Source organism: Peromyscus maniculatus, chromosome 3 (genome assembly GCF_049852395.1).
Source record: "Peromyscus maniculatus bairdii isolate BWxNUB_F1_BW_parent chromosome 3, HU_Pman_BW_mat_3.1, whole genome shotgun sequence".
In the NCBI taxonomy this organism is placed as follows: domain Eukaryota; kingdom Metazoa; phylum Chordata; class Mammalia; order Rodentia; family Cricetidae; genus Peromyscus; species Peromyscus maniculatus.
Genome location: NC_134854.1, coordinates 93268193 through 93410963, shown reverse-complemented (window position 1 = coordinate 93410963; position 142771 = coordinate 93268193). Strand labels below are relative to the sequence as shown.

At 45.0% G+C, this 142771-nt stretch overlaps 3 protein-coding genes and 1 long non-coding RNA gene across 4 annotated transcripts; 2 read left to right on the top strand and 2 right to left on the bottom strand.

Moving 5' to 3' along the window:
* Window positions 1–28480: 28480 nt before the first annotated feature.
* Window positions 28481–77306, top strand: Rmnd5a (required for meiotic nuclear division 5 homolog A). The gene is made up of 9 exons (XM_076566910.1): window positions 28481–28790; window positions 42364–42506; window positions 58013–58147; window positions 59265–59365; window positions 66739–66905; window positions 67630–67795; window positions 68470–68572; window positions 71135–71289; window positions 72783–77306. The coding sequence occupies exons 1-9, from the start codon at window positions 28649–28651 to the stop codon at window positions 72844–72846; spliced, it is 1176 nt and encodes a 391-aa protein (XP_076423025.1). The 5' UTR covers window positions 28481–28648; the 3' UTR covers window positions 72847–77306.
* Window positions 77307–82948: 5642 nt separating this feature from the next.
* Window positions 82949–89127, bottom strand: Cd8a (CD8 subunit alpha). Its single transcript, XM_006991005.4, has 6 exons — window positions 88848–89127; window positions 88396–88758; window positions 87762–87866; window positions 87482–87592; window positions 86641–86671; window positions 82949–83988 (listed from the first exon to the last, which is right to left on the bottom strand). The coding sequence occupies exons 1-6, from the start codon at window positions 88891–88893 to the stop codon at window positions 83937–83939; spliced, it is 708 nt and encodes a 235-aa protein (XP_006991067.3). The 5' UTR covers window positions 88894–89127; the 3' UTR covers window positions 82949–83936.
* A 34305-nt stretch (window positions 89128–123432) lies between these two features.
* On the bottom strand, window positions 123433–140127 carry Cd8b (CD8 subunit beta). The gene is made up of 6 exons (XM_006991006.4): window positions 140005–140127; window positions 136725–137087; window positions 133646–133735; window positions 128725–128814; window positions 126921–126957; window positions 123433–124116 (listed from the first exon to the last, which is right to left on the bottom strand). Exons 1-6 carry the CDS (start codon window positions 140057–140059, stop codon window positions 124104–124106), a joined length of 648 nt encoding a protein of 215 aa, XP_006991068.3. The 5' UTR covers window positions 140060–140127; the 3' UTR covers window positions 123433–124103.
* On the top strand, window positions 137083–141798 carry LOC121828015 (uncharacterized). Its single transcript, XR_006070403.2, has 2 exons — window positions 137083–140945; window positions 141213–141798. It is a non-coding gene; the product is annotated as an uncharacterized LOC121828015 (long non-coding RNA).
* The last annotated feature ends 973 nt before the right edge of the window (window positions 141799–142771 follow it).

Sequence of the window (142771 nt, the reverse complement as noted above, 5' to 3'; positions counted from 1 at the left end):
GTCTGTCCATCCCTGGTGCTCTCAGATGCCATAGGAGAGTGTGAGATGCTCCGGAACTGGAGTTACAGATGGTCGTGAAAACCCTGTGGGTGCTGAAAATCTAACCTGGGTCCTCTGGAAGAGCAGCCAGCGATTCTAACCTCTGAATCGTCTCTGCAGCCTCTTGTCTCACTTTTTGAAGTCTAGGTACTCTTTGTTTTTGTGATGTGTGTCTGAGTTTGTGCACACGCACACATATGCATGCCCCAGAGGGCCATTTATTTGCTTGTTTATCTGGTTCTGGCTAGCCTGGAACTTTCTATGCATCTTAGGCTGGCCTGGAACGTTGTTGCCCTTGGCCTCTGCCTCTTGAGTGTTGGGATTACAGCCATGCTTTACCATGAGGAGCCCCCAAAGCCATTATAAAGCACTTGTTTAGTTTAGCAACTGGAGTCCTCCTCAGGATGTCAACATCCATGAATACTTTACTTCAGCAGTTGACACCCTAGGCCTCACTGCACCCTGAGAGATGACGGCCGGCGATACAGAGAATCACACAGTATGTGAGAAGAGAGGAACAAACACAAACCTTTGGGGGGTGGTCTAGGCATGGTGGAACCTACCCAGCACTTGGGGGCAGGGTGGGAGTGTGGAAGCCGGAGAATCAGGAGTTTTAGGCCAGCCTGGGATACATGAGACCCCGTCTTAAACAAAACAAAACCAAAAAAGGATAAAACAAAATACTACCTTTGAGGGAAATAGGTTTTGACAGGAAAAACATGAAGTTTAATTGAGGAATTGCTGAGACCGTGTGGACACATCTGAGAGTTAAGAACTCCAGAGGGACCAGTCACGGAGGATTCTCCCACCCTTGTGAGTTTTACTTCCAGGAGCTTCACCAGGCTCTCATGGTGCCTATACCAGAAAAGTACCTTAGAAATTCTAGAAGAAAGAGAGGCAAAGCAGCTGTATTGAAATATGCCAGATCATCCAAAAATAATGGAAAAAAAAATCTTGGAAAAAAAGGTAGAGAAGAAAACATCTCGGAGCTGGAGAGATGGCTCAGTGGTTAAGAGCACTGACTGCTCTTCCAGAGGTCCTGAGTTCAGTTCCCAGCAACCACATGACAGTTCACAGCCATCTGTAACTCCAGTTCCAGGGGATCTGACACGCTCGCACAGGCATATATGCAGGCAAAACACCAATGCACATAAAATAAAGATAAATATATTATTTGGAAAAAAATCTCACCCATAGATGAGCAAAGAAAAGAACAGCAACCAACTCAGAAAGTAGGCAAGCAGGAAGAAAGCAGAATGGAGAATTTAAAGTGTTGAGAGGGAGAAAAAGCATGAATTTAGAATTCTGTACCGTGCTAATTTAGAATTCGGATCCTTCTAAAGTGAGGGAGGCAGACTAAGCAAGTAGCCCAGTGGATAGAGCGCTAGCCTAGCATGCGTGAAGCTCCGGGTTCAATCCCCAGCACAGCATGAACTGAGTGTGGCCGTGCATGCTCCTAATGCCAACATCAGGAGGTAGAAGCAGGCACACTGGAAGGTCGTCCTCAACTGCGCAGGCAGTGTGAGGGCCAGCATGGGGTACATGAAACACTGTCTCCAAACAAAACAAAACAACAACAAAGCAAAACAAAGAGTGAAGGGGGTAGAGGGGAGAGAATCAAGAGTTCAAGCTCAGCCTCAGTTACAAGAGATTCCAGGCTAGCCTGAGCTACTTATAACCTAGTTTAAAGGGGAAAAAAAGTAGAGAAATAAAGACTTTCTTTAAAAAAAAAAAGTCACCCATAGTGATTCCTTGTAAATGCCTTAAAAAGTTTTCCAGAAAGCAAGGGCGGTGTGGGTCAGAAATTCAGATGAAAGCAAAGAAAATAGTTTGTAAGGAACAGGTGGAGATGGGTTAAAATATTACTCTTCTTACTGTTCTTTAAAAAACTTATTTCGCTGATGTTTGTGTAAGCGAATCCCATGTGTATGTGGGTGCAGAGACTGGAAGGGAGTGTCCCATCCCAAGAGCTGGAGTGACAGGCAGTTGTGAGCGGCTTGACCTGGGTGCTGGGGTCTGAATTCGGGCCCCTGGGACATGCTGCAAGCACTCTTAAGTGCAAACTGTTTCTCCAGTCCTCTCTTATTGCTCCTGCCTGACTTAATAGTTAAGATTTTGCTCAGAATTATAACAATAGTAGCCAGTGTTTTAAATATAAATGCCAGCGACCAGAAGGAAGGATGAGGGCTACTGTGCCAGCCTACTGCCGATGGGCTCCAGGGGTATGTGAAAATGAGCTTGGGCTGGCTGTCCGGTGTATCGGAAACACCAGGGCAATTGGTGTTAAGGAAGGAGAGCGCCTTGTTCTACGGGTGTGATGTTGTACAAAGCGTTTACACAGGGAGGGAGAGGAAGAGAGAGACGGAAACAGGGTGACAGAGATGACTAACTAGAATAGGGATTTGGAGGTGTGACGGCTGTTCCAATTTAAAGCTTAGTGTGCTCATCGTTCATGTCTAAGGTTCAGAAGCTGGAGTTGTGACTGATGTGGATGTCAGCTCTGTGTTCTTATGACTAGACCAGAGAACTTAGGATAAACTATCTTCTATTTACCAGAGAGCACATGCTTCACAGATAACTCTCCAAACATTTGCTTTTTGAGATAGTCACTGATCTGAAAGATTTGAACTCAGATTCCGGCTTTACCATTTTATCTGCTGTGTAATCGTGTGTGTGTGTGTGTGTGTGTGTGTGTGTGTGTGTGTGTGTGTTCGTGTCTGAACACATGTATGTGCAGATTCACATGCCCTTGTGCGTGTATATAGGGAAAAGTTGGCACTGGATGTATTTCTCAATTATTTTCTATTTTTTGAAACAGGGTCTCTCACAAACCTGGAGATCACCAATTTGGTTCGACTAGCTGGCCAGTGAACTCCAGGAATCTGTCTGTCCATCCAGTGCTTGGGTTACAGATGCACTTGACTACCTCACACTTTTTTTTCTTAAGATTTTTTTTTCATACAAAATCTTTTATCATGTTTTCCTCTTACCCAATGACTCCAAGATCCTTTCTTGATCTCTACCCACCCAAATTTATGTTCTTTTTCTCTCTTTCAAAAAAAGGGGGGAAAGCCTCCATTGGAGAAAGCTGCTTTCCCTGAGCCTGTGGTCATCAACTGCAGACTGCTGCTCAGTTAGGGGCAGGACTCTGGGTCCTCATCTCAGTGCAGGGACCCCACGTGGTTTCGCCCTGAGAAGGTGCGACATATGCTTCTGCAGTCTCTGAGTTAATACGTGCACCAGTCTTGTTGTTTCTGGAAGGCACCGCTCCCTGGGAGCCACCCCCCTCCTCTGGATCTTACCGTCTCCACCTCCCTTCCTCTTAGATCCCTGAGCCTTGAGGGAAGGGGTTTGGTGAAAGCTTCCATTTAGGACTGAGTGCTCTCTATCACTGTCTTCACGTTGTCCAGTTGTGGGTGTCTGTGTAAATTACCATCTACTGCAAGAGGCTTCTTTGAAGTGGGTTGAGCGAAGCACTGATCTATGGTATAGCACTATGTCATTAGGAGTCGTTTTAATGTTATGTTCCTTTAGCAGAGTAGTAGTAGTAGGTTTTCCTTTAGACCCATGACCTGGCTAGGCTCTGGTTCTTGCCCATTTTAGCAGTTCCAGACATGGCTTTCATTTCATGGAGTGGGCTTAAATCCAAGGAGAAAGTAGTTGGTGGCTCCTATAACATTTGTGCCATTATTGTGCAAGTGTGCTTTACAAGCTGGTCACTGTTATAATTTGCAGGGTTTGTAGCTGGGTGATATTGGTGATTTCATTTCTCCTCAGGTAACATGCAGAGTACCTTCCACTACTGTAACCACAAGTCAGCAGGATGGAGCTTCTAGCAGGGCACCAGCTGAATTTCTCATGTTCGAGGTTATAAGTTAAGTGTTACCTTCAGCAGCAGGCCCTTACTGCCAGGTTGTGGAAAGTAACAAACAGATTTGGCAAGAGCCTGAGCATGTTGGGGGTTTCCATAGGGCTCCTGTGGCCAACAATTCAACAAAATATAACTCTTTCCTAGCGCTGCAGGTTTTACTTGATGGTTTAAGATGTCTAGCTGGGGCACTGTCTTCCCTATTATTTGATGGTTTCATTTAAATTCCTTTCATATATGTATATATTTTAGGAAGCTTCTAAAATAATAGATTTCTATTAGTTTTTCAAATGATCTTTCGTGTTAGTTGTTCCTACTCATAGTCTCCCTTTTCTCCCATCCCTTTCCTATTTAATGTTCGTTCCTATTCTAGTTCTCCTTTGTCTCCCCATAACACTATATTCTATTTCTCTTTCATTGGAAGATCATCTCTGGCTCCTTACTAAGTACCTAACTTCTGGGGTTATTTGGATTGTAGCTCACAAATCACAAGCTTCAAAGCTAACAAACTGAGTAAGAGAAAATGTACAATATTTGTCTGTGGTTTCCAATTTCTGGTTATTATGAATAGAGCAGCAATGAACATGGTTGAGCAAGTGTCTCTGTGATAGGATGTAGAGTCTTTGGGTCTATGCCCAAGAGTGGTGTCTTAGGGTTTCTATTGCTGTGAAAAGACAGCATGACCACAGCAACTCTAATAAAGGAAACATTTAATTGGGGTGGCTCACTTATAGTTTCAGAGGTTCGGTCCATTATCATCATGGGGAGCATGGCAGCATGCAGGCAGACATGGTGCTGGAGTAGTAGCTGAGAGTCCTATGTCCTGCAGACAACAGGAAGTCAACTGAGACTCTGGGCGGTATCCTAAGCATAGGAAACCTCAGAACCTGCCCCCACAGTGACACACTTCCTCCAACAAAGCCCTATCCACTCCAATAAAGCCACACCTCCTAATAGTGCCATTCTGTATGAGATTATTGAGGCCAACTACATTCAAACTACTGCAAGTGGTATAGCTGGATCTTGAGGTATGTGTTTCCATATGAAGGTGAAGGTTGTTTTTTTAATTTCTGTGAAAAATTGTGACATAATTTTGATGGTGATTGCATTGAATCTATAGATTGCTTTGGGTAGTATGGCCATTTTAATGATATTAAGCATACTGATTCATGAGCATGGGAGATCTTTACATTTTCTGATTGTCTTCTTCAATTTCTGTCTTCAATATTTTAAAGTTTTTATTATACAAGTCTTTCACTATCTTGAGAGTTACATCTTTTTTTTTTTTTTGACTATTGTGAAAGGTCCTGTTTCTCAATTTCTTTCTCAGTTTGTTTGTTATTTATATATAGGAAGGCTACTGTTTTTCTTTTCTTTTTGTTTGTGTGTGTGTGTTGGGGGTGGGGTGTTAACTTTTTATCCTGCTACGTTGCTGAAAGTAGATTCATCTCTAGAAGTTTCTGGGTAGAGTATTTAGGGACCTTTATGTATAAACTCTTATCATCTGCAAACAAGGATACTTTGACTTCTTTCTTTCATCTTTATGCTCCCTTGATCTCCTTCAGTTGTCTTACTGCTGCTCTAGCTGAATCTTCAGGTACTACATTGAACTATGGAGAGAATGGACATCCTTGTCTTGGTCCTGATACTAGTGGAAATACTTTAAGTTTCTCTCCATTGAGGTTAATGTTGGCTGTGAGCTTGCTGGAAATCATCTTAATTGTGTTGGGGTATGTCCTTGTACCCATAGTCTCTCCAGGACTATTATCCTGAAGAGATGCTGGATTTTGTCAATGGCCTTTTCTGCATCTAATGAGATAATTGTGTGGTTTCTGTCTTCAATCTGTTTATATGGTGGATTATGTTTATTGATTTATGTTATGTTGAACCATCCCTGCATCTCTGGGATGACTCCAACTTGACCATGGTGGATAACCTTTTTGATGTGTTCTTAGATTTGGTTTGCAAGTAATTTGAGAAATTTTTCATCTACATTCTTAAGGGATATTAGTCTATAATTTTCTTTTTAGTTGGGTCTTTGTGTGGTTTTGGTATCAGGGTGACAGTGGCTTCATAAGAAGAATGAGTAACTGTTCCTTCAGTTTCCATTTTGTGGAAGAATTTGAGGAGTATTGGCGTTAATTCTTCTTTGAAGGTCTGGTAGTTTTCTGAGCTGAACACATCTGGCCCTGGGCTCTTTTTGGCTGTGAGACTTGTAATTACTGCTTCTATTTCACTAGGGGCTTGGGGTTTGTTTAAGTTGCTTATTTGATCTCAATTTAACTTTCATATCAAGTAATTCACCCATTTCTTTTAGTTTTTGCAGTTTTGTAGAGTACAGATTTTTGGAGTATGTCTTATGATTCTCTGCACTTCTTTGATGTCTGTGGTTATATCCCTCTTTCATCTCTAATTTTATTAATTTGGCTTGTCTCTCTGTGTCTTTTGATTAATTTGGCTAAGACTTTGCCACTTTAGTTGATTTTCTCAAAGAAGCAAGTCTTCCTTTCATAGATTCTTTGCAAGTTGTGTTTGCCTGTTTCTATTTCATTGATTTCAGCCCTAAGATTATTGATTATTTCTTGCCTTCTCCTCTTTTTGCATAATATTTCTTCCTGTTCTAGAGCTCTCTGGTGTGTTGTTAAGTAACTGATAAGAGGTTTTGTTTTTTGTTTTTGTTTTTGGGGTTCTCTGTGTAGCTTTGCCCTTTCCTGGATCTCGCTCTGTAGACCAGGCTGGCCTTGAACTCACAAAGATCTGCCTGCGTCTGCTTCCCGAGCGCTGGGATTAAAGGCGTGCACCACCACCACCCAGCGATAAGAGGTTTTTGATGTAGAAACTTAGTCCTATGAACTTGCCTCCTAGAATTACCTTCATATTTTTATTCAGCTCTAAACAAATTTATTTTTTTGGTTTTTCTTTTGAGACAGGGTTTCTCTGTGTAGTTTTGGTGCCTGTCCTGGGTCTTGTTCTGTGGCCCAGGCTGGCCTCAAACTCACAGAGAACCGCCTGGCTCTTCCTCCTGAGTGCTGGGATTAAAGGCATGGGCCACTGCTGCCTGGCCAGCTCTAAATATTTTTCATTTCCTTCTTGATTTCTGTCTTGACTCAGTTTTCATTCAGTGGTGAGTTGTTCAGTTTCCATGAATTTGTAAACTTTCTGTTGTTTCTCTTGTTGACATCCAGCTTTAATCAGTGGTGGTCTGATAGAATGTAGGGTGGTATTTCAGTTTTTTTTTTTTTTACATCTATTGAGACTTGCTTTGTATCCGAGTATGTGGTCATTTTGGAGAAAGTTCCATGACGTGCTGAGAAGAAGTTGTATTCTTCAATGTTTGGGTGAAATGTTCTGTAGATGTCCACCAGGTCTATTTGACCTTATTTAACTCCCGTGTTTCTTAGTTTAATTTTGTCTGGATGACCTATTTATTGCTAAGAATGAGATATTGAAGTTACCCACTATCAGTGTGTGAGGGTTAGTACATGGTTTAAACTGTTGTAGGTTTTATCTTCAGCAAACTCCATAGGCTTTTGGACTCCAAAAGCCACAGGAGTCAGTCACTTTTGCACGTTCCTCTATGCAGACAGCGGGCTCTTTGGCTTCTTTCCTCTCCTAGTGGATTGTGGCTTTCACTGGGTCCCCTTCTCGGGTTGCTACTACACCGTCATCTGAATCGTCATCGTCAGCAGATTTGGTGAGTCAATTGGAATTTCTTAAAGGAAGGAATTGGTTAAAAGAGAGTTTTTTCCCCCACATTAAAAAAATGGGAAACATTTTTACAATGGAGGGAGTTTGGTCTCTGTTTGATAATATGCTAGATGGTTTGAAAATGGAACAATTAAATGGGAGAATAATTAACTTAGATGGGATTTACGTAATGTCAATTATAAACATTATCAGTTTGAACATTCTTGTTTTATCCCTAGAAAAGTTAGTTTATATGAGTGCCAAGTTGGCTGAGATGAGTGACAAGATACAAGTCTTAAAAAAACTTAATTAGAACAAATCATAGAGATATTCAGACCCAGACAGAGGAGTTTAAAGGAGAATCAATTTCAGCATTGCTTCATAAGGTTACAGATTAACAGCCTAAGGGTTTCAAACAGCCAACCTTAATTTATCCAGTAACCTTACAGGAACTATCAATGATAGATATCCTCAAGATTGTGTAAGAGTTGAATAGACTCGATGTGCAGTGGTGGTGCATGCCTTTAATCCCAGCACTCAGGAGGCAGAGGCAGGTGGATCTCTGTGAGTCTTAGGACAGCCTGGGCTACGGAGTGAGTTCCAGGAAAGGCGCCAAAGCTACACAGAGAAACTCTGTCTCGAAAAACCAAAAAAAAAAAAAAAAAAAAAAAGAAAGAAAGAAAAAAGAAAAAAGAAAAGAGTTGAATAGACTCCTATGCAATTGTTAGATTTGAGGAGATTCAAGGAAGTGATAGTCTCACATGGCATTCATTCACCTTTTGTGAAGTAGATGTTAAACTCATGGTCAGCTTATAATAGAATTAACCCTCAAGACTGGAGAGATTTGGTTACAGTAGTCTTAGAAGTTGGTCCTCAGTTACAATGGAGGACCTGGTGGAAGGATGAGGCTAAGACATTGAACTAGAGGTACTGAAATTTCCCAAGATCAACTTCTTAGAGAAGGCGATTATTCTGATATACAAAGACAAACTGACTTTATGCCTCACAGCAGCCTTGAATGCTAGGGACGGAATTGAAGAAGTAGGAAAGAAAATTGAGTCATTTCCTAAAGTTATTTAGGGCCCAAAAGAAACCTTCACTGATTTCTTACAAAGATTGACTTCAGCAGTAAATAGAATGATACCAAATTCAGAAGCTAGACAGACAATAATTGAATCTCTGGCTTTTGAAAATGCTAATGCACAGTGTAAAAGGGTAATTAGGCCATTAAAAGCAAAATCAGCACCCTTGGAGGAATGGAACTGAGATACAATCAATATTGAATCTCATGATCATGATGATGCTTAGATAGGAGAGGTGATTTCCAGAGGTTTAAAGAAAAATAGTAATGCCAAATGTTTCAATTGTGGTAAACAAGGTCACTTAAGAAGGGACCGTAAATAAGGGGTTCCTAGAAACAATGTTTTTTCCAGGAATAATCCCAACAGAATGCTCCTCCCTTCTGGAGTATGCAGAAGGTGTAGCAAATGCAGATATTGGACAAATGAATGTAGATCAACAATGGTAATCCTTTGCCTTTGCTGTTGGGAAATGCCCTGAGGGGCCTCTCTCAGGCCCCCATGTCAAATTTGGTTCAGTCATTTCCTGTCATTGGGAAGAAACTCCTTCCCAGAGCAATTGAAGAACCTAATGCCTGTTGTAAAAAAAAAAAAAACCATACTGCTCTGGATGATAGAACGACTTTAGAAAATAAAACAAAAATTTAAGTAGAAATTTTAAGTCAAAATTGATAAAGATTAGATTTGGAAACTCCCCAAAGTTAGGGTTGAGGAAGGGTTTTGTTTTTGTCTTTTCAGGAAAATAAAAACCATCTTGAAGAATTCAGAGGCCTTTGGATAAATAAGCACCCAAAGAAGAAGGGAAAACTACCTAAAAAAAATTACCAAGAAAAGAAATAATCTAACCTAATGCAATCTCCAAATTCTCCAAAAAGATGATAGGATCTCACAATGATGATTCCACATGGACTATGATAATTCCACCAAGCTGACAAACACCACCCAAAGATCAGCATTGGACTACAAACTGCTCAGGACAATTTGAGATGGCTAGCTGAGATGATCCAGCCTCACAGACTGCTATAGCCAGGACAGGCCCTCCACTTTCCCATTATGCAGAGACTGGATAACAAATGCTACAGCTACCTGTCCCAGGACTTGACAATTAACCCAAACAATTTCTTTTCAGGATCCCCTAAAGATACCTTCACCAACCCCCAGACAGCAGGAAGTAAATTTAAGAACAGGATGCCCACCTTCCCAAGAGGTGGGGGTGGATGGATTTTGGTCCTTCAATGGGTTACAAATATTTGTCATTGTTTAGGATGGTTGGTTACAAGCTGTTATTGGTAATGGTAAGGAAAAAAGCTGAACAAAGGAGATTAGATTCAGGGTTCTTGTTTGGAAAAGAAAAGAAAAAGAAAAAAGGTGATATAGATATGATAGGATAACATAGTAGATTATTGAATCTACTTTGAAAAAAAAAGGGATATAGATGTGATAGGATAAAAGAGTAGATTACTGAATCTACTCTGAAAAGAAAAAATGGGAATATAGGTGTAAGACAAAAAGGGTAGATTATTGAATCTACTTTTAAAAAGCAACTACTAGTTTTAAATATTTTACATTGGATTGGATTTTTCTATATTGTATACAAATTGTGTATATTGATACAAATTTGAGATTAATTTTATTAGAACATACTATATATATACTTCTAATCTTGTTCAAGGTATTGTCCTATACAGCTCATTTAACAATGTAGTGCAAATTGCTAGTCCTTGAAAGTTATTATTACCGACTATTTAGGACAATAAAGAAATGCAGGTTAGTAGTTAGTCACCTATTGCAATTGAACTTGTAGTCGTATTAGGTATGTTTTCAAAGTCAAACAGAGATATATTTTAGACAGACGGGTCATCTTCAAATACTTCAGAGATCTATGGCATTTAGGATGTTTTAATAATATAGGTTCTTTTTTTTTTTTTTTCTTTTTTATGACCATGAGACATGTCTGTTTCTGGCAGCACCAATCTACTTCAGAGAAGATGATGGGCATCAAAGAAACTCCTTGTGTAGTTTGTGGCAAATGTAAGTCACTGAGCAAGAAAATGCCCTTACTTCAACTACTAACAGTATGCTGTCCAAAATGGGCAAGCAGGACACAAAATAAATGACCGCTAAACTTTGCCAAGACAAAGTTGAGCACCCCTTCATAAAATCCTGCTTCATGCTGGGCGGCAGTGGCGCATGACTTTAATCCCAGCACTCGGGATGCAGAGCCAGGCGGATCTCTGTGAGATTGAGGCCAGCCTGGTCTACAGAGCAAGATCCAGGACAGGCACCAAAACTACACAACAGGCACCAAAACTACACAAGAGAAACAGTGTCTTGGGAAAAAAAAAATCCTGCTTCACAGATAAGTCTGTCAATATGCTAGGCCTGTAGGCCAAGGATAGATGCTCCAACATTGCAAAGGAACCTTGGGTGACTGTCCAGGCAGCCAGCGTTTCTGTCATTTCTCACCTTTTTTGTAAGTTGCTTGCTTGCACTTCCTGTTTAAGGTAATATTATTTCCTTCTCAGGTCTCTAAGGGAGTTGAAAACTAGATAGTTATAGTTTTCCTTGTTAACAAATTCAGAAAAGAAACTCACTAAAGAGGTGTAAAGTGTATAAGTTTGAAAGACATCAAAAGATAGTTTTCGGTTGGTAATACAAGTTAGGATAGAACAAGTTAGGTACATTTTGGACTCACCAAAATATGAAAAATAGTGAAGTATTTTTTCTGAATTTGTCAAATGTTTCTGGACTGGACATTGTTAATGTAATTTTTGACTGTATATACTGTATATAGTTATTGTACTTATTGTATATAGTTTTTCTTATGTTATAACCTTCCTTTATTATTTTAGACAAAAAAGGGGAAATGTGGTGATATACTGTTTGTAATCTAAAAAATAAAGCTTGGCTGAAGATTGGAGGACAGAGCCAGCCACAGAGTTAGCCACAGAAGTCAGGCAGTGTGGCACACACCTTTAATCCCAGCATTTAGGAGGCAGAGGCAGAGGCAGAGGCAGAGATCCCTCTGGATTTCTGTGAGTTCAAACCTACACCAGCTACACAAGATGAATCCAGTCTAAAAGAAAAACAGAGACAGGCAGTGGTGGCACACACCTTTAATTCCAGCACTTGGGATCACACACTTTTAATTCCAGCACTTGGGATCACACACTTCCAGCACTAGGAAGGTTGAGACAGTAAGTGATATGGCTGGGCAGAGAAAGGAATATAAGGCAGGAGGAGACGGGAACTCTCGCTCTCTTTCAGACTGAGGAGCTGGTGAGGTGAGAGGTGGTGGCTGTGGCTTGCTCTGCTTCTCTGATCTTTCAACTTTCACCCTGATATCTGGCCCTGGGTTTTTATTATAAGATCTTTTAGGATTCATGCAACATGATTCAAACTCAAAGCTTTCAAAAGCAGGAAGGATGCATCTTCCCATACCTGTTTCCTTGTACAGCATCTTCTGTTACTTAATGAGCATTGACATCTCTGTCATGCAGGGTTGGCTGGAAAGAACATACAGTTTACCCCTTCTAAGCTATCCATTTTATAGATAAGGAGAGTGAGGCTGGGAGGCACTGAAGGAATTAATTACTTCAAGGTTACAGTGTGTTGGCACCCTTCCTGCTCTACCTAGTAAAGCACACAAAAGAGAGGTCAGGAAATTAAGACAACCAGATTACAGAAAGAAAATGAATCATACCAGCAAAACCCAGAAGAACAGGTCTACAAGGCATGAACACCCCCAGAGGGCTGAGTACCAGAAACTAGCGACCATCCTCACAGGTAGTTTAGAGGAGAGTAGCGTTTTTGCTTGGTAGCCAGATTAGAACCACTCTAGCCTGGAAAGCAGTGAAGGCTGTGCTGTGAGAGCTTGGCTGCCATGGAGGGGCTAACTTCCCTCCATATTGATGGAGCAGAAAGGGAGGGGGGAGATCGGCATAGAAGAAACATGTTATTTTCTGTGCTGCCCACTGATCCTAGAGAGCAGGTCATGATGCAAACAAGCATCATTCATCCAGCCGGCAAATGTCAATGTGTCCCAGACCATGCAGTGGATGCAGAGCAGAGAGCATTCATGTTGTCAATACATACCGCTAGACATTTTGCTTTCATTCACTCCCTAAGCTGGTCGTAGAGGTAATTTCCAGAAATGAATATGCCGAAAATTGGTCTTGTGAAATCTTGAAGAGGACTATTTTTCATGATTCTGTATTTTTTAATAGCACAGTCTGTCAGTTGGCCTTTTCCTTTTAGCTGAGAGCTATAACAAAGCAGGGCACTTGCTCCAAGATCTGTGAAAACCTTGCTGATTCATTTTCACTATTATGATCATGGTCTTTCTTATCCTCATCTCAAAGCATATTTTGCATAAAAATATTTTTAAGGAAGTACATTTTAAAAATTTCTCAATTATGAGAAATGAAATTTATGGGTGTGTGTGTGTGTGTGTGTGTGTGTGTTGTTTTGTCATGCTTCTATCTGGTTTCCAGATTCTAAAAATTAATCAATCTGTTCTTTTATGTCTTAGTTTGATTTCTACTGCTGTGTTAAAAATCATGATTGAAAGCAACTTGGGAAGAAAAGGGTCTATTTCCTCTTAAAACTCCCCATCACCGTCCGTTGCTGAGGGAAGTCAGGATAAGAACCCAAGGCAGGAACCTGATGTGGTGGTAATCTAATTGTATTGAAATATTATTTTGATTTGTACTGAAATATTAATTTGATTGTATGTTAATAAATAAAGTTGTCTGGGGGTCAGAGCTATTAGAGCCATAGCAAGAGTGTGGCGGTGGTGGCACACGCCTTTAATCCCATAGATATCTGTGTGTTCAGGGTCAGAGCTATTAGAGCCATAGCAAGAGTGTGGCGGTGGTGGCACACGCCTTTAATCCCATAAGATCTCTGTGTGTTCAGGGATACAGCCAGCATTGGAGACATATGCCTTTAAGACCTAGGGGGCTGTACATTCAGACAGTGACGAGGCAGTCATGTGTTTGGGTTTACAACCAATGAGAAGGCAGAACAACATACTTTAAAAATACGAACCGAGAGGAAGTAGGTCTCTTTTCGCGAAGCTGGGACAGCAGGAGGAAGGGTGAGATTTTAGCTCTGAGCTCTGACCTCTCGGCTTTCTCTTTTACATTGTTTCTGTGTTTCTTATTTAATAAGACGGTTGGTTACATCTACATCTGGCGCCCAACGTGACAAGAATCCATTAAAAACTGCTTGGCTTGGCGGCAGGTCCGCTTTCCCGCAAGGGCGGCAGGCGGCCCGCGGCGGCGGCGGCGGCAGCGGCGGCACACGGCGGCCGGCGGCGATCGGCTTCTTAGTCCGAGCTGCTGGCGTCCTAGTCCGGGTAGCAACTTCTAGCCCGGGCCTAGGTCTGTGAGCAGCTTGCCTAAAGCCGGTGCTACAAACAACTCAGACCTGCCCTGCCGAACAGGGCCCTGCCTGTAAAGCCAACGCACGTGGTCGGAGCTTAAGGAAGCCAGACCCAAGCCTTGACTCGGCACAAGAGGGAACACGTGGCTGCATTTAAGCTTTAGCTGGCTACGCTTTCTTGTGCGTTCTCTCTTTCCTCTCTCTCTCTCTCTCTCTCTCTCTCTCTCTCTCTCTCTCTCTCTGGATTTACACCTGGGACACTAGGTGGCTGCTTTGAAAATCCCCTCGGATTTCTACTGTTCTACGCAGATTTGGTAAGTCATAATATATCAGATATTTTAAAGGAAACTATCTAAAAGAGAATTTTTTTCCACATTAAAAAACAAATGGGTTTTATGTGTACATTGGAAGAAAATTGGTTTTTGTTCGAAATTTTAGGCAGTCTGGCAATGGAACAACTATATAATATTAGTATTGGTGGAATTATGCACCTCATCACTATAATAATCCACATTTTAATATTTAAAAAGATAGTCAATTTAAGTGCCAGGATAACAGCGTTAGAAGAACTTGTTAAACCTGTAAAAATTCAGACAGAAGAAATTAACAGTGAAGTTGTTTCAAGTCGGGATCATAAGGTTGCAGAAAGAAAGCCTGTTTTCACACAGTCACCCTTAATTTATCCTGTAACAGTACAGCAGATGCCTGATCAAATGGCTACACAAAATACTTGGGCTCCAATTGAAATGTTGGATTTAAAAAGGTTTAAGGAGGCAATAGTATCTTATGGCATGCATTCCCCATATGTAAAGCAAATGTTAAACACTTGGTCAACATATAATAGGATAGTACCACAGGACTGGCGGGACCTCGCACAAGGTGTTCTGGAACCCAGCCAGAGACTTCAATTTCTGACTTGGTTTAAGGAGGAGGCTAAAAACATAGAAAAACAATGGAGGGATAAAGGAGTACAAGTTTGCCAGGATCAGCTTATGGGCGAAGGCCAATATGCTTCAGCACAAGCACAATGTTTATATGATGTCCAAACCCTAATTTTATGTCGAACGGCAGCCTTGAATGCATGGGACAAAGTTGAGGAACCAGGAAAAAAATCTGAGTCATTTACAAAGGTGAAGCAAGGCCCAAAAGAGTCTTTTACAGATTTTTTACAAAGACTGGCTTCAGCAGTAAAGAGAACGGTCTCGGATTCAGAAGCTGGTAAGGCAATAATTGAATCTTTGGCCTTTGAGAATGCGAATGCAGCATGCAAAAGAATAATCAGGCCATTAAGGGCAAGATCTGCACCTATGGAAGATTGGATTAGAGAAACAATTAATGTTGAAGCTGATGAGCATGATGATACATGGGTAGGAGAAGTAATTTCAAAAGGTTTGAGGAGTGTTAGATGTTTTGGATGTGGAAAGCAAGGACATTTGAAAAGGGACTGTAGACAGGTCATTTCCAGAAACAATGTTTCTTCAAGGAACAATGGCAACAGAATGCCCCTTCCTTCTGGAGTATGCAGAAGGTGTGGTAAGGGAAAACACTGGACCAACGAATGTAGATCAACAAAGGACAGACAGGGTAATCCTTTGCCTCAGTCTTCGGGAAACTCCCAGAGGGGCCTCAGGCAGGCCCCCAGTGCAAATCCAGTTCAAACCTTTCCGGCAGCCATAGAGGAAATGCCTGCTCTGGAGAGCGATTAAATAACCAAATGCCTATTGGAATAAATCATGCTGGTCAGAATGATGAAACAGAGAGAATAGAAAATTCAGGAGAAAACATAAAGAAAATTTTTTGGCAAACTTCTATTAATGAACAAAGACCAAAATTAACGATAAAAATAAATGGTGTTTTGTTGTCTGGTCTGGTAGACACAGGTGCGGACGTTACCATAATTGCACCAGAATTTTGGCATCCAACTTGGCCTCTTCAGGAGGTAAACGTTCAACTGTTAGGAATTGGGACATTATCTCAGGTGAAACAGAGTGCAAGATGGCTCGAATGTATAGGTCCAGAAGGACAGAGAGGAAAATTAAAACCATATGTGGCTAACATAACTATGAACCTGTGGGGTCGAGACTTGTTGCAACAATGGAATACTCAGATTAACATCCCTCCAATCTCAGAAACAAATCATAAACTAGCACATGTTACTGAGAGAAATATTAGAAGATATTGTTCTAATGAGTGGTCACCAGCCATCCATATTATACAAGAACAGGGCACAATAACTGATGATCTTCCAAAGACACCAACAGCTCTACCTTTAAAATGGTTAACAGACAAGCCTGTATGGGTCCAGCAATGGCCTTTAACAACAGAGAAACTCCAGGCTTTAGAAGAGCTGGTAGAAGAACAGTTAAATGCTCAGCATATTGAAGAATCAACCAGCCCTTGGAATTCTCCTGTATTTGTTATTAAAAAGAAATCTGGTAAATGGAGAATGGTAACAGACCTTAGGGCAATTAACAAAGTAATTCAGCCAATGGGTTCTCTACAATCTGGGATGCCTTTGCCTACTCTGTTACCAAAAGGATGGCCTCTCATAGTTATTGATTTAAAAGACTGTTTCTTTTCAATACCCTTACAAGAAAAAGACAGAGAAAGATTTGCTTTTACAGTGCCTACTTATAATAATTCTCAACCGGTTAAAAGATTTCAATGGAGGGTCCTCCCACAGGGAATGTTGAATAGCCCAACTCTGTGCCAATATTTTGTACAACAGCCATTGGAAGTGATACGTAAAAAATTTCCTAAATCTATAATTTATCATTATATGGACGATATTTTACTAGCTGACTCAAATGCAGATACTTTAGAAATAATGTTTGAAGAAGTAAAGAAAATTTTGCCTCGCTGGGGATTACAAATTGCTCCTGAAAAGATACAAAGAGGAGATTCTATTAATTATTTAGGATATAAAATAGAGCTACAAAAAATTAGACCCCAAAAGGTGCAAATTCGGAGAGATAGACTACAGACTCTTAATGACTTTCAAAGATTATTTGGAGATATTTCTCATCTATGAACTATTGTTGGGGTAAAAAATGATGAACTGACTAATTTGTTCAAAACCTTAGAAGGTGACAAGGACTTAAATAGTCCAAGAGAATTATCACCTGAAGCTGAGAAAGAATTAGCATTGGTAGAAAAGAAAGTGCATGAAGGACACGTGAATCGTATTGATCCAAAGCTGGATTGCATTTTGGTTATCTTACCTTCTAGGCGTTCTCCTACTGGAATATTAATGCAGAGGGAAGATATTATATTGGAATGGATATTTTTACCAAATAAACCAAATAAAAAATTAAAAACTTATGTGGAAAAAATCTCTGACTTGATTTACAAAGGAAAATTGAGACTTCGTCAATTAGCAGGCATAGACCCAGCAGAAATTGTCGTACCATTAACTAAGGAGGACATTGAAAAATTATGGACAGAAAGTGAACCTTGGCAAAGAGCTTGCAGTAATTTTTTGGGAGAAATTAACAGCAAATATCCCAAAAGCAATAGAATTGATCTTATAAAGAGAGCTGATTGGATCTTGCCTCGAATTGTACGGCAAAAACCCATATCTGGAGTTCGTACATTTTATACAGATGCCAACAAAGAAGGAAAGGCAGGTTACAAATCAGAAAATTTAAGTAAAGTGGTTCAAAGTCCATATAATTCAGTGCAAAAATCAGAATTGTATGCTATTCTGTTGGTATTAATGGATTTTTCAGAACCTCTCAACATAGTAACTGACTCTCAGTATGCTGAAAGAGTGGTGTTACATATTGAGACTGCAGAATTTATCCCTGATGCTTCAGAATTAACTTCACTATTTATTCAATTACAAGATACAATCAGGAAAAGGAATCATCCTTTATATATAACTCACATTCGATCCCATACTGGTCTGCCAGGCCCTCTAGCACAAGGCAATGAAGAGATTGATAAATTATTGATAGGAAATGTGCTGGAGGCCTCAGAATTTCATAAAAAACATCACGTTAATAGTAAAGGTTTAAAAAAGGATTTTTCCATAACCTGGCAACAAGCCAAAGAAATAATAAAGAAATGTCCTACTTGTTCCTTCTACAATCAGACGCCATTACCAGCAGGATGTAACCCAAAGGGTACTCAGAGAAATGAAATCTGGCAGATGGACGTGTTTCACTTTGCAGAATTTGGAAAATTGAAATATGTACACCACACTATCGATACTTATTCAGGATTTCAATGGGCAACTGCTTTGAGTTCTGAAAAAGCTGATTCTGTAATCACTCATTTGCTAGAAGTTATGGCCATCATGGGTATACCTGCACAAATCAAAACTGACAATGCTCCATCATATGTCTCTGTTAAAATGAAACAGTTTTTTGCTTATTACAATATAAAGCATATTACAGGCATACCACATAATCCTACAGGTCAAGCAGTTATAGAAAGATCAAACAGAACTCTAAAGGATATGCTAAATAAACAGAAATGGGTAACAAAAACCCCCAGAAATAGACTGCATAATGCTCTTCTAACTTTGAATTTTCTGAATGCCAATGAGAAAGGAACAACAGCTGCAGAGAGACATTGGATAATAGAAAAAACTACAGAATTAAATCAGCCTATATACTTTAAGGATGTGCTGACCTCAGAATGGAAACCAGGGTATGTATTACATTGGGGACGTGGTTTTGCTTTTGTTTCTACAGGAGAAGATAAGCTGTGGGTACCATCAAAATTGATAAAGGTTCGATTTGAACAAGAGAGACCTCTTAATTAGAGGAGGTGATAGTTCATCAACCAGCATGAACATCCAATTTAAACTAACTTGTATCAATAACACATGCCTTTTCATTTAATCAGATAATAACTTGTCAAAAGGAAACATCCCCAAAATTAGTCTTGGGGAAAGGTTTTTGTTTTTGTCTTTTAGGAGAATGAAGGTTAAGGAATCTGAAGAACACTGGACAAATGAGACAACTGAAGAAAAGGGACAAATCATCTATCCCAAGAAACAGAGTGAAACGGTGTATGGGTATATATTATCTAAAAAAATTTTTATGTCTTCCTAAATGTTTGTTTCTGCTTTTCTCTAAAGATTTAACACTATTGGTCTTCTAACAGTCCCAGTTCAATTAAAATTTAAAGCTGACTTTGGAGTTGGAGAATGGCTCTCTCCTTCTTTAAAATCAAGCATGTTGTTAAAAGGAAAATGCAAACTCCCTGTATCATGCCAGAATAAGAGCCATTTCTGCTATGGTACAGGACAAAAGCAAAATTAATTAAGGGACTATTCTATTACTAATCTCAACTCTTTGATTCTATTCTGATTCTTTAAACTGTTCTCAAAGTATAAATTTTATATCAAAATTTACAAGATTAATATATATATATACATTTTAAACTTTGTTAAGATATGAATGGTCACATAGAGTACTAACTAATTCTAGAAAAAAGGCTAGCTGCATATATATGTTTTTGTGTTCGAGTCTCTTATCAGTTTTCTGCAGGAAATCACGGCCAGGCCTAATATCAACTGAAGTCTCCAGAAAGAAGATGGGGCCCCACAACAACAACAATTCCACATGGACAATAATAATATCATTAAGCTGACAAACATCATCCACAGATCAGCTTTGAACTACAAGGTGCTCAGAGCAAATTTGAGATGACTAGCTGAGATGATCCAGTCTCAAAGACTACTTGAATAAGGACTTGAGATAAACCCTCAACTTTGGCATTATACACAGACTGGATAATGAAGGATATAGTTACCTCTCCTAGAATTTGACAATTAACCTAAAATTTTTCTTTCAGGATAAAGAAAACTTCGCCCATACCCAGCAGGAAGCAATTTTAAGAATACGACGCCCACATTCCCAAAGAGGTGGTGTGGGGCGGGTGGTTTTTTGGTCTTTTTAATGGGTTTTGGGTCTGGGATAATTTTCAGTATTTAGGGGGGTTGGTTACAAGTTATTGTCAAGGGTTAGGAAAAAGGCTAAGCAAAGGAGATTAGATTTAAAGTTCTTGTTTAAAAAAAAAAAGAGAGAAAGAAAGAAAAGAAAAAGACAATTACTAGTTTTAAATACTTTACATTGGATTGAATTGTTTTATATTGTACACAAATTTGAAACTGATATTGTTAGAAAATGCTATATGTATATTTCTAATTGTATTTATTCCATCCATTTAACAATGTAATGCAAATTTCTGATCCTTGAATGTTATTATTATCAACTATTAGGATATAAAGAAATGAAAGCTAGTAGTTAGACATTATCATAGAACTTGTAGTCATATTGGATATGTTTTAAAAATTGAGCAGAGATGTTTTAGACAGGTCATCTTCAAACCCTTCAGAGATCTACAGAATATGGCATTTAAAATGTTTTAATAACTTAGAAAATTTTTCTTTTTTGAGACATGTCGGCTCCTGGCAGTACCAATCTACTTTAGAGAAAATATGGGCATTGAAGAAACTGCATATGGAGTCAACTTTCATTCTGGCAAAAGTTAGCCACTAGACAACAAAGTATCCTCGAATCAACAGGACAAAATGGACAGACAGATCACGAAACAAGGGACTACTGATTCTTGCCAAAACAAGTGTGGTTATGGCTTTATCAAAAGGCATCTTCTGAGGCCAGGACAATATGGCCCCATCCCTGAAGTGGCCTTCGCATCCGGAAAAGGTACGGTGCCCTTTTCTTCGAAGGCAGCTTAAAAGGCAGAGGGCCGATGGATTCTGTTGTACAATGGAACAGCAGCTGAAAGCTCATGCCTCTCAAAAGTAGACTGGCATTTAATAGAGGGATGTGGAGAAGAAGGGGATGCTGAGATGAAGCCATATATACACAGCCAAGAAGAATGGACAGCTGAATTAAAAAACTGTCAACAATTTCCAGAATTTAAAATCCTGAATCATGACAGGACACTAGTGGAATTCAGGTGTTTCTGGTACGTGGACTGCTCTCACCCAATGTGAGGTTGAACTGTTGACCTTGTGTACATCCTACTTCACAAATGAGTCTGTCAGATACACTAAGCCTATAGGCTGAAGATGATGCCCCAACACTGCGGAGAAACCTCAGGTGACTGCCCAGGCAGCTGGCTGTTTCTGTCAACTCACAAAATTTTTTTGGAAGTTGCTTGCATGCACTTCCTGTTTTTATTTTTGTTAGCTAATATTATTCCCTTCTTGGGTCTCTGAGGGAGTTGAAGATTAGTTAGTTATGGTTGAAGATTAGTTAGTTATAGTTGAAAATTAATTAGGATAGAAAGTACATTAGATACATCTTGGAATTATCAAAATAGGATAGATAATGGAATTATTTTCTCTGATTCGTCAAATACCTGTTTAGGTATTTATTACTTGTATATATTGTATATAGTTATTGTACTTTTGTATATAGTTTTTCTTTTGTTAGTCATAACCTTTTGCTTTTTTTCTTTTTATTAAAATAGAAAAGGGGAAATGTGGTGGTAATCTAATTGTATTGAAATATTATTTTGATTTGTACTGAAATATTAATTTGATTGTATGTTAATAAATAAAGTTGTCTGGGGGTCAGAGCTATTAGAGCCATAGCAAGAGTGTGGCGGTGGTGGCACACGCCTTTAATCCCATAGATATCTGTGTGTTCAGGGTCAGAGCTATTAGAGCCATAGCAAGAGTGTGGCGGTGGTGGCACACGCCTTTAATCCCATAAGATCTCTGTGTGTTCAGGGATACAGCCAGCATTGGAGACATATGCCTTTAAGACCTAGGGGGCTGTACATTCAGACAGTGACGAGGCAGTCATGTGTTTGGGTTTACAACCAATGAGAAGGCAGAACAACATACTTTAAAAATACGAACCGAGAGGAAGTAGGTCTCTTTTCGCGAAGCTGGGACAGCAGGAGGAAGGGTGAGATTTTAGCTCTGAGCTCTGACCTCTCGGCTTTCTCTTTTACATTGTTTCTGTGTTTCTTATTTAATAAGACGGTTGGTTACATCTACAACCTGAGGCCGGAACTGAAGCAGAGGCCATGGCAGAATGCTGCTAGATGACTTGCTCCCCGTGGCTTGCTCAGTCTGCTTTCTTAGACATCCCAGAATCACCTGCCTAGAGGTGGTACCACCCTCAGTGAGCTGGGCTCTACCACACTAATCATTAGCCAAGAAAATGCCCTACAGACTTTGCAGGCAATCTGATGGAGGCATTTTCTCAGTCTTTTCCCCAGTAAATCTAGCTTGTGTCAAGTTACAAAAACCAGGACATTTTATTTCCATTTTAAATTGTTGTGTACAATGTGCGTGCTCACCTGTGTGAGTCAGGGTGTGCACATATCATGACATGTGCACATTCAGGGGACAACCTTGGGTGTCAGTCCTCACCTTCTAACTTGTATGAGGTGGTATGTTTTGTGTTTGCCACTGAGTGCACCAGGCTAACTGTCCCACAATGTCTGGGTATTCCATCTCTACCTCCCATCTCTCTGTAGAAGTGCCACGAATACAGACACACACTACTGCATCCAACTTTATGTGGGTAGTGGGCACCCAGACTCGGGGTCCTTGGCACCCAAACTCGTGTCTTCAAGCTTGTAGAGTGAGTGCTTAACCCGCTGAACCTTCTCCCCCAGTGCAAAGAAGTTATTAAAAAGGAATAATATTCTGTGGTTTTTGTTGTTGTTACTGGATAAGATAGTGAAATGGACTTAGGGCTGTAGGTCTGTTGGTAGAATGCACAAAACCCTGGGTTTGACCCCTAGTACCATACATATGACATCTGTTATGGTGGCATACACCTGGAATCTCAGAAGTGCCAACACCAGGGACATAGAGACGGAAGATCAGGAGTTCAAGCTCATCTCTGGGTACATTATGAGTTTGAATCCAGCCTGGAATATGTGAGACCCTTTCTCAATGATAAGATAGTAAAGTTGTAAATATAATGAACTCTCTCTTTCTTAAAAATGCACGTGGGGGTTTCTGTATAGGAATAACTAGGGGAATTCACCCCAGAGCTGTTCCTCCCAACCTCCATCCCAGGTCTTGAGATTTCAAAGGATTTTTACTTTTGTTTACTTATTTGTATTTCTATTTTCTTAAAAGTAATATGTATTTTGATCAGATGACAAAAAGCTCCCCACCCCCTTATTTGTTAATTGCCTTGTTGCTGCAGCAAAGTATTGACCAAAGCGATGCAGGGTATGGTGTGTTTTGGCTCAAAAATTAGAGGTGCAGCCACATGGTAGCAAAGTCATAGCAGCAGGAGTGTGAGGGAGCTGTCACCTGCAGCCACAGCCCAGAGGCGTCTCCTTCTTATCCAGTCTGGGGTGCCCTTCATGGAAGGGTGCCTGCTTACCTTTAAGGTGCTTCTTCTCATATCACACAACCTAAGCCAGACCCTCTCTTACAGCCATACAGAGAGGCCTGTCTCCGAGTGATTCTAGACCCTGTCAAATTGACAGTCAATATTAACATCCGCACACCATTCCTTTTATTTAGCCTGGTGCAGGGATCAAATGTAGGGTCTTATCCATGCACACGCTTCCCTACGGAGTGACACCCTAGCTCCTCTTTACTTTTTAGTTAATGTTTATTTACATGCCCCAGAGAATCAAATTTAGAGTGTAGGGAGACCAGAGCGAAGTCCAGAATAGCTGCAAAGGACAGATTCTCTATTCTGAACAGAATGCCTTCCCAGGAGTCCATTCAACGTTGCAGTGGGCTTTTCTTAGTGTGTGTCTAAGTTTCTTTCTTTCTTTCTTTTTTCTTTTTTTTTTAAACCACATCAAATTTATTTACTGGAGTGTGGACAATATTTAGAAGGCATTTTGACAACAAACATGTCTGATTAGCAGAACAACAGTATTAAGTTCCCCCACGAGGGCCTATATAACCTCCTCAGCCACTGGTTCTTGGCCACAGTTTACAGTAGCAGGTATGAATTCCCTCCTGTGGAATGGGCCTCAGATGCACTCAGCAAGTGACTGCTTACCACCATCATAATCATGACACTGATACATCTGTGGGCACATCCTGCCTGGAAGGTCAGTAATGTGGTTTTCCGGGTCACAGCTGGGTTCAAGACTGTTGATGACTTTTTTAAAAAAAATAATTAATTAATTTTTTAAATTACACTCATATTAATCACATTTGTGGTATTCATAGATTACATTCGCAGTATTCATTCAATTATATATATATATATATATATATATATATATATATATATATATATAATTTAATTTTAAATGTCGAATGTCATTTCTTGAAGGGGGTAGGAGGTCTTAATCTAAGTTTCTTATTAGGGTAAAAATGCAAAAATCGTAGACAAAACAATTTGTGGCTGCTCCGGAGACTGAATTCTCTCTTTTTAGGGTTCGTTACTGGCCTCCTCCCTGTGACAAAATCCCTGCCGCAAACAACGTCAAAGGGGAAAGATTCATTCTTCGGAGGCTTCAGGGGGTTCCGTCTGGGCTTGCTCTGCCTCCTGTCCCTAGGAAGAACACCACGGTGGCAGAAACATGCCATGGAGGCTCTTCACCTCATAGCGGGTAAGGAAATCAAGGAAGGGGTTGGGAACCAACTGTAACTCCCGAAGACTCACCGTCAGGACCTATTTCCTCCAGGAAACCGCATGTCCTGCAGTTTCTAGAAAGTTCCCAAACACCAGATGGGGGTCGAGTGATCAACACATGAGCCCAAGGGGAACATTTCATATTCAAACCCATAATCCTCTTTTTAAAAGTTTCATTTTATTTTTTATTTTATTTATTTGGTTTTTCGAGACAGGGTTTCTCTGTATAGCTTTGGAGCCTGCCCTGGAACTCACTCTGTAGACCAGGCTGGCCTCGAACTCACAGAGATCCGCCTGGCTCTGCCTCCCCGAGTGCTAGGATTAAAGGTGTGCGCCACCACCGCCCGGCTCATTTTATTTATTTTTTATTTTTGTACTCAACCATGTAAGTTCAGTGCCTGCAGAGGCCAGTAGAGGGATTCAGATTCCCTAGAGCCGAAGTTACAGACTGTTAACCGTAAGCTCCTGGGGACTGGACCCAGGAACTCCTCAAAATAACAAGTGCTCTTTACCATGGACCATATTTTCAGCACCCATAATACATCTTCCTTCTAAAGATCCTTCTTTGAGAACTCAGTGCTTAGGCTCAACACAGTTATGAGCTGGGTGAGAAAACCCATACAAAGGGAATGTAAAAGCATCTGACCGTCTAAGTACTATGTTACCCCTCCACCCAAGCTGGAAGCTTCCTCTCACCTAGTGTATGGCTCTCCTTTAACAAACGCATGAGAGCACTTTTCTGTTTAACTCAAGGAGAAAGGAAAGAAGTCAGGTCTGATCTGGGACCTGCCGATATAGTTACGGAAATGTCTTAGTTAGGTTTCTTATTGCTGTGATAAAGCACCACAACCCAAAACAGCTGGGGCGGGGAGGGGGAAGAGGGAGGAGAAGGCTATTTCAGCTTGTAACACTCTATTGCTGAGGGAAGTCAGAGCACAAACTCAAGGCAGGAACTGAAGCAGAGGCCGTGGAGGGGTGCTGCTGACTGGCTTGCTCAGCCTGTTTTCTTAGACACCCCAGGGCCATCTGCCTAGAGGTGGCACTGTGATCTGGTCTTTCCCACATCAATCATCAATTAAGAAATTCTCCAGTAGGCTTGCTTACACGTAATCCGATGGAGCCATTTTCCTGCGTCGAGGTTCCTCTTCATAGATAACTTTGTCAAGCGGATAATAAATTAGCCAGGCCAGTGCACACCGTGTGGTCAACTAGAAACTGAACTAGAAATATGGGGCAGTATGTAGGTGCTGGATGACGTCCTAGTGGTTTTACTGTGGACAGAGTCTCAATCAGCCCTTTTAGAACTTTCAACAGGGAGGGAACTATTCATTCTATAATGATTAGTACAGCAGCCATCAGTCAGCTCACTGAGGATCTCAAGTGTGATTAGTACAGTCAAGGAACTACATGTTTGATTTCACATCACTTTTCATTGAAGTGTGGATTGGTACTTTGTGTGTCTGTGCAGGCTCAGGCGTTAGCAATAAATAAAATTTGTCCTGTTGCAGGGGTGGGGCGGGGCTATGAATGCGCTGCGTGCTCAGCTCACACTGAGAGTGTGACAATATTGGGCAACACGATGACAGGGCTGTGACGGGTTACACCGGGTATCACGGCTGCTCTCTGGAGCTGAAGCTGCAGTTAACCAAGAGTCACTGTTTACTTCTGATTGGTGGCTAATAATAGCTCTTACTGTGCCAGGCATTACGTCGAAGGCCTTCCATGGATTATTGCGTTTAGCTATTCTACCAACCTCTAAAAAGGAGGGGAAAGAGAGATTAAGAAAAAAGGTGACAAACTGTCATGGCGATGGTTGGACAGAGGGCAGGCACAAGTGCAGATCTGTCTGTGCAGTGTGGCAGCTAAAGAGAAAAACAGCTTCAGGGGGCCAAGGGAAGGCTGCCCACGCTCTGGGCTAAGTCAAGTCCATTGCCGTCCCAAAGCAGGAAGAAGAACCCAAGTGCGGCGGCCAGGAAGATCTAGGCAGTTGTAGGATGAGACTCGGTGCCCTCTGGCTTGTCTTACTTAGAAAGGAAGGCGGCCTTTTGTTCCTTCGGGTGCCTGAGAATTTTCACAAAATGGACGTTTGCTAGAAACCCTTTTGGGGAGAATGGTAAGGTTGCTGGAGCTAAACGGCTTTTATCTTCGTGAAGCAGGAATCAGGGCCATCTGCCAAGAAAGAGGGATAGAACAAATGGTGTGATAAAGGGGTAAAAGGAGCCCTGAAATACCATCAGCTGGGGCTCCCAACTCCCCAGCACCACCTTTATCATTACGGGCCATCATATATTATTCCATGAAGTCTAACCAGGGAAGTTTCTTTTTTTCCCTCTACTTGCTTCCACACCATGAAAACGGAAATTGAAGTTCAAAAAGGTTACCTCCTTAATTAAAGGGAAACAAAGGCTGTCCACTACCGTGCAGGCAGTGTTCAAGCTAACAAACAGACCACAATAAAGGGGGTTTTTGCCCTTCACAGCTTTGAGTGGTGCAAGCCAAACACATGACACTCCAAACAATTATTATTTAAGACTTTGACACATGGTATGGGGAAAAGATGCTGCCATTAAAGAGATGGTGGATCGATGGAGAACACGTGGGGAGAGGCAGCGTCGACACAATCATGGTGGAGCTGGGCATGCTATGAGTAGACGAGCAAGCTGGCAACTTCAGGACCTGGAAGGTGGACTCTCCCAGGCCCAGCCATGGGCAAGTGCAGAGGCTGTGAGGCAGGAACTCGGCGAAAGGCTAGTGGGGTTGCAGCCTGGTGAGCAAGGGGGCACCGGCCAAGGCCGAAACCCCGTGGTAAACCAGGGCAGAGCCTGCGCCAAGGTAAGGGCAAGGAGCAAGGACCAGGTTGCCCTGCTCGCCGACGCGTGTTCCTGCCCACTGCCAATCCGTCCGGCACGTGGACGAGGCGACAGGAAAGGCCGCTGGCAGGCCGAGGGACAGCGGGGACCGAGAACTAGACGACGCCGGGCGCCGGCCATCCCTGGAAGGGCCACCACCTTCCAGCGGGCGAGCGACCCCACCCGAGCCCTCCGCCCGCAGGCGGCCTGCCTGACTGCCTTTCGTTCCGGGAGGCGGGCCTCACCGCCGGAACTTTGGTCAAGATGCCATGCAGAGAGAACATAAACTGGGATGAGGGCGAAGTCCTGGGGAAAACAGCCCGGTGGATTTCTGTCTCGCTTCCCCTCCCGGCTTCCCAGGAGGAGTAGATGCTCGCCCTCGCTCTCCAAGCCACCCCCCTCCAACAGCGAACGCATTGGTTTGGCCCCTCATCCCGGATTGGCTGAAGTTTTACGCCTCGGCCAGGGATTGGAGGGCGTGCGTCTCTGTCCCAGCGCCCGCGTCCATTGGTTAGCCTTCCGCTTCGGGGCGGAGTCGCCGGGGACGGTTTCCACCCTCTTGTTTACCGGCCGCGTAGTGGACGCTCTCGCTGAAGTTCCCTGCTCCGCGGCGCCGACCAATCGCGCCGCTCGCTCCGCCCTCGCTGCGCTCCCTGGCCGCCTCCCGCGTGGTACGGCCCACGCCTTGAGAACGCCGGCGCGTCCCTCCGCCCGCGCTCGCCCGCGGCTTCCTCCCCCCTCCACACACACACACCCCGCACCGAGCCCGCGCTTGGTACGGCCCGCGCCACCTCCTCCGCTCGTGAGGGAGGCTTGACCCCCTCCCGGGCCGCGGCTCTTGGTGCCGCCCGGGAGAACCAGGTCATCGGCCGGTTCCCGTGAAAACAAAAACAATCGGCGGCGCCGCCGGGGGGCAGCCGAACGCGGAGAGCCAGGGGGGGGCCCGGGGCGGGACGCGGCGGCGCCGGGTGGGGCGGGCGAGAGAGCGCGAGCGGCGGGGCCGGGGCGCCATGGGGCGGGCGGGCACGGGCTGCGCGGGGCTACCCCGGCGCCGCGGCTAGCGCGCCCGCCTCGCCTTAGCTTCCCGCGCCGCCCGCCGCCTTGGGGGACGAGGAGCAGGACGCGGCCTCGGTGGGGCCCGGGCCGACGACTCGCTGCGGACCGCCGAGCGCCGCGGTCTCCGGCATGGATCAGTGCGTGACGGTGGAGCGCGAGCTGGAGAAGGTGCTGCACAAGTTCTCGGGCTACGGGCAGCTGTGCGAGCGCGGCCTGGAGGAGCTCATCGACTACACCGGCGGCCTCAAGCACGAGATCCTGCAGAGCCACGGTGAGGGCGGGCGGGCGGGCGGCCGCGCGGGGGTCGGGGCCCGTCGCTGCCGTCTGCCGGTCCCCAGGCCGCGGTGGCTTGCCCTCCTCGCACGGACCCACCCGGAAACGCGGTGGCCTGGCTGGGTGGGTGGGTGGGGGGAGCAGTCCGCTGCACACGGCTCGGGGCGCGGGGTCTTGCGTGGTCGTGCGGGCCGCAGGTGTGCGAGTGATCAATGGGGTCTGCTCAGGGCTCTGTCCAGTTCCTCTGTCTCGGAGATCTTGGTTTTTTTTTTTTTTCCCACCCCCCCGGTGGTTCTGGGGTTAGGGAGTTGGGTGTTCTTAGCTGTGGGTGTCCATAGGAGCCGCTCCTGCAACTTCAGAGTTGGACTGGTGTGCGAGCAGGCAGCTCTTCCGAACTCGGCATTCCTAGGAAGCCGGCCGGAGCGGACCGCTCAGCGCTCCAGAGGCTGCCGGAGCCTCTCTGGAGACCGACGGAGCCGTTGTGCAGTTAGTTGTTAGTTACTTGCCTTAACCTGGTCCAGTTTGTACTTGTTAATCCCTTCAGAAAAAAAACGGGGTTTCCGTAGAAAGCGCTTCTGCCTAGATGATTTCGTTAATTGGCCTACGTCTTGGAGGACAGATGCCGGGTCTAACTTGAGGAAAGGGTTAGGTGTTTTTAAAATAACATTAGGGGTCTGGTACTTGGGGGGCCACAGTGCTGACTCTTTCTGAGTGAGAGGTGACTTGTGATGGATTCATTCAAGAGGCCGAGCCCCTGTCGTCTAGTGGTCTGAACAGAAATTAAAGGGATGCTTGCTAGCCAGGGAGAAATAAATGCAGATGTAGCAGGTGAGGCGATGGCATTGTTAGCGCGGCCCCCCCTCTCCTGTCCTCTCCACCTTCCTTTTCCCGACAGTTCAGTTGAGGGTGACTGCTCCTCCCTGGTACAGGAGTCTGACAACTTCTGACACCGCTGTCACTTTGGAACTCTGGGAGAGAGCTAAGCTGGAGCCATTGTGGTTGAAATATTAATGTGTGTGTGTGTGGGGGGGGGGGTATTTTAACTGTAGTAAGGTTTCTCTATAGATATATGGAAAATGTTGATGGCTGCATGTGAAAAGTCATCTGACTGCTTTGGTGGTGATGATATAGTACAAACGGAATAAGGTGGGGTGGGAGGGAATCTGGAAACTAGTGAATTTTGATTCGTGAGATAAAGTTCAAGGGTTTGCTGAAGATAGCAAAGGTCTTGGGGTATATGTGAGACTAAAATTGGTTGTTTTCTTTTGTGTGTGGTGTTTTGAGATAGTCTCACTGTGTGGCCCAAGCCAGCTTTGAATTCATGGCCTTCTTGTCTTCATCTTCCCAGTGTTTGGGATTGCTGGTGTACCACCTCTGTTCTCTGATAGTTCTAAGAAGACAGTGGAGGATATCATAGGCTGTGAGATGAACGATCTTAGGCTCTAAACACAACCAAGGAGAGCAGAAGTGAGAAGGGGGAGAGGCTGCCGAGCTGTTCCGTGACCATTTCATGGACAAGCCAGATTATTGGGGCTAAGAAAACTCCAGTGCATCCTGAAGTGGAAGGCAGTCCAGGGTGGTTCAAGTCCAGTGCTTGAAGACACCACACCCCTTCCCCCAGAAGACATCGTTGTCTTCCTTCCAAAAAGGAAGAAGCCAGTAGGGAAAGAGAATGAATATAGGGCTTCTACTTGGAGAGGTAAAGGAATGTTTCCTTTTGGGGACCAGACCAGAGATGGGGGGTTACAGAGGGAGGGTTTGAGAGAGAGAAGATGGACCGTAGAGTCCTTACAGAAGAATGACTATAGTAGAAGGGAGATGTGAGTGTGCGGTTCGTTTTAGGGAAATTGAAACCAGTCCCAAATGGATAAAATGACTCTAAAGATTGCCAAGGCATGGGTTTTGGGTCTCTTTACTTGTAGGGAAACTTTTCTCAAAACCTATGGTGTGAAGGGTAGTAGCCACAGTACCCTTTGTTCTCTTGATTTTTTTTACCCCCCCCCCTTTTTTTTACCTTCCTGTGAACCAAATGCCTGCCAGTTCTCTATGGCAACTCTTTTAATTTCCTTTAATAAGTTGAATAGGATTAAGTGATGAAAGGTAGTTAAAAAACATGAAAGAAATACATATACCACAAATACTAGGTCTGGTTTTTAATGTAGTCTTCTTTGTTTCTCTTGGTGTTCTTTTGAGTGAAGATAAACATGCTTTGGTATCTGGTTATGGTCTTTTTGAAGCAGCTAATTTCTAAATTAAAGTTTCATATAGGTGATGGGCGGTGGATAATACATTCAATCTTAAGTAAAGGTATGCCTTAAGTAAAGGTATGCCTACTGAAAGCGGAGTTTACCACTCTATATTAAAGACTTGGAACGTGCCCATCTGGGCAAGTAGTCTGGTAGGCTGCTGTGATCTGAGAGAGGGGCTCCAATTGGGGTCTTCTGTAAGGGTTCTCTCTATCTTATGCTCCGAGCTAGAGTGGTGATATTCTTGGAAGAAGAGAATGAGTAAGGTAGAACCTTGGGGACTGTAAACACTAGCCTGCCAGACCGGATAAAGGACAGATCATTGTATATACTGGTAGGTAACTTCCTCTTTCAAAAGCATCTTGTACCAGTAAGCAGAGATTAGCCCAATTTTAAAAAGCCATTATTGAGTCCTGCCCGACCTGTGGAACAGTCCTGAATAGGGGAGTGAGAATTGAGAAAAAACAGCTAGGAAAAAAAAAAAAAAAGAACCGTAGAGGAAAAGACAGAGACACAGGATTGGTTCGGGAGGGCTCTCAGTTAATACTGCTGAAGCCCCAAGTTTATTTCTCACAGCCTTTTTATACCCAAAGCAAGGGGGACAAAAGACCTCTCCCTTTCAAGGACACTATGGTTCAAGGTACAAACAAACATAAATACCTCCTCAATTCTCAAGACATCTGACAACCACACCTTTGGTGATATATCCTGTTACCCAGCCTTAAGGAGCAAAGACAAACTTGAACTCTCTGACCTTGAGTCAAGATGGAATCAAGCCACAAACTGGGCTCCCACACTTAGATTTACCCTGAATCTATAGTGGGGTGTCTGAGATAAGAGGGATCACAGACAACTAATAAATGACCATAGTTCTGAAGTTTGTGTTGGAAACTGGTTGTACTTAAATGGAGTTAGTAAGCTCTTCTACATTGCTCCAGGTTGTAAACACCACCCAAGAGGACTAGCCTGAAACTAGTCCTGCTATGAGTTCTAAATTACCTCTCTGTAACCTAAAGTAGTTTCATGTGAAATTTCTCCATTAGCTATGTCTTTTTAAAATGTAGGTTTCTTATTGCGTACTCTTCAGGAGAATGAGGGTGGTAGGTCATAGCCACTCCTATCTGCTGAATTAGTTTATGTTCTGCCACTTGATCTGTAGTTCATCAGCCTGGAAAGGGGGTGGGAAATGTGGGGTTTGGTTTTGTTTTGTTTTGTTTTGTGTGTGTGTGTGTGTGTGTGTGTGTGTGTGTGTGTGTGTGTGTGTGTGTGTAGTGTCCAGCTTCTGCTAGAGGAATTATATTAGAGTATAAGACTCGGAGAAGGAGATTTAGGCCTTGAGTTTGGGAGGTTCTAGGGCAGTTAGGAGGATAATAGGAGAATGGAGGGGCATTAGAGGCTAGGGAGAGCTTAGAGAAGTCTGGCTGAACCTGGCCATTCCTTTTCATGGAGCTGGACTCCAGAGGATTCTCTTTGTTGCCTTGGATAGGACATAGAGGCATGAGGCTATAAGCCTCAATGGGGTGCCCAGAGTGAAAGGGATAGACATAGGTATTCATGTTAGATGGAAAACAGGGACCAGTATGTTGGTCTGGGACAATAAGACCACTTTTCACCTACTTTGTCAGAAGTTCAGGAATTGTATTGAGTTCTGCTGCATAGGCTGAGTTACTTTGATTGAAGTTCAGGTTCATTAACTTCTCAACTGGAAGGAGAGGAGCATACAATGGCTTTTAGTTGTGTCCACCTCTCAGTGTGGTTTTCTCAGAAGGAAGAAATTGAGTATAGTGGTTGCTGGCTGGGATCTTTTCCAGGATGCCCTGAGTTGAATGTGGGTGACACTTTACTCAGACATGTATGTGCACTCAATTTTTACTTGGGCTTGTAGTAACATATGTGAATTTATCCTCATTTTCAGACACTAGTACTTGTGAGGTCATAGACTGGATAATAGGTATAATAAACCAAAGCACAATGGTTTTAGTGAGCTGGTTTGTGATAATTGTGCCAATCTAGTTTGTGATAATTATTTTTCCTCTTAGCATTTTCCTAGTGGAAAATACATTTTTTTTTTTTTGTTAGCATTTTGTGGTAGAATGAAGAACAAAAGAGAGGCTGAAACAATTTTGGTAACAGTTTCACAATATACTTAAAATGTAGTTGGGAAATTATAATTGTAATAGTTAAGGGTGTGCCATATTACTTCTAGGTTATTTTTAGACTATTACTAAAAGGAATTTGGCTGTACTGGGAATCAAACCCAGGACCTTATAATGCTAGGCAAGCTCTAAACCACTGAGCTGTGTATATATATATATATATATATATATATATATATATATCCCTTTAAAGTTCTTGTGCTTTTTAAATTTTATTTATTTTGAGTAAATAATGCATGCAGATAGTTTGCATCCAAACAATAAATAGGCTTCCTGGGAACAAGCTTCTCCACCATTCCTGTTGTACGATCTCCTAATTGCCTAACTGACAGACGAAAATGCCAGTTTTCAGAAACATTAAAAAAAAGAATCGAGGGAAATGGGGTTCAGTAGTAGATTGCTTGCCTAGCACCTCAGAAATGGGGGCAGTGGGATAATGTGTCAATTTTTAAAATGGCATTGGCTGTGTACTTAAACTTACTATGATTAGGTTTTGTGAGTCAGTTAAAGACACTATTGTGTGTGGAGTGATAAATACATCAAAGCATTTTAAGCAGTTTTTTTGCATTTATTCATTGTGTATGTGTGTGTATGGGAAGGTGTCACAGAACACAGGTGGCAGAGGACAACTTGCAGGAGTTGGTTCTCTATTTCCATCATGTGGGTCCCAGGAATCACCCCGGGTCATCAGACGTGGCAGCAGGCCTTTATTTGAGCTCTTTTGCTGGTCCATATATTAGCATCTTGAAACTCACTTTTGTGTGTATTTGTAATTGTAAAACTTAAACTGTGACTTCTATAACAATCTTACTGTTGAGTCAGAAAATAGCTGAACTAGTGTCAAAGCTTTCTTTTTTGTTGTTGTTTTGTTTTTTCGAGACAGGGTTTCTCTGTGTAGTTTTGGTGCCTGTCCTAGATCTCGCTCTGTAGCCCAGACTGGCCTCGAACTCACAGAGATCCGCCTGGCTCTGCTGAGTGCTGGGATTAAAGATGTGCTACCACCGCCTGCTGCTTTCTTGTTTTATTAAGTTTGAGAGTGATCAGATGCAAAGGTACTTAGGCAAGTGAGTATGAGAAAAATACTATGGGTGTGACATTTTTTTTAAAATATATATTTTTTATTTTACAATACCATTCAGTTCTACATATCAGCCATGGGTTCCCCTATTCTCCCCCGTCCCACCCCTTCCCCTTACCCCCAGCCCACCCTCCATTCCCACCTCCTCCAGGACAAGTCCTCCCCCGAGGACTGCGATCAACCTGGTAGACTCAGTCCAGGGAGGTCCTGTCCCTTCCTATGGGTGTGACATTTTAAGCTCACATTTAGACCACCAAGGTATCAGCTAGGGCCTGGTGGACTCATTCAGCCTTACTTTTTAGTTAACTCAGGTTAGATCACACAGCCAGGCTCCATTTGTTGAAACTGTGCTAATATTATCAAGATACTCTTGAGAGAAGAATGACTTTTGAACTTTGAATTGAATACAGTGTGGTCTAAATTTACATCTAGAGTAGCAAGTAGCGTGTGAGTGGATCATAAATAAAAGTTTGGGTGGATGGCTGTACCATTGTTCAGGCACGGTAAACAGAATAGATGGGTTGCCAAGCTACTCAGGCTATTTTAAGTAGGAAAATAAAAGGTCAGTGTGTTTCCAGTTGGGCTTAGAAGCAGATTTAACTTTTGCTAGCCATTCCTATCCAGGCTCATGTAGGAGATAGTTCTTTGTTATTTGGAACATTATTCATTTAGATTTCTGTGTTATCCAGTATTCTTTAGGTTTCAAGTGGTTTTAAAGTAGATTTTTTTTTTTTTTTTACCTATGGCTGAATGGGCCCAGGTTAAGCAAAGCTGGCTTCTGAGACACAAAAGATGTCACCAGGAAGTCTTGTCTTCCATCATTTATACTTTCCATGATTACTTGCGTTTTCAGAGTTTTCCCCATATTGAGGTGAAGATGGCTGATTGAGCTCAAAAGACAAACATTTCTGGTTTTGTGTCCTTTCTCCTTAATTAGTAACTGGAGCTGGAGTTTGGTCTTGGTCACCTTGAGCTCTGCTCATCCTGTGTCAGAAGATACATAGCCACATGTGTCCCCGTTCTTCAGAAGAAGAGCTCTGGAAAGGCACATTTGTTCATAACATATGTTGGTGAACATGAAGAACTCTGTGTCAACAGTAGTGTTCTCGGAGAAGTGTTGGTGACTAGCCCAGCCTTTACTGCCCAGTTTTAGCCTTGTGTCCTAACTGTTCATATTATTCTAAATACTGAATAGATCTTAGTTCATGCAGCGTTGGGGACTTGTTTGAAATGGCTTTGATGCTTTACATAAAGCCATTTCTAAGAGTATTTTATTTATCTTTTAAATGTCCTTAATTCTGTGTAGTAACACAGATCATCCCAGAAATATGCAGAAATGGCTTAAGTCTTATAGGACAAGTGCCTATGAACTTTATATCTAATTAGGGGGATGAGACAGGTATGAATTCTAACAGAAACAGTGCCTTGTAATGCAAGACCATCCATGGAGCCCCAGTGCTGGTGAGTGGTAGAGAAAGGAGTCTGCTTCAGGACAGGGACTCTTCCCACCTGTGGTAGATTTTAGTAGCACATGGAGATGTGGGAAGCAGGAAGATGGGATGGAGAACCAGAAGAGGGGGCAAGAACAAAGGTCAGAGAAGGAGATGGTGAAGGAACATGGGATAAAAGCATTCTCTAAAGTCACGGACACCAGTGACAGAAACAGGGAAGACACCCACATTTTCAGTACGATGGGGCAGGGTGTGATTGGAGGCCTGTTGCCCGCAGTGCTCAGGTTTAGTTTGATCTGGTGACATGAGCCTGTCCTTTGGGTAGGAGTAGTAGAAATGTAAAGAGACTTCCTAAGGGATCTTTGAGAGTAACCAGGACTTGTGCGGGAATGGAGTCTGGCAGAATGGGGTAAAGGCTGGAAAAATCAAAGGTTAATCCAAGGTTTTAAGCAGGAGTGAAATATATAATTATGGAACAAAGCAAAAAAAAAAAAAAAAAAAAACAGCAAAGTTTGGAAGAGTCGGAGAAGCCCAAGTTTGATTTTTAAAATAGAAATCCATATTTAAATGTTACAATGGGTTCAACCATTAATTTTTAAGAGATTAAGTATTTGTGTTTTGAATGGGGGGGTGGGGTGGGCTTTAAGAATAAGGACCATGCAGCAGACATTTAAAAACACATGCCTGCATATTTCTTCTCCAGTTCTTGTCATGTGTGCTCTGAAGCCCCCGCCCCCCCACAACAGCCATTGGTCAGTTCTCTGCCCCAAGAACACTGTCCAGTCTGTACCATGAGGTTGAGCTTTTAAATACAAACTTTGTTGTTTCAGTTTTCCTGTTTGCTTTTGCTGCCCTAGGATTGTGACTTGATGGAGTGGTCTTTAATAACGTCCCTGGATGAGAACACTTATCTGTGAATCCTGCCTGTTAGAACTGCCCTGTTCTAAAAGGTCGGTCAGGACTTGAGCACCAGAATGCTTGCTTTACAGATTTGCTCATGTTGAGTAGACCCTAAAAGGTTTTGTTTTCAGTGTACCACCTCTAGAAAAAAGATGAATGAGTTTGTTCCCTTCTTATTTATTGAATCAGCTGGAAGCCTAGGTGTTAAGGTTGCTCTCAAGGCCACAGCTCTCCTTGACCACCATTAGGGTACTAACATGTGAAATAATCCTTTGTTAATTTAACATCAGGCTTAGCTTTTCAAGTTGCTGTCTTAATATTTTTTTGCAAGGAGAGCCATGTTCACTTTGGACAGGTGACTTTTTAAGAGTCAGTTTTAAGTCCTAATGTCTTTGTCTTTGTTCACTTTCTAAAATTCTTAACCTATTTAGAAACTAGTAACATGAGGGAATACACCTTGAACAATGCTGGCCAAGGCTCTGATACTGTTAATTGAATCCAAATGTCATCATTTTCCCTTTGCTTTTGACATTTTTGGGGTTTGTTTTGGTTTCATTTTATTTTTAAATATTAGGACTCTAAGCTGGGTATAGTGGGGAACACCTTTAATCCCAGCACTTGGGCGAGTTCGAGGCTACCCTTGTCTTACATAGTGAGTTCCACGACAGCCAGAGCTACGTAGTGAGACCCTGTCTTGGAAAACACAAAAGGTTTCTAAAGAAGAAAAAAAGACTCTCAAAGGGTGGGATACCATAAAAATACCCCTTCTAGTCGTCTTCTTAGTCATACCTAATATTCTTGTGACTTGTTTAAATTTGGGCTTTGTAATTTTATATATGTGTTTATTTTGAGACAATCTCATATTCTAGACTGGACTGGAACTTGCTAGGTAGCTTAGAACGACCTTGAACTTACAACCATCCTTCATTACCCCACCTCCACTCCAGTGCTAGGGTTAGGAGTGAATACCATCCTCATCCCTGTGCTTGGGATTGAACCTAAGACTTCTTGTACGCTAGGCAAGTACTCTTACATTCCAGCCTCTATGGAGTTGTTTAAGTGTTTTGTTTTAATTTTTTAGGAACTGATTTCATGGAATTCTGGAATGCAAATTTACAAGGTCTGAGTTTTATTTAGGTATAGTTAGGATTATGTTTCCTAAAAGGAGTTCTGTTTCTCTGCATTAAAACTTGTATCCTATTTTGTTTTCTGTTTAATTCTATTAAGATCTTTGTCCATTTTGTCAAAGTGCAAATAACTCACAAGAGCTCAAATGCAGTATATGTAATATTTACAAACTAATTTTTTGCCTCTAGCATATTCATAAAAATATATAAATAGGGTCTGTGATTTCTAGGGGATCTGACAGTTCATTTTTTGTCTTAGGCAGTAGCTTTTAGACTTTTTGAAAATCTGAATCATAATTATCTTGCATATTAGCGCCTTTTTTTTTTTTTTTTTTTTTTTGGTCTCACTGGTTTTATAATGTTCTCTACTATAGAGGGTCTCATCTCATGACTGCTGGGCAGCCTGTACTTGATGGTGTATCGACACCTTTAAGCTCTCTTTTATAAACTGAATTAGAGCTTTGATTGTCTGCTCACTCTTCTGCATTTTGATGGTGCTCCCCGCCAGCCATGGTTTTCACAATGATATTTTGCTAACAGCATGTCTGTGGTTGTTTACATCACCCCCACCCCGTATGAAGTAAGTACCAGACAAGCTTGAAAGTTCGAAAACTGGATAGGAATTTTGTTTTCAGTTTTACTGTCTTTGACTTGATTGAGTCTAGATGGGTCAAATGGAGTGAATAGTACCACAGTTGGGCACATGAGTTTCTTACCTTTGTGATGGATGAGTAAGGAGAAATACAGACCAAATAAATGGTATAAAAATGCATTTGTAGTTTACTAAAACCAACAAATAACTAAAAATTTTATAACTTTTAGCTTTGTGAGATACCTTTTTAAGATATTTACTATGTTCTGATATTAGGATGTAATTTTTTGAAAAAAAATTAATTTGTGTGTGTGTACACACACACACACATGCATTGTGGTCCAAGGACAACTTCACGGAATCAGTTCTTGCCCCCCTTTATGTGGGTTCCAGGCATCAAAGTCATCCGGCTTGGCAGCAAGCACCTTTACACTCGGAGCGACCTCACCCGCGTGGGATGCGCTTTGATACACAGAAACTGAGGTGGATGTCTGTGTCTTTAACACAACTCGGGGTATTGTTGTTTTACAAATAAAAACACCCAACCCGCAAGTGACTCCTGTCAGAATACAAACCTGTACATTCCTGTCATGTGGTGATGTCAGGTGTTTGGAAGAGAGAAGGTTAGGACTGCAGAGGAGCAGGAGGACTTGGTGTGCCATACTTGAAAATAAGAGACTGTGCACACCAAGGTTAGTAGTTCTAGGGGAGGTGGAGGGAGGAAAAGGAACGTGTGCGTATATGCATGTGAAGATTCTGTGGGCTTTTCTTAATGATTTCACTGGGAAAGGGGCACTATTATTTCCGGATTTATGTTGGCATTTGGAAATCATAGGCCACAGTGCTGTTGTGTAGGAGACACTAAACATTCTGCAAGAAGCCAGGGGATCCGTAAACTGCTGTTTGTGAAACTGCTGGCAGCCTTAGAGTATGCTGGTAATACCAGTCAGTCTCCTATGCTGGGCTTGAAATTGAGCATGTTATGCGCCATTATTTTTATTTTCATTCTGTACAGGATTATTGAGCTGGTGTTAAGATGCATACTTTATAATCCTATTACTTTGGAGATAGAATCAGGAGTGTGAGTTTGGGGCCAGGCTAAGCTACAAAAAGCAAGACCCAGTCCCCCCAAAAAACAAGAAAACTGCCACCACCCACAAAACAAGTTATTGAATGCCTGTTAGATGCCAGTCACCGTGGTTAAATGTTAGGAGTTGATAGTCGTGCTTCCTGTTTTCAGGTAATTCACGGGAATGATAGACAGATACATACAACAGATAGTAAACAAAAATACCCTGAGTTGTGTTAAAGACACAGACATCCACCTCAGTTTCTGTGTATCAAAGCGCATCCCACGCGGGTGAGGTAGCTCAGATCGTAAAGGTGCTTGCTGCCAAGCCGGATGACTTTGATGCCTGGAACCCACATAAAGGTGGGCAAGAATTGACTCCATGAAGTTGTCCTCGGACCACAATGCATGTACACACACACACACACACACACACACACACACACTAATAATTTTTTCAAAAAAGTACATCCTAATATCAGAACATGAAGAGGCGTCTCACAAAGCCAAAAAACATAAAACCCTAATGGGAAGCACAGGATGCTATGGAAACATGCTTTTCTAACATACTGTTTCTGTGAAACTAGTGAACATAAATCCTGAAATGGTTAGGCATGAAAGGCCACAGTTAGACCTGGAGTCTAGGTAGGTCACACACACACACACACACACACACACACACACACACACACACACACACAAACGTCAACTCGGTTGTGTCTGATTTAGTTTGGTGACTGTCTGGGTTTAGAGGAGATTCTGCCTTAAATTCCTGTATGCTATAAGTAGTATATATACTTAAACACTATACTTAAAATCTGTTTCTGAGAGAAAAGGGTTAGCTGGGTGTGGTAGCCCATTCCTATAGCAGCTCTTGGGAGATTGAGGTAGGAGGTCCCTGAGTGTGAGGCCTGCCTGGGTTACAAAGTAAGACTTTTCTAAAACGACAATAACAACAAAATATTATTGTATTTTTTAAAGGTTACATTGAAGTTATTTTAGGGCTTTTTTGCTGGATTGGGGGATCCTGCATGGCAAGTGCCCTCAACTGAGCTGCATCCCTACAGTTACAGAAACAATTTTTAACTTCCCCGTTGTCTGTATGTGATGATTGTTTGCTTGGCTTCAACATGCTGATTCATGCTCATTTAACCAGTCATGTTAGACATGACCTTTGACTGTACTTGTCTCTGTCGATGCTGGCAGTGCCTCCTCAGGGGTTGTGCATGCATATGGAGTCCACGGGATTTGTCACATTGAAAGAGACAGTGGACATAGGCTTTATTCTGGGCGATAAGTGGCCAACCTGGACTCTACTTTAGTTATGATGAAGATGGTTGTCTTCCTATTTCCATTTTATATCTCGGAAGTAAATCTAATTAAATTTCTTTCACAGGAAGGTTCTAGAAGCTGGTTGTGTTTTCATGGAAAGATCAGAAAAACATTAAGACTCCCATTAGGACTTCGAAGTTTGATCTTGTCTCAGTCAGGTCATTTTAGTGGTACTCAGGCCTGGGTTTTACCCTTGGCTGCTTCCCACTGAATGCATTTGAAAATGCATTAGTGGATCCTCTCTGAGCAGGGCTTTCTTTCCTTCAGCTTATTCCATGAGATTTTCTTGGGCTTCCAGAGAGGCAGGCAGTGTTTAACTGAAGGAACTTGTTCTGAGAAATGCCTTGTTAAGGAGTTTCATTGTGGTATGAACATTGTCATATACTTACACACACCTAGATGGCATAGCATCTTCCACATCACCATAGGTGGTGGCCCATTGCTACTGAACCATCTTTATGTGGCGCATGACTGTCTCAAGTCTCTGACTGAACTTGGAGCTCACGGATTCAGTTATTGTCAGGCCAGCCACCACCAGGAATCCTCCAGTCTCGCCTCCCCAGCACCTTGGTGGGTTACAGGTGTGTGCTGCTGCACCTAGCTCTTTATGTAGGTGATGGGGATCCTCGTGTGTGAGCAGCAAGCGCTTTACTAGCCATCTCCCTAGCCCCTCTTTTGGCTCCTTTTAAGTTGGATTGTCATGCTGTTGTTGAGTTGGAAGTGTGTGTTTTGTTTTATTATTACTTTGCTATATTGAGGATTGAACCTATAACCTTACACATGCTAGGCAAATGTCCCACCACTGAGTTATATCCCTGTCTTGTTTCCTTGTAAATTTTTTTTATTCTTGACATATTAAGAGTATGATCTGCAAATATTTTCTCCTAGTCTGTTTTTTTCAACTTCCTGAGACAGAATTTCTTGTAGCCAAGGCTAGCTTTGAACTCTTGATCTTCTTAATTCTACTTTGCAAGTGCTGTGGTTACAGGCACACCAGCTCAAACTTAATTTTAATGAAGTCAAACTTAGTTTTTTTTGATGTCCTGTTTAAGAAACCATTGGGTAATTCAAGATCCGGGATACATTTTTTTTTTCTTTACACAGTTCAGACAGTTTCAGCTTTCAGTTTTAGAGCTTTTTCCTGTGTGAATTACTTTGTGTCTGATGCGGCACTTTTGCATGTAGCATCTTGGTCATCCTGTCCCATTTGCCTTACTGTGCTGTTTGTGGTTGCACCAGGAGCTTGTAGGAAGGGTTTTGGTTGCTGTCTCACCTCTTTCTCACCTGCCCATCATGGCTGCCTAGTCACCATTTGTTAGGATTTTGACCCTGTATCTAGGTGGGTTCATTCACTTAGACGTAGATAGTGATACTGCATGATGGGATAGTTCATAGTCTGTGGTGATGATGTTGTGGAGGTAGTTTGTTTCATAGTAAAATTTTAATTTTTTAATTTCCAAAAATAGATTCAGTTATTTTAGTATCCACTTGAAAAATAGCATCTATGAATGTGACCATCTGTTTTAAAAACAATACTGATTTTTCTTTGTTTTCTCTCATCTTTCTTTGTGGCGTTTGCTCTAGTGAGTCACCAATATTTCTTGTTTTGTTGTTTAATAGGTCAAGATGCTGAGTTATCAGGGACCCTCTCACTTGTTTTGACACAGTGCTGCAAAAGAATAAAGGACACCGTTCAGAAGTTGGCCTCCGACCACAAAGACATCCATAGCAGTGTTTCTCGAGTTGGGAAAGCCATCGATAAGGTATGGAGTTGAGGGACTTGTTTTTGTTCTTTTTCGTTTCATCTTAGTTACTGTATTGTTGGTGTGTACCTGTGTGCATGTCAGAAGACAGTTGGGGAGTCAGTTTTCCTTTTCCACCATGTGGGTCTCTGGGATTGAACTCAGATCATCAAGATTGGCAGCAGACTCTCTTCCCTAATGAGCCCCTCACCAGCCCCAGAGGAACTGCTCTGTGTTTCTAACACTCATCCTTTACCAGTATTTTGACACCCTTAGCTTTCTCAAATTGCTTTATGCCGTTCCTTTTTTCTTTGCTTCTGATAACTTTTACAGTTCTTGTTTACTGTGTTACTCATTAAAAGTTTCCTGTTGCTGTTATTTGAGAAACAGAAATAAAAATAAACCAATAAAACACTTTCTTTTTATAGCTTTACTGTTTATCCATTTGTTTATGTGCCGAGAGTCCTGATGGATAAAGGTGCAGAGAAATTTTAAGCCACTATGTGGGAGTTTGTTTATAGGACTAAGCTTCGCTGCTTCCTAAGTGAGTCCCTGGTGATGACCCTGTCTGTCCGTGGGATGGTTAGAAGAACACCTTTGTATCTGTCTCTCCTACCTCTGCCTGCAGGCAGGCTAGTTGCTTTTCTTTGGGGTTGTCTTCTCTGCGAGGGAGTGACTTGGTTGTTAGGGAGCCAGGCAAGCCTCTTTGGTTGGGTGATTTTTTTTTTCCTTTTTCCTTGTGACATTTCTTGAAGAAGCCATCCTTAATGGTTGACTCATAAGTAGTTTCTATTTTTAGCATTGAAGCTGTTTTACCCATGAGGTTCACAGTTCTGAAGGAATTTTAAGAGGAGCTGCCCAAGGTTTCTATCTGATGTTCGCTGACTCCTCCACCTATTAGGGAGAGTGTGACTGGCCATGGCCATTTCTGTTATATGTTGTGAACTTTGGAAAGAGGAGGCAGAATGGTGGAGAGCTTTGTAGCAAACATACCTCCTGAACATTCCTGAGTTATTTAACACCTGCCTGTATGTACAGTGATGGCAGCAGCATAACACAGATGGCAGAATAGCCCGGAGAGTGTGTCCAAGAAACTCATCAGTTGCCCTGTAGAGTGAAAGCTTCGAAAGGCTGGGCTTAGTGGTGCCTAAATCTGGACAGCTGCTAAAGAGACATTGGCTAGTATGTGTGGTACAGTAGGACTGTGAGTAGCAGCTACTCTGGGGACTGACTTTGTGACTTAGGGAAGTTTTAGCAGCTTGTCAGCCTGTGAGCACAGGCTGGGAATGTAGTACGTAGTCTCTGAAATACCTTTGAGGTTTGAAGCCTGTTTGGTAACTTGATGCAGGTCAACATGACAGTCAAGTAGGCTTGGCATCATACCATCAGGGCACCGTGGCACTGGAAGTTATCCTTTGGTACCTGAAGTGGTTGTTTTGATGTATGTGGAGTGGTGGGTACTTGAGAGACAATCTTAAATAATCTTTGGGTGAGGAGCCTTGTGTTTGCTTAAGAAGCTGCACATCTCTGTGGTCAAAGCATGCTGGTGGTCCTGATGACAGAGAGAACCCTAGGAGGTTCTGAGGGTGTCTGCTGGACCACAAGGCCTGCTGCTCCCTGTAGTTAGTGTTTGTTCAGCAGACCGGATGTCATGACAGTGAGAGTTGATGCTTGGAGGAGGTGGGGATGGTCTCAGCAGTCACCTCAGGTTCGTGTGTATGCTGCTCTGGTAGGATTCTGTATTTCCGGCTAATGTTGGAGGCCGCCTTTCTGTTGGCCTGCCGGAATTACAGAATTCTCTTTTGCTCTTAGGCCCCCTTCCTGCAGGTGACTTGGTGTGCATGGCTTCCTCTAGATGCAGCATATTTTTACAGATACCACTAAGGGTTGTCAAATATTTTGACTAGTCTTTGAGAAAGTAGTAAGGTATACTTGGTGCTAAAAATAAAGTTTCTCTTTGAGAATGGGTGTCTAGGGAACACATTTATAGTTAATAATTTACATTCTGACTACGGTTGGGAGAGGATATTAGAAACATGTTTCTTATTAGGTATTTTATTTAGTCTTACACTTTTGAGAATTTTTTTCATATCCTTGAAAGTTATAAGGACTTTAAATAACTGCAGTTCTGAAAGAAACAGAATAGTTCCTTCCAGAAAGAGTTTTTATTTTTAGGAAGGGAGTTGAAATTCTAGGTACATTGATTCTTCTCAACCAGCATAGGAAACTAGAGCAGTTAGTGAATACTCTAAGTGCTTGGTAGATTGTAGCTCAGAGCCGTGGAGGAGGGTTCCGAAGGCGGGGCTCAGTTTTCAAGCCTCTCTCAGCACATGCTCCCTGTGTTTCTGGCATCTACTCTGCTGCTTGGAGAGGAAGCTATTTCCCAGCTGATGTTCCTAGATGTGAAGAGGTTTTGTGTATGCATGAGGAATCTATGTAGGCTGTTATTACATAAGACTCCTCTGCCTTGTTAAGTCTTACACACTTAACTTGAACTTGACACATGTATGCACACTCTGAGAAGCTTTTTGTAAAGGTGGGGTACATTCAGGTATTGGTGGTGAGTAAATAGGATCAAGCTGAAACTATTGTGGTCCAAGGATTGTGGTGTCAAGGCAAGCTGACCTGAGTAATACATTGGAATGCTGTCTAGCTGCCTGTGAATGCCATCTTATAGGCACACGCTTCTTCCTTTGAAAGGTGACAGAGAAACAGTTGGTTCCTTAGGAACAGGCTAGATTTGTTGTTTTAAAAATCATATTAACAAAGAACAGCCTATGAACAGGAATGAGTATGTAATTTCTACAGATTCAAAGCATAGGGTTTGGAACAGCATAGAGGAAAACAAATCATGGCCTTTCTTAAAGGGAAAAAGAAAGGTTAAAGGACCAACCAGGCAGCCGTCATCTATTAGGGGTGTGTGTGTGTGTGTGTGTGTGTATGTGTGTGTGTGTGTATGAATGTGTATGTACAGTAAGACCTCGGATACTCCAGTTTGCACTGGAGCCTTCAGCTTAATCGTAGTTTCTGTTTTCAGAAGACTCTCGAGGGGATAGTAGCTTCAGTCACACACAGCTGAGGTTAAAAATCTTTGTTCTGAAAGCCTGTGTTACTTGTAGTGTGTGTTTGTGTATGCTTAAGACACTTGTTTGACAAGTGGCTGAGGGGAGTGAGAAACTTTAAGTGTATCCTTAAAGCGCTAAGCTGTACAGTTTTTTGTTTTAAGTGTTTTTTTTCCGTTTTAGTATTAAATTTTTTTATTCTCTGAAAATGTTAGCAAAAAAGTTTGCATTATCTAAGGAATTTTCTAGCTTTTTATTATTGTGAATATAAATCACTGATGTTTTTACTTTCATGTGTTGGCTATTTAAGTATTTTAGCCCTTGAATTCTGTGTGTGTGTGTGTGTGTGTGTGTGTGTGTGTGTGTGTGTGTGTTTAATTCATTCACTATTTTTTAAAAAACAAATAGTGTGTTGGGCTGTTTTTAATTTTCTATCTCCTACTTCTTAGAAATTCTGTCTAGGGCTATGGTGAGGACTGAAATGAATAATAACGAGATTTTTTTTTTTTTTTTTTTTTGTGATATATATTTTTTATTTTACAATACCATTCAGATCTACATATCAGCCATGGGTTCCCCTATTCTCCCCCCTCCCACGCCCTCCCCTTACCCCCAGCCCACCCTCCATTCCCACCTCCTCCAGGACAAGTCCTCCCCCGAGGACTGTGATCAACTTGGTAGACTCAGTCCAGGGAGGTCCAGTCCCTTCCTCCCAGACTAAGCCAAGTGTCCCTGCATAAGTTCCTGGTTTCAAACAGCCAACTCATGGAATGAGCACAGGACTTGGTCCCACTGCCTAGATGCCTCCCAAACTGATCAAGCCAATCAACTGTCTCACCTATTCAGAGGGCCTGATCCAGCTGGGAGCCCCTCAGCCTTTGGTTCATAGTTCATGTGTTTCCATTCATTTGGCTATTTTTTTTCAATAATTGAGTAAAACTGAAATTGATTATATGCCACAGTCATCCTAGGGACCTCCATGCTATATATATAGCCTCTATGGTTCTATGGGTTGTGGTCTGATTGTTCATTTTATATCTAGAATCCACCAATGAGTGAGTACATACCATAACTGTCTTTCTGGGTTTGGGTTACCTCACTCAGGATGATTTTTTCTAGTTCCATCCATTTGCCTGCAAATTTCATGCTTTCATTGTTTTTCTCTGCTGAGTAGTACTCCATTGTGTATATGTACCACATTTTTTTCATCCATTCTTCCGTTGATGGGCATCTAGGTTGTTTCCAGGTTCTGGCTATTACAAATAGTGCTGCTATGAACATAGCTGAGCATGTATCTTTATGGTATGTATCAGCATTTTTTGGGTATATGCCCAAGAGTGGGATGGCTGGGTCTTGAGGTAGTTCGATTCCTAATTTTCTGAGAAACCGCCATACTGATTTCCACAGTGGTTGTACAAGTTTACATTCCCACCAACAGTGGAGGAGTGAATAACGAGATTTTTAAGCTTCTAAAATGTATGTTATAGTTAAGAGTGAAAAATAGTACATGTTATTTATATGTTAGGAATTTTAACTATAAGATTATAAAAAGTGTATTTTCTTGCTTTTGGGGGGCACTCAAGACAGCGTTTCCCCTGGCTGTCCTGGATCTCGCTCTATCGACCAGGCTGGGCTTGAACTCACAGAGATCAGTCTGCCTCTGCCTCCTGAGTGCTGGGATTAAAGGTGTGCTGGGTTTTCTTGACACATAAAAGAATAAAGTTCTGAGGCAAGTGCATGTTGAATTGTAAAGGAAAGATTGTACTTTTAGCAAATCTAAGGTTTGCAGAGTTAGTGTCTTAAATATGAGTTGGAAGAAGAAAGCGATGAAGTGAGATTCTGTTAGGATAGGAAACAGAAGTGCAACACATGTTAGAGACTGAAGGGGTGACTTGGTTAGGGTAGGTTCTCTTCCTGAGACTGGGGAAAGATCAGGTTGGTAAAGATTAGGGATTATTTATGAATTCCATCCTGAATTCTGTTCAACAGGTGACCAGAAGGAAACGAAGGCAGTGAAGGCAGGGGAGGGTTAGTTTGACGTCCTATAGGATGAACGTAAGTGGTAGTCAGGGCAGGGAGGGTTTGCTTGACGTATAAGATGGACATAAGTGGTAGTCAGGGCAGCGAGGGGTTGCTTGGCTTACCCAGGGGTGACTATATCTCTGATACTGAGCTTTCCTTACATTTATGTGTCCATGATGCTAGTGTATGTTCTCATTGACTTAGAGGAAACAGAGGTGAAGACATGTTGAACAACATGCCCTGAGCCTGGAGGGCAAACCAAGGTGTGGAAATGTTATCAACTGTGAATTTTTCCCTAAACTTTACTTAAAATCAGTGAGGCGTGGCAGGGCTGGTAATGTTGGGGTGAAGTGCTGGCCAAAAAGCTTACTGCGTTGCCCAAACTGGTTTTTGCCACTAGAGGGAGCAGCTAACATTGGGGAAGAAAATGCTGATGGTCTTAATGCTGACAGTATACAAAGAGAAATAGCTAGTGTTTTTAAATAGTTGCAGGCAAACAGTTGGAACTGCCTTTTATGTCAGCTTAACTGGTTTTCCATTTCAATACTGCAAAGAGCTTGTGCTTGGCTTAAAGCATTGATCCTTCTGGGATTAGACAACTTTGCTATCACACCCAGTTTAAAAGTGATTTTTAAATTAAGGAATTTGTTGTTTTTTATATGGTTCTTTATATTTTCTAATGGCTTTGCAGATAAAAGTACAAAATGCACAAGCCTGGTGACCTGAGTGTAATCATAAGTTTTCCTGTGTCCCACCTGGTCCTGCAGCAGCTCGGACCCAAGTAAACACACACAGGCTTATATTACTTACAAACTGTATGGCCTTCCCCTTTTCTGTCTAATCAAAAAGGAAGGTTTTAACTTTAACACAGTAAAATTATATATAACAAAGCAGTTATCAGGCAAGAATTACAGTTACAATGTCTAGTCTATATTTGGCAAAATTAGAAAATATTTTACCTTCTATTCTATCTTGTGAATCTAAAGTTTTATATCTAATTTATCTTTTATCATGACTAAGGAAAGCTATAAATATAACTAATCTTTAACTCCATCAAAGACCCCAGAAGGATAATAATATTACCTAAGTAAACAGGAAGTGCATTGTAAGCAACTTTCAAAAATCTAGACTAACAGAGACAACTGACTGCCTGGACAGTCATCCCGAGTTCTTCTGCAACGTTGGGGCATCCATCTTCAGCCTATAGGCCTTGAGTTTTAATCACTTCTCTCTGTGTCCTGTAGAATATCTGGCAGTCTCCTCTGCAAAGCAGGAACCTGAAGGACTGTCTTGCCTTGTTTTGGCAGAATTCAGTGGTCATTTTTTTGTGGGTCCTGCATGTCCAGTTTATACAACATCCTGTCAAGCAATCTAGGCAAGGACATTTTTTTGCCCAGTTGCTAACTGTTGCCACAAAGAAAGCAAACTCCATGATGAGTTTCGTCGATGCCCATCATCCTCTTTGAAGTAATTGGTGCTACCAGGAGCAGACATGTTTCATTGTCCAGAAAAGTTTTAAGTTCTTAAAACATTTTAATTGCCATATTCTGTAGGTTTTTGAAGTATTTGAAGATTACCTACCTAATTGAAATATATTTTTGTATATCCAAAAAATGAAACTAACATGACTATAAATTTGACTATCATAGAAGACTAATCATCAATCTGTATTTCTTAATTATACATTACAATTTAAATGAGTTGCATAAACATACGTTAAGAGTAGAAGTATATAGTATAAACTTTAAATTTGTATCAATAAATCAAAATCCATAGCAATGTAAAACATTTCAAATAAGTTGTTACTCTTTAAAAGTAGATTCAACAATCTATCCTTTTATCCTATCATATCTTTATCCCCTTTTCTTTTTTAGAAAGAGATTGTATTTATAATCAATCCCCTTTAAAATAAAAGTAAACATATAAACAATATTTTGGAAATTTGGGTGTAACTTTTTATATTACTTTCTGTTGATTGGGGTTGCTGGCAATCTTATGGGGATCCTGAGGAAATTTGGGATAAAGGTCAAGTTCTGGAAAGACCGGCTATAACCTCTGTTAACCTTGTTAGCAGATTTGTTAATCTGTTAAGGTTCAGGAGGTCTGCTTGATCAAATCTGATCCATCTTAACCTGGAACAAATCCATAGCTTCGTTTCCTGTGGGAACAAAAGCAGAGCCTCCTTTCCAAAGCAATATAACCTTAGATCCAAGTTTTGAAGTCAAGATACCTTTAAAATATATGTATTGGGAAAAAATATGTATTGGTTTAATTTAGCAGCCTTTATAATCAAATGTCTTTTTGTAGTTAAAAAAAATCCCAAAGACAACATAATCCAGACTCTCTGTGTAATAGCTATCTTTTTTTTTTTTTTTTTTTTTTTTTTTTTTTTTTTTTTTTTAATTTTCTGGAGCTGAGGACTGAACCCAGGGCCTTGTGCTTGGTAATATCTATCTTTATGTGGCTTATTTTATATATATATATATATCTTATTTTATTTTCTTAAGATTTTATTTTTATGATTATCTAATCTTTTCTCTTTTCTCTCTCAAGCCTATATATCTTTTATATATATTGTAAACCATTTAGAGGTTTATTCCATCTGAATCTGTCTTTTGTGTATCTATAATTCTTTTTTGATAATTGCTTTAAACTGCAGCGTGGCTGGGACTGAATGCCGGCTTTGGCTGCTGACTGACTCTGCCCATCTCAGCTTCCCAATATGGCAGAGGTACTTTTACTGCCAGCTCTGGGCAGTGGGTCTGTGCCTCCATCAAGCAGCATGTAGCCCAGAAACCATTTTTTTTTTTTTTAATTAGCAAAAGCTAAATCTACCATGCAGTGCGCTGTCCAGCTAACTCAGTCGGTAGAGCATGAAACTCTTAATCTCAGGGTCGTGTAAATTCAAGCCCCATGTTGGGCACCAAATGTAGTTGGGAGTTTTCCTATGTCCCGCCTGGTCCTGCAGCCACTCTGACCCAAGTAAACACACAGAGGCTTATATTACTTACAAACTGTATGGCCTAATGGCTCAGGCTTCTTGCTAGCTAGTTCTTATAAGTTAACCCATTTATTTCTTCTATAAATCTATAAGTTGCCACATGGCTGTGGCATTACCGGTCTGCTGGCATCTTGCTGCTCCTTGGACAGTGGCTGGCGTCTCCCTCACTCTGCCCTTCTTCTCTCTATAGGTTTACTTGGATTTTCCACCTGGCTGTAAGCTTTCTTGCCATAGGCCAAAACAGCTTTATTTACTAACCAATGAGAGCAGCAAATATTCACAGTGTACAGAAAGACATCCCATAGCGCCTGAGTTTGATCCCTGGAACTCGGGGTGGAAGGAGAGAATTGATTCCTCCATATATGTGCCATGGCACTCATGTATCTACCTGTTTCCACAAACACATCATATAGACACAACAACAACAATAAAAATTTTTAAAGATTGTATTTTCTAATGAAAGCTATTTTAAATGTGGCATCAGAATTGGTGGCATGGGTTGACTCAGAATCACCTATTGCATGTCAGATATTTATTGTTGGAAGAATTTTGGTGGAACATTTCTTGTACATTATTTACATCATCTTGAACTGTTTAACTTAATCTGCATCCCAACAAGTGCCATCCAAGCATGAATGTGGAGCTGAGGTTTATGTTAGAGCCAGAGAGAATATAGAAAAGCTGAGATTAAAACCTAAATCTGAGACTTTAAGGACCCTTTCTCTACTAGAATTCCTTGGGAGAAATGATCTTTAGTGCAATGGGAGCACCTGCTCTGTGCACAGGTATCTCTCCCTCCTTGTAGAATGGTAAAAGATGTTTGCCATCTTTGGGAGAATAAAATCACTGACATTTCTGTGTTCTGTTCTAATAAGGAGATAGTGGGGCAGCTGATTGGAACGTGAGATCCTTGGCTAGGGATGTGGCAGACAGGAGATTATTACCTTTTTAAGAGCTCAACATGTGGTATGGCTTAGTATATGCCCTTGTGCTTATAAAGTAAAAGCTTACTAGTGTGACTCTATCTACCTTTCTCTTAACTTTGAAAACCAAAGCAGAGGTATAGTGTGAGTACTGTACAGAGGAGGTACGAGGATGTCCAGAAAGATAGTGTCGGCATCTAGAGTTCCACCTATACCACTCCTGATGGATGCTACTGCCGAGTTCATTTCCGAGCCATAGCTTGTGAAGCACTGCTGTCTAGTATATGCCTAAGTACAGGTTTATTTCCTCCTCATAGGTCCTGCACCTTAGCATCAGCTTTACAGGATGTTGCCAGATTTTCCCCTGAGGGGTTTATACCAGTTTACAGTCCTGCCCAGCATGTTTGACAGCCCTGTTCCCTCATTTCTCACCACATTTGCAATTGCCAGATTTTAACATCTTTTAAGATAAACAGATGGATGTGAAATCGTATCTGGTCATATTCACTTTACCTTTCTTATGTTTGGAGGTGAAGCATCTTTTCACATGTGACCATTAGGATCGCCTCCTTTTGTGCATTTGGTGTTCTTTTTGCCCGTGGTTTTCCTCAGTCTGTCTCATCAGTTGGAGGGTTTGCTTCCGTATTCTTCTGAATGTAATCTTTGTAAGTTGAGTGTGAATAGCCATCTTCTCCCAGTCCAGGTCTGCTTACTCTGTTGAGAATTCTTTGGAGTCTGCTCTCTCTTTCTAACCCAGATTAACCAGATGTTGAGAAAACCAGTTCCTTGGTGCAGCAGTTGTTGGGGTCATATACCAAATTTTCTTCAAAGTAGATGGGAAGCTTAAAAGTAACATTGAGAGTTGACACTTAGGAATTAAAGCAAATACTGTTTTACCATGAACTGCTAGTAACTGATTTATGAATGTATTTGGTGAGCAATGAAAACTAGTCTTTAAACTGATTTGGTTGTATTCATGAGCTGCCCATAGATAGGTTGTTTAGGTTCATGATGTTTTGTGCTCCTCCACCTTTCAGTCTCTAGATTTAGTGTGTTGTGGATTTCTTTTTCCAAGCTTTTTTGCATTCTGTACAAATGGGCATGCTCTTGAACGTGTGCTTTTCCTTTTTTGGTCCTTGTTTGAATCCTTCCTCCCTGAGTAGGAACATCATGTCAGGCTTCTTTTTGTTTTATTGATTGTTTTTCGAGACGGGGCTTCTCTGTGTAGTCTTGGCTGTCCTGAAACTCACTCTGTAGACCAGGCTCAGAGATCTGCAGGCCCCAGCCTCTCAAGTGCTGGAATTAAAGTTGTGTACCAACTTGCCTGGCATATTGCTTGGTTTTTTGTTTGAGACAGGGTCTTCCTGTGTAACCCAGGCTAACTCTGAACTCAGGATCCAATGGTCTTTGCTTCCCACGTGCTGCATATAGGTGGTTCTCATTGTTTAAAGAAGGTGAAAGGGAAAAGTAAAGCAGATGATGCTAATAATAGATGTTTTCTTCACATTAGCGCCTCTGCTGGTTTACAGTGTTGCTGATTTCCTGGGTAGCCATGTAAATGTATTTGGTCACCTAGTAACGGAAGCTAGAAGGAATGCCAGTTCTGATGCAACAGTGAGTAAGAATCTGCAGATATAACAAGGAGAGTTTGACTTATATTGCATCTCCTCAGCATCCATTTATAATTTTGCCTTTAACTTTCATTATGTGCAACCAGAATATAAACTGAAAGGTTTTCCTGTCTCCCTTAGTTGTCTAAATGAGTGATAGAAGGGAGCTCAGAAACATGCATTGTTCTTGCTTACTTTCCAAGACAAGCAACTTTGTTACAAGGCTTCAGTGTGACTAAAGATATGCCTACTGTAAGGGTTGTTCCATTTTTCTTTCCCATGAGATAGTAATCATAGTAAGCCTTTAGAAAGCAAATACGTGAAAGGCATCCTTGTAAAACTACATAACCCTGTTTAAATACTAGACTTTTTAAAGTTTCCTCAGTAATCAGCATTTATTTTTAGTACGTATCTCAAGGAAATTAATTATCCAAATAATTTTTATTATGTGAGCAGGTACTGTTGGTGATAACTGTTAGATTATTTTAAAAGCAGCTGTAAGGAAGAGAAGGTGGAAAGAGTCTTGGTCTGACCTTAGACTGGACCGTTTTTATTCGTGGCAAGGGGGCATCTTCATTACCCACATGTGTGAATGGCCAAAATGCCTACAGAGGAAGATGGAATGTGGCCTCTTACATGGGCAGAAATGACTTCTGTAGTCCTCAAGAAAAGCTGGGAAGTGTAGTCCTTCAGCAGGAAACTATCAGTGACTATTAATCTGACAGTATGCGAGGCATGATGCCTGTATACTCGTAGTCTGCACTTGGGAGGAAGGCAGGAAGAAGGTCAGGAGTTCAAAGTCATCATTTATTACATAGTGTCTGGAAGCCAGCTTGGGCTACATGAGACCCTGTTTCTAAAAACAAGCAAACTGATAATACATATTAACAAGTAAAAATGTCTTTGAAAGCATATTTATTTTCCATGGTTGTTTCTTTCTCTCCTGGAGAATTAAATATCTGATGACAAGTTTATAGAAGGTTGATAAGATTGAGAACTAATTATTAGATGAATTATTACCACCCTGGGGTCTGTTTGTTCACAGATCAGTGAAGGGTATAACTCTAAAGTGGTTGTTGCTTGTTACATAAGCTTAGGCATGTATGTGGAGAATTATAGGCAGATTCCTGAGTTTGCAGTAAATTGCATCATTAGATACCCATTGTTTCATTCATTTGAATGGCCTCTGGAGTAGTAAAATAGTCGCATCATTCTTTGGATTACTGGTTGAGTTCAGAAGAAGAGCAAAATACCACCACTCTTGTGTTTTGGTTATTATAGACAGCACAAAAAATAGAAATTATTTTGTTTAAAAGTGTCAATGACCTGCCACGAGTCAACTCTCAAATGCAGGGTCTCTGATGAGCAGAAACAAAACTCAAAACCTTTGTAGGTGATAGTGGTTCATTAGTAAGTTCATATGTGCATTATTTTTGCATTGAAGTTAGTTGTGGTTTTTCCACTGGTTAGGTGAAGTTCTAGCACAAGAGATTGTATTAGAAAACAGTGATAAGGGAGGGCTGAGACCCCCACTCTAGCTGAGCTTTTGCTGATTAATGGCTGCTGGAGGGAGGGGAGTCATTTTTCCTCACTGTTAAGTTACCCATACTTCAGTAAATAACCCCATTGTCGTTTCCATGCAAGTAACCCTCAGTTTAACTCCTCAATCATTAAGGGGGAAAAAAGACATGCAGTAGGAGGGGAGTTATTAGGAAGAAGTAGTCTGGAAGTACCAATAAGACAAGGTAAATGGGGAATGAATATGATAAAATAGAGTATATACATGTATGAAATTGTCAGTGTAAATAAAAACTAAAAATGAGGAAAAGTATTATATTCGAATTAAGACATAATAATGCTGAGTTCTCGGCTTTCATTTTGCCTAAGTGACTCCAGATTTTAATGTATTTACTTGGGCTCCTGCATGGACACCTAGAAACAGGAAGTATCACTATGAAAAAATGTGCTCAATTTTGGAAAGGAGCACTCTCTTGGTCATTGTAAATAGTAAGCTGTTGCAGGTTACTTGCAGTCTATTCTTTTATAGTCTATAATTAGTATCCTGTTTATTGGTTAGGCTAGTTAAGCAGTGGTTGCCTAGAATTGTAATTTCACCTATATCCAGATGATCTCGTCTCATTGATTTGTGTAGTTTTTAAAAATTAAGCGGTAGGACTTATTATAGGGCAATGCCTATGCAAGGTGAAGAAGGCAAAAGTGAACTAGGCAGAAAACCTTGAGATCATGATAAAGATTTGGTTTTTCTTTTCTTTTTCCCGTTTTTTTGAGACAGGGTTTCTCTGTGTAACGGTCCTAGCTGTCTTGGAATTCACTTAGACCAGGCTAACCTCGAACTCACAGAGATCCGCCTGCCTCTGCCTTCCAGGTGCTGGGATTAAAGGTGTGCACCACCACACCTGGCTCTTTCTTCACTCTCATGGATGTAACAAATCTTTTTTTTTGTTGTTGTTTTTTTTGTTTTGTTTTGTTTTGTTTTTTTTTTTTTTTTGACCTGCTCCGTTTCCGACCTGGGCCGGTTCACCCCTCCTTAGGCAACCTGGTGGTCCCCCGCTCCCGGGAGGTCACCATATTGATGCCGAACTTAGTGCGGACACCCGATCGGCATAGCGCACTACAGCCCAGAACTCCTGGACTCAAGCGATCCTCCTGTCTCAGCCTCCCGAGTAGCTGGGACTACAGGCGTGCGCCACCGCGCCCGGCTTGTTTTGTTTTTTTGTTTTTTGTTTTTTTTGTTTTTCGAGACAGGGTTTCTCTGTGTAGTTTTGTGCCTTTCCTGGAACTCACTTGGTAGCCCAGGCTGGCCTTGAACTCACAGAAATCCGCCTGGCTCTGCCTCCCGAGTGCTGGGATTAAAGGCGTGCGCCACCACCGCCCGGCTGTAACAAATCTTTGAGAGTGCTTTATTTCATCTTCCTTTCTGAAGGATTTTTTTTTTTTTTTTTGGTTTTTCGAGACAGGGTTTCTCTGTGCAGTTTTGCGCCTTTCCTGGAACTCACTTGGTAGACCAGGCTGACCTCGAACTCACAGAGATCCGCCTGCCTCTCTGAAGGATATTTTTACTGGATATATAATTCTGGGAATATTGACCTTTTCTTTTGCTACTAGAAAAATGTAAATATTCTTTTAACTCCATAGTTTCTGTTGAGAAATCTGTAATTATTGAAATCATAGTCTCTCTGTAAAGAACAGTCCATTTTTCCTTTTCATCTATATATGCACATGATAACCTCGGATGTTCTTGCCTTTCACCTTATTTGAGACAGTTTCTTGTTCCTGCTGTGTATGTCAGGCTAGCTGGCCTATGGACTTCTGGGGATTCTCCTGTTTCTGCCTCCCATATTGTCATAGGATTACAGGGTTATAGATGTGTGCTACTGTATCCAGCTTTACATGGGTTCTTGGGATATGAATGAATCTTAGAGTCACTGAACCAGCTCTTTAGCCCAACAGGCCATTTTTATCGGCTGGTTGCCTTGCTTGGGCTTTGGTTCATTTTTGCTTTGTTTAGATTTTAGCGTCTTGATGCTCTGGAGTGGAATTTCTTTGAGCTTGTCCTTTTGGAGTTCCCCAAGCTTCTTGTATCTGAGTGTATTTCTTTGGCAATTCTTCTCCCATCCTTTGATTCTCTAATGGCACCAACTAAATCTTTTGTTATTTTCCTTACCGTTGATGCTCTGTTTATTTGTGTTTTGTGTTGTGTTGAGTCTTGTTTTTCTGTTGTACAAACTGGATAATATTTATACACACTGGCTCCCTGCACTGCCACTTTGTGTTTGCTTTTCTGTGTGTCTAGTGAGTTTATTTTGGTTACTGTAGCTTCTAATTCTTTACTATGTGTCCCTGACGTTTCAAGAATGTTTGACTTCTGGGGCCTGAGATGGGGTTCAGCCAGTGAAGACTGCTTCAGAATCTGACAACTGGAGTTCTATCCCTAGGACTCATGTGGTGGAAAGAGAAAACACGTCGTTTTCTGACTTCCATAGGGACTCTGTTTCCTTTTCCCCTTCATAAATACATGCAATACGAGTTCTTTTTTGTTTTTTTAAAGAGCGGTGGCCCTTGTTTTTAGAACATTTTTATACTGATCTCTTGGAAGTCTTGGCTTTCAGTATTTGTCCTTTTGACCTTGGTGCTTGTCACTTCCTCTCCTGTTCCAGTTGAACTGTGCTTGGTTCCTTGTATGCCAGACAAATTTGTGCTGCCCCTCACCGTGTTCCAGAGGCTGCAGATTCAGTTTACTTCACACTTGTTTGGAATGTACTATTAAGTAGCCAGCCTACCTTACCTCGATTTTCAAAATCTGTACTGTGCTCCGTGGAGTCAGAATTGTGTATCCATAGCTCAGGTGTAGGCCTAGGAGTATGTAAGCTGCCCTTTGACCGTCTGGCCCTCCCGTCTCCTCACTCCCAGCCTCAGAACTGCAGCTCTTGGGCTGCAGCATGGTTTATTAGCAGTCCCGTGTTGGTGGAGATGTGTGTGTGTGTCTGTCCTTTGCATTACAGATAGTGCTGTATTCAGCATACTTTTAACAGATTACTATAGCATGCTTCTGAAAATTCTGCTATAGTAGAATGCCCAGACATTGGCCTATTGATTTCAATTTCACAGAAGTCAGTGTTAAATCTATACATTTTCCCAAAGTGCTCCCAAGTTATCTTTATTTCTTTAATGTACAGGACTATTCCAGCAGTAGTCCCCAAAAGTGAAAAGATTTAAAAGAAAACTAGGAAAATACTTGCCTGTGATTGTGCAGATGAGTTGAATTGGGTACTTTTAGCAAAGTAAGATGTAAACCTTTGTTTCTTTCTGTTAGGTGGGGTGAAAAAAGAAAGTCATCTATATGTGATTCTTTTCTATCCCTTCTTCTCCCCCCCCCCCCCCCCCCCAGAATTTTGATTCTGACATTAGCAGTGTGGGAATAGATGGCTGCTGGCAGGCGGACAGCCAACGGCTTCTCAACGAGGTGATGGTGGAACACTTCTTCAGACAAGGAATGCTGGATGTAGCCGAGGAGCTCTGCCAGGTAACCACATGCCAACAAGCAGAGGGAAAACAAACAAGGCAATGCTGTGGAGTTTGCATTATCTGCAGTTGAGACTTTGTGTGAAACTTTTTAAGTTCTTAGAAATTATAGTGCTGCAATTTAATACCTGAATTGCCCTTTCCTTAAGAAATTATACTCTGAAAGCTTAATAGCTGAGTTGCTCTTTTCTGATTCTGAGTCTGATAGATGGGTTTCTAGTCATGAGTCAACATATTAAAAGTGATGGTATTTTTTCTATGTGGCCCAGGCTGTCCTTCATTCCAATTTCAGCCTTTCCAGTGCTGCAGTTACGGGCATGCACTGTTTACTCCACTCATATTTCCTTTTGATAGGAAATGTTAATATAGCAGAGAAAGACACAAAAATAGTAATATTTGTTTTTCTGATCTAGTAAAACTGTATCAAATGAATTTCAAACTAAAATTTACTTCAGCGGGGGGTGGGGGGTGGGGGTGGGGCATTGCTCCTCTTATTTCTTTTATTTCTTTTAGACAGGAACACCATGAAGTCACGATAGTAGTAGCTGCTGTCTGGTGTGTTTCCACACCCTGCTTACTCCTTTCTGCTGCACTGTGCAAAGTGTGAGGTGTGGAGCATCAAGGACTGGGCCTAGGGCCATCGGGGAGCCTTTGTGAAGGACTGGGATTCAGCCCTTACTCGCTTCTTCACACTCCACTCCATACAAGTCTTACAGTAAATTATAGCATTGAGAGTTAGTTTGTTCTTCTTGTATGGAAAGAGAGATTCATCGCATCTGTCCTATGAAGTTCTTAGACACTCCTTGTAGCTCTGCAGTTCCCAGTGTTTCCTCCTCTCCTTGTGGCCAGACCTCCAGCTGCACCTTGTGTCCCAGGAAAGAGTGTGGACTTAGATTTCATTGGCTTGAATGTGCAGAACACACCCAGCTTTGGGCCGTGGTCTTGTGTTCAGTTCAGAATGGACAGAAGCATAGTGGTAGGACAGTCTCTGCCACAGAAGTATATGCTAAAAGAAGTGAGCTTTGACAGCCCTGTGCTTTATCATCTAGCTCAGCCTTTGCCATTGTGAATGAATATACTAACAAGTTTTTGTTTGTTTGCCTTCCTTTTCCTTTTAGGAATCTGGGCTGTCTGTGGACCCAAGTCAGAAAGAACCATTTGTGGAGTTAAATCGAATATTAGAAGCATTAAAAGTCAGAGTTCTGAGACCTGCTCTGGAGTAAGTTACTGTTTCTTTTAGGTACCGTAAGGGAACTCTGTAAGAAAATATTTGTAAAACACAGGAGACATATTTAGATAGGTCTATTTTACCTGGGGCAGACTTGAGAGGTTTTGAGAGAGAATACTTACACTTCTTTTAACCAGGTGAAAGATGGACTATATAAGATGAGAACCTGGGCAGCCTGCTTAACTTAGCAGTTGGTCGTGTTTCCAGAAGAGAAAGGGGTTTCCTTGTCTATGCTGCAATGCTGCTTCGGGTAGACCAGCATTGTAACTGAAGCACCATTGTTTTCATAATCTTTATGTGATATTTGAGCTTCGAGAATCGGCGTGGGTGCTGTGCTGTCGTTCTGAGAGGTTATTTAGTTGGCTGTGAGAACTAGGTGATATTCATGAACAGAGCAGAGATTCTGTATAAGATGTGGAAACGGGAGCAAGTTATTTGTCCTATTGCTAAAGTCTCTGACTCCATTCTGAAATTTGTAATGTGAAGATTACTAAGATGTTTACAATAAATAATATAAAATGAAGTTAAAGAACAAGATAATCAAAGTAGAGTCCTGGTGTTTTATAACTTGGAAGATCTGAAAACAGCATTAATGGTTGGGAATAATCCATGTGATATTTTAATTATTAAAACAGGTGATTGTATTTTGAGTTTGGGGTGGTTACTGCATAGTTTTCTACATTTGATCAGTTCTTTAAAAAATTTGCATATTTCTAGAACTAGCCCAGATGAACAGTTGAGGGTTCCTGTGTTAATGTTTGTGTTTTATGATTTCTGTGTAAAAATTAAAAATATAAGTGATCTGTTTAGAACTAAAATTTTTTAACTGTGTGTCTTTGTAAGGTGTATGTTACCTTTGTGTAGTGTGTGTGAGTACTATTGGTTTGGTTTTGGAGAGGGTGTTGTTATTTATAACCTTGGCTGGCCTTGAACTTGTGATTTTTCTGTCATAGTATCCCAAGTGCTGGGATGACACATTTGGCATGTTTTGTGGGTTTGGGGGTTGATTTTAGATTGTGACACACCTAGGAGATAAATTTAACTAAGTGTCTGTAACCTTTTCTTTACAAAATTAGCATCTACTCTTAGGTGAATAAGCGTGAGGGGCCCAAGTACAGAAGTGTCCTGAGCTTCCCAGTTCCACAGTGATCCAGATGTGTAGCTGGGTGTCTGTCCAGAGACAGTCGTTTCTCCATTGTTGGTTAGGGGTCCACCTAGCTTGGGTTAATTACTCACCATGTGACTGTGCTGAGTACTTGATCTCCTTTAGCTTTAGAAGCACTCACCACTCTTCCTGTTGGAGAAGGAAATGCTAAGTGGTTGGAAACTTGTCTTTGGAGTTATTCCAGTAACTGGCATTCAGAAGCAAAGTGTTGTGTCCAGTGAAGCCAGCTGGTTGCTTTGCTAAATATTACCTCGATAGATTGGAAACACTTGGAATCTGACTTCAATTTTGTGGATTTGGGGGAATTTTTTTTCTTTAAAGACAAAACAAAACACTGAAGAAGACTTTGAGAAGCTTTGAGTTGCCTGTGGCTCTGAGCAACTCCTGCGCAGCTCCAGTAGAAGTGGTTTAGTGTACGCTCCATGAGCATGCCGTCAGTGTAAGAGGTTGTTGTCGTCGGAAATTTATATTCACAAGTTCCAGATCTGATGTTGGCCTCCCTTCAAAAACATCCCATTGAGAGACAAGCAGATTTCTATGAGTTTGAGGCCAGCCTGGTCTGCAGAGTGAGTTCCAGGACAGATAGATAGGACTGTTACATAGAGAAAACTGTCTTGAAAAAAAAAAAATTACATTGTTAAGTATTTTTATATGAAACTGTTGTAAAATATTATTTTAAGATGTGTTACATTTGTTGATTTTGTGGAACATTTATTTAATGATGCAAAGATGTGTTGCATTTGTTTAACTCTGTGAAGCTGTGTTACTGTGCCTGTGTAAAACACCTGATGGTCTAATACAGAGCTGAACGGCCGATAACTAGGCAGGAAAAAGGGATAGGCAGGCAGAGAGAATAAATAGAAGGAGAAATCTGGGAGAGATGAAGGAGCAAGAAAAGAAGGGGCTAGCCACCCCCTACACAGCCAGAAACAGAGTAAGAAGTAAAAAAAAGATACACAGAAATAGAGAAAGGTAAAAGCCCGGAGGTAAAAGGATGGGATCATTTAAGAAAAGCTGGCTTTAAAAAAGCCAAGCTAAGGCCTGGCATTCATTAATAATATTAAGTCTCCATGCGATTTATTTGGGTGATGGGTCCCCAGAAGAGTTAAGAGTAAAAAACAGACAACACAAAACCTTTATATTTGAGTTTAAGGTTAACATTAATTATTCCAAGTAGGTAATACATGGACCAGGTTTAAAAAAAAAAATTTAAAAGGTACAGTAAAGTAATAATGTAGTGACGGATCTCTCTTCCTGACTGTAAGTCAACCAGTATCTCACCACATTAGGCAGTCACCATTAACCTTTTTTTGCATCCATCTGGATAAGTAAGTTTTCAGTGTGATAGGTATTATATTGGTGTGCTTGCGTGCGTGCGTGCGTGCGTGCGTGCGTGTGTGTGTGTGTGTGTGTGTTTGTGTGTGTAAGTCTGTCTCTATCTGTTGTACACTATTCTCTACCTTGTGGGTTTTGTTTGTTTGTTTTTTAACTTGAAAAAATTTGAACTGCTTGCCTATTCTGGAATAGACAAAAATAGGGTTTTTTGTTTTGTTTTGTTTTCCCAAAGTGGCTGCTTAGTATTTTGAGTTTATACCTGGATTTTATTTAACCATTTTAGGTATATTGATAGATATTTTGATAGTTTCCAGCATTTTATCTAATAATCAGTATAGCAGTGATTAATTTATGTTATTTTCATTGTGCCCTGCTCTGTCTGTAGGGTGCCTTCCTAGAACATTGGGTCATGGTGAATTGAAAACTTGGGTTGATTTTTTTTTGCCAAGTTTTTCTCTTTACAAATTGTTCCAAAATGAAACGATGCCATAGGTCTAAAGAGTCCCTTCAGCTGTCGATGGTGGTACACACCTTTAATCCTAGCATTCGGGAGGCAGAGAAGCCCTGCTCGGAAAACAAAACAATAATAATAATAAAGCCTTTGCAACTTTGATAACATGTATGTTGTAGGAAAGGACAGCATCTTAGTATATTTAGTTTGCATTTATCTTATAAGGAAGTTTACCTGTGTCTTCTGTAGATAGATAGGCTTATGCATTCCTGATGGCACAGACGTAATCTTTTGACTCCAGGGGACATCTTAAGGATCACTACTGATGATATATAACCATCTTAGATCATAAAATGATTTCCTGGGACATGTGAGAGCATTCCCCCACTGCCTCTGTTAGTGAAAAACCCTCCATGAAACACCTTGAAGAACCAAAAATAACTGAGTGATTATAAGGAGGAAGAAAGAAAAGTAAAGGATGCATAATTTTTCTCATATGATAAGAAAATAATGCCGTGATTTATGCTGCAGAAGGGTTTAGATGGGACAGGCTGTCAGCAGTACCCGGCAGGCTGCCCCATCTCTAAGGCCAGAAATTAGGTAGGGAAGGAAAGAAAAGTCAGATGAGACTGCCTTTGTGGTTTCATGGTATACTGTTTGATTAGTGATCTCACGGATAAGAAATCCTTATTAAGAGAAGCTATAGTATGAGTGAATAAAATACAGCTTTTGAATAGAAAAACAGGTTAGGAAGTGAAAGTGAAGAAGCAGGTGGAAGCACCTGATGATCAGAGATTTGATAACAAACCAAGTGTACGGTGCTTAGTTTCTGGTTGAGGCTAGAAAGATGCTTTGGGAGTTAAGAGGACTCACTGGTTGCTCTTTCAGAGGATCTGGGTTCAATTCTTGTCACCCACATGGTGATTTACAACCATCTGTAACTCCAGTTCCAGGGGATCTGACTCCCTCTTCCGGCCTCTGTGGAAACCAGGCATGTACATGGTACACAGACATACATGCAGGCAAAACATCCACACATGAATTTTTTTTTAATTTTAAATAGTTAGTGCTGTCCGTCTCTTGTTCTTTCTTCACTGTGAAGCTTCGCCCGGGTGTGCAGCCTTTCACTCAAGCAGCTCTCAGTAACCACAGGCAGTCGAGGAAACAGGGCTTTCCTGGGGAGACAGCGGAGAAGGGCATCCAAGGTTGAACAAATTGGATTTGTCCCCCCTCGAGTTTGATTTTCTTCTTACCCCATTAATTGGCCTTAGTTCTGAGAAGAACCAAAAAAAGAAAGATGATCCATTTTCAACTCAATCTGTTTATATGCAGAGTGGTGGAGAAAGAACACTTCAATTAAAGAGAAGCTAATTACAAAGAGTGGGTGTGGTGCACACACCTGTAATCCCAGCACTTGGAAGGTGGAGGCAGGAAGATGAGGGATTCAAGGTCATCCTCTGCTGTATGGGAAGTGTTCTAGGCCAGTCTGGGCTAGCTGTCTCAGAAAACAGTGTAGTGAGGGGCCAGTGACAAGGCCGCAGGAAAGAGAGAGCAGTGCAGTAAGGAGACTCGAAGAGAGGAGAGCACAGGGGAGGTAATAACATCTTTTCTGTCTTCAGTTTACTGCTGCTAGAAGTTTATAGGAAGTTCCAAGCCTGGTCCTCAGGAAGAGAATAAGCATACTCTAACTCTGTCCTCACCGAGGGTTCAGCATTGGAACAAAGTGGGCCTGTATGCCTGAGAACCTCTGTAAAGTTGAGTATGTGTGTGTGTTACTTTTTGTTGTAGGATTTTTTGTTCTTATGAGATAGGGTCTCAGGTAGCTTAGGTTGGTCTTGAATTTCTGATTGTCCTGCCTCGACCTCCCAAGTAGTGGGATCAGTGGCCAGCTTGTTTGTGTTTGTATTAGTCCTGGTGTAATACTCTAGTCTCTATCTTCTCCTCTTCCTCTGTATCTGTTCTTTTTGAAACAAAATGTCACTAATACTATCTGTAGCCCATGCGGTCATTAGCCTCCTTAGTGCTGGGAATACAGGCCTGTACCACCACACGTGACTGAGTTCTTTAAGAAAAAACAGTTGACATTTTATTATTTTGTGTGTGCGTGTATATGTGCACGTATAACTTGCAGAAGTTTGTTCTTTCATTTCTCCATATGCACCCTGGGAATTAAACTCAGATCGTCACTCTTGGTGACAGGTCTCTTTACCCACTGAGTAATCTTGCTCCTTTGTATGGTTTCTTAAACAGCTGACAAGAAGGACAAAGACAGGCTGGAGAAATGGCCCAGCAGTTCAGAGCACTTACTGCTCTCTGAAAGGACCCAAGTCTGATTCCCAGCACCCAGGCTGGATGCCTCACAACCATCTGTAACCCCAGCTCCAGGGGACCTGGCACTCTTCTAGACAGCACTCATGTATACATACCCACACAGGGATATAATTTTAAATATAATATTAATAAAAATCTTCTTTTAAAAGCTACATCAACTCTAAGATGAAAAAACATAAGTACTTCTAATGATGGAGTTAGCCACGACTTCACTGTTTGAAAATACCCTCCTTTTGTGAAAAACAATTTCAGACACTATATTTTGATCATGTTTTTCTCCCTCTCTCAGTTTCCTCCAAGAGCCTCCCAACCTCCCTACCCATCCAACATTGTGCTCTATTTTTTTTCTCTTTCAACAAAACAAGCAAACAACAAAAAACAAGAACACAAAAAGCACAAACACACCAAGGAAATCTAAATAAATAAGCAAAAGACCAAAAAAAAATAAAATAAAATAATGACAAAAACAGCCAGGCAGTGGTTATTCACACTCCTAATCCCAGCACTTGAGAGGTAGAGACAGGTGGTGGATCTCTGAGTTCAAAGCCAGTCTGGTCTACAGAGTGAGTTCCAAAACAGCCAGGGCTGCACGGAGAAACCTTGACTCAAAAGTCAAAGCAAAGCAAAATGAAACAAAAGATGTCTACAGAAATACCATTCATTTGTATTGGCCAACTGCACCTGGGCATGGGACTTCTACCTCACAGTCTGCACATTGTCCAGTTGAGGGTTCCTCTGTTCATTCCCCTTTACTGAAAGAACGTCTTTGATGGGTTGAGTGAGACAGACATTATGAGTATAGCACTATGTCATTAGGAGTCATTTTAATGCTGTGCTTCTGTAGCAGAATAATAGTAGGTCTCTGGTTCTTGGCAGTTGTCAGATATGGGTGCCATTTCATGGAGTAAGACTGAACGTGCTGGGGCTCAGCGGAAGAGTATTGTTACTCTTCCAGGAGACTTGGGCTTAGTTCCCAGCATCCACGTGGCAGATCAAAACAGTCTGTAACTCCAGTTCCAGGAGATCCAGTGCCCTCTTCTGGCCTTCAAGGGCACCTGACACGCACACAGTGTGCACACATACATGGGGACAGAACACAGGCATAAGATAAAAGACAGCAAGTACATTGAGAAATATCTGTTTGCTGGTTTTGTTTGTTTTTGTACTGCTGGGGATTGAACCCAGGACCCTTCTGTATGTGGTAAACCAACACCCTATCACTAAGCTGTACACACACACACACACACACACACACACACACACACACACACACACACACACACACCTGTTTGCTAATTTTTAATGCAAAACGGAGTAGCATAAAGTAGGAGACTCCAGGCCTGCAGTGAGGTCTGCAGCAGCAGGTAGAGAAAGGCGCTCGCACCAAGCCTTACCTGGATTCGGTGCCCTCTGTCCACCACGGTGGAAGGAAAGAACCGACTTCATAGGCTGTCCTCTGACTTCCACATGAAGGTCACGATGAGAGGGCCCCCCAATAAGGAATGAATGCATAAGTAAAGGGAGAATGTAATTTAAAAGCTCAGAGGTTCACCTTCAGAGTTTTGATTCATTTGCAGATAGGCTGGTTTAGTAGGAAGAAGGTAGCTCTAGGCAGTCTAGGTGTGAATCCCAAGGCTCACACTCCAGAGTGTGGCCTCTTCTAATCCAAGTGTATTATGTGACATTCCAGAGCCATTCTTTTTTTTGTTTTGTTTTTTGTTTTTCAAGACAGGGTTTCTCTGTGTAGCTTTGCGCCTTTCCTGGAGCTCCCTTGGTAGCCCAGGCTAGCCTCGAACTCACAGAGATCCACCTGCCTCTGCCTCCCGAGTGCTGGGATTAAAGGCGTGCACCACCACCGCCCGGCCTCAGAGCCATTCTTACTATAAAACCTCATTAAAAAAGTCATTATTCTCTAACTTAGTGTGTTTTCCCTGTGTTCGCATCTCCTAATGATTGATGTTACTACAGCTTCCCACAAGGTGGCAGACCAGACCCCCTTTTCACATGCTAGATGTCAACCAGTTTTTAAAACACCTTGCTCATGCCCTGGATTATTTTTAAAACCTTGTTCTGTTGCTTTAGGTGGGCAGTATCAAACCGAGAAATGCTCATAGCCCAAAACAGCTCCTTGGAATTTAAGCTACACCGACTGTACTTTATTAGCTTGTTAATGGGTGGAACTACAAATCAGCGGGAAGCCTTACAGTATGCGAAAAATTTCCAACCGTTTGCCCTAAATCATCAAAAAGGTAAGTCGAGTCAGACAACTGTTTTCCTTTGTACTTTGGGGAGGGAGCCTGGGCAGGGTAGGGAGAGAAAGTACAGGGAATTGAGAGAGTCTCTCTATGTAGTCCACGCTGGTCTCAAACTTGTGATCCTCCTGTGTCAGCAGCCTCCAGAATGCTGAAAATACAGATGAGCACGACCAGCATGGCTGGAGTCAGAGATTTTTAGGGTTTGGAAAGAGCCAGTAGCCACCACAGTGTCTGTCCCATACGTCTGCTAAGGAATAAGGTTGTTGGGCTGACTGGTAATAGGAACATTGCACACTGACTAGAGCAGTAGCACAGCACTGAGGCCAGAGACATTGCAGAGATGGGGCATCCTCACTCTAAGACACTGACAAGACCAAGGGGTGGCATGCACCTTGGACACTGTGTATTTCCACATGCTGCTTTCACATACCAGTGTGGTGAGTATGGCTCCTCCTTCACCAAACATACGTGGCGGTGAAAGACTAGAAATTCCAAGTTCAGTGTTTAAGTGCTTTCCTTTTCTCCTCTCCCGTGCTGTGTCCTTAGTTTAGGGGGAGGGACTTGGCAGTCAAGATTAGGGACCAGAATGTTTGCATTGCTTTAGGATATGCTGCATGGGATGGAGATGTTCTTAGCTTTCTCAGCCTGTTGTTCACAAGGAAATACTGTTTCAGATATGGCTGTGCACACCTCCATTTTCCGGGGCTTTTTCTTTCAGACATTCAGGTATTGATGGGAAGCCTCGTATACCTGAGACAAGGGATTGAGAATTCACCATATGTTCACCTGCTGGATGCAAACCAGTGGGCTGACATCTGTGACATCTTTACACGGGATGCCTGTGCCCTCCTCGGGCTCTCTGTGGAGTCTCCGCTCAGTGTCAGGTGCAGTAATGGCCTTGCTCACTCGGAAATGGGCACTGGGTTGGGCAACTTCTCCTGTTTCCTTTATGTTTTAAGCCAGTGGATTGTGTTGTCTTTCTGCAGAAGCGTGCAGTGGGTACTTCAAGTGCTTGTCACAGTTGGCAGTGACACAGTTTTAGGGCAGCTCTTCTCCAAGTGTGGTCTGGGACCCAGGGAGTCCAAAGCCCCTTTTCCGTTGCCGACCTTTGCACAGATGAAGGTCTGTGTTGTGGGGGCATTGTCACCAGCCTGGCAGGTGCTCACTGTGCTCCTCACTACCGTGCTGGCTACCTAGGAAATGCCTTTTGAGCTCTGCAGTGCCTTGGGTAGGCGGTAAATACTGCTTTAAGTTGGCATTTGGGTTATGTTTTGTTTTTTTTTTTTAGCATTCTGTGTGACACAAAAGGGCATTTGCATAAAGCACTTAGCCCCCCCCCCCCCCTATTTCTCCCATACTGGCTAGGCTTATGTTGGTAGCACTAGGGTTTTATGTTTTGTTTGTAAAGGGGATTATTTTTTTAGTAACTACAGGAAATATAGCTGAGGGCTGGGAGCAGGAGGATGGGGAGAGAATGAGTTTCTTTTTCTTTCAGAGGAGACAGCTTACAGGTCTGTGCTTTGGCGTGGGCACTGACGTTTTTTCCCTCTGCCCTCAGTTTCTCCGCAGGCTGCGTAGCACTGCCCGCACTCATTAACATCAAAGCTGTGATCGAGCAGAGACAGTGCACCGGAGTTTGGAACCAGAAAGACGAATTACCTGTGAGTTCTAGCCGCAGTTTACAAATTACCCTTCCACCTTAGAAGAGGTCGAAGTGGGAGGGATGGCTCAGTGGTTAGGAGCACTGGCTGCTCTCCCTGGGGTCCTGAGTTCAATTTCCAGCAACCACATGGAGGCTCACAACTATCTATAGGGGGATCTGATGCTCTCTTCTGGCATAAAGTTGTAAAAAAAGGTGCTGATTGTGCCATTTCTTCAGAAAACTCGGTTATAGACACTCAACGAGTTTGTTTTTGTTTGCTTGTTTTAATGCACATAACAGGAGTGAAAAATAAAGTTGAGAGAATAGCTTTGGGTCCAGCACCACTCTAAAAAGGAAACAAATCAGTTAACAAATTCAAATTGAAATAGGTGTGAGGGAGTGATGGTGCACACTAATTCCAACACTTGGGAGGCAGAGGCAGGCAAATCTTTTGAGTTTGAGGCCAGGCTGACCTACGTAGTGAGTTCCAAGGCAGCCAGGGCCTCATTAAGACCCTCTCTCAACAACAACAACAACAAAATCAAACAAGAAAATAGATATGTGGGACACAGTATCCTTTGGAGACACTGGGGGAGTGTATCCAAAATTTTGACTGCAGTTTCGGTTGCAAGCTGATAGATGCAAACCCCAGAAGTGGGGAGAGTTGTGCCTTCTGTTAGCACACAGAGTGTTTTCTAGTGAACTCACTTGTGGGCAGTAGTTTGTTATCTGTAAAAAGAGGGTCCCTTTATGGACTATGGAAGCCTAGAGGTGGCAGGCACTTTGTGGCTGCCATGGTGGTTATGACCGTGAGGTGCAAAGTTCATTGTATGTGTTTCCTCTGGAAGTAGACACTAAGACTTTTTAACTTGCAATTACCATTTCTGACACCATTATGTCCAGGCCCTGGAGGACTAAGTTAAGCCTTTGGCGCTGGCTTCTCGCTGCCACACCACCACAGGTTTGTCTGTAGTTGCCTTGTTCTTCCAGCTGAAGAGCTTGTTGAAGATGGTTTGGGATTAAAGGCACAGGTGCCCTCCTGGTACTGCCTGTGGTCGGGACAGAAGCGGCACTCTGCTCTGCTGCCTGAGCAAGTGAAAGAACGCGGTTCTGTGAGCAGGTGCCCAGCCCTGGCCGTTTTAGGATCATGCTGTGAGCATCTTGGAAATGTGCACACTGAAGTCAAGCACTCGGTAGGATCCCAGCTGACAGCGTGCACTTGGGGCTAGGAAAGCAACAGGAGGTGGTGGTTGGCGATCTCCCCTCACGATTGCTTTGATGTACTTTTGACTTTCATCCTCTTTTTGTCTTTTTTTTTAAGAGGCTCTTACTAGGTGTCTAGTTTAGGTTCCTTCCAATCCTCCTGGGTACCAGGTTTATAGGTCTGTTCCACCATTTTTCGTGGTACTGTAATTTGGACTCAGGTCCCTGTGAACACTAGACTCTATCCCTACCTTTTATCAGTTTTCCTTGAAGAACCTTAATAGGTCTGTTTTATTTTTTTGAGTCAGTGTCTCGCTGTGTGTCCCTCGCTGGCATGGAACTCAGTGTATAGGTCAGGCTGTACTCCAACTCAAATCTCCTTTCTCTGCTGAAATTAAAGGTGCTGTCACCACCCCTGGCAGTAATGGACTTTTAGGACAATAGCTATTCTAGATTGAGAAGAAAGGGAAGCAGTGTATTTGCTGAGGCTCTGTGTGAAGCAGCTGCTCTGCTAGATGACTTCAGGCTTTTATATGATTTGATATATTTGTGGCAAAAACATAATGGGGATGCCATACCATGAGCTTTAGTGTACCAATCACAAAACATACTGTTTGAGATTTGACTTAGCTTAAATATTGGTACAAGCCCATAATTCCAGGCACTTGGGAGGCTGAGGCAGGGGAATCACAAGTTTAAAGCCTGCTTAGACAACTTCCGGAGATCTTATCTCAAAAAGCAAAAAAGAAAAAAGGCATGTACATAAGGGATGGGAGGTAGGGTTTGGGCTGGCTTACACTGCCTGGCCACATTCAGAGCATTGGATTCCCACCACTGCAGAAAAGAGGGTCAAGCCTTGGCTTCCTCCCTGTTTCAGGTTTCCTCTGGACCACTTCACACACACTATATAGGCAGCTCAGGTCTGACGTGCACACAAGCAGTAACTATATTTAGACTGCCCTTGGAGGAGTTGTTGCACTGAATTGATCACCTCACCAAGTGCTGCCTACAGGGCAACCAGGGTGGCTGGTGTTTTTGCCTTTGGTATATATTCTGATAAATTTCGAGATGTTTAGGCTGGGGATGTATGTGGCTTAGTGGTTGGTGGTTGCTCATGGGCCAGGCTATGAGTTGGCTGCCTGGTACCACCCAAAAAAGGTATCAGCTTCTAAAGCACCATGCCTGGTTTTCTCAGACCTCAGAATCTGGTTTAAAAAGTGGAAGTTGTTGTTTAACTCCACTTTGAATCCTAAGACTTGCCGTTCTTTGTGACGGCTCCACTGGAGTCAGCCCAAACAGATGTTCTTGCTGCGCAGTGATGGTGATGTGGGTCGTTCTCAGGGTTAACTAACCTTTCTCATTTTTCTTTTTCAAACAGATTGAAGTGGACCTTGGTAAAAAGTGCTGGTATCACTCCATATTTGCCTGCCCCATTCTTCGTCAGCAAACAACAGATAACAATCCACCCATGAAACTGGTTTGTGGTCATATAATATCAAGAGATGCCCTGAATAAAATGTTTAATGGTAGCAAGTAAGTGTCTGATTTCTTAAACATTAAATAAATCTTATGTGAAGATAAGATGTAATAAGGATAAATGAATGAAGCTAGAATTATGTTTTTACTTATTTATTGGTTTTTTGAGACAAGGTTTTTCTGTGTACTCCTGGTAATCTGTAGACCAGGCCAGGGTCAAACTCATACATTTGTCTGTCCCTGCCTCCCAAGTGTTGGCATTTAAGGTATGCAGCACCATGCTCACCCCATAACTAGATTTAGAAATTAGTTTCTTAACTATTCATTGAAAGTGGTAACATCTAATCTCTTTGGTTAGTTTAATCTGCTCAAGGATTTGGTGATTAGATTTATAAATGTAGTCTAATTCTTTGGGTAGACATCCCCCCCCCCCCCCCCCCCCCGCACCCCAAGGTTTTAAGAGTAATGTACTGTGTTTACTCTTTTCCCTTCTGTGATTTACTTTTCTCAATTAGGGATTTACTTTGGAGATCTTTTTATATGCTGCAACGTAGGCAGTATGCTGCCCTTTGTTATTGTTAAAGTTATCAGACTAGCATGGCATGGTTGTACTTGTACTTGCTTATATAACCCCAGCATTTGAGTAGTAGAGGCAGGAGGATCTGGAGTTTAAGATCACCCTCGACTACATAGCAAGTTGGAGGGGCTATCCTTAGCTACAAGAGATTGTTTCAACCTCATGCCTTCCTGCCTCCACCCCCCCCCCAACGTAGACTACTCTGCAGTATGGAAATATTATTTAGTTAGTTTCCTATTGATGAATACAGTGTTAGTGTGTGTTATCCACATGCAATAAATTCCTACAATTGTAATCACGGTTCAAAGTGCTTGGTAATTTTTATAGATAATGAGCCCAATTTTAAAAAAAAGTCTCAAAGGTATTCTAGTTTAGGCAGTTAGGGGAGTCTTCACTGGTGTTGGTTCTGGCCCATTGTGGGAAGACACTTTCCAGGGAGGTCTCTTGCTTGAAAGAAACTGTTTATGCCCTTCTCAGACCACACAGAAACCCTGGCAGTGCAGATCACTGGTGACCCTGTTCACATGGAGCCAGTGTTCTTTGTCACTGAAAGGTATGTGGACTGTTCTTGGTTCAGGCTTGGCAGCTCACAACAGATTTGCTGTCCTTAAATAAATTAAACAGTTCACACATTTGAAATTCATTTAGGGGCAGGTGCAATGTAAACCTTGGTGGGCTGAAATTAGATTTACTTCTGAAATTCAGGAATCAGTATTCAGAAAATTGTCTTTGTTTTACCTGTAAAACAATTTTCACCAGTTACTAGGTATTAAAGAAGCTGCTTTCAGGTGAGGGTCTGACTGGGGTGTTATTTTCTGTGACCCTACAAAGCCTGGCTGGCAGTTAATCCTCCAGACAAATCAACATAGAAGCTGGGCTTTTGCACATGTTGTAGGTGTATTGTACCTAAGTGCAAATGCAGTGCTCAGTGCTGACATTGTTCTTGACTCATTCTTTTCTATCTTGTATTCAGATTAAAATGTCCATATTGCCCAATGGAACAAAGTCCAGGAGATGCCAAACAGATATTTTTCTGAAGAAATGAGTTTGTTTGCAACTTGTAAGTGAAACTGAATTATGGGTCCATTCGAGACAAGAGCGATCCATTGACTGCAGCTATCCAAGGACTGCCGGGTTTGTAAGCTGTGCTCCAGAAGCTGCTGGCACACTCGTGTGCACGAGGGAGGGAGTGCTCCAGACGGGTGTTTCATAGGGCTTTTCACTCTTGGTCTTTGCTTCTGATCAAGTAAACACACCAGCAGTTGTCATTCAGAGCAGGTTTTGTACTTCCTATACGGTGATTTTTACTTCAAACAGAAACAGAAGTGGCCCTTCCTGACCTGTGTTTAGTACTCCTCCTGCTTTTCCTCCTGTCATCTTCTTGATAATTGTAAGCTTGAGCGTGTTTGTGGAAGAACTTTCTTTCTTGTTATGTATACATAATTAAATGAAAATTCTTCATAGGAGTTTGACAAATTGAATTGTGGTTATACAACGAATTTGCTTTTTTGTTTTGTTTTTCTTTTTTGGCTTAAGGAAGAAAGCTGTGATAAATTCCAAATGTATGTTGCTTTTTGATGTTTTTCTCTGCTCCAGCTCCTGCTTCAAAATCAGCACGCCTGCATTCGAGTTCTGTCTGTAAGCCCTAGAAGGCTTCCTGTTTAAAATCCCATCATGAATTTAGCAGGCTGATATGAAAATGAAAGAGATATTACTGGTTCTTTGCTTTTATTACCAAGAGGTGCTTTTTAAAAAGTGTATTTAATAAATGGAATTCTGAAGTTAGGGTGTTACTAAGTTGATATATGCTCTCTCGGTCTTAGCACCCTGCCCTTTCAAATCTGCCTTCAAGACTTGGCTGGGTATCACATTAGTTTATCATCATAGACACACAGTGTTGTGCATGTGTATATAAATATGTGCACCAGCATCAAACATTGTGTATGTGGAAGGGAAGAAGAAGCATGTTCCAGTTCTAAATGCAATTACCAGACTCATCACTTCAGGTCCTTAAGGATAGACACTAGCAACTTTTAGTGCTATGGACCATGTTTACTGCGGTTTTGTGTTTAATTAGTATTTGTTCATGCCTCTCTTCTGCAGAGTGTCTTATCAGATTGACTGTGAACCTGTATATTAGTCAAATGGCGACAGATAATGATCTTTTCTCTTGTGAGGTATCTTCATTTAATGTACTGCCCAGAAAGAGCCATGTGTAAGAGTTATTCTGTATGAGGAACTACATGGAAAAGACTTCTGTGGACATAATTCTGACTTAACCCTATGAAATGCTTCACCTTGAGAAGAGTGCTGTGTGGAAATCACCAAATAATTCACAACTTTATTTCATCTGATGTAGATCTGAACATCAACATAGGAATACTTTCATGAGAAAATGAAAAAAGTTGTAAACACAGAAGCAAAGAGAAATGTGACTCTTCCTATTGTAAACTGCAGATGGACTTGGTTTAAGGGGATGGGGTGACGGCTTTGGTGCTAAGTCAATTAGAAATTGCCAGCATTCACGGTGGTATACTAGCCCGATGGTCTTTGCTGAAATGTTTGCCTGGGAGCTGGCATTTGCTTGTGAAGGGAGAGACTAATACTGCAGAGAAGCCCTGTGAAATGACCGTGTGGTCAGCTCACCTTGATGGCTACTGTGTGCTGGGTTGGTTAGCCGGGATCATGATCGGCCCAGCTCAGAGTGCATGCTTTGTTCAGACTTGGCCTGGCTCACAGTGATTTCTGCTTCACTGTTGGGGTGCTCTGTCGAATCCTCCATGCCCCATGTAGCAGTGAAAGAAGAGCAGAGACCTCTGGACTAGCAAGGAGAAAAGGCATAGTACCAGGCAGGGTCCTGTTGAGGGTATAAACTCGTTTACTACAGATAATTTTTCCTCGGAATTAAATTCTAGAGTGTCAGACTTTTTTAAAACAACTTTGTTATTCCTAGGCCAAATTTAGTTTTTAGGTTTTTTCCCCATAACTTATTCTTACCTTCCAACTTCAAACATCTACATGACATTTAGACTTCACATAGAATCTGTGTGATACAGACATGTTTTTGAGGCTGGTGGCAAATCTTTTTTGGAAGCAAGACCCTTTACACAGTTGGCTCAGGCAGTTTTAAGGACAAAGGCTCTGCCTGGTCCTCCTGGTGCTGGGAGTCACATTGGCAGTTTCTTGCGAAGCTCATGAAACTTGAAGAAAAAAAAAAATGAGTTTTATCAAGTGTCTGGCCTTACGGCTTCCTCTGTAAGGTCTTGTAGTCCTGGTGTGCTGGGAGGGCAAGGGCCAAAACCAGAAACTTGATCTGACAATTTACCATGGGAACTAGGTCTTGAGCTCTTCTTCACATGTGTGGACTTTAACCTGTGAGAGACTGAGGAGAGGTGGATTTGAAGAAGCTAGACCTTGACCAAAGATGCTGACGTACAACCTTAGGACCTTTACACTCTAGAACCTCCTTCACAGTAGTGAAGACCACGCCATCACTGATGCCGTGCTCATGCTAGTGTGCAGGAGGGTGCCATCTGTCTCTTCAGGCTTGTCAGTCACTTGGGTACCAGGCAGGTGCCAGGTACAGCCACAGAATGGCTTCTTTGAGAACCATTTCCTCCTGGAAGTGGACAGAGGCCGCCATGGGACTCCGCTAAACCAGTAAAACCTTCTTAGCACATCGTTAGACTCGGGTGTAGCCAGAGCTCTCCACAGTGGCTACAGTTGTCATTGATCCTTTTCTCCTTTGTGTGACCATCACAGATGCCATTTCTGTTTTATTGATGACTATATGAGACTTTTAATACATAAATGAACGGGTATTGGTGCCTCTTTATTTTTAAAAAAAAATGAAGAAAAAGAGCCACCTCATATTCATAGAGTATGTATTTTGTGAGTGTGTGACATTTAATTGAAAATATGAAAGCTAGGAGGTAAATTTTTCGTTTGACTTTTTCCACAGCAGCTAATGTGTAGGGAGACGTTAAACCCACACCAAATCATGTGGGGATGAGGATCCCCAATCATCCTCTCCAGGTGGCCAGTCCCGTAGGCTGTGCCGTGTGTGGTTTCCACCTCAGTGGTGTCAGCCTTTGGGACAGTGCATATCAAAAGCCAAGAGCTCAGTTTATCTGCACAATTCAAGCTGCTGGTAGACTATACAAGCCCTCTGGTTTCCCAGCTCAACCTCTCATAGACTGACAGCCATGCTGTCTGTCTATCTAGTCAGCCGACTCAGGTTATCTTCAGGGAAGGTATGGAGACATGGATTGTTCAGTTCATCCCTAGGATGTGTATGGTGAAGACGAACCAAATACTTTTCACCATTGAACTGTCTGTACATTATCTTTGGTAACAATAGAATACTGTGGTCTTGCGGAACACACAGAGGGAACATGTAGCAAGGATCACATACAAAGCTTGGTGTTTCGTAAGCCTTCAGCTGACAGATTGTATGTGGTACTGTAGTGTTCACCATAAGCAGGTACAAGCTTCATGAACTTTTCATATTGAATTACAATTGAGTAGATACCAAAAATAGAGTGGCAAATGTATTTTAGTAGCAGATGAGGCAGTTAGTTTTAGGGTGAATTTTCCACTGTTGATTTTACTTCAAGATGTAGCAAGAGAAGTTTTTTTTAAAGGTGTTTTTAAGCTGTAGCAGGCATATGCTTCATTTACTTCCAAAGAGGCAAAACGAAGCTAGACTGGCCTACAGTGTGTGCTTCGCTCCACGGTATGGTGGATTCCTACACTATTTTAGCAGCAGTCTTAAGCTCCTCACGGCCAGGCAGGTGTGGGCTTCTGTAGGATTTAGTGCCTGAACATTTCTTTTGGGAAGGGGCTGGAGTGAATGTACTGGGGCGGGAGGGCAGCAGAAGGAAACAGGAGTGTGAGAGTGTGCATGTGTGGAAATTCACCATCACCCCCGAAGCTAGCAAGCAATGGCTGCTGGCCCTTGACTCATGTCTGCAGCGTGCATGGATTTCTCCACTATGTTTTCTAGCCTACACTAAGAATTCATCAGATCATCTTGCTCAGATGGCTCAGGATTGTATTTCTTTGGCTTATCCCGTGCTCCTGGGTTCTATAGTGTTTCTATAATTATGAATAGTGTTGCACTGTAATCTATCATATAGAGCTATATGTATGGAAATTTTTGATCAGTTTTTTTAAGAGATGTATCCTGTTTGCAAAGGCACAATAAAACTGCATCTTCTAGATTATAGGCAATAAAGGTAACAATAAACCTTACTTAAATCATACTGATACTCTCTGCTCATTTGATTTGGGGGGAAAAAGTCTTAACATATCCAGTAGTTTCAGGGATTTCATTTTAACTTAAAAATTCTGATATGTTTAATTTATAAATTTCAGACTGATACAATAGAGTTTGGAAAACTATAAGAAATGCTTTGTTAACGTGTGTATTCCTATGTAAAACACATGGCTTCTCCCGTGTATATTTTTTAAGATTAAAGAATTGCACATTTAAAAAGTGTTTTGTGGAACCAGTCTGTGAACTTGCTAGGTGACAAGTCCGGGTGGAGTGTGGAGGTGGTCATTGTGAGAGGAGAAAGTCCCTGAGAGAGTGTCTTTGTCAACACCTCACCACCAGCAGTGTGGGAAGAAGAGGTGACTGGACGCCTTCTAGAGCTTGAGATGAGGGGACTTTGTGTTTCCAGGTTGCTGGGGCGGGGTGCGGCTCAGCAGTGATGGGCAAGAACAGAGGCTGAATTGTCTAGCCTTAACCAGAAGCTAAGGCCATCTATTGAGAACAGGAATTGATTTGTGTGCCTTCTAGTTTTTAAAGACATTGAGATTGTTACCAAGGGAAAATCTTGTTTCATGAAATGGCCTGAAAGAGCCCCCAGAGGCAGCCCCGAGTGTTGACAGTTTCAGAGCAGAGTCGGGCCACCATAATTTGCTTTCCCTTGATGGCTGTCTGGTTTGTTTTCAGTTGCTGTTACAAACACCGTGACCAAAAGCAGCTTGCCTTTAAGCCAGTCTGTTGGAGTCAGTTCCTCGATTGGGGTTTTCTTTCCACGTTGACAAAACTAACCCGTACAGTATCATTGAGGGAAGGGCACTAAATAAACTCTACCTTTTAGTTGACTTAAACATTGCTAATTGTGGGTGGTTGGTACATGTTTAGGCAATATATTAGCGACTTCTAACTCCTTTGCCACATTATGGTAGCAGTTGCCAAGGCTACTTGAAGGGCATGCCTGCCAGAAACACTCTTCACTTGGACCTGCAGGTGTCTGGGGGTGACAACATTGATGAAAATGCTTGACATCTCTTCCTTCACATTGCATCTATTTCCTTTTGCTGTATTAACCTTTGGGTTGGGTCAGATTCTACATGGCTGCGTATGTAGCCATGTTGATTATTTGAGAAATGACCAATGCTGTTACAATACAGGGTTAACTCACACTAGACTTGCTTGGTTTCTCACCTGCTAACTCCCACTGAGGGCTAATGACACCTCCCAATCACCATGACAAAACACAGGCCATGACCGCAGTGGGGAAAAGGTGGCAAGGTCTGGAGAGAGGGCTCAGTGGTGAGGAGTATTTGTTGTTACAGAGAAACAACCACATGATGGCTCACAGCCATCCCTTACTCCAGTTCCAGGGGATGTCATGCCCTCTTCTGGCTTGGCACCAGGCATGCATGTGGGGCACATACATACACGCAGGCAGAACACTCATGTTATTAAAAAGTGACAATTGAATTCCTAAAAGATCACTCTCCTTGCTGAAAAGATGAATGCCCATCCCCTCGGGCCATCTCCCTTTATCTGTGACTCCTGTAAGTCCCAGAAGTGGGGAAGCTAAGCTTTGAGCAAAGCTCCCTCTTTTTCATTCTGTGGCCACTGAACAAAGCATTTCTGCCCAACACTTATCTCTCAGACTCTAGTTTCCTATGGGGTATGCTTTGGGGCCTGAGTCTGATAGCAGTGTCTGGGAAATAATATAGGTCTCTCCCAGGCACCTCAGGAACGTGTCATCTGGTGGTATAGTTGAGACTAGCATCTCACTTCTCAGGCCAAACTCTGGTGGTAAGTATATGTATGCAGGAATGCCCTTGGTCCTCCTGCGGCTCTGAGATCCCCAGGGTAAGTGTCCACTTAGGAGGGGTTACTTTTTACCTTGGGACAACCTGGAGAGGTGGCTCTGGTTAAGAGCACTTAATGCTCTTCGAGAGGACTTGAGTTCAGTTCCCAGCACCCACATCAGTGTTCACTGTAAGGGTATCATATTAGCAGAAAGAAGATTCTTCTGGGGGCTGGAGAGGTGGCTCAGAGGTTAAGAGCACTGGCTGCTCTTCCAGAGGTCCTGAGTTCAATTCCCAGCACCCACATGGTGGCTCACAACCATCTGTAATAAGATCTGGTGCCCTCTTCTGGCCTGTAGACATACATGCAGGCAGAACACTGCATACATCATAAATAAATAAATCTTTTTTAAAAAAAGAAGAAGATTCTTCTGGAGTGGTTTAAACCAAGAGCCAAAATTTGAATTCTCCACTTCTCTGTCCCTAACAAAAGTGTCTGCCTTATATTTACTGAAAGCATGGAAAACATGATATGAGAAAGGAGCAAGGGATCTCTTAATCATTGTTTACTAACCTTCATAAGGGAAGAAATTTATGATCCCTGTTGGCCCAGACTATCACTCAAAATCATACCAGATTACTTCTAACAACAGGTTACAACCTGTGACTTCCAACGTTTGTGATGGATATTTGTTTTTAAGGCTGCTTTCAACCTATTGGCTGCTTTCAGCAAATGCTCACTACAAACACACACACACACACACACACACACACACACACACACGCACGCACACGCACGCGCGCGCGCGCGCACACACACACACACACACACACACACACACACACACACACACACTCCAGGTCACAGGCATGGAAGAATATAATTTTGGGCTGGAGAGATAGCTCAGAGGTTAAGAGCACTGGCTGCTCTTCCAGAGGTTTTGAGTTCAATTCCCAGCAACCACATGGTGGCTCACAACCATCTGTAATGAGATCTGGTGCCCTCTTCTGGCGTGCAGGCACACATGCAGACAGAGCACTGTATATATGATAAATAAATCTTTAAAAATATATATAATTTTAAGGTTAAAACTGTGCATTTAATTTAACTTAGGTTGTAAAAAGCTGATTACATGGAAGCCCTATGGATAATAGCAAGACTGGCTACATTATTTTCTTGAAGGCTAGTTAAACTTAATCACAGGCATTTTGTTTGGTTGGTTTTTTGAGATAGGATTTCTTGACTGTCCTGGAACTAGCTCTGTAGAGGAGGCTGTTCTCAAACTCACAGAGATCCACCTGCCTCTGCCTCCCAAGTGCTGGGATCAAAGGCGTGCACCACCACGGCCCAGCTCACAGGCATATTATTAACTTGGTTGGAAAGTCGGGTAAAAGTTCGGTTTCTGAAGGTAAGAGGTATTTTCAGGGGGAAAAAAAGCCATCCTCACGGTCAACAACCACTTGTAACTCCAGCTCACGGCTGGTGAGATGGCCCAGCAAGTAAAGGCACTGCCACACCTGACAATCTGAGTTCCATCCGTGGGTCCCGTGTGGTGGAAGGAGAGAACCAACTTCCCAGATCCTTGAAGTCGTCCTCTGACCAACACAATGACACAGTGCACACACGCGCACACACACAGGTAGGTAGGTAGGTAGATAGATAGATAGATAAATGTACCAAAAGAGGTTTGTTTGTTTTCCAAACAGTTTCTCAATGTAGCCCTGGCTGTCCTGGAACTCACTTTGTAGACGGGGCTGGCCTTGAATTCAAGGATCTGCCTACCTCTGCCTCCTCAGGATGCTTAAAGTCCTAGGTCTCCATGCCTGGACTAATTTAAGAGTTTTTAAAAAGGGTATGCCAGCTTTGCCGGACTGGAAGTCTTTGAAAGAAAGAACTCCAGCTCCAGTGAAGGTAAGGGGGCACGCCAGAGGCACTCATAAATGAAGAAAGAAAAAAAAAATACTGGGGAGACCTAGTCGGTGTGACATAACTTGTGAAAAGTTCAGTACAAGTTCTCTTCTTACAGTATCTACTTTCCTTGGAGAATGGCTCTAGTCCATTAAAGAAGTCTATAAATGTGTGTTTCTTCTTTTGGGATAGGGAATATTACATATTTTACAAGTGGGGCACTTGGTTACCAAGAAATGAAGTCAACACCATGTAGCTAGTCCTTCTTGTTGGGCTTCCTTTTGGGACCACCAGCTCCCAAATAATGACATGGAGACTTATTCATTATGAAAGCTTGGCCTTAGTTTAGGCTTGTTCCATTAGCTCTTATAACTTAAATTAACCCTTTTCTGCTGGGCGGTGGTGGCGCACGCCTTTAATCCCAGCACTCGGGAGGCAGAGCCAGGCGGATCTCTGAGTTCGAGGCCAGCCTGGGCTACCAAGTGAGCTCCAGGAAAGGCGCAAAACTACACAGAGAAACCCTGTCTCGAAAAACCAAAAAATTAATTAATTAATTAACCCGTTTCTATTACATCTGCGTTCTGTCACGTGGCTCTTTACCTCTCCTCCATCCTGTATGTCTGACTCCCTCTGTGTCTAGCTGACAAAATCTGCCTCTCTTCTCAGAGTTCGGATCTCTGCCCGAAAGTCCCACCTAACCTCTTCTCCCTAGCTGTCGGCCATTCAGCTCTTTATTAGACCAATCAGGTGCCTTAGTCAGGCGAGGTCAAACAGTGACACACTTTACATAGTTTGCTCAAATGTCCCGTGGCACCAGGGAAAGGACTTTTTCTCTAGCTGTTAAACTGCTTTGAAGAGAGCCTTCTTCCGGGAAAACAGCTCAGGAGGTAGAGTGCTTGCCTAGAAATTCCCTGGACCATTGCCCAGCGAGTGGGTCAGGTAGAGAGCTCTCTTTTCCCCCAGCTGTGGCTCCTGCACATGTTCAAATCCTCCCAGTAGCTGGAGGACCTGAAGCAGCACTTACCTATTTCCCAAACTGTAGCCGACCTCCTCCACAGAAGAGACTAGAGGTGGCAATAGCAGGGGTTAAATAAAGAGCCTGTGAACCCTGCTTCCCGGCCCAGGCTGCTGCAGCCAGCAAAGTGGAGCGCCATCTCCCACTCACAGGGGTGTCATGTCAGGCATGATTGTATATGCTAGTTTAAAAACACAATAGAAAGGCAACTCCTAGGGAGCGGTGTTGGGAAGACATCGCAACAGGAGAATCGCTTGAACCTTGGAGTTTGGGGCTAACCTGGACAACATGGTTCAGTGGTAGAACATGCAGTTACTGTGTGAGACTCTGGGTTCAGACCCTACCAGGGGACATGGTAGTAGAAGGCAGCTGTATGTGCTGGCTGGTGACTTTCTTTTTTTTTTTTTTTTCTTTTTTTCTTTCTTTTTTGACCCACTTCTGGGTGCGTGGGTGTTCTTACTCTGTGACGAACACTCAGGACTTGGATATTTTATCACCTCAGTATGTATATTTTATCTCAAAAAGAAGTGATTTTGTGGTTGATGGTGGGAGATTTGTCATCTCAGCTGTCACCAAGAGAAAAAGAAGGCAAGAGAAGAGTTGATCTGTCCATTGTGACTGATGTGGTTATAGTACAGAGTAAGGAAGGGGACTGGTCTGGTAATTTTACTTCCAGGTGTATACCTTTAAGAAGGCATGTCAGGGCTGGGGGATGTGGCTCAGTGGCTCAGGGATGCTTGTGTAGCTTATATTCCCAGCACCACATAAACGGCATGGTGGCCCACACCTGGAATCCCAGCACCCGGGAAGTGGTGGCAGAAGGATCAGAAATTCAACAGCATCTTTAGCTACATAGGGATTTCAAGTCTAGCCTACGCATGAGACCCTTTCTTGAACAAGAAAACCAAACAAGCAAACCCCAAAGATGTGTGCAAGGTTTCATAGTATTAAGTTTAATGTTAGGTAGTAAACGGGGCACAACAAAATATGAAATGCTATTTAACCATTAAATGATACTATGTTTATTTACTAAAGCCATTTACAAAAAGTGTGGTATAATCCCATTTTAAAACCCAAGGTGTATATTTTTCTTACTTATATATGCATAGGAAACAATCAGATATGGGTGACTCCTAGTTCCTTCAAGTTTTTTATTCCATAGCATCTGTTGCTTATATAATACTGTGAGAGGAAATTCACCCTGGGGCAGTAGTCTTGACAGCCAGCCTCTTTCCTCAAGCCTACCCTGCCTCATCCGCACATCTGTCTTCCAGGCATGCCAAAGAGTGCTCTCCAAGGATTCTGGGAAAGTATAAACATGTCCGTGACCCCACGAGCACATCCCAGTCTAGATGTTTAGAAATGGGGGAGAGCCTGTCTACAGCTGCTCTGATGCACAAATCGTACTCGTAAAACCTCACCCTCTGTGGTGCAAAGGCCGAGGCAGTCACAGTTCCACAGGAGTCTCACAGAGGTGGTCTTCAGCAAACAGAGGGAGCTGTTTTCCAGGGCTGACTATACCCCTTGACTTGTAGGAGTTTGGACCGCCTTACAAGGAGCGCTGATGTTCAGGTGCATAAAGGTAGTCCTCCTCTCCTGACTGTGACGTCTGTGCTCATGGCCAGCGCTGAGCAGGTCACAGGTGACACTGCTCGCTCTCTTGTGGTTTGAGGCACACGCACACCACTACACAGCCTACACACTACACAGGCACAGCCCTGAGTAGAGAGCTCAGGGTACGGAGCAAGTTCCCCAGCTGGTGAGGGTTCCTCCAGCATGGGTTCTCTCCTGGCCCACAGATCCTGCCGTCCCTAGCTCTGACCTTCAGCCTCTTCTGTATAATGGGCAGACAGGGCATTTAGATCATCAAGTGGGTGCCGATCATCCCCTAACCCCGAGAACTCAGTAAGCTCTGCTGTTACAGTTTTCCACCCCATTCTGTGCACGCAACAATAGAGCTGACACCCTTGTGTCCTGTAGACTTATGTGGTCTTGTTTTGTGTCAAAGTGAATTTATAAAGAAAAGAAACTGCTCCCACCCACCCCACCCCACTAAAATAATACAGAGAACAATATATAGGAAGGTGGGAAATACTGGAAAAGGAGGGCTTGATCTCTTGCATGAAGAGGTCTCTGGCGTCATCTTACACGAATTTCTCTGAAGGGCCGGGCTTGCCTCCTTGTCTGACCAGGGGCCTGAAAGAGAGGCAGGAGACTGACCATCACTGTAGCAAGAACCTCTTTAATGAGCCTTGGGTGGCGCACGCCTTTAATCCCAGCACTCCAGAGGCAGAGGCAGGCGGATCTCTGTGTTGGAGCCCAACCTGGTCTGCATAGCACGTTCCAGGACAGCATCCGCTGCCCTCAGTTTTTAATGGCTCTGAGAACGTGTCCCTAGGGTGCCAGCAGGAATGGGTAAGCAACCCTTTTTTAAGCCTCGTGGTACCATTTAGGGGTATGCACTACTCAGGAGAGGTTAGAGAGGTCACACAACTATCAGGCAGCTGAAGCAGGATCTGAGCCCAGTTAGGCTTCCTAGAGCCTTCTGGAGTCTCAGGAAGGTGGGATATTGAGGCGAATTGTTTAAGAAACCAGGTGACTTATTCTTTTATTTTTTTTTTTTTTCCGAGACAGGGTTTCTCTGTGGTGTTTTGGAGCCTGTCCTGGAACTCGCTTTGTAGACCAGGCTGGCCTCAAACTCACAGAGGCCTGGCTCTGCTTCCCGAGTGCTGGGATTAAAAGCGTGCGCCACCACCGCCCAGCGGGTGACTTGATTCTGATCCCCACAACCCGAAATTGAGGATGCAATAGGGTTAAGGCGCCATCCTCAGTCAAGCGGAGTGCTGAAGTTCAAAGTCCCTGAACTTGACGTCACACTAAAAGTGGGTGCCCCGAATGGCTCCTCCAAAACCTCCTTGCCTTTCAGCTCATACTCAAACGTGTGAGTTCTAGGAGGCAACCTTGGATAGCTCCGGGTTTCACGGCAAGGGCAGGCTTTTCTGTTTTACATTTCAAAAGGAGAGTATTCAGAAAAAGTCAAGATAAGTGACTGTCTTGCCGAAGCAACCAAGTACACTCGATCATGAAAGCAAGGAAAACCCTTCACAGGCTTTTTTGTCTTTATGCCCTCAGCATACCACCTGCAACTCAACCACTCTGGATACTGTTACATCGCCTTGGTTTGAAGCGATGTCTAAGCTGCTAAAGGCAGATTCCAGCACGGAGATAGAAAACGTGCAAAATGTGAACCCGGATATGAAATTTTAAATACGTCCATCTACTGGAAGGAAATGTATATAGTGGGTTGTATTTAGCACTCAGCCCCAGCCAGCCTGCTGACCCGGGAAGGTAAACTGAGTTTTAGATGGAAGTTGCAAAAGCCTGATATTTGTTGGCAGTATGACCTGAGACAAATCACCAAAAGTCCTAAGCCTCAGGTTCCTCCTCTGTAAAATGGAGGGCATAGTAACTACTTTAAAGATTGTTACAAAACCTGAAATGAAAAGAAAAACAAAACATACAGCTGTCCTTACTATCCAAGGAGGACTTCGATATTATCCCTGCTTGGGGTACCCATCTTGGATAGCCAAATCTTTGGAGTTCCTTTTATATAAAATGGCATTTAGCCTGTACACGTTGCACTGCCACACAGGTCATCTCCAGATGGCCTGTAATACCTAAAACTGTAAAATCTGTTTATTGTTTAGGGGGAAATGACCAAAAAGAAAGTTCATGACGGGCATGCCTTCTGATGATGTGGGACCCATGGGCATGGGGCATGAAGGGCTGACTGCATAAAGCAGGCAACCGGCACACTGAAGCCTTGCTTTAAGAGGTCTGGCTTTGATCATCTGACTGTGATCCCATCTTTGCCCCTTCAGATGGGTTTCCTTATCTTGTAGCTGTGGTCTGAAAGTTGGGGGCGATGATATCTGCAAGACGAGGCTGCGGCTGCTGTGTAGATTCAGACAAATTCTGAGTGGAACCCCTTTGTCCCATTTTGTCCCTTTTGCCAAGCTGGGACAACACTTGTTAGATGATGCCACCTTTGGAAGGCAAGGGCAGTTAGATGACACCCCCTGGGGTGCAGGGACTGTTGGATGATGCCACTGCTGGGGGCAGGGGCTGTCCTAACATAAGGTCAAAGCAAAGTGAAAACTGAGATCTCTCTTAGATGCTGTAGTTAGTTTTCTGATCATTTCAGAATGACTGAGCTGGAATTGGGTGGGGCAGACATTTGAGCTACCAGAGAGCTAACTGCCTTTGCTTCTGGTCCTTTTATCCCCTAAGCCCTGACAGGAATTCAAGGCCCTGTGCTTTCACAGAAAAATTAGGAACTGGGGGCATTGTTTGTTCTATTTTAGTAATAAAACATGGCTTTCTCTTTAAAATAAAATGGACCAATCAAGAGGGTAAGTAGAGAGGTGTCTTGATACACCTCCAAAACACCCATATGGAATCATCTAGAACAAGAGGAGGACCCCATGTACTCCCGGAGCTATGCTGGGTTGGAGGGGAATTATTTTATTTTATTTTTTTGACGGTGGTAGAGGAGGTGAGCTAGACAGAACAGGATTTCCAGAAAGTCCCAGTGCTCTCCCACCAAGCCCTTTGTGGGCCTTCCTTTTCTCAGGAATGAATTCCAATACCTTACCTGCCTTCTTCTCCTTGTTTAGGGACTGGCTGACTCTTGCGCCCCTGCTACCAGGACTTCACTGTCACGACCTCTTTCTGAGTAAGAGTCCCCAACCACCTGCCACTGGGCAGCCAGAACCACTGGGACCATGGCTGCCCAGGGTGAGCAGGCTGCCCAGGGTGAGCAGGCCCAGAGTTCAGAAAAGTACTCACCTGGGACATTTGCAAACACGCCTTCGGTTCCCTAGACAAGGAAGAAGGGAGAGTGAATGAATGCCCTCTTGCAGTTTCCAGATGCCCTTTCAAGAGCGTTCTCTACTCTGGTCTTTTGAGGATCATAACTCCTCAGAGTTGGAGTGAACACTACTTTGCCAACCCTGTCCTCAAGCTTCAGTTAAAAAAAAAAATCTTAAATTTGGTTTGGTGGCCTATGCCTGTAGTCCTGGCACTCCCAAATGGAAAGAGGCCGAAGGACCAGATGAGAAGTTTGGGGTTATCCTAGGCTACATAACTAGTTTTAAGCTAGCCTAGACAACATGAAACCCTGTCTCCAGGCGGAGGGGGTGGAGGGACACACGACGACAACAGCGTTGTAAGTGTAGATGTGAGCGATGCTGGGAATCTGTAACCAGGCTGGCACAGGACTCAAGAGGAGCGAGTGGTTTGTGGGGGTGGAATTAAGGGTAACTCTCAAGCCAGCCACGGTTTTGACCCAGCTTTCTTGGGGCCAGGTCTCAGGGCCACAGCGGCCCCCTCCCTGGAGGGTTTATGCACTCCCTGGCTGTGCTAGCTGCTGGCTTAGCTGCTTCTGGCGGTCCTGAAATAGGGTTCTATGTTCCGCAAGGTTCTCAGAGGGTGGAAGGAGCAGCGGGGTGGCCTGCCTGTCTCCTGCCTCCAGGAAAGCGGCACCGGTCCTGCAGGGCAGCTGGGCCCCCCTAAGCCTGAACTTCATCTCCCCTAAGCCTGAACTTCATCTCCCACAAGGGCGGTCAGGGCGAGCACAAAGCACTTGAGTGGGGTAGACTCCTCCCCGCGGCGACTCCCCAGGACTTACTGTGGCAGCAGATGAGAGTGATGACCAGGGACAGCAGAAGGACCCCGCAGATTCCGGCTAAGGGTGCCCAGATGAAGATATTACAGTCGAAGTCCAATCCGCTCTTCTTCACTGACAAGGTCCGAGTGGGTGGCATTTAGAGACCCTCTGGGACAGTCCCCCGCCCCCGGCCCCAGCCCTTCTCCCCGCCCAGGTCTCCCTCCAGGATCAGGATTTGCCTTGGCAAGTAGCCTCCCAGGTTGTCTGCCCACCCCGATCACGGACCCTGAGAGCGTCTAACCTGAAACGCCCGCCCCGGGCCGGCAAGCTTCTGGTCGCTGGGACCGGGATGTCCCGGTAGTGGGCACTGGTGTGGGTAGTCGCGCCACTGGCGTGGTGGGCTTCTCTGCAGGAGCAACAGGATGCCTGAGGGTTAGGCTGTGGTGGTGGATGCACTGGTGCCCCAAACTCTTCCCGCTTAGCTTTTACCCAAGAAGACGCCTCCTCCTGGCTTTTTTTTTTTTTTTTAAGCGAGGAAGAAGGGACCCCTGGACAAGTGCCGGGCCACTCCCGCTGCTCGCAAGTGTAACCTTGGGCTTAGAACGCCTGGACCAGATCCCCGCAGCGTAGCAGCAGCGGCCCTCGGCCACCAAACGCTTTAGTCAATATCCGGCTCTAACGCCCCTCCCCCAGCCAACAAGGACAGGCCAATACACATATTCAAACTCCATCCCAGATACCGGGGTATTAAGAGTCACCTCCAATCCCGCCTGGCACCTCAGCCTCAGTTTTCTGGTCTGTGAAATAGGGACGGTGTGAAAGTAGCCCCCCCCAGGGGTCCCCAAGAGATTTAAGAGGAGGACGTCTGCGTGTGAAACGTGTTCAGATGTGACCCCCCCCCCAACACCCAGGGGAAGAGACCTCTGCGCCCAGACCTGGCAGAAAGACCGGCACGAGAGGACTGAAGTACACCACTGAGTTGCTTGTGACAGAGCAGAAATAGAAGCCTTGGTTTTCCTCGCTGAACTTGCTCAGGGTGAGGGTGTACTCGTCACCATTCTTCTCGCCAGAGATCTGATTTGAATTTAGGTTGTCATTCGATTTTTTCCGGGTCGAAGAGAGATAGATGAGGAAGGTGGGTGCAAGTCCGTCGCCCCGCTTCTGGAAGAGCCAAGAGCATCCTTGCGAAGTGGACAACAGCACTTTGCATATCAGCTTCACGTTCTCGCCACGTTCCGCGACCGCATGCGGAGGCGACATTTGAAAGGATTTCGAACCCTGGAGCCCAGCGAAGGCGTCTGCGGGGGGCCAGGTAAGGAGGCTGAGTCTGGAGGCCCCACACCCTCGATGTATTCCAGCCCTGCCCTCCCCGGGGTCACCAACTCACTCAGCAGCAGGGTCAGCGAGAGAAAGCAGGTCACCCGCGAGGCCATGGTGTGCTCCCACCAGCAGCTTAGGTCAAGCTAGGGCGCTATGGGAGGGGCCCAGGAACGGGGGGCGTGGTGGGTGAGGAAACTGGGCCCTGCGCCGGCTGCAGACTGAGGATATGATGTCATCCGAAGCCCCCACTGAAGAAACTGTTAGCCTCCTTTTTGCGGTTATCACCTTCCAGGGGCGAGGGAGCTCAGAGAACGGAGCCTTGCAGAGCAGCTGGGGGCAGCTGAAAACTGAGGTTGGGGGAAGAGAAAACGCTTGGAAAGCGGTCCTTGGGGATTGTGCTATTGCAAGAATGCCAGAAAAGGGGAAGGAGAAAGATCAAATCTTTCTTTCTTTCTTCCTTTTTTTTTTTTTTTTTGAGACAGGGTTTCTCTGTGTAGTTTTGGAGCCTTTCCTGGAACTCACTCTGTAGCCCAGGCTGGCCTCGAACTCACAGAGATCCGCCTGCCTCTGCCTCCTAAGTGCTGGGATTAAAGGCGTGTGCCACCATCGCCCGGCAAGATCAAATCTTAAAATAATAAAATAAAACGGGAGTGACAGGAAGGAAGGGAGAAGAGTGCCCACTCTTCTTCTTTTTCTTTTGGATAGGGTCTTGGGTAGCCTAAGCTGGCCTCAAACTCACTTCGTGGCAAAGGCTGGCCTTGAACTCTAGATCCTCCTGTTCTCCCGCTTCTTTTGCTCTCAATAGCGTCTCTTACGCTGCTTTGTGCCCCTCCCCACCTCCGTCTGATGAGGATCGGAGGTTGAGATGGAAAGAGGAAGGATCAGACACACAGCCATTCCAGCAAAGCAGACCGAAGACATTAACCAGAAGGGCTTTGCGCCTTCCACCAAGGAGACGTCCACGTGGGTGGTTCAGCTAGAGCCTTGGGTGGCACTCAGCTACTGGCAATATCCTTCCTTGGCCTCCCTCCCAGGGGACGAAACTCAGCTCAGTCGCCTCCCTTCTTAGAGCCTTGGCAGCCTTGGCCTCCATACCTAACTCCCTCTAATGGGATGATCCAGCCACACACTGTGACCATCATTCTTGTCCTGGGGACCTGACAATATCACCCCGCGACCTGCATAGCGGATGAAAACAACCCCCTGACTTGGTTGCCGACTAGCCCTTGGGTAGGTGCAGGCTCCGCCCAAGCCTCTGTCCCTGGCTTTTCCACGTCCTTGCAGCCGCAGCCTCACAGACAGAAGATGTTTCCTTCACTGCATACATACTCCTCTGTGTTTTCAAGCCCTGGCTGCTCTCTGCCTGGCAAATGCCAGGACCCGCGCTGTCTGTCTTGGACCTCCTTTTCCTCCCGCTCTACTCAAAGGCAAGCCAGCGAGCATGCGCGTACGTATGTGCGTGGCGCGTGAGTGTCCCGGGTGAATCTTGCGTGCAGTTGCTTACTCTTTTCTGTCCCGAGCACACGGGCACCTCATTCTTTCTTCCCCTCGGTGATGTGCTTTCCTCTCAGTTTCCCAGGGTTTCCACTTAGTGGCGTTTTCCCACTTCGAGTCCCACACAGAGTGCACCTCTGCTGCCACTGTTCGATTATAGCTTGAGGCAAGTCACCTGGCACTCTCTGCCACACACTTGAGCTTGCACTCCTTTGAAGAGGTTTGCTCTCCTGTTGTCTCTGTTTGAAGACAAGATCTCAGCTCCGTAGCCTAGGCTGGCCTGGAACTTACTATGCAGTCCAAGTAGGCCCTGGGTTCATGGTAACCTGACTGCTTCAGTCTCCGGGGTGCTAGGATTACAGGCTTGGGCCACCAGCTCAGTATGGCTGACTTATGCAGACAAGTGTTGGATGAGCTTCAAGAGCCTTGGCTTCAGCGCTCCCCGCTCTTAGAACATCGAAATGCTCGCTCTGACATGAGCATTTTATGTTCAGAGCTGTTGACGGCATCACTTTATGTATTTTGTTATTATTGTGTGTGATGTGTATGATGGGGGGAATGCGTGGCACACATGCCCCAGCATGAATGTGGATGGAAATCAGGACACGTTTGTGGCGTGGGTTCTCTCCTTCCACTTTTACATCCGGGGACTGAATTCGGGTCACCAGGCTCTCATGGCAAGCACAATACCTACTGAACCACCACCTCGGCTCTAAAGTGGCTTTTCGAATGACAAGAGTAATATATTCTTGACACAATGTTAGACAAGGGGCTGGGGAGACGGCTCAGTGGGTGAAGCATTGGCTGTGGGAGCCTGGGGAGCTGAGTTCGAATCCCCAGAGCCCACGCAATTCCATTGCCAGGAGGAAGGGACCGGGATGCCCGAAGCAAGCCGGCTAACTAGACTTGCTCTGGCAGTGAGTGAGCTCTGGGTTCAACTGAGAGACTCTGTCTCGGTACATGAGGTGGAGAGCAATGAAGCGCACCAGCGTTGGGCCTCCACACACTCCTGAACACACTTGGACGTGTGCACCTGTAACCCCACACTTGTGCACCCCCCCATAGGCACGGATGCATGCATATCACACACACACACACACACACACACACACACACACACACACACACACACCTGTAAATTTTAAAATGTCAGACAATACAAGACTGAGTGCAGAGAAAGGCCTCTATCTCATCTCTCCTCACTGCCCCCCAGTTCTCCAGTCAACCACTGGAGCAGTTGGCTGGGTCTCTCAGATGTCGTCTGTGCAGGTGTTCGTTCCTCATTTCAAATCACGTATTTCAAGGGTCTCGTTACGAATGTACATATATTTTCAATTTTCTTACTTGAGAGTAGGAGAAAGAAACTCTTCAGGCTGGTAGTTGTAGACCTACCTCATTCTTTTACACGGATGCATTCCACATGTCTGTTTCAAAATTTACTTCTGCTGGTGGGTGTTTAGGGAGTTTCCCATTTTATGTAGTTACTGTGCCAGCAAGGCTGTTGTATAAATATATTATGCCTGTAACATTTTATCGTTGAAATTATAAAATTCACACAACACTTTCAATTTTAAAGATATATATATTCAGTATGTGTACCATCATGTGCCTCAGCACTACAGGTCAGAGGACAAGTATGGGGGTCAGTTTTCTCCTCCTACTGTGTGGGTCCCAGGGATTGAACTCAGGTTGGCGGGGTTGGCAGCAAGCACCTTTACCCTTGTTGCTATCCCACTGGCGCCTCACATAAGAGGACGAGGACGCCTTCAAACAGGACGAGGGAGTCAGAGGAGGCAAAGCCTTTGTAATGGCCAACAAGTGCATGCTCATCCTGTGTCTGTGAGTGTATGTGTGCATGTGTAGTGTGTATGTATATGTGTATAGTGTGCATGTGTGTGCACATACAGTGTATATGTGTGCGTATATAGTTGTGTGCCTATGGTGTGTGTGTGTTGTGTGTGTGTGTGTGTGTGTGTGGTGTGTGCAGACACAGCGCTTCTCTTAACTTACATGAATGAGGGCAGCAAGGAAGCAGGTAGGTTCAGACCACCCACACAACCAATCTTGTTTTAGATGATAGTTTTCTCTTTCACTTGGTCACTGCTCCTCCTACAGGAGGATGTTCCCAGGACCCTGGGGGCCAACGGGGACAGTCAGAAGAATATGAAAGAGGGTGGAAAAGATACTTTTCAGATGAGAGCCACAGTCAACCTTCAGTTATGCGGATATTCAGAACCAGATCTCCGAATAGGATGATGGATGGATTTGAGGGGATAATAGCCATTCCATTTCAATCTCTCAGAAGTGAGCAGCTGTAGCTGACTTAGGAGCCTTCAAGTCCTGCAGCTAAGAAAACTGTCAGCCACGAGGGTGCCATTGCCCTTTGCACAGAGCACCATGGGGGGTGAGGGGAATGCCAAGGCAACATGTCAAACCCACCAAAGAGCTTCTGTGACCCCAAGAATATTTTTCACAGAAGTCGGTGGGTTCTCAAATGTTAACCACAGCGACATCCGCCCTGTAGCAGGCGGCAGAGCTGATATGACTGCATCGTTCCAAGATGCTTGTTCTCTGTAGCCCAGGCGTGCAGAGAGCTGGAGTTGGGCCTGTCCATCACAGCATCTGATCTCCTGTACCCATCCTGTGATATGTGGCACAAAGAACAATGACTGTACTCTGTCACGCAAGTGTCTTGTTCTGTTTGTAAAGGACAAGTTCTCACTATATAGCCCTGGCTTGCCTGGAACTCACTCACTATGTAGACCAAGCTAGCCTCAAACTTTCAGAGCTCTGCCTGACTCTGCCTCACCAGTGCTGGGATTAAAGATATGCACCACCGTGGCTGGACCTTTATTTCTTAAGATGTGAAAGACAGAATTGATAGTAGTAGCCCTTGTGCTGGTTTGAGTGAGAATGATCCCATGGCTCATTTCTTTGAATACTTGGTCACCCGCCAGTGGAACTATTTGAGAAGGATTAGGAGGTGTGGTTTTGTTGGAGAAGGTGTGTCACTGGGGACAGGCTTTGACATTTCAAAAGACTTTCCAGTGTGTCCTTTTCTCTACTTCCTCCTTGTGGATCAGGATGTGACCTCTCAGTTACTGCTCCAGCACAAGTCTGCCTGCCCACCACCATGCTTCCCGCCATGATGGTGATGGATATCTAGCCCTCTGGAATTTTAATCCCCAAACAAGCGCTTCCTTAGATAAGTTGCCCTGGTCATAGTGTTTTATCATAGCAACAGAAAAGTAACTGAGGCACCTTTAAGTGAGCTTTGTCCTTATGTTTTTAAAACATGGGAGTGAAATAATTTTAACCATGGAAGTCCGATTTACAGCAGCGGAAAAGATACCTGTGGTTACCCTTCATCAGGACTCTGTGCCACAGAAAGCACAGACATCTCGGAACCGTGATTCTGAAGTGGCCCGCTGCTCTCCTCATCAGCTCAGGTCTGCAGAGACGGCACAGGAAACGCTGGGGTTATCAGGACCTCGTTGTAGCTCAGTCACAAATACCTGGCAGGAGGTCCTGCTGTGTCTAGAAGACACTGTGTCGGCAGCCTTTGACTCTTCCCCTCTTCCATGACTTCCCCTGAGCCTCGGCGGATGGGGAGTGGTGCAGAGGTCCCAGTGATGGCTGGGCACTCCCCAGACACTTATTCTCCCTATTAACCACTGTCCACTGTATTAGCTTCTCAGATTAGGGTTGAGAGCTGTATTACTCTGCACATTCATTTTTCTTCACAGCTGGATAAGATTTCATTGTGTAAGTGTACCGCCATTCATCAGTGGAGGGACATCTGAGCTGTTTCCAAGTCTTAGCAATTCTGAACAGAGCGTCGATAGCATGGAGAAGCAAGTGTCTCCACAGGAGGATATGTCATCCTTTGAGGAAATTCCCAGGAGTAGTACAGCTGGCTGGGATGGCTGATCTTGGCTATCAATTTGACTACATCTGGAGTTAACTAAACCCAAGCAGCTGGGCACACCTGTGAGGGATTTTTCTTGGTTGGATTTCTTGAGGTGGAAGAGCCATCCTAAACCTGGGCCACACCTTCTGGTGCGGCACACATTTTAAAAAGGGTATGGGAGAAGGAAGCTTTTGCCTTTTGCCTGCTTGCCCTCGCTTTACTGGCAAGTTCGTCTATTCTGTCCCTGAGCCATCCCGTCAATGGTGTTAAAACCTGCTTATTCAAGATTCCGATGTGGTCTGAAAATTCACCACTCCCTAGGTCTTCCCTGGGACTCCAGCACCAGACTGGGACTGCTGAGAAATCAATCTCATAGACTGACCACTGCCAGATCCTTGGCCTTCCTGTCATGGGACAGCTAGTGTTGGCCTACTCGGACCACGGGCTATACACCACTGTAATAAGTCCCGTGTGTGTGTGTGTGTGTGTGTGTGTGTGTGTGTGTGTGTGTGTACATATGTATATGTGTATATGTATACATATACACACACATACATAGCACACACATATACACACTATTGTTAGAATGAATATATGTGTATGTGCACACACACACACACACACACATATTCATTCTAACAATTGTTCCTTTGGAGACCCTTGATTAATACTTGCATTGGGTCTAATAGCGGTTCTATCTCTCGCCTTTAGAGGGATCGTCTCACTGATTTCCATACTACCTCTCCCAGTTCCCACTCCACCGACCGTTCCCCTTTCCCACACCCTGGCTGGCATTTGTGGTCATTAATTTTAGCCATTCTAACTGGGGTAAGAGAAAATCTCCAAGTGGTTTCAATTTATGTTCCCCTAATGGCTAAAAAAGAAATTTTTTTTTTGACATTTCCATTTCTTCTTTTGAGAACCCTGTTTGGTTTCATGAACTCACAGCAGCTGTGGCTGCTTGTGCAAGGCCTGGAGGTGACCCCGTCAGTGAACAACATGGCACGGAGGGGCTGGGCTACCGAGGCCCCACTAGTGCAGGAGCTATGGATCCTAGGGGAGGGAGAGTCAGATTTCTTTACGAGCGTTATCCCTGGTAGATGGGTCACACTCCCATGGGTGGCCCCACAGCCATGTGCATATGGGCAGCATTAATTAGACTTAGTGAGTTATCAAAAAAAAAAAAGAAAAGAGAGTACATGAAGTTTTGAGGAGGGATGGGGGATCTGGGAGAAGCTGGAGGGTGAATGTGGTGGTGATAATATCAAAATAACATTGCAGATGTGTATGATTTCTCAAAGAATAAACAAAAATATTATATTAAAAACAGATGTCTGTCAAGGACTCATGGTGTAAGCTCAGTAGTAGAGTACTAAACTTGTCTTAGTCAGGGTTTCTATTGCTGTGGAGAGACACCATGGCCACGGCAACTCTTAAGAAGGAAGACATTTAATTGAGTGATTGACAGTTTCAGAAGTTTAGTCCATTATCGTCAGGATGGGACAAGGCAGCGTGCAGGCGGACATGGTGCTGGAGAAGGAGCTACATCTTGATCCCACAGGCAATGGGAAGTGAACTATCACACTGGGCATGGCTTGAGCATATATGAGACCTCAAAGCCCACCCCACAGTAACACACTTCCTCCAACAAAGCCACACCTCTAATAGTGCCTCTCCCTATGAGCTTATGGAAAGTTTAAACTACCACAATACCCAAAATACATCCTGCATGGATACATACACACTCATATACATATACATTCATATATACATATACACACATATACACACACAATGCATATATGCATACACATACACATGCATACGTATATTATATACACACACACATATATATATACATGCATGCGTGCATACATAGAAACATACATAATAAAAAGAACAATCTCACTTCTTTCATTTTTATATTCCTTTACTTGGAACACCCCCACCTCAAGTTCAACCAGGTTGCTTTTTGGATCTTTGTGATGGTTTCTGAAATGATCAACCTATTTTTATTCTGGTCTTATCCAGTAAAAATTTCATCCTGGTAGCTCAGGGTTTCCAATGGTCCCTCGGAAAATGTTGGCTGGTCCTGTATGCTGCCTGTGAGGCCCTGAAACACTTGTCCCCATGGCCCCATCTCCTCCTCCCTCCCGTCTTCACTTCTAGGTTTGGTCTCCATTCCTCAGTGGAGAATCTGCTCCTTTCTGCCTCATGCCATCTAATGTTCTATTATTCTTTGCTTGCAAACTCTTCTGCAAGACTCAGCTCAAGCAGTATATCGTGGCACACAACTATAATTCTAGCATGTGAAAAGTAGCAGCAGGAGAATCAGGAGTTTAGTCATCCTCAGCTACTAGCAAGTTCACGGCCAGCCTGGGCTGTATGAAAACCCATCTCAACAAAACAAGACAAAATAAAACAAAGACCCAGACTGGAAAGGAAGCTTTCCTTTCGGAATTATTCTCTCCCAGTATTCCCAATTCCAAGCAATAAAGACCATGCATGTCCTCTGTGTCACCTGGACCTTGAACATACCTGGACATGCCAACCAGACCCACCACCCCTTGAAGAAGAGACCTGGTTGTGTTCACATTTATCCCAGAGTGCCACACCTGGTCTTCAAGAGGTATTTATTTGGAGGCTGGTGGTGAGATGGCTCAGAAAGTGAAGATGCTTGCTGCCAAAACTGATGATCTGAGTGTGCTCCCTGGGACCCACAAGTTGTCCTCTGACCTTTACATACATGCCATGTGTAGGGGCACCTGCCTTAGCCTGATGACCTGAATCTGATTCCTGGAGCCCAAAGTAGCAGGAGAGAACCAATTCTAGAAGTTGTCCTGTTGACCTCCACATGTGTATCCTGGCAAATGGGTGCACATGGGCACACACACACACACACACACACACACACACACACACACACACACACACACAAAGTAAATAAACTAAGTGAAATTTGATGATGGACCACTATTATGCTTGCCTCTTTTTTCCTCTTGCAAAAAATTTGGCAAAAGTCAAAAAGACTAGTGAGTTGTAACAAAGCAACTGTTTACATGCAAGACTAAGATTTTCAGTGCTTACCCCACACGGCAAACAAAGAGGAAAACCATAGATGCTGAACTCAGTCTCATTGCGGTGGTAATGATTTCCTATTGAGATCTACCAGAGTCATTAAGAGCTGAATGCTTTCCCCGGTTATGTTTAAAATGGAGCTTTTTATTGTGAGATGATTATGCAATGGCATTCAGTTATAAGGAACAACGCAAGAGAGCCCATGCCTTTCATCCACCGTCCCCTAACACCATCATCCTAAATAACTCTAATGAGATACTGAAGGTTCCTTGGCTTTAAAATTTTATTGGCTGGGTGTGGTGGGTCACATCTTTAATCTCAGCGCTGGGGGGACAGAGGCAGGCACATCTTGGTGAATTTGAGACTAGCCTGGGCTGCATAATGAGACCCATCTCAAAAAATAGGGGCAGGGAGAAAGCTCAGCAGTCAAGAGCACTTGTTCTTCCAAAGGACCAGGTTTGGTTCCCAGAATCCATGTAGGGAGACTCATAATGGCCTGTAACTCCAGGGCATCCTTTGCCTTCTTCTGGACTCCTTGGGCATGTCCACAGGTGACAAAGATACACATAGGCACACATGTACAGGAAAATAAATAAATGTTAATAAATCAAATGTACTGATTTCTAAGTTAGCATGCAAACTAATGGGTTTTCTTATGGCATTTTCACACTTCACGTCATTAGACTTTGCTCTTTCCCCACCTTCTCCCATGTCCCCTGCCACCCCGCCGCTGGTCCCTTCCTCTCTCCACAGTATCCCTTTCTGCTTCCATGTCACATAGTACACGAAAATAGACTTCTGCAGAGGAGGTGAGGTGCAATTCCTCTGTTCAGAGCTGGACATGGTGGTGCACACCTGTAAATCCAGCACTTGGGAGGCTGAGGCAGGAGGATCAGTTCAAGGGCATCCTTCATATTTGAGTTTGAATCTAACATGAGGTACATGAGACTCTCTCTAAAAAAAAAATTTAAAAAATCTTATATTCAAGGAGAGAAAAGGAGTAATGAAAATTTCCCCAAAGTTAACTTAGTCTTCTGTCTTTATAATGGATGGCGGTTGAGGCAGGAATGCCATGCTGCTTGTAGGCTACAAGGTTGCTCTTGTGGTTTCATTTTAAAATAACAATATTTACATTGGGAATAGGTCCCTTTTGATGATGAGAAGCCACTGATGTCAAGTTAAAAACAAGTCATTATTGTGACATCATTCACAAGAGCTAAACCGTGAAAGCACTGTCCACGCACAGGTAAACAGACGAGCAGGAGACGGCATATGCACACACAGTGAAATACAGTTCAGGGAGCTGGAGAAATGGCCGGGCAGTTTCCGAGCCCCCATGGGGCGACTCACAAACATCTGGAACTCCAGGTTCTGGGGATCATCCTCTTCTTGCCCCCAAGGGCACCAGGCAAGTTTGTGGTGCACATACATACATTCAGGAAAATACTCATTCACATAAAATAAAAACAATACTGTTCGGCTTTCAGAAGGGAGGGTTTCCAGAAGTGTGCATCAATGTGGATGAACCTTAAAAACGTCTTGTTAAGTGAAACGACCTACTCACAAGAGGCCAGTTCCTTATGACTCCGGTGTGGTCAACATCAGGTGGAAAATAGGATGGTAGCTGCCGGAGAGGGTGTGGGGTGGGAAGTCACTGTTCAATGGAGTTTCATTTTTGCAAGATGAGAAGAGCTTCTGAGAAGGCTGCGGTCATCTGCATAACAGTGTGAGTCTGTTTGCTACTTAACCGTCCAAGTTCAAAACGAAGACCTTATCTTGCTATAATAGTTTTTTAAATGAATAAATGGTTGTATAAGCTTTTAAGTTTGAGGTAAAGGGAATATAAAAATAATAGGGTTCTACAGCAACCACCACTGTTCAGCCATTTTTTTTTTTTGACAGATCTTTAAGGCTGGTTCTGTTTTTTTGTTTGTTTGTTTTAACTATTACAATCAACACTGTAAGCAACATCCCTGCATGTATTATGTAGAGTTCAAATATAAAGTTTTCTCAGGCTGGGGATGTAGCTAAGTGGGTCGGGTTGCTTGCCTGGGACACATGAATCCTTCCTTATGTTTGTTCCTTAGCATCACATGAACTGAGTATAGCAGGGCACGCCTGTAATCCCAGGACCGGAGAGATGAAGCGGGAAGACCAGAAGTTCAAGGCCATCCTTGACTACATAGAAAGCTCAAGATCAGCCTGGACTGCATGGAATTTCATCCTAACTGGGGGCGGGCAGGGTGTCGGGGGAGCGATTTCTTGGAGTTATAGAGATGGCTCAGGCCTCTTGCAGAGAGTTCAACTCCCAGCACCCACATCAAGTGGCTTACAACTGCCCGTAAATCAAGCTCCAGGGGATCCATGCTTTTCCTGGGCACCAGAATATGCACAAGTGCACTCGAATCCACGCACGCGCGCGTGCGCGCGCGCGCGCACGCACATGCACACACACACACACACACACACACACCTACCTCTTTTTTTTTTTTTAAATATATTTCTCTGAGTGTTGGGTTGGAAAATGAGTGAATGACTTGAGGATCGTATCAACCTGAAGAAGAACACCTTGTCTGAAACTCTTCTTCCCCTCCGGTACCCGTAGGTAAGTTTCTCTCCAAAGCAAGTGGTGTTAGTTTGCACCCAGATGAGTTGTGGATGAATACTGTATCAACACACTTCTCAATGCTCAGTCTCTCAGTTCTGTGATATTGGTACACTAGCTAAAACACTCTGATCAGAAGAAACTTGAAGAGGAAAACATTTATTTGGCTTATATTTCCAGGTCACAGTATGACAGAGGAAAGTCAGGCCAGGGACGTGAAGCAGAAACCATGGAGGAGTGCTGCTTGAAGGTTTGCTCCCAGCCCTATGTTCTGATAACTTCCTTATACAGCCTAGATAACCCCTGCCTAGGGCTGGTGCTGCCCATGGTGGGCTGGGCCCTCACACACCAATCATCAATCAAGACAATGCCCCACAGATGTGCCCACGGGCTAATCTGATGGAGGTCATTCCTCAATTCTGGGTCCCTCTTTCCAGGTGACCCCAGGTTGTGTTGACAGCTGAAGCTAGCCACACAGTCGATATTTCACAGTCGGAACTTGTGCCTCCCCGGTTTGTGAGGGCACAAACTGAGTGTATTGCCACTTGCCGATTGGTAACTCAGCCTTCCTCTTCTCAAAACACCTCTCGGAATCCTTTGCCCACCCATTGCTTGAAGGAATCTCAACATGATTACAGGAGCTGAGGAACCTTCATGTACTGGATGTGGATTTGAATGGGGATATACCTTCCATATTCAAATCTCTTAAAATAAAAATTTGGTGTTTTTTTTTTTTAGTTTTTAAATTTTCTTACTCTGTAGCCCAGGTTGTCCCGGAACTTGCATGGTGTTGAGATGACAAGCCCGTCCCCCCATGCCCAGCTAAAAGAGGAGTTTGACTGGTTGTCAGTGAATCTGATTTCTTTCCTGCCAAGTGTTCCACTAATTACCATAACCAAACGAGTCTTCAACTTTCCTTTTATTGGAGGGTCCTGAACTCTTCCAACAACAGCTCAGGCTAAACACTAGGAAGAGACGTCCTTTCCACACCCCTTGTTTTTTTTTGTTTTTTTTTTTTTTTTGTTTGTTTGTTTGTTTGTTTTGGTTTTTCGAGACAGGGTTTCTCTGTGTAGCTTTGCGCCTTTCCTGGAACTCACTTGGTAGCCCAGGCTGGCCTCGAACTCACAGAGATCCGCCTGGCTCTGCCTCCCGAGTGCTGGGATTAAAGGCGTGCGCCACCACCGCCCGGCTCACACCCCTTGTTTGTAATCTTTCTTCTTGTTGTGTGGGAGGGAATTCATCATCTTGAAACAGTTTACTCTAAATAGAAACGTGCAAAAGTCAGTGGAAACTTGATTCTTTTTACCCAAGAAGGCAGTTAGCAACCTCAGTTCAATCGTAAATTGTTTCCCTTTCTCGCTCTAGGAACCGGGACTTCATTATTGGTGAGAGCCAAGCCCGCATGACTTTCTAAAGGGATCTGAGCAGTCTGAGACCCGTGAGGTGAGCTGTGTAACGCAGAGGATGCAGGGATGGGAACATGGGAGAGGTGGACCCTGCTTCTACTACTCACCAGAGCCAATGGGTCTAACTCCTTCTGCAGTTGGGAACAACACATGGAGTGTTTCTTCTCTGGAAGGTGGGGAGAGAGGGAGTTAGAAATGGAAGGACTCTGAGGAGAATGAAGAAGAGGAAGGAGCAGAATCTTTGTCCTCCCCCCATTCTGGTGGTCCTTCCTCTTTTGGTTGGGGTGGAGGGAGGGGCTTTCTTGGGAAGCTCTACTCAGTGTTTCCCAGTTTAGCTTCTGCATTTTTTTTTTTTTTTGGGTTTTTCGAGACAGGGTTTCTCTGTGTAGTTTTGCGCCTTTCCTGGAGCTCACTTGGTAGCCCAGGCTGGCCTCGAACTCACAGAGATCCGCCTGGCTCTGCCTCCCGAGTGCTGGGATTAAAGGCGTGCGCCACCACCGCCCGGCCTAGCTTCTGCATTTTTTACGCAGTCTTTCGGGATGTCTCTGCAAGTGTCCAGAGTCGGAGCCACGACCTAGAGTCTCCCCATTGCCCCATTCTCAGCTTCTCAAGTGCGTCATGCCGAGATGTGGATGTTTGCAGCTGGCAGATTCTGTGCTGGTCACTCATGTGATTTCGGTCTTATGCGCTTAAGGGGCACCAGCACAACAGCCTCTAGAGAACACGTGATGACACAGGAGATGAGCCTGGGTACCAGATTCAGGATCAAAAGAAACAGTGTAGACTGAATCTGGGTGGAGTCAAGAAAGGGCAAGTGGCCAGCCAACCAGGCCGAAGGTAGGCATCTTGGCTTCCAAGTACCTAGCATGATGGCTGGAGAGATGAGGTAGGATTACAACAGCCAGGCTTGCAGGTTCATCTCTGGTCTCTGGACTAGACTTGGCAGGGTCTAGAATGCCCACCGCGGTTGATGCAGGGCCTGATCTCCTCTCCCCTATGGCACATGAATTCATTTGTCTGCTCACAGAAAGCCCCCAGCACTTTCCCCCACTGCTGCCCCAGGGAACGGTGGTCTCTGTATGAGTCAGGTTTTGGCAGGTTTGCAGCTGTGCTCTGCAGGTAGAGCTTAGCATGCTGCGGGTAGAGCTTAGCATGCAGCAGGTAGAGCTTAGCATGCTGCGGGTAGAGCTTAGCTTAGCATGCTGCGGGTAGAGCTTAGCTTAGCATGCTGCGGGTAGAGCTTAGTTTAGCATGCTGCGGGTAGAGCTTAGCTTAGCATGCTGCGGGTAGAGCTTAGTTTAGCATGCTGCGGGTAGAGCTTAGCTTAGCATGCTGCGGGTAGAGCTTAGCTTAGCATGCTGTGGGTAGAGCTTAGCTTAGCATGCAGCGGGTAGAGCTTAGCTTAGCATGCTGCGGGTAGAGCTTAGCATGCAGCAGGGAGGCAGAAACCCAAACTTCAGAGTGGCGCGGAGGTTGGGGGGTGCACACCACCTGATCGGGTTCGGGGATTAGAGGGTCTAGAATGCGGAGTTAGGGGTGAACTCAGAGAAGATGCAGACCAACACTGTGAGGCACAGTATCTAAAATAGCCTGCGCTGGCCTTGAATTCTCTATGTAGCCGAGGTTCGCCGTGAACTCATGATCCTCTTGCTTGATCAAGTGCTGAGATGATATGCATGTGCCACCATGCCCTGCTCCAACATTACTCCTTTTAAGGAGACAGGAAGGAGTGATGCTGTAGCACAGTGATAAAGGGGAAGGACACAAAGGACACAAAAGCCCAGGAAAAATGAGTATTCTACCAAGTCACCCAGACTGGGAACAGTAAACAGTCCGTCCGGTCGGTGTCTACCATGCTGGTCACCAGCCTCGAATTGAAGCGGCGTCAGCCCTGCAGGGGGCAGTGTTGAATTAGTATTGGCAATTTGGAATGGGGGTGGGGAAGAGATTGGGAAGTAGAATTCCTGTCACCCAACTACAAGCAAAAAAAACGAGACCTATGTTGGCACAAATTGGATTCTGAAAAAGAGGGTGTGAAATTGATGGAGTAGGGACATGGGAGCCGATCTGAGAGGAGTTAAGGGAAGGAGTGGGGTGGGGTGGTGAGTGAATATACGAGTTTCCAGGCTGCTTTAGAAAACTTCTTATTTCACCTTTGTGGCCAGAATCCCACAGGGGTAATTGAGTACAATTTCATTAATTTTGCTCATTAATTAATTAGGTGGGCATTCAGGTCCTATCTACATTTCTGTAATGATACAGTGATTTTTGAAATAGTCTGCAATTTCCATTTTTGTTAGTTATTCTAAGAGTTATTAAAATAAGTTTTTAATACCCAAGTGAATAGATTTCCCCTCCTGTTAGGTCCAAAGCAGCCCCCCAAAGGAGCAGAGCTGGCGACCATGTCCCAAGCAGAAGGACTGGCTGGGAAACAGAAGCCTAAAGGCGTTTTTCTCTTTACCAGAAAGCAGATCTCATAAGGTAAGTTTCTGTTTACCAGGAACCTTCCTTCATCTGCCCTTAAAGGTCCAACTACCTTGGGCAAGGGCGTCTAGTTCTGGGTCAATCAGAACGGTTTGCATCAGCTCAAAAACCCCACCCTGTGGGCCGCCGTATAAAGTCTTCCATCTTGCTTTTCTGCCATCTTGCTTTTCTCTGCTCCCCTCCCCCATCATCTTGGCAGTCCCGTCCCCAGTCAACTTTTCTTTCTACCCATGGCTTCACTTCGTCCTCACTTAAACTTCCTTTCATACATCATTTTATTTCCTTGCAGTCTGAGGTTGTAACCATATTTGTGCTTTTGGGAATCTGAGGTTTTTGATTGATGACTAATTTTGCAAATAAGTTTAGGCATAGTTTTGCATGAATGACTGGGCATGAAATCTTGTACATTAGAACAAACGTATATCTCCTGTGATTTTTAACTGCTTATTTATTTACCTCTATGTGCAAACACCCACGTGAAAGTCAGAGGATCCCTCATGGGAGTCGGTTCTCAATCTACCAAGCCTGTAAAGCTGAGCATCCTACTGGCCCCATGCTCTTTATTTTATTTATTGGAGCTGAGAAAGATAAAAGCTTTCTTAATAAACATGTGTCGTTTCCAAGCCAGGATATTGAAATACTTTCCTTGTGGGACTAGAACACTCAGCGGGCCGAGAGTCCAAATCTGTTCACTTCAGGATCAAGAAGCCAAAAAGCTCTTTTTCTTCTAACTTATCCTTAGACGAGAAACCCACAAACTCAGACTTAGCCATTGTGATGTGCCCAACGGAGAGCAGGTGCGTGCAGGATGGAAAGGGCCCTTCTTCCTGTCTTCGTAGGGCTCTGACTTAGTCACCTGCCCTGCTGTTCGGACACCTGGTAAAGGCTCCTTAAGGAAAGGTGGTTTTTTTTTTTTTTTTTTTTTTTTTTAGGTTTTTCGAGACAGGGTTTCTCTGTGTAGCTTTGTGCCTTTCCTGGATCTCGCTCTTCAGACCAGGCTGGCCTCGAACTCACAGAGATCCACCTGCCTCTGCCTCCCGAGTGCTGGGATTAAAGGCGTGCCCCACCACCGTACACACAGTTTGAGGGCACAGTCTATCACTGTGGGGAAGCCGAGCCCTGGGAGCCGGAAGGAGTCTGCGGTAGGAGGCAGAGAGAGAGAGGGGACATGGTGCCCAGTTCACTTCTTTTACTCAGTTCTGGACCTTGGTGCACATTTAGAGTGCGTCTCCTCTCCTCAGCCAGATCTCTTTGGAAATACCCTGTGGTGGTATTGTGTTCCCCGAAATATTGTGCACCCTAATAAACTTATCTGGGGTCAGAGACAGAACAGCCACAATATTAAACATAGAGGATAGGCAGTGGTAGCACACGCCTTTAATCCTAGCATTCCAGAGGCAGACATCCATGTGTTCAAGGATACAGCCAAGCATGGTGACTCATCACGCCTTTAATCCCAGGGAGTGGTGGTAGAAAGCAGAAGGGTATATGAGGCGTGAAGACCATATTTGGCTGGTTAAGCTTTTAGCTGGTTAAGTTTCAGGCTTTCGAGCAGCAGTTCAGCTGAGACCCATTCTGGATGAGGACTCAGAGGCCTCCAGTCTGAGGAAACAGGATCAGCTGAGGAACTGGTGAGGCGAGGTAGCTGTGGCTTGTTCTGCTTCTCTGATCTTCCAGCCTCACCCCAATAACTGGCCTCAGGTTTGATTTTATTAATAAGACTCTCTAAGATTCCTGCTACACTACCCTCAGTCACCACACCTAGAGGTCTGGTGACTGCCGGGTCATACTCAATTTTAATATCACGCTTAATCAAGGTGAATTTCGGTGTGGACTGCGCGGAGATGGTCCCTGCTATTTGGATTCAAGATTATTTCACCTGGGGCTGATGGTGCCATCCCACTCCAAGGGAGGCCAAGGCAGCAGGATGGCGAGTTGAAGATCTGCCTGCGTTGTAGAGTGAGCTCAGAACCAGCTCGGACAACTCAGCAAAAGGTTTGTCTCAAAACCTAACACAAGGACTCAAGAACGAGTCTGGGGAGCTGGAGAGACGGCTCCGTGGTGAAGAACACTCTAGCTGCTTTTCCAGAGGACCTGAGTTCCATTCCCAGGACCACATGGCAGCTCAAGGGGTCCCAGTACCCTTCCACAGACATGCACACAGGCAAAACACCAAAGCACATATAAAATAAAAATAAAATTTAAAAAAGATTCTTAGAAAAAATGAAAAGGAGTCTGGGGCTGGGGCCCGGTTGCTAGAGAACTTGCCTAGTGTGAATGTGTTTCCTGCCCAGCTTTATACAAACCAGCCCTGGGGGGAGGGGGCGGAATCCAGGGCTCCACCAAGGCTTTGACATACTACTGAGCCATACTACTGAGCTAGAGCCCTAGCCAGGCTATATACTCAAAAAAGTAAAAAATCTCAAGTATAGTGACATTTAATTATGCCTCCATGATTTATGCTTTCATGTCTTTTTTTTTTTTTTTTTTCCCAAGACAGGGTTTCTTTGTGTGACTTTGGCTGTTCTGGAACTTGCTCTGTAAATCAGGCTGGCCTTGAACTCAGAGATCCACCTGCCTCTGCCTACCTAGTGCTGGATTAAAGGTGTGCACCACCACCGCCCGGCTTCTGTCTTTTTTTTTTTCTCATATTTTTTTCACCAGTGGTGTGTGTGTGTGTGTGTGTGTGTGTGTGTGTGTGTGTGTGTGTGTGAGAGAGAGAGAGAGAGAAAGAGAGAGAGAGAGAGAGAGAGAGAGAGAGAGAGAGAGAGAGAGAGAGAGGTTGAAGTCAGGAATCATGCTCTAAGGCCCTTCAGGCCTTGCTGGGAATCCTGCCTTTGTTTTCACAATCAGGCCACAGGCCCACCCAACATTTATATGAGTTTCTGAAGATCTGAACTCTGGTCCTCACTCCTGAGTGGCAAGTGCTTTAACCAGTGAATCATCTCCCTGTCTGCTTCTCTCTCTCTCTCTCTCTCTCTCTCTCTCTCTCTCTCTCTCTCTCTCTCTCTCTCTCTCCCTCCCTCCCTCCCTCCCTCCCTCCCTCCCTCCCTCTCTCTCTCCTTCCTTCTCTCTCTCTCTCTCCCTCCCTCTCTCTCTTCGCCCCCACTCCAGTGTCTTATGCAGCCCATTCAGCCTCTGATTCTTTCTGACTTTATCTGCTTTGAGTTATCTTGAAGGGGTGAGTATAGTTTTGTCTTATTGCTCTCAAATCCAGTAACTCTGGGTTTTCCTAGGGCTGCATTGGCCTTCTCCTGAATCCTTTTCCCACACCCACAAAGCTTGCTTATGGACTATTGAGCTGTCTGTCACACGCCACTCACAGGTTAAGGTGTCAGGTCAGGCCACTGGGTCTGAATCCTAGTTCTGCAGTTTATTAATGCTGTGTGATTTCCAGTATGCTCTGAACCTCTCTGATCCTACTTCTCATCTGCTGAAAGGATCACTGATGTCTATCTCATTTGCTTGGGAGGAGAGGAAACAGCTCCCTGGGCAATGCTGAGACCAGGAAGCCTGCAGGAGGCTTTGTTATTCTCGGCTGCCTTATGCTGAGGAGGCAGGAGAGGGTCTCCTTCTGGCCTACTAGAGTCACGTTCACATTGGGTTTCTTACTGCCTCTGCCTAGGCTGAAACACGCTGTGGTCTGCTGTGACCTCAGAAACATCTAGAAGTAGCAGAGGCAGCCAACGGGCCTCAGAAGCCGAAAGCAAGCAGAGGAACTCTTTTGAAGCGTGTGTGGACCCCGGGGTGGAACATCTACTCCCCTGTAGCAAACACCTCCAGAACCCTCCAGAAATCAGTTTCACTTTTAGCAAGACCCCAGCTCAGCCGTGGGTGACAGGGCTAGCCCCCACATACACAGCTCTCTCCAAATGGCTGACTGGGCTCCTAAAGCCTCTTCCCCCTGTGCCCTGCCCTTCTGGTGGGCTTTTCCTGCTCTGTTCCCCACGGGACGGCGGGTGCAGACTTCAGGCTCTGTCTGCGGCTCGGGTCAGAGAGCCCTTGCCTCTCTGATGTCAGGCTCAGCGACTCTGTAAAATTCAGTCCTTGGATTGTACCTAGAAGCATTGTGCCCTGATCTGTCCCTGAGCACGTCACAGCACAGACCGGCGCTTTGGGGTCCTAGGTTTTGAGTTCCTGCCACGTTTCCAGCAAACGCTCTCTGCCTCAGCTTTGTGAGCGTGGGTCTGCGTGTTCAAAGCAAAGGGTGTTCACTCGGGCAATGCACACCGTTAAAATGTCGGCAACCTATCCAGACATCCCGTCAAAGCTGTATTAAGGCTCCATCTTACTTATCACTACGGATTTCACTAAGAAAACCAGGGGCCAGCCATGGTGGCGCATGCCTTTGATCCCAATACGCGGGAGGCAGATGCAGGCAGATCTCTGTGGCCAAGTTCAAGGCCAGCCTGGGCTACATGAGACCATGTCCCCAAAGAACCAAACCCAGCTTGCACTCTCAGATAATAGGGACCAGACCCCTGTTTGCCTTTTTATTTTAAGCATACTGCCTGTTGGGTGTTGGTATATTTGTTGTGCACTCATGTGTGTGGGTGCTGTGCAGGGTTAAGCAGTACTCAAGACACTAGTGTGAGCTTTGAAGGTCACAGGTCAGTGGGGCCGAGCTGACTGGAAAAAGCAGAGAGAGGCCGGGTGGTGGTGGCATACACCTTTAATTCCAGCACTTGGGAGGCAGAGCCAGGCGGATCTCTGTGAGTTCGAGGCCAGTCTGGTCTACAGAGCAAAATCCAGGACAGGCACCAAAGCTACACAGAGAAACCCTGTCTCGAAAAACAAAAAAAAAAGAAAGAAAGGAAGGAAGGAAGGAAGGAAGGAAGGAAGGAAGGAAGGAAGAAAGAAAGAAAGAAAGAAAGAAAGAAAGAAAGAAAGAAAGAAAGAAAGAAAGAAAGAAAGAAAGAAAGAAAGAAAGAAAGAAAGAGGCAGAGGGAGAGAATGAGCCTGAGCACGAGGAGGCTGGGAACTGAACAGGGTAACAGGCATGTCTGCTTTCTGAGCTTGTTCCTTCAGCCCCAACAAGCACAGAGGTTTGGGGGCGTCATAGGGTGGCGAGCTGCCCTACATAGCATCCCCACAATAAAGGGTGCAGGTGTGCAGCTGGGAGCCTGGGGGTGAGGGGAAGAGGCTCTGCCTGACTCCCCTCAACTCCCAGGAGGCAGCTGCTCTCTCCTCCAAGGTCCCTCTCAATCACTTCCTAGGCCATTTTCAAAACCCCTCTTAGAGCCAAGGGCACAGTGGCTTCTTTGGTCATTTTAATCTGACCCCATTTGAGTTAGTGACTGTCACAGCAACCCCAGGCACACAGAGACAGGGGCTTGTGGCAGTGTGTCCCTGTGACTGATAAAGTCAGACAATGACTGCCCTGGGATGGGGCACCTGAGCATGTGTGAGAAAGGACACAGCAAGCAGATGCCCTGGGCTCTGGAGTGGACCTGGAAGCCAGGGCCGGAGCCTGATACCCCCGATACCACAGGTGTATGAGGGGGGACCAAAAGAAAAATGTATCCTCAACATAAGCAAAGAAAAGGGCTGAGACTTCTTCTCTCCTCTCACCTATGAGTCTAAATGGTCCTCGTGCCAAATGGGAGGTGTTGGAGCCTTTCAGACACAGTCCTGCCCTTCTACTCACCTCTGGCATATCCTTCACCCACATTTTATTGCCATTGCCCAGCTGTGGCAGGCTTCATGGCGCAGCTCATGTCTGTCAGCCATCTACAAAGGCATGCAGCAAGGAGCAGCGGTGGACCCCGCCCTCCCGGAGAAGACACAAAGCATCATTTGGTCATGAACTGAAGCGCCTACCTGAATAGGGTCATCTCTGACTGGAGCCTGGGAGGGAAACATCCCAGAAAGCATCCTCCTGCTCCGACGAGTCTGTAGACCAAGCAGGTTGAGGCACCCCTATTTTTGGGTGGCTTTTAGAAAGTGTCATTATCTTACATTAATGTGCCCTTGAAAACCAGGGAGGAAGTGTGGTCTTGGTGGGTGCTTCATGGTACCAGTAGGAGGGCCTGAGTTTTTTTTTTTTTTCTAGCTCCACTTCTCGCTCAAGGAGGTCATCTGAGCTCCAGCAAGGGAGAGGGGATGGAAAGGGGGTTGCCCCTGCACCCTAGCTAGCCAGCAACTCTTCCCTAGTTGTATGGCTGGGTGATGGAACTATGACACCAATCTGTGCTTCTCAACAATGAAAATAAAACAAAGAATAACTCTACTGAGCAAACCAACAGCAGGAGTGTCCCCATTAGGAACTCTGAGCACCCAGCCACGGGCTTGGGGCCAGGTTTACAGCAGCAGCAGGAATGAATTCTCTCCTGTAGAAAAGGCCTTAAATCTGCTCCCTAACACTTGTGCCCCTGTTCCACCAGTGTGCGTATCATGCCTGGCAGGTTGGCGGTATAACATACGTGGTCTGCAGCTGAGCAAGACGGTTGGTGACAATTCCCCCTGGCAGCCTGCATAGCACTTTCTGGCACTGTGAAGGCTATCCCAGCGAGGAGGACACCTCCAGCCAAGTCCTCACTTGATTCCTCTCTGCCCTCAAGGGAAACATGTGGGGGCTTCAGTAACAGGGACTCACCATCCACTTCTAATGGCAACCAAGAACGGTGGCAGTCGCCCACATGGTTTTGAAATGAAGATAAACTCTCAAGTGTGGACTTCCTTGTCAACAGTGGACTATTCTGAGAAACTTGGTAAACAGAAACCCCTGATCAGTGAGTGCACAAGGACAATGTTGAAGTCGAGAAGGATTTCTGGGTCATAGACTTTCAGGGAAGGAAAGCGGGAGACACAGCAAGGGGGAAGAGGGAAAATTAGATGAATTTCCAGAGCCCAGGCACGCAGAAAGAATCACAGCCCAGCCTCTTCACCCTCGGCACAGATGCCTTCTTGTGCCGCTGGCTGGGGACAGAGTGTGACAATTGAAAATGCCCACTTCCTTGAAGTAGAGCAGGCTGAACAGAGACCAGGGTCCTCTTTTTAAGCAGCAGGAGTGACATGCTTGTAAGGGGTTGGTTGGGGAAGTGCAGTTCAACCGCACAGTGTCAAGCACACGAGGGGTGCTTAATAAATGCTGACAGTGACTAATGAAAGAGGCCCGGGCCAGTAAGCATGTGTCCACCTGGTCTCTTGTAATGAGATTAGATGTAGCCAGACTTCTCCGACAATAAACATAGATGCGTGTGTCTGCATGTATGCATGCCTGTGTGTGTATGTGTGTGTGTGTGTGTGTGAAAGAGGGTGTGTGTATGTGCATGCCTGTCTCTGTGCGCCTCTGTGTATATGAGAGTGAGAGAGAGAGAGAAAGAGAGAGAGGGGGAGGGAGGGAGGGAGGGAAGGAGGGAGGGAGGGAGGGAGGGAGGGAGGGAGGGAGGGAGGGAGGGAGGGAAGGAGGGAGGGAAGGAGAGAATGTGTTGGATTGGATTCACAGATATGTTTTTCACATGGTTACAGAAAGTAGATCAATTCATTTATAATTTGGTGATTTATTTTTCTTTTCAGGGCTTATTTTCCAGCAGTAATAAAAGCTGTTGAGTGCTGTGTCTTTTCTGTTTGTTTTTTGAGATAGGGTGTCAGGTAGCTTAGACTGGCCTCCAACTTACCTTGCCAGGGAGGATGACTTTGACCTTGACCTTGAAATCTTGATCTTCTTGCTTCCACTTCCCCAGTGCTGGGACTCCAGGTCGGTGCCACCATGATGGCCGGTCATGATTTTTCTTTTCTTTTTTTTTTTTTCTTATAGCCCTGACTGTCCTGGAACTAGCTCTGTAGACCAGGCTGGGCTCCAATACACAGAGGTCTGGCTAACTCTGCCTCCTGAGTGCCGGGATTAAAGGTGTGCGCTACCACCACTGCCCGGCTTTGTCACGACTTTCCAACCCAGCAATTCTTTTCATGGTACATTTCACACAGATAAACGCACAAACACTTTTTTTTTTTTTCAGAACTAAGGTTGCTTTGTTCTTTCTGTCTGGCTATAACTCTGCAACGCTGAAAACTGTGCCATCCAAACATAGACAGGAAGGTAAAAATCACCTCTCTTCTGTGGCCTCTTGAACACCAGAACAATCAGAGTGCAGGTCTTAGAATACACATTCTGCTTCTTCTGTAATGCATACTTCTCACAGGTGGAGAACCCCCTTCTTGGGATGATCTACATGATAATATGTAGACATTATTGCATCTATTCTGTAACACTATCTGCCCCACCCTCAGGATTCAGTTCACCTGGGTATGTCATGTGGGAGGTGGGGGTGGGGGAGTGCTCACATGCGCGAAGGTGCTGTGGAGGCCAGAAGAGGGCATCAGACCCCCCCCCCCCGGAGCTGGGGTTATAATTGGCTGTGAGCCTCCTGACGGGGGTGCTGGGAACCCCTTTCCGTCCCCTGGGAGAGCAGAAAGTGCTCTCAAGCACAGAGCCATCTCCAGGTTGCCTAGGTGTGCAGTACTTTATACTCGATTCGCAGGTTTAAGAGTCCACTGTAGGGCTGGAGCGTGGCTCAGGTGGTAGTGTCACCAGCATGCCAGGGGGCCCTTCCCCAGCACATAGTGACTTTAAGCTCAGCTGTGACACAGGAGACCCTGTCTCAAAAGGAGAAGTCATGGATTTCTCTTAGTTGATTGTATTTATTTTCTCTCTTGAACAGCAGTGTTGGATGAGCCTTGTTATGCTTCATGGTATTTTCTTATTTATTTCCCTCATAAATGCTTGGGTTTGGGGCTTTTAATAAATTTCGTGTGTATGTACGTGACGGCTACAACACAGTGCTGTGAGAGACAGACAGACAGTCACTGGTTAAAATGGTGAGGAAGACTTTATCTTTTTCCTGACAAGAGCGATTAAAAATCCCCCAAACAATACAATTCAATTAGCTTTAGTCTCCAGACCTGTTCCTCTTTCATGGCTGGTGATCTGTGTCCTTTGACGGGCAGGGCTCTGCTTCCTCCCCCACCCCCAGTGTGGTAACCACCGTTTCCTTAGCTATCTTCAAGAACTAGGCTTTTGTTTCTTGATTCCAGATCTAAGTGAGATTAGACATTATTTTGTCTTCCATGACTAGTTGACTTAGAATAGTGTTCTCCAAGCCCATCCACCTCGTGGCAGATGGTAGGACCTGCTTTTTCACGGTGCAGTTGTGTATTATATGAACCACATTTTCTTCATCAACTGATACATGGGTTGTTTCCATATCTTGGGTATCATGGACAGTGCTGCGATCAACACAGAGACCAGAGACTAAAAGAGGGATTCTGTGCCACATGGTAATTCTACGTTTAGTTTATGTTGTATTATAAAGTCTTTAAAAGATACTTATTATTCTTTTCGATTATGTGTATGTGTGGATGTGTTTGTGTTAGGGTAGGTGCAGTTGAGTGCAGGTGCCCTTGGAGGTCAGAAGAGGGTGTTGGATCACGTGGAGCTGGAATTAAAAGTGGTTGTGAGCTGTCTGATGGGTCCTCTGGAAGAACAGTATGTGCTTTTAACCACGGGGCCATCTCTCCAATCCCTTCTTTAATTTTTTTAAAGAACATATGTATGTTTTCAGGTGTGTCTTCACGCATGCAGGTGGAGGTCAGAGGTCAGCTTTCAGCTCTGGTTCTCTCCTTCTGCCATAGCAAATGATTTCACCAGCAGAAACATCCTTCCACCCCTAATTTTTCATTTCCTTAAGCACCTCCATACCGTGTTTCCATAGTGACTGCAGCAGCCTACATAACAGCGTGTTAAGGGGCCTGTTCTTTACATCCTCGGCAACATTTACCTGTTTTGGTAGTGGCCACCCTTAGGTTTGAGGTAGCCTTGTATTGGTTTTAATTTCTCTTTGATTATTAGTGATGTTGATTACTTTCCCACATAGCTCTTAGTCATTTTTAAAGCAGCGTCTGTGTGGTGCCTTTCTTTGTTTATTATTTTATTTATTACTGTGGTGTGGATGGGTGTGTACGATGTGCGTGTAAGGAAGCGGGTGCTTGTGTTTGGTGTGTGTGTGTGTGTGTGCTCATTCACGCATGTTACATTCGGTGCTTCTGTGGAGGTCAGGGGACAACTTTGTGCAGTCAGGTCTCCCTTCTGCCTTATCTGGGTTCCAGGATACCTGGTCCACATCACTGGGTGCCCGGTGCCTTTACCTGCTGGGCCATCTTGCTGGCCCTTTATTTTCTGTAATTGTTTTTGAGACCGAGTCTCACGTAGAGCAGGCCGCCTTGATTTTGCTTACGTAGCTGAGGATGACTTTGAGTTCCTGATCTTTCTGCTTCCACCCCCACAGTGCTAATACCAGCAGTGTGCTCCACTACACCTGCTGATGTGCAGGGCTCAGCCCGGAACGTGTGCTGGGCAGGCCCTCTCCCAATCGACCGACATACACTCTCAGTCCTGCCTGTCTTCACTTGAAAATCAAGTTATTATTACTGTTAGTTCTTTTCATTAATCTTTTTAATTTGGGGATCTCAGCCCTCATCAGATTGTGATTGACAAGTATTTTGCCTCTCCTCATTTAGCCGATGCTGCTTAGACTGTGAAGAAACATCTTAGTTTATAATGCAGCCCCTGTATTTCTTTTCACTGTCACTGTGTGAGATTTTGTTCTCATATCTGAGAAATCAGGACCAGTGCAAGAAGGCTAGCTGCTGAGTTCTCACCTAGGAGTTTTCTTTTTAATTTATTTAGCTTATTTATATTATATTGGTGTGAAGGTGTCAGATCCCCTGGAACTGGAGCTACAGACAATTGTGAGCTACCATGTGGGTGCTGGGACTTGAACCCAGGTCTCCTGAAAGAACAGCCAGTGCTCTTAACCACTGAGCCATCTCTCCAGCCCCCTGATCTAGGAGTTTTATGACTTCAATATATTTAGTCTTTGCTGGTTGTAAGTTGACATTTAGTGTGGGGTGTTTTCCCAACAAGTGTTTATTGAAGACAATATTCTCCACCATTGTGTCCTCTTATGGACACTTGTAAAAAATTGGGTGACCCAGGGCTGGAGACGTGGCTCATTGGTGAAATGCTTGCCTAGATTCAGAAGGCCATCGCGACAGTCCCCGGCTGTCATACAGCTCCCTTCGTGTCTGCTTTTCTGAGCCAGCTCGGATCGATTTTTTTTTTTTTTTTTTGGAATTAGAGTGCTCAAGAAATGAATAAAAACACTTATATTTTTCAATGCATTAAAATTTAAGTCAGTTAGTGAAAAAAAAGAGGAATAATTTAAAATAAATATCTCTTGCTACTTAGATGAAATGAAGGTTTTTTTTTTTTTTGCAGGGGAATGTTTGCTTTTTACTCCTGCATAGTGTGGCCTTGAGGTATCCTGCTCTGGGCGGCATCGCGCTCTGGGTGGGATTTGCCTTCTCACAGAACTCTAGACACATGACTGGAGATTCAGAGTTCTGCTTTCTGTGGGTGATCAAGCTTCTTATAAAAATAGGATCAAGCCGGGCGGTGGTGGCGCACGCCTTTAATCCCAGCACTCGGGAGGCAGAGGCAGGCGGATCTCTGTGAGTTCGAGGCCAGCCTGGGCTACCAAGTGAGTTCCAGGAAAGGCGCAAAGCTACACAGAGAAACCCTGTCTCGAAAAACCAAAAAAAAAAAAAAAAAAAAAAAAATAGGATCATATTTTACATTTTCTGAATCCCTCTTTGCCTCCCTGGGTGGTTCTTGGTGCTCTTTTATCTCCCAATCAACTTGTCCTGACTTGAAAATATCTTAGGTTGAAAAGACCTTGAATCTGCCCATGGCCAAACACCCTGGATCAGCTGCACGGTGCATCGGCAAGTGCTGTCTGCTCTCCCTGAGGACCTCGTGGCCCACTGTGAGCCACCGCTTGCTCTTGCCGCTCGGCTTCTGAAGTGTGTTATCACACTGAATCTTACTAACCAGGGAAAGATCAAAATTCAAAACTCAGGGTTCGGTTTCTACTGAATGTACAATGTCACCAAGTCTAAAGAGTGTAAATCTAACTATTGGAAGTTGCAGCTGTCCACTCTGGCAATCTGGCTAGTTCTTTCTTTCTTTCTTTCTTTCTTTCTTTCTTTCTTTCTTTCTTTCTTTCTTTCTTTCTTTCTTTCTTTCTTTCTTTCTTTCTTTCTTTCTTTCCTTCTTTCTTTCTTTCTTTCTCTCTCTCTCTCTTTCTTTTTCTTTCTTTCTTTCTTTCATTTTTTCGAGATAGGGTTTCTCTGTGTAGCTTTGGTGCCTGTCCTGGATCTCACTCTGTAGACCAGGCTGGTCTCAAACTCACAGAGATCCACCTGCCTCTGCCTCCCAAGTGCTGGGATTAAAATCATGCGCCGCCATCACCCGGCAACCAATTCATTTTTTTAAAATAACTTTTTATATCTGTCTATCTGCCTAGCTTCCTAGTCTGTGCATGGATGCACTCGAGTGTGTGCATATTTGTGTGTATGTGTTTTCACAAGTGTGTACTTGTGCACTCCACAGAGCACATGTAGAGGACAGAGGACAACTTGCAGGAATCAGTTCTCTGCTTCCATGTTGTGTGTCCCAGTGATGGAACTTTGCTCATTAGGCCTGAGGACCCTTATACAATGAGCCATCTCTCTGGCTCTCAATTTATTCTTTCAAAGTCATTCTTTTGGTGGCTCATGATATTTTGGGGTATACCTAGCCAATATTTATTTGGTGATTCCCTCTTGATGAATTTGAGATTATTACTAGTTATTTTGCACCGCCCCCAGAACGATAGTAGGGTGATACTCCGTGTTTCTTCTTACGGAATGGTGCTCCTCCTGTATGGGGGCTTCCTTCCCAGGACAGCTGGGTTAGAGCATGCCTTTCACTTGACTTTAGACTGTGCTACCAAGCTCTTTTCCACACGGCGGATGCACCATCAGCAATACCCCAGTCACAGGCTCCCTGGGAAGCAGCTTTTGAGACAGGGTTTCTTATCATTTGTCTCCAGTTCAGTATGTAGTTAAGGCTGACCTTGAACTTCTGATCCTCCTGCCTCCACCTCCTAAATGCTGAGATTACAGGCACACACCACAACCCCCGGCTGGCTTTACCCTTTTAACTTTTCACCTACCCGATGACATGTGTATGCCAGTGACAGTTTTCATTTGTCTCCAAAATTTGTTTGAGAAAAAGTGTCACTCTGTTAACCAGGCTGTTCTGGAACCTGCCGTGTGGCCTGGGCTGGCTTCTAATTCATGATCCTCCTGCCTCCAAGTCCTGAGTGCTAGGATGACAGGTGTGTATCTCTATGCCCGGCTAGAAAAATGTATTTTGTTTTGTTTTGTTTTGTTTTGATATTTGCTTTTCTAAGACAGCGTTTCTCTGTGTAACAGCCCTGGCTGTCCTGGAACTCACTCTGTAGACCAGGCTGGCCTCTCAGTGATCCGCCTGCCTCTGCCTCCTGGATGCTGGGATTAAAGGCTTGCGCCGCCGCCACCGCCGCTGCCGCCATGGGGTTTAGAAAAGGTCCAGGTCACAACTCATGCTTTGAAAATGAGCTCTGCAGGATGGGTGTGGTGGTGCCTCCAGTGCTTGGGAGGCAGAAGGCGGAATAATCACCAGTTTGATGCTAACCTGGGCCACACAGTCTCAAAACAAAACAAATAACAAACTGGAAAGAGATTTGGAGTAGACAGAGGTCACAGCAGGAAAAATGAGAATCTGCGAGTCAGCCTTCCTCCCTTAGACACAGACACGCACAGGGTCTTAATGGAGATTGGATACTAAAAGGAGAGGAGAGTGTTTGGAATTAACATCCAGCAAGACTGGCCAGGATAAAACCGAGTTGTTCACTGAGGAGCCAGTGTTCAGGATAATCAGGAATAGTTACAGGAAAACCTTCCCTGGATCCACTCTTCCCTCGCTTACCTCTCTCAGAGTGCGCACAGACATGCTCACTCTCAAAGTCTATCGCTAAAAGCCAGACAAGCTTGTTGCCTCTCCCGTGACAGCTCCGTTGTGTACTGACTGGGTAAGCTGTCAGGCCCCCTGGCCCAGGAGAGCCTGGCTCTTCCCCAAGCCAGCAAGCCTCTTGTCTCTGTTGCCTCCCAGAGCACAAGGCCGACCACCAGGTATGGGATGGAGAACCCACAAACAGCTTTCCACGTAGGCCTGCTTGCCTACGGAAATCATCCGACTTCCGCATGTCTGAACTTCAGCGGCAGTGTGGCTTTGGGGTGAATGCTGGATGAAGGAGGGGTCAGTCCAGACCCCCCTTTTCTTGTCCAGCCTCGAAGGCAGGTAGAGCTTTGTGATGGCTGAGTTTCCTATTGTGGTCCCCTCTACATGTTCCCTGAGGGTGGCCGAAGCCTGTGGTAAGAGTGAGGTGGAGTACAGGGGTCACGGACTGTCTGGAGCCTGGCTTGGTGTAGCTAGCCCAGCAGCCAGCTTCAGGCTTACAGGATGCTGGAGGTGCTGGGGAGGGGAGTGTTGGGGAAGGTGGGCCTCCACCCCCAACCCACACCAACTCAATTCTTCCCCTCATATTTTTTACCCCCACCCAACCACAGAGATCTTCACAAAATCTCCCGTGAGAGGCTGCTGAGACTTCTTGAAGCCAGTTTATGCCTCCTGCCTCAGGCCATCCCGTCCGGGCACTTTTCTGCTTGTTTGTCCAGGGCTGGAACTAAAGAGTAGACAGTGACCTACCCATGCAGGTTGTTATCAAATGCTGGCCTTGAGTCAAAGTCCTCCATGAATGTCAGTTCCTGGGGTTGGTGGACGTGTCTGTGCCGAATCTTCATGGCTGGGACACATCTGAGTGCCCTGTTGATGGCTGTGTCTCTGAGCTTGGGTTCTTTCCGTGGTCACCAAGCTTGTGCCACTTATGCTGGGTAGACTAGGCATTCCCTTGGGAGTGTGGAAAGCACGTGGGCGGGGAGCTGCCGGAGGGGCAGCCACAGGAGAGGCATGCTCTCTCAGTTCAGTAGAATCTGCTGTCGGGGTCCTGAAGACCTCTAATCAGCATTTTACTCGGTTTCTTTGCTTAACTTCCTGCATCAAGGCTTAGGGACACTGGCCCTGTGAGCAGATGACAGGAAAAGCCAGTGGCTTCTAGAGGCCGTGGCTCTGGCTGGTGAAAAGGACACTGGGAAGTCTTTTTGCTGAGTGCCTGTTAAAGACCACGTGCCCTAGCTAGCTTTGTCTTGCCCATGGTGTACCCCTGAGCCATGCACAGGGAGAGCTGGACATGCGGAAGGTGACCCAAATAAGTATATTTGAACTAGTATGAAGATTCCCAAGGAGGAGGGCTCAGTCCCCCACAAGGAACAGGCTATCTCAAACCAAAGCAGCCAGGCACAGTGGCATGTTCCTTTAAATGGCGCTTGGTAGGAGGAGGAAGGAAGATGGAGGATTTAACAGTTCAATGACATTCAAGACTCCGTAGCAAGTCGTCGGCCAGGACCACGTGAGACCCAGTCTCCGAAAGACAACAAAAACCAAAACCGGAAAACAAACAACCTCCCCCAAACAACAGCAAAAACACAAAACAACAACAGGAACAGAGGTGTCCCGCACATGTCCATCCCCCCCCCCCCCCCTTTTGAGACTTTGGATTCAGATGGGAGTCCCTGCGCCGTGCTATGGGAAGAGTTCAGGAAACAGTGACTCATGTCCCACAGCGCGTCAGTGATGAGCTGAGGAGGTTTCCCAAGAAATGACAGAGGAAGTCTCCTTGTCCTTTACCGCCTGGAGAGGCCTGTGAACCCAGGGCTGTTTCTCTCTTTCTCTTTGACTGGGTGGTAGATTCGGATCTGCTTCTCAGCCCGCAAGAGCTGGGGAATCTCTTTCTGAAAACAAGTCGCCCACTTCCTATAGTGCAGATGAGCTGCTGTGGTCGGGAGCGCATGAGTAAGGATGAAAGACGGGGCTGGTGCCGGAGCCCCCCTGCCTCCGTGGATGGGCCTGGTGGGCAGCACACCTGCAGCTGCTTTTCTCTGGAGGAGGCAGAGGAGGACACCAGTGCTACTTCCAGATGCTTCTCCTTGCTCTTGTAAATCCAGACCCACCACAGGGCAGAGAGGGAGACACTACTAACACTGGAGATCCCAGCTCACAGCCAAGGCCATTCAGGCTGCAAGTAAGGGGACATGCTACATTAAGTTTCATGCTACATTTATGGAAGAATTGTTTGGATGGTCTAATTTTTTTTTTACAAGTGCAATGGGCCTTTTCCAAAATTTTGTCTCCATCGTCATAAAATTAATATATGAAAGCACAGATCCATACAAAATCAGCTCAAATACTAATCTTACTCATTTTTGCAATGTTCTATACTTGGAGTTTTATTTTTATTGCTTTATTTTGGGATGATGTCTCAAATGTATTATGTAGCTAACGATGGCCTTAAACTTCTGATCCACCTTGTCTCTGTCTCCTGAGTACTGAGGTTACAGGCACGCTCCCCACCACACTGGGTTTGTAAGGTGGTAGGGATTGAACCCAGAGCTTTGTGCACACCAGACAAACAGTCAACCCTTGAGCTACATCCTCAGTCCCTGGAGGATGGTTTTATAAAGCAGAAATGGAAACTCTCCAAAGTTACTGCCAGTAACAGCTTAAAGTAAATTCCTTTTTTAATCCCAGCACTCAGGAGACAGAGGCAGGCAGATCTGTGTGAGTTCGAGGCCAGCCTGGTCTACAGAATGAGTTCCAGAACAGCCAGCACTGTTTCACAGAGAAACCCAGTCTTGAAAAATAAAAAAAATAAAATAAATTATGTGTATGTATATGGTCTTTTGCCTGCATGAATCTCTGTGGACTCCTTCACACCTGGCGTTCGTGGAGGCCGGAAGAGGGCATTGGGTCCACCCGGAACTTGTTACAGATGGTTATGCACTGCCATGCAGATGCTGGAAATTGAACCTGGGTCCTCTGGAAGAACAGTCAGTGCTCTTAATCACTGAGTCATCTCTTGGAGTAAATTCTTACAGGCCCTTTTCTATGCATATAAAACATATACTTGGAGGCTCTGTCGATCATTAGACAAAAATCCAATTTGTAGAAGAGTGGGGTTACATTTTCTTTCTTTCTTTCTTTCTTTCTTTCTTTCTTTCTTTCTTTCTTTCTTTCTTTCTTTCTTTCTTTCTTTCTTTCTTTCTTCCTTCCTTCCTTCCTTCCTTCCTTCCTTCCTTCCTTCCTTCCTTCCTTCCTTCCTTCTTTCAGTCCTTCCTTCTTTTCTTCCTCTCCCCCCCCCTTTTGTTTTTTGAGGTAGGGTTTCTCTGTCCTGGAACTCACTCTGTAGACTGCCGCTGGACTTGAGCTCACAGAGATCCGCTTGCTTCTGCCTCCCGAGTGCTGGGATTAAAGGCGTGCACCACCACTTTCTTTTTCCTTTGTATTTTATATTATAAATATAAAATAAATATACTTTGAGACAAGGTCTCACCATGTAGCCCTAGCTGGCCCTGAACTCACAGAAATCCACCTGTCTCTTGAGTGCTAGGATTAAAGGCGCCTAGATAACACATTTCTTAACAGCGGTATAAATTCATTTATAAAGCTGAACCATAATTTATGTAACTGGTTCCTCATCACCCCACCCTTTCATTTTTTTCTTACATGCTGGGTATTGAACCCAGGGTTTTGAGATCATTTTTTTTTTTTTTTGACCTTTGAGTGTTTCTAATTCTAAGCTACCAAGCAAGCAAAACCACAAGGAACAATTCAATGAGTTTTTCTTTGTGCACAGCATGTGACCTATTTAAAATGAAGGCCAGGCCCAACATGGCAGCCGAATGTATCTAGTAAAAACTTATAGGCAGTAGTGACAGCTCAGTTCCCTCTTCTGTACAATAATAGTCGGGTGCTGAGTACAGACCTCATCACAGCCCCCAACCCTTGGCAGCGCGCCTGATCCAGCTCAGCGTGCAGCCAACCACCTCCTGCCAGCCCAGCCCCACCTGAACTTGTAAACAAGCAAATGTAATTGCAGAGACAGAGGCAGGGAGATGCTCACATATCACAGCCTGGGGTGGCCTGAGCGACTGTGCGGCGCGCTCTTCCTTCCGCTGCGGACAGGGTATGAGCCTTCAGGAAGCAGAAGCTATCTATACGCAGCCTGGGTCTCAGACTTACCATTGACACAGTGTGGCTAGAGCAAGAGACTGCCTTGACCCTTTTCTATTCTCCCAGCAGTCTTGGGGCACGGCCTGACGTTTGCAGAAGGCATTTGCTTCACTTGAGGACCTCGTGTACCTACACCGTCTGACTCTCAGCCCCCACACCCAGTTCTGCCTCAGTTGCGCCTCAGAGGCGGGAGGGGGTTTGTGCTGCCCTTCCTCTGGAGCCATCTCTGCTTCTGTGACTCTCCGAGACCTCAGAACACAGCCCAGTGTGCCCTGGCCCTTCTCTGAAGTGGCCGTGAAGAGCAGGCAGGATGCTTCTGGGAATTCTGCACGCGCCCGTTGCTTTTGCCTCAATCGTCCTAAACGGCTAGAGGCCATGTGGAGGCAAATGGAGAGGCTTTTAAAATTTGGGGTTCTTCCTCTCCACCCCGACTCCAGTTCAGCGGTTGCTCCTTGGTCAATCCCTCTTTGGCCACAGAGGCTAAAACATGCTTAGCAAACGAACCTATCTTAACTCTGGTTTTACACCTTTGCTTTGGTACAAGGTGGTCTTGATGCAGGAGTCTCTGGGGCTGAACCTTCCTGAGCAAGTGCTAAAAATAGGGAGGGACATATGGGGACATGAGGTGGTAGGTTCTTATGGCTCTAATCTGTAAAGCCTGTTACCTACCAAAAGTTCCTCTCTGTGATTGTCAGCAGTGTATAAAGTATGCCTGTTCTTTTTCCCTTATCTTATGATAGAAGAAAAACCAAAAAACCAAAATTTTACCTGAATATCTCCAGGAACATAATGGCTACTGATCTGTGAAACCTCCATATACCACAAGAAAGCTCATTCTTCAAAAGAAAAAGTTGGTCAGGATCGTCTGGTAAGACGCCTCAGTAGGTAAAGGTGCAAGCCCCATGACCTGAGTTCTATGCTTGGAATCACAGCGCAAGGTGAGAACCAACTTCTAAAAGCTGTTCTCAGACCTACCTACTTACCTACACACGCGCACACACACACACACACACTAAAATATTTTTATAATTGCCAGGTGTAGGGCTCACACCTTTATTCCCACACTTGGGTGCCAGAGGCCAGTAGATTTCTGCAAGTTTAAGGCTAGCCTCATCTACATATTGAGTTCTATGCACGCCATAGCTACATAGTGAGACCCTGTCTCAAAAATAAATAAATAAATAAATAAACAAAGCACTCTCTTTTTTTGCTAACAGACTCCAAAGCCCTCCAACGACTGGAACAAACACCTGCTCTTTCCTATCAAAAGAATTTGTATCGCTGCAGGTGAAAACACGTGTGTGTGTGTGTGTGTGTGTGTGTGTGTGTGTGTGTGTGTGTGTGTAGTGGCCCCAAAGCCACATGACCTGGCATTGGGAGTCCTGGGTACTTCCTAATCTGTCTTCATCCACAATTCAAGTTAAGGACACATTATATGACCAAATGAGGGTCTTAGATGTAAGATGAGAACATACTAAATGAACCCCCCACCCTGGGCTGGGGACTGAACCCAGGACTTTGTGCATTTAGACTAGTGTTCTACACTCCGAAGCCTTTTTTTTTTTTTTCCTAAGTTGACACTTTTGCTGTAGAGAGGCTGTCCTTGTATGTCAGAGGAACCACTTGTATCTTTAACACGGGACTTTATTTTTAGAGCCACGACATTTTCATAAAAACGCCAGAGAGTGAGAGAAGTATCCAAGCCGTGAGAGAGAAGAAGTGAAACTTAAGAATTTCCTACTATGAGACGAAGTAGAAGTGTGTCTCCTGACCCCCAGGAAGCCCCGAGAGACCAGGATGGCTGCCCAGAGCCCAGCATCTGTTTGCAGGAAGCCTCATTCTCAAGCTGGCTTCTCCCTATGAAGATGGGCAGTCTTCTCTGGGAAGACCCATGGTTGGTCCCCAGCTCTCTCCCATGAGAGGCCAAAGAGCCCAAAATGCTGCCCTACCAAGCAACTTACAAAGATGGTGGCTGAAAGGCCACCATCCAAGGTCCAGTCCAAGAAGGGTACAAGAACCACAGGGGGGTCATGGTGGGAGTTCTTGGTTCTTCGGCACACTCTGTGAGTGACTCTGGATGCTGGGGCCGTCTCTGTGAGACTCCAGGTGAACCACCAAGCGGTTCCAATGCATGCGGTCCATAGACAGAGCTTGGCGGTAGTTCAAGGCAGGAGGCTTCATCAAGGCAGTGAGTCTCCACCGTTGAATGAACCCTTCCCTTGTTTGTCCAGATCTTGCTGACTGAGCGCTGTCACGATCCTTTTGTGGCAGGATATCAGTGTTGTGGGCACTGATCATTTGTGAAACCTGGGAAGCAAGAGCCAACTGTAAGACTCCCTTTCAGGCTTATGACACTGCATTTCTGTAGCAGAAGCAAATGGCAGATGCAGGAGGAAGCAGGTGAGCCTGGGGCTGAGAGCTTTATGTTAGGATGGTTTTTTAGGGCCCGTCTCTGTCATTAAAAGGATTAAAAGGCAAAAAAAAAAAAAAATGCCGAGCGGTGGTGGCGCACTCCTTTAATCTCAGCACTCCTGGAGGCAGAGCCAGGTGGATCTCTGTGAGTTAGAGGCCAGCCTGGTCTACAGAGTGAGATCCAGGACAGGCTCCAAAGTAACACAGAGAAACCCTGTCTCAAAAAAAAAAAAAAAAAAAAAAAGCAAAACAAAACAATAACAAAGAAAACCAAACTACAACAAAATAACACACACAAATATAGCTCAAAACCACTCTAGCTTTGGGGCCAGTAGGATAGCTCAGTGGTTAAGGTGCTTGCTTCCAAGTCTGATGATCTGAGTTCAATATCCAGTACCAGTAGTTCTGACCTGCCAGAGCGCACATGTACAAACATAATAAAGAAACATTTTTAAAAAATATTAAAAGCCCCTGGCTTTGAATGATGTTGCTTCTTGAAGCCCTTTCTAGGATGAGCTGACTTACAAGAGCACACAGGAGTCCAGAGGTGATGGGCCATTGGTGTGAGGATGAGCTATGACAATGGAAGGTTGGGAATATCTGCCTCAAATTGCAACTTGAGTTTGCTAATAGGTGATCTGTGAGGCCCAGGGGCTGTTGTGTCCATACCTGGACCATAACAGCAGAACTAGAAGGGGTTTCCAAAGGCTTGGAAGCCACAACCCAACTTTACAGGATCAGGAGTTTACAATGAGCTCAAGGCCAGCCTTTGAGATCCTGTCTCAAGACACACACACACACACACACACACACACACACACACACACACACACACACATCCTCAAGTAAATAAATCTGCAAACATTTTTGTTCACTTTCTTTTTGGTGTTTTGAAACAGGGTCTCTTTACATATTCTTGGATCTCGATATGTGGACCAGGCTGGTCTCAAACTCACAGAGATCTGCCTGCCTCTGCCTCTGTCCCCCAAGTGCCAAGACTAAAGGTCTGCACTGCCAAGTCTGGTTAAATTTCTTTTTTTTTTTCTTTTTGAGACAAACTGGCTGCGATCTTGGATTCCTGATCCTTTTGCCTCACCTCTTAGGTGCCGGTTTACAGCTGTTTGCAACCTTGCCAATCAGTACAAATTATAAGCAAGTGTAAAAACAAATCATAGGTGTGAGCAAAGCTGCCCCAAGCAAGGAGGGGGGCTCAGGACCCCCCAAACACACACACACACACACACACACACACACACACACACACACACACACACACACAAAACCACGCTGTGCACACTCTCTGCCTCACTGGTCCACAGAACTCCTGGTTGTCGAATCTCAGCATCCCATCACCAGCTTCTTCAAAAATGGCATTGTCAGGTCACTGGGGAGCGGGTGGAAATGAAAAGACATGTTGGGACAAACATAGGGAGTGCCAGGATTGGGCTGGCTCTCTACAAAGGCCACAAGGGGAGGCTTTTGGCCCAGAACTCTCCGGAGTCTTAGAAGCTCTCACGTTATGATTCTCGTCTGTTAGGTGAAGGTGGTATCTAATTCCAGCCCAGAGCTTGCAGAACCAGGTCACCATCAGAACTTGCTCACCACCTAAACTATAATTACAAACGGCCTATAAAATATATCAGGCAGGGCCGGAGAGATTGTTCAGTGGGTAAAGATGCTTGCTGCCATTTCAGATGTATGCCTGTCTCTCCCTTGAGCACAAGGTTCTATTGCCCCCTTCCATTTGGAGACATGGTCCTTTCTTTCTTCAAACCTCTGTGTGTGTGTGTGTGTGTGTGTGTGTGTGTGTGTGTGTGTGTGTGTGTGTGTGTGTAGATGTTCTGGGGATCAAACTGATATGTATGATTGGTTGGCAGATGTGAAACAGCTTCTGTGTTGGAGGGAAACATCACATCCAAGGGTTGCGGGCTGGGGCTCAATCGGTAGAGCATTTCCCTGTGTGCGCCAAGCCCTGATTTTGTTCTTCAGCATGGTGGTATGTGTGCCGTCCTGGCACTCAGGAGGTGGAGGTAGGAAGATGAGGAGTTAAAGGTCAGTCTTAGCAAATAGCAAGTTCAGGACCAGCATGGAATAGGGGAGACCTTGTCTCAAAACAACAACAAATCAAATCCAAGAACACTGTCTGAGCCTGAGGATGGGATCCTAGACCTGACGTTAAGGAGCAGACACAGCCTCTGTCTTGTACAAGCCTCTAGCTCCTGCTAAAGGTTGACAGGTAAAAATACACGACCTTTTTTCATGTATTTTTAAATTTACGTAGCTGGTTAATTACTTCTGAGCTAGGATTTGTAGCCTCAGGCTGGCCTGGTACTATATAGCAGGGAATGACTTTGACTTTGAGCTTCTTCCTTTTTTTTTTTCTTTTCAAGACATGTTTTCTCTGTGTAGCCCTGGCTGTCCTGGAACTCACTATGTAGACCAGGCTAGCCTCAAACTCCCAGAAATCAGCCTTCCTCTGCCTCCCAAGTGCTGGGATTAAAGATGTGCTCTACCACACCCGGTGACTTTGAACTTGTAATCCACCTCCTAGTGCCGGGAGTAAATCACTATGCTTGGTTCACATGGTGCTGGGGACTGAACCCAGGGCTTTGAGCATGCTAGGCAAGTAGTCTGCCAAGTCATCCACACCCTCAGTCCCCCCACCCCATTTCCTGGCTTTTTTGGAGAACAGCACGTACTGTTTCATGAAGCGAATTCGGGCTTTCCTGCGCTGGCCTGGAAGAGCAGAGAAAGGCAAGTCAGTGCTTTGCTGGTCACCAGCATCAAGCCTCGGAGCCCGAGAGGAAGATGGCAGGGTTAACCAACATCTGTGGTGCTAGGGTGGGCCCCAAATTCTTCATATTTCACACTTTTGTTGTTGTTTGCTTATATAGGTTTAAAGTATTTAAAATCATTCATTCATTCCACATTTTTTAAGAGCCTTCATGCATGCTACTAGATTCTACTACCACTATATCCATCTTACGTGTGTGGAAACTGAGGCACGGAGCATATGAATTGTCAAATAACTTGCCTAAAAGCCATGTAGCTAATGCCAGAGTTTTAATGAAATTCATCTACTCCAGTTCTATCTTTTTTTTTTTTTTTTTTTTTTTTTTGGTTTTTTGAGACAGGGTTTCTCTGTGTAGCTTTGTGCCTCTCCTGGATCTCGCTCTGTAGACCAGGTTGGCCTTGAACTCACAAAGATCCGCCTGCCTCTGCCTCCCAAGTGCTGGGATTAAAGGCATGCACCACCACTGCCCGGCCAGTTTTACCTTAAATAAGCTTTCTTGGGGCCTGGAGGGCGGGCAGCACAGTGGTGGGACACAAGGCCTTAGGTTCAAATCTCAATAACACATAATAAATGTCATTGCCTTTTGCAGCTGGCCAGGCGCCAGAGCTCAGAGGCATCCAAAGCGGCTCCTGGGATGCAGGATGGAAAGAGAAGTGTGTTGTGTTCACTTCCACAGAATGCTTTTATTTGTTTTTGAGACAGGATCTTAGGTGGCCCAGGCTGGCCTCAAATCTCAAATTCACTATGTAGCCAAGGCTAGCCTTGAACTCCTAATCCTTCTGCCTTTACATCCCAAGCACTGGGATTGCAGGCATGTGCACCAGGCTCAGCCCGACCACTGGGGTTCTTAGAATGGGGTACACACAGACTTGTGTGTGAAGACAGCAGTATAGCAAAGTACTCAGGCCCTCAGCTACAGTTCTCTGGGGATGGGGCCCACGACCCGTCAGAAATTCACAGGGATCTGCGACCTTGGAAAAGTTAAGAACCTCTGATCTGGCTGGTGTCCCTGACGCTTCCCTCTTCCCATCATAGATACCCAGGGAGGAAAAGGGATGTGCTCACGGTGGCAGAGGTGAACGAACAGAGGGACCACGGGTAGTCTGGCCTCTCTCCTCTGCTTTCCTGTCCATTTTATGAGGCCAGTGCCTGCAGGGCCTGGGGGACAGAGGAGCTGAGAGCAGTGCCCCTAAGCAGGAGTGTGGGGACACACACCCTTCTAGGAACACCATTCAAAGGCCACAGGTGAGCTCTTTTGGGCACTGGGCTTTCATCTCTACTGCCCACAAGCCACGCCCCCCCCCCCCCATCTACCCAGCACATGGGCCCTGAGGACGTCACAGATAGCAGCCGTGGGAGGTAGGCAGTGGTCTATGCTTGGGTGCAGCAGTTGAACCCCGCTGACACCAACGTCAGTGGGCTCAAACCTAGGGTTTATCTGACTGCAGAGACAGCCTGAGTCTCACGTTGGCCTCCTGGGCCTGTGGGGTGGTGTGTCTCTGTGGTACAGAGCATCCAACATGCCCTGGGTTCGAGTCCCTGCACTCCCCCAAAGTCCCTCAAAGACAGAAAGGGCCACTTGCGGAGCCATAAGGTTTGTCAGGGCAAATTTACCGTTTACTCTGCTGCCCTAGCGAAGAAAGTATGGCTAGCTACACTTTAGGTGACAAAATGGGGGCCCCCACAATGTCCTGTAAGCACCAACTCACAGTGAAAATGGATGGCCACACTCAGGGAAACCAGCAGAACCAGCATGGAGGCCACCAGCAGGCTGAGGGTGATGAGCCCACACGTCAGGCCTGAAAAAGACACGAGGCATGTATTCAGCACCGATTCAGACGCAGGCAGGGAGCAGCCCTCCTCCCAGGCTGTTCCACTGGTCGGCTTGTTGTTGCTGGTTTTTGACACAGCATCTCACTATGCAGCCCTCAGTTTGTAGCCCTGGCTGGCCTGGAACTCACGGAGCTCTGTCTGACTCCCCTTCCAGGAGCCAGCACCACTGGGTGTATTTTTAGCACACTTCCTTCTGGTTGATTTTAAAATTCACTTTAAATATCACAGGTAATTTCACATGGAAAATGTCAAGTTACATCCATATTTTTAAAGTGCTAATAAAACTCGGAAGTTGTTTGTGTTCAAAGGAAATAGATACATCTCATGCCTAGTAATAAAATGTTACTATTCATTTAAAAAAAACTATTTGAATTTCACAAAAAAAAAAAAAAAATAGACAGCTATATTTTCACTGTAGTTTACACCTGGTTGGAATGCTCACAGACCAAAACTGATAATGTTGTAATCCTCCCCTTTGCGTCTAAACACACAGTTTTCACAGGTATGTGCAATTTTCATTGTTTGCTCATATACGTGTATGCGAGTGTGCATACGGGGTGTGTGCACATGTGTGTGGGTGTGGAGACCGGAGGAGGATGGCAGGTGTCCCGCCCTATCACTCTCTACCTCTTTCCCCTGAGACAGAGTCTCTCACTAAGCCTGGCACTAGACTGGGGCCAGCAAGCCCCAGAGGTTCTCCTGCCTCTACGTCCCCCAGCTTTTTATGTGGGTGCTCATGATCTAAACCCAGGGCCTCATGCTTTCACAGCAAGCACTTTGACCCGAAAAGTCCTCTCCCTAGCTGCTGTCTTGTGTTTTTTTATTTTAAAGATAAGATTTCCTGTATCCCAGGCTGGTCTCTAATTCACTGTGGCCAAGGATGATCTTGAACTTCTGATTCTCCTGTCTCCATCTCTCAAGTGCTGGGATTACACTTATGGGCCATTATGACCACGTCTGCCGGGCTAGGGATTGAGCCCAGGGCTTCGTGCATGCTAGGCAAGCACTCTACCAACTGAGCCGCATCCCGGGCCCCTTTGCTTTCTCCCTTTCGCACAGCGGGTTGTGCCGTGTTCATTGTTTCCCTGTGAATGCATCCCTCCCCGTCCTTTAATCATGCCGGCACATGCTCTGCCCCAGCAGGGTCACAGGTGGTCCTGCGGGCACACCATTGTTTACTTAGCCACCAGCGGGAATCTTAGCTGTTTCCTGTGCTTTACTCTTATAAACAGCCTCGCAGAGAACATTCTGGAGCGTTTGTGTATGCAGGTGCCTTCCTGAGGCAGAAGCTGAAAATGGGGGCTACTAAACCACAGACTCTGTCCATTTGGGTTGTAGTAGACTGTCAGGTGCCTTCGTTTTCACGCCCACCCAGCAGGTGCACCTTACCGGCCCTTGTGGATGGCACTTAACTTTTGACTGTCCAGTGTGTCTTCATGGGAGAGAGGGAGAATGACTGATTTTACTTCAGTCCCGATTCTGTGTGCGCTTCAGCCTATTTGCTTGCATCAGCCGCTTGCACGACTGTTCTGTGATTCGGACATCTGTTCACTTGTCTAGTTTTTGCACGCTAGCTAAGCTGCAGGGCTTGTATCCTTGATGTTCTAGAACCTTCTTCAACACTTTCTGGTCTCAGATCAGCCCCATAGTTGATCTCCCTGAAGGGCTGAGGTGTCATGGGTGAAAGGACAGAGTGCAGGCTTGGACTCTTGGTGGAGAAGTCTAGAAGGCCCTCCACGTGAGGGAGGAAGAGAATTTCGGCTAGGTGCACCAGGGAGAGCGCTAACTGGAAGCTTCGGCTTTTGAGGTCGGAAGGCAAGGAGTTGTTTTTTCATTCCCTCTCCCTTCGTAGTTTTGAGAAACCAAGGCCTGGGCTGGGGATCTAGCTCAGCTGGCAGAGTCCTGATGCACAGCTTGACAGATCGGTTATGGCTCACCCGGCTGGTGAGGCTCAAGGGAGGGAAGATGATGGACAGCACGCGAGTTATACGCCCCTGATTTCCCAGGTAGTGGACTAGTGTGGAGTAACAGAGGAGGCGGGCAGGGGCAAAGGAGGCTCCTGCAGAGTGACCACAGGAAAACGGAAGCCAGGGATGCTGCTGAGGTTGGGGAGCATGGTTATTTATTCCAACTGATGGCTGCCTCTCTATATAAAAGTTCTCTCTCTCTCTCTCTCTCTCTCTCTCTCTCTCTCTCTCTCTCTCTCTCTCTCTCCCTTTCCCTCTCTCCTTTCTTACTTCCTCTCTCCTTCCTTCCCTCCCTCTCCCTCTTCTTTTTCCCCCGCTCTCTTCTTTCCCTCTTCCCATTTCTGTGTATATATGTATGCATGTGTGTGTGTGGTTTTTTTTTTTAATGTACTTATAAACAAGATCTCATTCTGTAGATCAGCCTGGTCTAGAATTTACGATGGAGTCCAGGCTAGCCTCCGACTTACACTGATCCTCCTGCCTCATCCTCTTGATCACAGGTAAAAAGCCATCATGCCTGACTTAATTCATTTTTGAGACAGTATCTCACTACGTTGCTCAGACTCCTCCTCCTCCTCCTCCTCCTCTCACTTAGGAGTTCAACTGATCCCCCTGCTTCAGCCTTCTGAAAAACTAGGCCAACAGGGACTGTATTTTGTGGGGTTTGTATTTTTGTTGCCTGGCTCTCAATCCTTTTAATCAAGTTTTCAGGGCATAAGATGTTATACAAATGAAGTCACTCTGTCTTCCTTTTCATATTCATATTCATAACAGAAAGGCTTTCTGTTCAAAAATTTGGGTTTTCTTTTTTGATTAGTGTTTTGATTTGTTTGAGACAGGGTCTCATATAGCCAGACTGCATTGTAGCTGAGGATAATCTCGAACTCCTGATTGCTGGCCTCACCCTCCCCGGTGCTGGGATTACAGGCATAAGGCACCAAACCTCCACGGTGACCTCGGGAGGCAGCCCCCTCCCTGTCTCCCCACCCTGCGGGGAGCACCTCCTCTGGGGCCTTTGTATGTAGCAGTGAAGCAACTCGGTCTGCAGCCAGCAGTCCTGGGGTGTGGTTTGTTCTCTGGGCAGCACAGCGGCAGATGGAACTCTGTTTGTCACCAGAAGCTTTTGGGGGTGGAAGTCAGTATGTTTCCAGAAACACATTTGAGCATAAGGCTTCAAGGGTGCGGCGCATGAGCCTGCTCCAGCCGAGACGCCTGGCGTTCACTCATCAGCTTGCCCGAGCCCTACCCTTTGGGTTAGGTCCTTTGTTAGCCTGGAAAGGAGTGCAGTGCTGGCCCTTGGCCTGGGAGTTTTTGTTTGTTGACAGCTTGATTGTGATATGATTTGCAAACCAGAAACTCCGCCTGTTTAAACTAGACAGTTTTGAGCAGGTGTACAAGTCTATAATCCCCAAACCTGTGAGCCTAAGGCAGAAGGATTGTGAATCTGAGGTCAGCCTGGGTTCAAGTTAGTTCCAGGCAGCCTTGGCTATGTAAAATTCTAAAAACTCAATGCTTTTTAGAATCTTCCTAGAGATGTGAAGCCATCACATTGTCTAACTTTGGGACATTTTGAGAGTTTCAGAAAGACAAAACCAAACCCAACCCCTCTGGACTGGTTAAGACTCCTCATTGCTCCCCAGTGCCCACCTGCAGGCCGCCTTTCCTCTACTTCTGTCTCTGTGACCCTCAGAGCTATGGACACTTCACGTATGTAGGGTCTGCGCTGTTGTCAGGACTGGGTTCACTATGTTGCCCTGACTGACCTGGAACTTGCTTTGTAGACCAGGCTGGCCTTGAACTCATAGAGATCCACCTGCCTCTGCCTCTAAGTGCTGGGATTAGAGGCGTGTGCCACCCCACCTGGCTAAAATGTGTGGATTTTTTTGTTTTTGCATTTTGTTTTTATAACTGACCTTTCACTGTGCATTTTCAAGATTCATCCTAACTTCAGCATGTAACAGTACATTATTTGGGCAAGGGGCATTGAGACAGGGTCTTACATAGCCCAGGCTAGCCTCAAATGTGACAAGTAGTTGAGGATAACTTTAAACTCCTGATCCTTTTGCTTCTACCTTCTGAGTGCTGGGATTACAGATGTGTGCCGCCACATCTGGGCTTGCTCTTTCTTTCTTCCTTTCTTTCTTTATCAGGGCTTCTCGACATAGCTCAGGCTGACCTTGAACTTGTGCTCTTGCCTCAGTCTCCTGAGTGTTAGGACTATAGGCATGGACCGCCATACCCAGACAGTACTTAATTCTTTAATTCTTTTTTTTTTTTATTACATGTATCTGCCGATTGAGTATACGGTGTGGGCATTTGAGTGCCGTGGCACACATGTGGAAGGTAAAGGATGCCTTCCTTGCAGGAGTCCGTTTTCTCTTTGTGCCGTGTGGGTCTTGTGTCCTGAACACTGTCAGGCTTGGCAGCAAGTGCCGCTACTTCCTGAGCCGTCCTGTGAACCCAGCACTGCGTTCTTTCCGTGCCCTTGTATTGTCTGTACCCTGTTTGGTTAGTCTACGCATTAGGTGAGGAACATCTGGGGGGTGCCCACTTTTCTGGCTATGGTGAATTGTGCTGCTGTGAGCACCTGTTTGTGGGGTTTGGGGGGGCTGTATCTTCCTTAACGTCTTGTTCTGTGATGATTTGTGGGTGTGGCCTCACTGGACTGTGACCTGCTGTCATACCCAGTGCCCCTTTTGTTGGCACCAGCTTGGGGCTAGAGAAATAGGCTACAGGTCAAAGACTTGGCCAGTGTTTGTACCAGGAGGAAGGAAAAGTAGGAAGCTGCCTTTTTTTTTTCCCCCTGTGGGTGCAGTGATGGGAAACTTACCCTTCTGGGCCTTTGGGTTGGGGGATGGGCACTGTTTCTTCTTGAGGATGGTCTTCTTGGTGGTCGGGGCAGTGGTAGGAAAGGCCTCAACTGCAGAAAGAAGAAAGATCCATATGTCAGGCAGGTAAGCAGCAAGACTCACAGGCAGACTGTGCACCTTTCTTCCGGGCATGGAGTTCTCAGTTCTCAGATGAACGTAGAGCCAGTGGGTGGGGATAGCCTGGAGTACTGGAGGGAGGCTATGGAGCCACCAGAGCCTTGTGCCATAATTAACAACTGTGTAGCCTGGGCTAAGTCGTCTGTTCCTCAGCTTCCCATCCGTAGTAAAAAGATGACTTCTGCTAGGAGGTGGTGGCCCACGCCTTTACTCCCAAAACCAGGGAGGCAAAGGCAGGCAGATCTCTTTGAGTTTGAGGCCAGCCTGGTCTACAAAGTGAGTTCCAGGACAGCCGGAACTACACAGAGAAACCCTGTCTTGAAAAACAAAAAGGATGATGACTTCTACTATGTCGTGAGAAATCAAGAACTCAGCATACCCAGCAAAGGATGCAGTAGGCATGACTATGCTTGGCGGAAGACCTTGGGTTGAGGTCCTTGGTCCAGCCAGGCATGGTGGAACACGCCTTTAATCCTAACACTTGAGAGACAGAGGCAGGTAGATCTTTGTGAGTCCGAGGAGCCTCACCCAGTCTACATGAATACCTGGGCAGCCAGGGCTATGTAAAAAGATCCTGTCGCAAAAACCAAACCACACCAAGAAGACCCCTTGGTCCTTTGGCATGACCAATCTCTGAGCCTCCTTGCCAGTCCCCACGCTGGTGGAAAGGAGATGGTTGTCCCTCCCTACAGGAACACCACCAGTTACGAGAGGTGGATAAGCTACAAACTGGGACTCCAGACCCTTCCCCCTTTCCTGGATGGCGCCTCCTCTCCTCAGCTTTGATTCAGTGTCTCACGCTGAGGGGTTGGGAGAGAGGTAGGAGTGGACGCACTGAGCAGGGAGACCAGGAGGTTCTGAGGTCTGGACTTTCTCTGGACCAGTCACCCTTAGCATTTGCTAGCCAAGAAAACTGATCTCCTGCATTCCACCTTCAGCAAAGTAGTAGGAGACGGGCTAGGAAAAACCGAAAGACCATTTCCGGTACCACCTCTGACAAAAGATAACCACATTAGGTCACTGCCAGGCTTTTGACCATTGGAGCCAAGGAGCTGTTGTAAAGTGACAGCCATTAGCAGTGACAAGGTCCGAGAGTCTAGCCCTGCTGGGTGTTAAGTCCTTTAGCGCTCAAGACTCCTAAACCAGGTCCGTTTGCCTCCGCTCACACTGAAAGAAGCAGGAGTCTCCCAGCTGCTCAGTGGTGAGCCCAGGAGGGAGCGAGCTGTAGCCTCCAGGGCCTTGGCTGGCGCAGCAGCCTGGGTCTGATGGGAGGGGGTGGGGACAAGAGGACGTTGTTCTGTTTTCATTTCATCTCACTCTGCCTCAGGTCTCCTCAATGCCTCCTGGTCCATGGGTTTGACCTCTCTGTCTCTGTCTTTTTTTTTAGAGGGACAGGTCCTTGGAACCCACAGTGTGCCGGAGGGCCTGAACAAGGTCTGTTTTTCCCAACACTCTCAATACTACCCACACTTCTCCAAAACATTTGGACCCTCCAGCCCGGCAGGTAGGCTCAGGCTCTGGGTGTCCTTGTCCCTGGGAAGACACTGCAGACCCTGGGTTTCTGGGCAGCACACAGGACTTGGAAACATGGAGAGCCAGGATAGGTAGAGATGGAAAAATCACCTGCTCTTATTGCACATCCACCTTTCTCAGACCCCGAGGCACTGGGAAGGCATGGTGCTCACAGAAACAAAAATAATAAAACAAACACAACCCGACCTTACTCTCCCCTCTCCCCGCCACCATGTTAGACCGGAGACTAGAGAGGCCATGGGGACCTCGCTCTGTTTTTATTGTCCTTGTTGGTTTTCATTGTAACTCTGGCCTTGTCCCCAACTGTCTCTGTGCCTCCCTAGGCCGAGTGGCCTACCTTCTGAGGGTGGCTGGGGTGCCCTTGTGACTCACAGCCCCCAGGTGAGCGGGAAGCAAACCAGTGAGAAGCCCAGTCCTGGCCTGAGCTGGAGAAAGAACTACAGCCAACCAGGGGCCTGAGAGAATCTCCGAGGATTGCTTTCCACCCCAAGAGATGAATCCTTACTGTCCAGGGTGGTTAGTCTGGACAGAGATCCGTTGCACACATAAAATATGTACCCAACGCCATGTATGAAAAATAAGTTACCTGTTTTGCTAAATTGGGTTCAATAAAATGCATCGTGAAACTCATTTCACTTCTTTCTGCCTACTTAGGTGCCTCTTAGAAAACGGAAGATCACATCTATGATTTGCAAGGTACTTCTGCATATTAATGAAACTGCATCTTCCGAGAACTAGAAAAAAGAGAGGCGGGCCAGCAGCTGCCTTGTCCAGGTATGGGAACTGAGGCTGGGGGAAGGGAAAGGCGTGTGATGGATTGGTAGCCTGGCTAGGCCTGGGGTCCAGTTTCTTTATCCCCTGAAGCCGCAAGTGTGGATTTGAGCCATAGAACCCTACAAAGAATGCTGAGGACAAACCGCTTCTCTGCCACCTCAGAAATGATCTGTGTGTGTGTGTGTGTGTGTGTGTGTGTGTGTGTGTGTGTGTGTACATGTACCCAGGCAGTGAGAGTCTGTAGGTACACTCAGGGTTCCTACAGGGATACTGGGGTGTCGAATCACAAGCGCCCACCTTTGACTGACCTATCTGTTTTCACCTCATCGGCTTCCCATCCAAAGCGGGAGTAGAATACACCGTCTGCTGGGTGGGTGGCCCCATTAAGGGACACAGCTACATGCAATCCTCAAAGGTGCTTGGCCTGGGTAACTCTCAGTGTGTATTTCCTATTAGTTTTAGAGGTGGCTTGATTAGTCCTGGGTGTAGAGTGGGGGCTCACTGAGAGCAGGCAGCCCCTGTACCGTGTGTGTGTGTGTGTGTGTGTGTGTGTGTGTGTGTGTGTGCATGCGTGCGCGTGTGCACGCTCCTTCATAGCCTTGAAACCATGCTTACCCACGTTCAGCTCCGTCCCTATCCCAAAGATCAGGTTGGGGCTCCCGATCATCATGCAGAAGTAGGTGCCGCTGTCCTCCAGCTTCACACTCTTGAGCTCGAGTATGTACCGGCTTATATCCGAAGACATGATCATGTCCTCCTTCTTCACCCCTTCACCATACACAGAGGTTCCTTTGGAAGGGTTCCACGAGGCCAGGAACTCAAAGCGCCTCTCCTTGGCGGGTCCCCGGCGCTGCCTCAGCCAGTGGATGAGTGTGGTCTTAGGGAGACTTTTAGCTTCACAGAACACTTTTGCCGATCGATTGGTTAGAAGGGTCAGGGACTTGGGGGTCTGAAGGAGGGCAGAGCTGCTCCAGAGAGCTACAAGAAACCAGAAGACGTAAATCAGGCTGTTGCTATATACATGTAATCTCAGCTCTCTGTGGGTTGCAGCAGGAGGATCAGAACTTCAAGTTTGGTTACCTGGTGAGTCCAAGGCTAGCCTGGGCTACATCAGAACCTGTCTTCAAAAAAAGAGAGAGACGGTAGGGGGAGGGCTTGTGAGCTAGCTCAGCAGCTAAAGGTGTGTACCACCCAACCTGACCTCCTGAGTTCAACGTCTAGAAACGAGAAGGGGCAGAAACCATTGGCACACATTTCTGCTCACAGCGGTGGGGCCTCAGAATCACCATGAGTTTGTCTGGGAGGCAAACTGAGGGGAGAGTCTGCCTGGAGAAAGAGCCAGGGTGTTAACAGCAGTCGGTGTCTTTGAACTCACAAACATCAACTGCAGGGCAGGGTTCCCTGTGCCTGCCTTTACTGAGGCAACTGGCCGACAATCTACTCTTCCACCTGTGGCCCTTGGCATAAGTCATCTTAACCAAGTCTCACCCTGGCTCCTGGATGTTTATCCCCCTTCCCCAGATGAGGAAACACCGGCAATAAATCAGCTTGTTCGGAGTCTCACGGGATTCAACTCCCAAGAGCCAATGTCGAAAGCCAAAGCTAGTTAGTTGCCCGCCTCACCTGGCTGTGGCCCTGCAGAGACAGGCCGTTGGTAGTGCTAAGCAGCTGACAGAGACCTGGAGCAAACTGGGAGAGGGATTTGGAGTCTTAGGCCCAGGGCAAGGCTCCTTTGGGCAGTGTGAGATTTCTGGACCTAGTTCAAGGAGCTGACCCTGCAGGTGGTTGTTACTCCCCAATCCCGCAATGGACCTGTCATGGACTTCTTGCCCCTCGGGGCAGAGCAGAAGCAAGACTGAGAGTTCGTTTGTCTCAGATGAGAAGAACGGGCAGGCAAAGGAGTGGCAGGCATGGCCGTGCACACCGCCTTTGCCCTGTACCAGCTGTGGGACCTCAGAAGTCACCAAGTTCGTGGTCTCCTGTGAAAGAAGGGCAGCTTGGCTTGGTGCTATGGGCCTGCTTGCTGCGGAGGGTTGGAAAGAAAAGAAAGGAAGGCGGCTATGGTGGTGCACACTCAGAATCCTAACACTTGGGAAGCTGAGGCAGAAGGATTGTGCGAGGCCAGCCTGAGCCACATTGTGAGTTTGAGGGAGAAAAAGAGAAGTGAAATCCTATGTGAACAGTGAAACCCTCACACGGGTCATCATCTGCGGACAGTGAGGTAGGGACCTGTGTGAAACCCTCGCACGGGTCATCATCACTCTGCTGGCAGGTCTATGGTCTCGGGATGTTCTAGGCACCAAGTGAAGTCTCAGGGAGGATCAGACTAAGTTTCTTTCACACCCAGGACCACGAGGGTTCTAACAAATCCACTTTGACCCAGAAAGCCTTTTTCTTTGGCTCGGAGCAGAGGGCCATGGCCAAGATATAACAGAGAGGACAGGGTTGGCTGACCAGGGACCGGAGGGTGTGTGAGCCCGGGAGAACCAGCTGCTTGAGTTAATGGTGAGATGACTGCCTATAGTTGTGGCTCAGGTCTTAAGATGCCATCACGGCCTTCCCTAGGACTGATGTGATGAACTAAACCCAGAGTCCACCCTCGGACCACTCTGAGCTTCCACTCGCGTGGAGAGAATGAATATTTCCCTGGGGCTCAGTTGCCACTACATCTCCCTTCCCCTGAGTATCAGGCTACCACTTCTGGGCCGTGGCAGCCATTTTTATTGCTTTGGGTTACTGGCCTCTTTGGGGACGTTAATGTGAAGTGATCACGCCAGTCTTTATTGCAGTGCGTCAGGCACAGTGTGTGTGTTGTCTGATTTGATCCTCACCAAATCCTACGGGGGAGAGACTCATTTTACCCGGGAGCAAACAGCTCAAGGAAAAGCTTCTCAGGGTCACGCAGCCTGTGTGGAGTGGACTCACACTCAAACCGAGGTCACAGGACTTGGGCGAATGAGCTCAGAGCCTCGGAATTGAACCGCACGCAAAATGGGGCCACAACTCCACAGACGGCAGGAGACCCTCCAATGAGCCCGGAGGACACGCACAGCCAGGCTTCCAGTCACACATGGTCTCATTTGATCTGTTTGGTAGCCCCGGATTCCATTGTCAGAGGGATGGCATTTCTAGAGTGATCAGCAGTAGCTTTAGTGGCTTGGAATAGCCCTGCCTCTGTTCCCTTTGTGATGTCGTTGAGCTAGCCTGGTCAGAGGCAGGGGCTGCCATGCCCTGTCTCCCTCAACTCTGTAATCGGTTTTGGGCTTCAGGTGGTGCCAGACCAGTGCAGATTCGAGGAGTCTCCCTCTAAAAAGCACACTCACTGGGTCTGATCACAACGACAGACTTTAGGCCACACGTCTGTGCCAGCCCCAACATCCCATCTGCCGTGCCTAGTGCTGCTTCTTGGGGGAGCCTTGCTGCGCAGGACCCCGACTCCAGAGGACACTGGAGGGTGAGGGGGTCGTAGTGAGCACCTCACCATAGCTGTCCCTGAGACAGGTACAGCAGTGTTTGTCCAGTTTGCTAGAAGCACCTCCCCAGACCTACTAAGAGTATGTCTACAGCCCCTGGCCTGGGCCGGCCTGGGCCCGGGAGAACTGCATGGGGCACATCCCTGTATGCGCCCTAAGCAGCTACGTTTCCCCTTCGGTTTCTCTCTCCTCTTTTATTTCTTCTTCCTTTCCTCTCTCCCCTTCCAGTTCAGGCTGTGGGGCAATGGTGGCTTCTGCCCTCGGCTTCTGGAAAATGAGCTCCTGGGTGGAATCTTCTTCCCCCCCACCAGCCTGCCCTGTTCCCACAGCCTGGATCCTGTCTGTTCCTCCTGTTGCGGAGTCTGCCCGGTCTACGTTCTCTGCTCTGGTGCAGGCTTGTGCTAGCCCACTCTGGGTCTTACCTGCCAGCTTCACACTGAAGACCAGCCAGAGCCATGGCTGCATCTTGGCGCTCATGAGGACACCTGCTCCCTCAGGGCTCCGTCAGTCGAAGGGTGGGTTAGGAGCCAGGGCGGGCGGGTGGGGCACCCTGAGTGGAAGGGAGGTGGGGAGCTGATGAAGTAGGAGGGCGGGGCTGCCAGGGAGGAGCGGAGGTGTGTGTGTGTGTGTGTGTGTGTGTGTGTGTGTGTGTGTGTGTGTGTCCGTATATGTGTGTACCCTATGGCCTTCGTCTTCATCCTCGACAGCATCAAAGGCTTTGACTTTTCAAAGAGGCCACCAGGACTCTGCTTTCTGGTCAGGAAGTGACAGCTCTCAGTCATGCCAAGCAGTTGGACCTGTGTAATGCCTCTTGCCCCTGAGAAGGGCTCAAGACAGAAGCCCGATACCCTGTGACAACTGGGATAACTGAGTCACAGAGTTCCAGTCACAGCTTTGTGCAGCTGGGCCCTAATTCGGACACATCTTCATTTCTTTCTGAGCAGGCTGGAGGAGGGGCTCATCTTGGTTTGAGGACAGTCCACTGTGGTTGGCAAGAGACTGAGGCTTTACATCTGCGTGGCTCAGGAAAGGAGAACAGCTGTGGAGAACCTCCTAGTGCCAGCGTCCAGCTGGCCCCTGGAGTGATCGAGACACCCTTTGAGGGGGAAGGAAAGCTAACCGACACACAGAGAAATGAGCCCGAGAGGCGACCTGGAGTGCTGCTGAGGGGCCCAGACCTTGCCCTGAAAGCGAGAAAGCGAGGCAAGGTCAAACCCAGACCTGGGGTGTGTGAGTTTCGGGTGTCTCCCCTCCTGTCCTGCCTTACAGTGCTGTATGCCTCGGGCTTCTTTACTAGTTTTGAGATCAAAGCCCATCAAGAACCTGTGAAGAGACCCTGTTTGGCCTGTGGAGGCTGGCAGAGGTGAGTTGGAGGAGGGCTGCATGGGGAAACTGGATCCTTGGTGATCTGTCTGCTGGGAAGAGGGAGGATGGAGACGGGCTAGGAGAAGACAGACGCAGAGGGTTGCAGGTGTCCGCGAGCACCAGCCAGGCAGGCCCTGCACACGCTCGAGTTTCAGAAGAGGGCACAGGACATCACTGGCGGCTAAAGCTGTCAGCGGGGCAGACACTGTCACCCCAGTGTCTAAATGCACTCTTCTCTCCCACTCCTTCGGGTTCCTGGTGACAGGTATGGAAGAACCGAAGCAGGAGTTCAAGAGTTCTGGAGAGGAAGAGGGAGTGACCATGTCCTGACCTCAGGTCTCTGACAGCCCACCTAGTCTCCACCATATTGTCCCGTAGTCACTGTTCCCAGGAGGACCTGCTAAGGCCCAGATGTACACAGCGTAGACAGTCCTAGGACACCCACACACTAGGAGTTCTTCGAATCCAGCTCAAACTCACTGATCACAGAGTGAACCGTGGGAAGGGACACAGTGTCAGCTGATAAATGAGTGATCCGTTCACTCCCCAGTGGCTCCTCGTTCCAGAATCTGGCGCCTGCTCATCTTCAACTGCTTCTCTGAACTTACTTCTTCCTCACGACGGACCTGGACAACAGACGGACTTAGTAAATGGCCTCTGGTTTTTGGAGAAGGGGTTTCAGGCCCAGGGATGATTTTGAACTCTTGATCCTCCAGCATTCACCTCCCCAAGGCTCCTTAAATTCTTTCTGATTGTGACCCCTTTCTGATCCCCAAATTTTTCCATGTCCCCAGGTATAGGTCTATGAAACATATATACAAAGCAACCATTTGCTGATAACTAATCATTAATGAATTTGTTTTATTCTACTTTTTAAAAAGATTATATTTTTGTGTGGGAGTGTGAGAATGTGTGTTTTTTCCTCAGCGGCTAGAAGAGTGTATCAAATATGCTGGAGCTGGAGTTATAGGACTTTATGAGCCACCTGGCACCTTTATGAGCCTAACTCTGGTCATTGGGAAGAGCAGCGAGTACCCTTAACCACTGGACTGTTTCTCTAGGTCCCAATAAAATTATTTTAAATAATTTCTTTGATATGCATATAATGCTACCATTTATTAATGATGGAAGCAAATTTGCACACTACAGAGACGGATGTGCTTATTTATTTTTACATGGAGAATTAAATCAGGCCTGAATATTTTGATACTGCAGGACACAGAACATCAGAGTTGAATGACATTTTGATTTTATAATTGTCAATGCAGAGAAAGCTGCTTTATATAGCACAGAATGGCAGAAGTATGTTTGGGGACACTTCAGAAACTGTTGGCCTAATCCCAAGCCCAAATCTATTTAATGATTAAAAACATTTTTTAAATGTATTTATTTTATTTTATGTGTATGAGTGTTTTGCCTGCATGTGTATCATGTACATGCCTGGTACCTGTGGCAGTTAAAAGACAGTGTTGGATCCCCTGGCACTGGAGGTACAGATGGTTGTGGCTGCCACATAGGTGCTGGGGACTGAATCTGGGCCCTCGGTAAGAGCAGCAAGTGCTCATAGCCACGGAGTCATCTCTCCGGCATCATGGGTTTTGTTTTCGGGTTTTTTTTTTGAGGGGGGTTGCTTTGGTTTTTTTGTTTGTTTGTTTGTTTGTTTGTTTTAAATAAACTCAAGTCAGCAACTCAAACATCAGTTTTTTAAAAATAAAACATTCTAGCCAGGCGGTGGTGGTCCACACCTTTAATCCTAGCACCTAAGAGGCAGAGGCAAGTTGATCTCTGAGTTCGAGGCCAGCCTGGTCACAGAGCAAGTTCCAG

What these genes read in the sequence shown, in the direction of transcription:
- Rmnd5a (XM_076566910.1), top strand. Translation starts at nt 28,649, where the DNA reads ATGGATCAGTGCGTGACGGTGGAGCGCGAGCTGGAGAAGGTGCTGCAC. An exon ending in TTGGGAAAGCCATCGATAAG is followed by an intron (nt 42,507 to 58,012) that starts GTATGGAGTTGA and finishes CCCCCCCCCCAG; the next exon opens with AATTTTGATTCTGACATTAG. An exon ending in TGCCCTAAATCATCAAAAAG is followed by an intron (nt 66,906 to 67,629) that starts GTAAGTCGAGTC and finishes TTTTTCTTTCAG; the next exon opens with ACATTCAGGTATTGATGGGA.
- Cd8a (XM_006991005.4), bottom strand. Translation starts at nt 88,893, where the DNA reads ATGGCCTCGCGGGTGACCTGCTTTCTCTCGCTGACCCTGCTGCTGA. An exon ending in CTCGCTGACCCTGCTGCTGA is followed by an intron (nt 88,759 to 88,847) that starts GTGAGTTGGTGA and finishes GGCCCCCCGCAG; the next exon opens with ACGCCTTCGCTGGGCTCCAG. An exon ending in CACTCTCATCTGCTGCCACA is followed by an intron (nt 86,672 to 87,481) that starts GTAAGTCCTGGG and finishes TTCCTTGTCTAG; the next exon opens with GGAACCGAAGGCGTGTTTGC.
- Cd8b (XM_006991006.4), bottom strand. Translation starts at nt 140,059, where the DNA reads ATGAGCGCCAAGATGCAGCCATGGCTCTGGCTGGTCTTCAGTGTGAAG. An exon ending in CTTCAGTGTGAAGCTGGCAG is followed by an intron (nt 137,088 to 140,004) that starts GTAAGACCCAGA and finishes GGTTTCTTGTAG; the next exon opens with CTCTCTGGAGCAGCTCTGCC. An exon ending in CAACCCAAAGGCCCAGAAGG is followed by an intron (nt 128,815 to 133,645) that starts GTAAGTTTCCCA and finishes TGTCTTTTTCAG; the next exon opens with GCCTGACGTGTGGGCTCATC.